This window comes from Cinclus cinclus, chromosome 5 (genome assembly GCF_963662255.1).
Source record: "Cinclus cinclus chromosome 5, bCinCin1.1, whole genome shotgun sequence".
NCBI lineage: Eukaryota > Metazoa > Chordata > Aves > Passeriformes > Cinclidae > Cinclus > Cinclus cinclus.
This window is the reverse complement of record NC_085050.1, coordinates 50,603,853-50,713,402: the sequence shown is the minus strand read 5'-3', so window position 1 is coordinate 50,713,402 and position 109,550 is coordinate 50,603,853. Positions and strand designations below refer to the sequence as shown.

General features: G+C 37.4%; 1 protein-coding gene across 3 annotated transcripts; it reads right to left on the bottom strand.

Moving 5' to 3' along the window:
• Nucleotides 1–25,107: 25,107 nt before the first annotated feature.
• Nucleotides 25,108–105,952, bottom strand: TBCK (TBC1 domain containing kinase). Of its 3 annotated transcripts, none has more exons than XM_062493797.1 (25): nt 105,739–105,952; nt 103,228–103,300; nt 87,435–87,549; nt 85,858–85,931; nt 84,743–84,884; nt 84,185–84,245; nt 82,847–82,908; nt 82,039–82,100; nt 81,527–81,675; nt 80,461–80,599; nt 78,921–79,020; nt 77,012–77,061; nt 76,532–76,661; nt 75,588–75,686; nt 74,396–74,458; nt 73,421–73,547; nt 72,810–72,860; nt 71,979–72,062; nt 69,684–69,769; nt 63,450–63,486; nt 61,901–62,062; nt 51,769–51,944; nt 39,658–39,833; nt 36,592–36,751; nt 25,108–25,765 (listed from the first exon to the last, which is right to left on the bottom strand). In XM_062493797.1, the coding sequence occupies exons 1-25, from the start codon at nt 105,929–105,931 to the stop codon at nt 25,655–25,657; spliced, it is 2,682 nt and encodes an 893-aa protein (XP_062349781.1). In that variant the 5' UTR covers nt 105,932–105,952; the 3' UTR covers nt 25,108–25,654. The 3 variants fall into 3 exon arrangements, with proteins under 3 accessions (XP_062349781.1, XP_062349782.1, XP_062349783.1); XM_062493798.1 differs by having other exon boundaries at nt 84,860–84,884; XM_062493799.1 differs by lacking the exons at nt 85,858–85,931; nt 87,435–87,549.
• Nucleotides 105,953–109,550: the final 3,598 nt, after the last annotated feature.

The following is a 109,550-nucleotide window of genomic DNA, read 5'->3' as shown; positions in this document are numbered from 1 at the left end:
CGTGTAAAGCAGAAATGTATGTGACCAAACAGCAAGTCTCCTGCAAAACTGTAGCAGCAAACATTTTGAAAAGGAATGTAAACATTAAATTTTAAACTATTTTGCTTCAAATATGATTATGATCTTTTTCTCTTATGTTACTTTGTGATTTATCAGAAATATCTGTGAATAGTTGAAATACCTATTTTCAAAATAAGGTATATTTTAAAGTAATCAGTAAAAGAGACTGTTACTTGCTACTAATTGGGAATCTTCTTTTCATTTCTAGATTGAAAGTCTCAATATTCATTACAGTGAAATGAAACAAAAGATGACAATCCAGAGTGAAATAGTTCTTACTACCAGTTTTAAAAATCAAAATAGATTTCACTACATTATGAAGAGAACACTATGAAGAGAACACTATATTTATTATTCAAAAGGAAAAGTGACAATTTTCAACTTAACTTTAAGAGAAGTTTCACAAGTAATTTAAGGGCTGCTGCAATATTAGATGTCCATTTTACAGGAAGGAACAGCTACCATAGTTCCTCACTCTGATTCCACCGGCACAAACTCCTGTTAGATGCCAAGGAATATAAGATTAATACATTTCAGTCTTGTTGATCATATTAATACAGCTTTTGGAGATCAAGAGTCCCTGGTTAAACTGAAACCCCTGTTGATGCAACACTGTCAAGATTGTTTTGCCATTTTTACAAATGGTCCCTAGAACCCAGAATGTGAATTAATTCAGAAGGTAGACAGCAATAAGTATTCAGGTGACAGGGGGGGATTCAGGTCTCTGTTTTATCAATGCATTTCATCACTACAATAAAACATGGACTTGTAGAGCCCAGTGACACAGCAGCAGGACAAGACAGGAGTTCAGATGTGTTTTGAGCTCTGGGGGAGCTGTTGAGGCTGTAGGTCACTCACCTTCAAAGCTGGTTGTGCTGTGACACTGACTCGCTCTGTGTTGCCTTCTCTCCATCTTTTGAAACAACAAGGTGAAGTCACTCAGAGGTTCTGTTGTGAGGATCCTTCTCCAGTTCTTGTTCTCCAGGCTGCTTTTCAGGCACCTCCCTCCAGCCACACAAGTCAGTCAGGACTGCCCTTTCCATGTGAGCCTCAAGAAAGGGATGAAAATATAGCCTGAAGTTTTCCTATGAAGTAGATTATAGCTTTGGATTTCGTAAATAGGTAACAGAAATTCCTGCTTAGATACTTAAGCAAGCAGAAGAAATTAGACTAAATTCGCATGAAAATATTTATCAACTGTTTAACCACTTGCCAGTTTATAATTGAATGTTCTTAAAAGATATGTCAAAAGAGAAACAGAAACAAAGGCATTGAAAATAAGATTCTTTATAAATGGCAGGTATGGGGAGCAGTGACAGTGTGCATTTATGAATTTTCTGACATCAAAATCAGCAGAATGGAAGAGACCAAGACAAGACTTTTGGTTCTAGATTCCATTCTAAACAGTGCCCTCATCTCTCAACAGAACCATGTCACTACATCACTACTGAGTGCCTTTAGTGAAGCCAGTTAGTTCTGAAGAAAAGTGTTTCCTTCAATAAATTACCTGAGACTTGGAGGGCAATATTGGTTTTACCATAGTCAGAGATTACAATAACTGCCCTCATAAGACTCAGTAATATGAAGACAACCCTGAATGGAAGAACATTTATGACAGCAGCCTCCATCATCTTGCTCTGTTCTGCTGGAGAAAAGCTGCCACAGTAGCAGCTGGCTCCAACCCATGTGCCAGGGGTCTCTATATACACCCCATTAGAAGTTATTTCTCCTTACAAATGAAGCACAGTATTTTTCAGAAAGTTAGCTAGATCCAAAGCTTGATCTCGATCTATAGCTTGATCTTGATTTCAGCAATGCATTGTGACACTCACCTTGAAAGCTGTTCAATCTGCCTTTAAAAATTTGCAACAAGAAACTACAGCTGTCTATAAAATTTTAATTGTGAATGTTACACATACAGAATTATTAATTAGCAAGTGAGATCCAGTTAAATACAATTCAAATTTTTGTTTATATAGATCTATCTCTCAATCACCAAATTATAGACGTTTTACAGGTGCTTAAAATGCTTTCTTACCTGCTGTTTTATCCTGACATCCTGTAGTCACTCAGTGTTTTATGACTTCAGATTTTTGACATCAATTAAAAACTAAAAAAGAAGTTGAACAATGCATTGGTATAAACCTGCAACTTAAGAAAGAAATGCAAAAGATTTTAACGGTAAGCTTCAGCAATGATTTGAAAGATCACTGCATTAACTTTCAAGTCTTGAGGAGATTCTCAGCCCCACCTACTGCATCAAGCAGACCTAGCAATAAATGAGGAAATGCATTTGGAATGTCTGTAATGCTCCATTTGTTTAAAATGTCAACAGACCAAAGACCATCAGGGAGCATAAAGACAAGTTTTCAACAGTACAGACTGAACCGCCTCTAGATTTCAAAAATCAGCCTCACATAAGTTTTCAGGATTGTAAGTCCAAAATTAATCAAATCACATTCTAGTGGCTCTGCTCTTAGCAATTCTCCCTGTGCACCTGTGTGACCTCTTCCGAACCTGTATTCAGTGTTTGAGCCAGGAAGCCAAGATCCATCTGGCACACAGGATAAGGATGCTTTTCTCTGTGATACAGCCAAATCCTGTTTTCCTCTGACCATGAGTTAATACAGCACTTTCCCAGTGTTTTTTTTAACTTAGTGCTTTGAATTTTTACCTACTCTTCAGGCCAAGAATAGTCCTGTCACACTTTTCTCCCAGGATTTAACTTGCCATGCATTTCAGCAGCCCATGTTCTCATTTCAGACTTGTCCTAAATAGTCTTGATATTATATTCATTTTGAGTTTGGCAAACATCTGGAAAGATGTACACAAAGTATAGTGTGTACTCAGAGAATGATTTTACTGCACTTGTATGCAACACCAGTGCTAAAATTTGAGACTGACACTCTCAAGGAATATCAGGAAGACACCATCACTGTTTTGATACCATGGTGCCCCAGCAGAAACAGGAAGGCATATCACCTTTTTGTTTGCCTTTTGTGCTGCCCCATTTTAGGTAAAAATAAAAATAAAAAAAAAAATAGAAGTGGACGCAGCAGATTTGTTTCCTCTATCAGACTGGTTCAAGACAGAATTCCCTTGTGTGTGAAGCAGGATTACTGTGGCATGCATACACTCCAGTTCAGTACCAGCATCTTTGAACTGCAAAGAATAGGAAAAAAAGCCTTCCAATGAAAATTTACTTTGATTCTCACACCCCTGGGTTCAAGTCTAGCACAAAACCAAGAGCTCCTCATTTTGGAGCTCATGCAATGCATGCCACTTCAGCTGGTGATGACACCACCAGAATCCTCAGCAAAGACCATCCTTGACATGCAGTAGACTACGAGTAGAGAACTAAGTGTAAATAAGTAGTGAGCAGTACCAGTTACGTTTCAAATTAGGAAAATAATAGCAAGAAATTTGATTAAGAGGAATTCAGAGGGGTGTCCAAGAAACACACTTTGACTTCTATCCCTCTGAGGTTCTGAGTTGGCTCAAAGAATGCTGCCATCTTACCTCAGTTTCCTGGATCAGTTGAAGGACCAAAGTTGTTGGAGCTCTTAAAAGTTTCCATGTCCCATTGCTGAGTGTTCTCTCTTAAACATGCATGATTCTTGCTAATAGTCTAGGGGATTCCTTTAGCCATTTTTGAATACACGGGGTTTGAAGGGTTTCCAGTTCCACTGGAACTATTCACTAGTAATAAAGTCTACAACTTTATGTGCACATCAGCTTACATAGGAACCAGGACCCCCTGTTGCATAGTTAGAGGGGTCATTAAACTGTGAGCAATTCAGTCACTCTCCTGTCATATGCCACCGGTTCTATCCTGATTTTAAAGATATTATAGTTGGGTGAACTCTATGGGTATTAGCAAACAGCCCTGGCACACTTGCTATGAAATTCACTGTGAACTGCTCTGCCAGGATTTTTCAGAGTAATTTGCTTGCCAAATAAAGATATGTGACAGGCTTGAAAAAATACTACATGAATACTAAAAAAAAAAAAGGCAGAGAAAGTACATGGTACATCAAGGAATGCCTTCATCACCATATGGCCTTTAATCAGATTACAATGGCAGTTAGAGAGCTAGACAGAAATTTTAAGGATTCGACTACAGCTTGACCACAGAGCTCCAGTCCACAGCCTCTCACACAAGTTCTTCATCACACTGTCCTTCATCTTTCATTTAGCCATCCCCTCCCAGGGTACCACTTCATCGAAGGAGTGTGCTTGGCACTGCAGCAAACACAAACGATGACTACCCCTCTCTGTGGCTGGTTGTGACCAGGTGGTCCCTAATGCATGGAATTCTCTTCATTTTTCTCTTAGGTTTTGCCAGCAGTATCAGAAAGGCTACTAACTAGACACTGGGCAAATTCAAGCTTTCATGTGCCCTAATGAAGGTAAGGACTTTTCCTTCATGGACATGGAAGTCTGCTTGCTCCTTAGACCCTCATCAGAGGAGACCCATTCTATACCACTCTCTGCACTTGCTGCTCCAATTGGAATCCTGTGTACTTCAACTGGGTCTGAGTCTGCAGGTAACAAACCACACAAACCCCCCAAATAAGGCAAAATCCTGAGCATGCAGCAGACAGATTGGAATTGGGACACTTTGAGAAGCAGCTACACATGAAAGTACAGGAGCCACAAATGGGGAATGCAAATCCTGCAATTTGCACTCAGCAGTACACAACTGCAAAACAACTGGACTTCATTTCTGGCCCTGAAGTGACGAAGACTTGTGAGTTTTCCAACAGCCAGTCTGACTGGAACAGCCTGGGAACACAGCATCTCCAAACCACATGAGGCTGCCAACAGCAACTACAAGGTAATCCTGCAGCATGCAAAATGTTATTTGAGGGGGATTTTTCAAACCTTGCTATTAAAAATATCCTTGGAATGGTGGATCTGTCGTGACACTCAATACACACAACCCCTGCTTCATGTTTCAGTGGCAACAACTCCCTTTGGGAAATAGAAACATCTTGCACTCATAAGAGAAATGCACAGAGCAGCAGCAGAACAGGCACAGGCTGCTCCAGTGGTGTCAAGCCTTGCCCACCAGCCTTTCAGTTGAGGGGGTCAGGCTGCTTGTGAGCTCCCTGAACACATTCAAGGGATGAGCAGTAATTTTCTCTGTGCATCTTTCCACACCCTTTTTTTGTACTGCTGTAAGAAAGGCAAATAAACAAACTCACCCACACGACAGGTAAGAGAAGTGAGTAAATGTTTATATCATGCACCCAGAGTAGGTAAGTGCCATTCACTTTGAACTCACAAATGCTCCTGCTGCACACTGTCCTCTTGACACTCAGCCACTCAGGTCAACCAGCCTAACCTGCAACAACAGCTAGTTCAAAGCAGTAACAAATTAAAAGCTTCCATTATCCAGCATTATTGAAAGGGAGAAACTTTATTAAGAGGTCTTTGACTTCCAGAAGCCTGGACCTTTTTCACTCATCCCTTTTCCACCAGAGTCAGACAAGACATTAAAATGCTGCTCAAAGAAATGCATCTGACATTCTCTCCTGAAGGAACTGCTTGGACAGGGCATCTCAAAGCTAAGAAATCCAAAACACTTTACAAAGGAACTTGGGCAGCAGTGAGACAAGAAAGTACATCATACACTGATGAATTCACCACACTCCCTGAGCTATTTGTATGCCATTTATCTCAGCTTCTAGTTAATTTTTAACAGGCCCCTGTCCCTTGCCAAGCAGTTGGGAAATTCACTGCATGTTCTCCAGAAACAACCTTCCAAGCAGCAGTTCAAAGCAGATACTGTAAATGGAGTTTTTACTCAAAGTAAAAAATACAGTTTAAAATTCTATTTCTCCTGTCTCTGAAAATGAACAATCTCTTTTGCTCACATCAAAGAACTGAAATGCAACATCCCTCCCTTCTCTATCACATTCTACTGTGCACCACAGCTGCTTTTCTTCCTACCTAGGTACAACATGTCATTCCTATTTCATACACAGGCCACTTTAAGGGCTCCAGAGTAGATTCTTCAACTAAACAAAGCTACCAACATTCAAAGACTTTTAAACACTGCATTTGCACCAACACAAACCAGGGCAGAATGAGGACAAGACAAAGGAGAGCTCTTGCAGCCTTACACTTCAGGACACTACTACTTTGCTGCAGAGTTTCCAGTCTAGCCCACAGGGAAATCAACCTATCAAAAGCTCTTCAACAGAGCTGCCAGCAATTGTACAAACACTACACTTGAAATACTCTCACCTGTAAAATGCCCCCTCAAGCTGCCTCCTCTAGTTCCAGTCATTGAAACCCTTTGGTCTGGTGGAGAGCCCGTGCTGCTCGCTACCAGCCCCAGCTGAGGCTCTGACTCTCGGCAGGACCCAATCCCATCACTGCTGCCCCAGCTCCACTGAGGGCTGGAGCCTCAAGGTGTGAACAGATTCAAACCAAGTCTCTACAAATCAAACTGGAAGATTTCCCATTTGCCTCTGAGCTTTCCCAGCTGGGCAGTCCATGAAGCACAGCCACCTGAATTCACGCAGCCATGCCACAGAGCCAGGGCAGCCCCAGGAGTTGGGATGCTGAGGGTACACTGGACTGACAGCAGGTGAGCAGGCACTGGTGTTGCTTCTAAGCATGACCAAGTCTTGGATTAAGCAGCAAGCAGCCAGGGTTGCAAACTCAGAAGTGGAGTGTTTCTTACTTTGCCCTAGATAAGTACGTGTGCTTTAGAGCTGCATGTGCTCACCACAGCACACCATGTGGGGTACACCTTCCCACCTTCTCTATCTCTCACCCCTGCCACTCCCCCACTTCCTTTTCCTCTTCCTCCTCCTCCTCACAAAGCTTTCAGAGTTTCTCCAAAAGCATTTTGCCCTCCATCTTGTTCCAAGATCTCAACTATTTTCTCCCCATCTTCCAGCTCTCTGCTGCTGCTGTGGTCTTGAGCTTTTGATGCAAAACAGGCTATCAAAGCCTTTCTCCTCAGCTGTATACTTTTAAGTTTAGGCCTCCCCATCTACAAGGAACATTCAAGTTAGGAATCAAGCACTGCACCTGGCAGCATTTTCCAGATCCTGCCCAAACAATAATAAAATTTCTTCGCCTCAGGACTTGCTGAACCCAAACACTGTTTTCTCTGGCACAAGAGGCCAATTTACTTCTCGAGTTAAATATTAAGCAAACAGGAATTTTTTACTTTAGGAAAAAAGAAACTAGAACATTTTCCTGCAGCTACAGTCACACCCCTTGTGCCTGTAACGCTGAGCTATTTTTAAAAATTCATTCCTGTGCTATTATCCTAATAGCCATAAAGCAGCAGGGCATTCTCTAAAACACACTTTGCTATTATTACTCCTTCTATGCCTTCTGACTATGACCTTCCAAATTCAGATAGATTAGCCAGCTGTCAAAAGAAAAAAAAATTCTCTTAGTATCCTTTCCTCTATTGCTTGTTTTCCCTAGGCAGCAGCTCTGATCTGGCAGGAAACCAACTTAGTTCCTGCTCTAAGACTCCATCATATTTTCAGAAAGTCCATGTCCTGAATGTTGCAACTTGGGCCTTCTGCAGACTAAAAATAGAAAATAAAAAACTTGTATCTTTTGCCAGTGTTTCAACAAACAAAAACAGTGAACCAAACCCAAGTGAAGAACTGTTGCCCATCCATGTAATAACACTCTCAATACCCTAAAAAAAATAAGATTAGCATTTTAAATTGACTAAGGGGCACCAACATCATCCATTTAACAATCTTAACAATCATTTCAACAATCATACTGTTTCCTTCATCCAGGAGATGACAGGTAAAATGGGTTTGTCACCTAGCTAGTAATTTTTAAAAAAAGCACAGAATCCTTAGCCAATGATGATACAAAACCATATGAGCGTAAGGACCTCTTGGTAAAATAGCAGGCAGAGACCCACAGCACTTAGTTGTTCTGTCTCCTCTGTATTTGTTCTCTGGTATAAAATACAGAAGATTTTTTTCTAAGTCTGTGTAAATATAAACAAAAATTAAAATTAGGACAAATATATCTTTTTCCTGATTTCATCATCTGGACCCTCAAACTCTTCAGTAAGTATCTATTTTCTATTCATACCCACAATTTATTTCTGCTTGCCCATGGTCCATGCTGGGGGAGAGGAGCACTCCCAAGCAATCAACCTTTCAGTCCCAGCTCCTGACCCCGTTTCTTTTTTTCCATCCTTTTACATGTTCCGACCTTCTGGCCATCTCCTAATGCTGAAATCAGCTTTTTTTTCTGCCTGAGGCAAGAGAAAAGGCAGTGCAACATACCCTTATGAGAAAGTTTTTGCCTCTTGCCATGTTCTCTACCTGCCAGAGCAAGTCTGCAGCCGTGTGTCCCTCTTACTGGTGCCTGAGGCAATGTTTGTGAGGCCACAAGACATGGCAAGCTCTGGAGCAACTCCTCATGGCTCTGGTTTGCATCTTGTCACACTCCTCCTGTTACAGCCAGCACAGTCTTGGACAAAAGCCTCTTTCAAATCAAAACCCAACTTACTGACACACAATGAGTCCCACAGCTAGTAATGGCAGATTTTGAAATTCAAATTTTTTCCCCTCCATGTTAATGCTCTTTTTCCTCTGCTCAGTGTGTCCACCTCAGTCCTAGGGAGGTGATGAACTCAAGATACTGTGAGATATTTGCTGGTCAGAGCTTCACCCATCAGTACAGCCCACCTGTGTCTCCTCCCTCCTGGAGCTCACACTGCAGAGACAGCACAGCTAAGCTGAGTGTTGCTGCCAGCAAATCAGTAATAAAGGTTTTATTTCAAACTATGCTGCTTTGTCATCAGCTGATATTCTGGCCCATTAATTCAATCACCATTCATTTAGTCAGAAATTATATTCAATTCTCATGTACGTCAAGATCACAAAATGTACTTTGTTTCTTCCATGTCAAAGTTAAGGAAAAAAAAGGTGGTGGGTTGCAGAGCTCCCTAAAGCCAATAATCGCTGGATGAGAAAACAACAAACAAAAGGTTATCAACAACTTCTACCTCATTTCAGAAGGCAAGAAGGAAAAAGACTTCAACAAAGAAGAGCCAAATTCCATGAAAAAAGTATTAATCTTTTCCTTCCAGTCAATATTTCTTGCAACAATTCCAGTGATTTATCCTCATTTCTAGACTCTTTATATGTTCTCAAGGACACTGGAAATTAGAAATAAAATCAAATCAACTTTCAACCTCCTCTGAAGAAGCTACAATGAAGTGCAACAGATAAGTTGAACATGCCTCTAGCAGGCAATCAACTCCAATACTACACATTTATTTATATAGGAAGAGCAAGGCATATATTTTATATATACATATGAAAAAAATATACACCAATTTATGCATCCAGGTAACACACGTAAGAAGGGTCACTGGAGAAATATTGCCAATGCTGGGAAGCAGGACCTCCTAAACCTCTCCCTAGGGGTTTCTGGGGCAGCAGGCAGTGCCTAAGAAGGCACTACCTCCCCTAACTAGTGCCAGGTTCTCCCCATTTCACAGGTGCAAATTGTCAGCACCTTGTCAGGCTCTGCTTGTTACAACAAAAGCCTTCAGTGCCCTGACATTTAAAAAGGGTTCAACAAAACATAACATGAGCTTGTTAAAAATACCATGTGGAGGGCATACACACCCCCACCCTGCTCTAAGCCAAAAATCACAGAAAGCAAAGTTTGCATGGCCTAATAGCACATCCTACCTACCCCCCTCTCCTGCAGAACACCTCCATAGCAGTATCTGCCCTGCTGCCTTGCCTGGTGTGCTTTGAGAGCCCAGTGACCTGCTCTTCTCAGCAGGCACAGAGGTGGTGCTTCTGCTGTGCCTGGCACACTGGGCAGGGCTGGTACCTCCAGGGGTACCTGATGTAAACAGAGGACAGAGCAATCACCTGCAGTACTTTTCCTGACCTTCAGCCAGAATGTTTGTTTTACCTAATTTGAAGCTCCTCCTCTTGGAGACTACCCAAAATGTCTTTGTACAGTTCTGGTTGTGTCTTAAACACCTAGACAAACTTGAGTCCTGTGAGTCTTTTGATCTCTCACGGTTAAGCAAACTTCTCACTCACTTTGCCACTGTTGATGCTGCTCTCAGATGCAGGGACTGCTACAAATAGAAGAAAAAATGATCAGGAAATAAATGATAACTAACACCCACATCATAGTAAACCACCACCAGTATTTCTGTCTCTGCTGGGAAAATTCTACATATCCCAGATTTTCATTATATAGTGTCATTTTGTATTTAAAAAAAAAAAAAAAGTAAACTGTATCACCAATCCTACTGTATAAAATAACAGAAGATTACAGACTGTGCAATAAGTAGCCTGGCAACCAGGCTCCTTGCATGACAGTTCTGGGATATTTTGATACCATCCCAGAGCCTGACAGAAGCCCTGGATTACTGTCTCCTAGCAATGCCTCCAGGCTGCTCTTCCTACCATGCAATTCATCACTATTCTGCTGTTAACATCAGCATGCTCTGAATGCCAAGTGTCAAGCTTTGTGTCAGGGTGTATTTCACACCACCTTTCTGCTGCTGCAAAAATGATGCCACAAAGTGGCAGGAGAGAAGGCACTGGGCTCTCAGACTAGAAAATATCTAAAGAATTGATTGAGAGAATCCCGTGCCACTCTAAAACTTAGAAGGACTGCTTTTGAAAGGTCAGTAGTGCCCAAATAGGTGATGCTACAATAATTAATTAATAATTCTATGCTGTGCCATTGTGATCCATGAGAGAACTTACACTAGATGTCGTATGAACAAGGAGGGTTTTTTCAGGGGAATCCCACCTATTATGCCATTTGCTTTTAACAGACAAAAGCTCCAGAACAGTATTCTCATCTCTTCTTTAAGTTATCTTTTATGTGAAAAGACTGTTTAAAAAAGAGTAAGACTTGACTCTTGCAATACCCTCCTGACTGGTACAGTGCCATCACCCAAAGGGAACCTCACTCAGCTGAATTTAGCATAGCCTGCTAACAGCATTTGAAGCTCTTTCTGTTCAGCGTTATAAAATTGTCTCCTGAGTGTAAGAGTTTCACTTCAGGCCCTGCCAAATCAATATGCAACATAAATAATCTCCCCTGTTATGGCCTAGTGGGAGGTCTCTTAAGCACCGCAGGTTTGCCATATAATATCTGGGGAAACAAGACATCCAACATTTCACATGCTAAATTATGCCAGATTTCAGAATGCAAGCAAGATTTTTCTTCAGCTACTCTGCTTTTACTCTCTCTGATACAGAAGAGATCCTTTCTAAATCTGAGATACTTTGACTCACTGCAGTAGAAAAAAAAAAAAGAAATCAGTATTTCTTATAGGAATTGCTGCTAGCAAAGGCTTAGCTGAACAAGAGCTGTCACACCAACCTCCTCCCTGAAAAGTTAAGTGCCTGGAACTGAGGAGAAGGGGAACTGGGGAAAGGTGAGAGAAACACCATCAGTCAGTCACCCCCAAAACAGAAAGAGATCCCTTTTAAGAATTCTCTCCCCCAGAATATCTTCCTTAAAAATAATTTTCTTCCCCTTAAAACTTAATATATCTTTAATAGCAATATTATAAATATTTTTTGTTATTGTTTTGCCAGTGAAGGCAAAATAATAATCTTTGAATAATCTTTTCTCCAAAGGAACCCATAAGTTTTCACAGTTTTCACAGTGTTTGGCCTGGAATGAATAGGTGGCCTGATAAAGTGCAACAACATTCTCTGAAATGCAACTACTGTACATTTAATTTGGCAAAAAGACGTTTATAATTCAGAGATCTACATATTCCTCAAAACATAACGGTTATTCAATTAAGTTCATAATGAAAGAGGAGTCATTCATAGGAATAATCTGTTAACCCAAAGCAGGAACATTACACCTGAGGACACACACCAACACTGAAAAGATCATGTGAGTTTATCTTGGTTGGACTCTATCTGTACAATTTGTGTCAATCTGCAGTATTTCACTGTCAGTACAACTACTGCTGTCTGCACTACCAAGCTAGAACAGACTAATTAAACCTAGTTAACTCTGAGTCCTGACCCCAATGTGTCCAACAAACCCCCTGACAGTTAAGGAAGAACTTGCCCTTTTTAATTCTCAGCAACTATATGAGCTATTGAGATTTGTCAGAGATGCTGACATCTAAATATGTTTCACAAACTTCTGAGTTTTGACTGCTTCACTATATTTCCTGAGTGCACTATTCCTACAATTTTTCTCCTCTGAATAACACAACTCATCTGTGTCAAAATAAATTTATCACCTATTAATCTCCCTTCTGCTCAGACAGTTATTTCACACCTCCAGCAGACAAGGGCAGTTCAATGGCAGGGCATCAGGTTGTTAACATAACACCACAGAGGAGATTACAGCATTTCCCCCACCTTCAGTATGTGCACTTTGCAGTCTTCTGAATAGATTCCTGGAAAAAGATGAACCAGAAACGTTTTTTCAATTTTAAGAGAGCTCTTCCCTGAGTTCATAGAGCTGGTGTTCACTTTGACTCTTTCACTTTAAAGAGAGATGCAGTTTTTCTTGTTCTGCTGTAACTGATGAAGGTTATTTCCAAAAAAAACCAAAAAACCAAAAAAAACAAAGAAAAACAAAAAAAACCCCAAAACATTTCATGGGGAAGTAAAAAACATTCAATGGGGAAGTTAAACCCTACAGAGAAAACATTTCATATATGATGAAAAGTTGTCACTTTTGACAACTCTGTTTTCAAGAGAAAATAACAACCCAGAAAACAAGCATGCTTTAAAGGAGCAAAAGTCAATTCTTAAAGGAAACAGAATCCATGTATCTGACAGCAGTGATACAGCTGGCTAGAGCTCCACTTCTTGACCATCAATGTCAGAGATTAGAAAATAAAGTAAGTCAAGATATTTTCTAGTGTGGAATAATTCAATCTCTGACAGAAAAGCTCTCCATTTGATTAAACCACTACATCCTGTCTTTCAGTCAAATTAAACTCAGTTTTGCTTTAACATAATTCTACTCTATGCTGCCTCCTTCCTAAAAGCAGAATGGGTGTATTTTTTCCATAAGAAAGTAGTGGCAAATGTGCAAAAGAAATGTTGGTGCCACCCTAATGCCCAACTGAAGCAAAAGCTGAGTAAACCAGTTGAGGGTTTTTTTTGGTAAATCAGGTGGCCAGCACCAGGTCTCTCCCACCCAAACCTCATGTGACTGATGCCACTCGCCAGTGGCAGCGTGGCTGCTCCCTGAATGCTGCTCCACCAGCACAGCACTGCAGTCTCTCATTAGAACAACCTTAATTTAATTAAGAATATTTTAACACAGACAAAAGGTGATTAAAAAGCCTGTCAGTCATTATATGCAGTTTCCCAATTTCTTTTCTTTGAATACATGAGCTCATCAGAAAGCTGCCACTGATACACCATGTGGGCCATCAGTTCTCTGTACAGCACAATCCTTGTAGCACACAATTAACACCCTCTCTACATCATGCATTTACTCAGCTCAGTGGCAGTCTCATCCCCCAAACTACTTTTAAAAGGTGTTTGCTTCTTGAAATTGTCTTACAATGTTCTCAGATTACAAAAAAAACCCAAAACCCTGTCCTGAACAGACTTCAGATTTTTTAAAAAATGTATTTTTAAAAACATACATCTACAGGATTCCTTCTGCAGCATGAAATGAAAGAGAAGTAACACCTTGGACGCCTGGTGAACACAAGTGAAATCCTCCTCCCATAAATTCAGGGTGTTAGCATTGTTACTTGAAGAGCTATGCTTTGTCTACAGCTTTCATCCCTGAACCTTGGGGGAAGGTGCTCCAGGGGGACCTCTGATCTGGAGGATACCTGTCTGCAGCATGCAGATGGAAATCTGAGAGCTGAAATAGCCCTTGAGTCAGTCAGGCTAAACACACTAAAGCCAGCAATCTGCAATGACATTGCTCTTTAATGCCCAGTCTGGTAAAATTTCATACTCAGACAGCTCTGCCAAAATTGTGTGCTACCAAATGCCAGATTATCATATCATCCCACTGATTTGCACTGGGGTATGCTCCCTGAAATGCATCTGAGAAATACCATAGAAGCATGCACCTAGAAATGGCAAAAATAAAAATCCCAGAAAACAAAAAATGGAGGTAACAATAGGAGAATTCATTGCAGGAACAGCAGCATATCAGAGCAATGACAGAAAATCAAGCCCTAACAGCAGAGAGAAGACATGCAGAACAAACATGACTTCTATCACTGTATTAAGGATCTGGAATGACAGACAAATCAAACACTGGAGCATATAGTCAAGTTTCCTTCTACAGTGCAGTATGGAAGTTTCTGGCCAAAACAGTGTTATTTACTATGAGCTTCAGTATTACCTCAGGATTCATTCAGGGTGTCCTGGTTTGAAAGACAGGTGTTTGCTAAGGAAAGCAGAAGCTTCCCTTTGAACTGAAAAATGTGATCCTTCCTTCCTACAGATTATTATGATTTTGAAATTAAGGGAGCTCTCAGGCAAAGATATGGGGGTAGGAATAACAGTTCTTTACTAGTATATCTAACAAGACAAACAAGAACAACAACAGCTATGAAATTACCCACAAACAGAACAGTAACTCAGTCCCAGTGTTTTTTGGCTGCAGGCACCTTTTCCCTGAGCTGCAGTTCCCGGTGCTGGGGGCGGGCGGGTCCCGCAGAGCCGCAGGAGGGCTGGGGGTGATGGCAGAGCTGTCCCAGGGGGAGAGAGAGATGGAGAGAGAGCCCTCCGCTCACGGTGTGGGTCCTGGTGCTCAGCAGAGTGCTGGATGGTGGCAGGTTACAGCGAGATGGGAGCAGGGCAGGGTCCCACAGCAGTGAGGATGGCTCCCGGCGCTGGGATGGCAGGGATGGAGCTGAGGCAGCGATCGTCCTTCTCGTCCGAACTCTGTGGGGGAAATGGGGAGAGCCAGAGCCTTCCGTCTGCTCTTCTGGATGTTTGGATATCGAGGGGTTTCCATCTTCTCTCCCCTCCCCCTTGTCACCAGGGCCCAGTCAACAGGTACCTTAGCATGACAATGGGGAAAATTCCACAGATGGAAAAGGGAAAGAACCAACTCCCAACACAGGGGCAGATCTGACTCAAAGTTTTGTTCCTAAAAGTGACTGTTTCTTACTCACCATGAATCCTAATAAAAGACACAGCGTATGAGACACATCCAGCAAATACCTAGCCTGGATTGCCTCATTTTATGTTTCTTCTTCTGTGTCCAAATCTACATTGCTGCTCTTGACTGATGCTTTTAACAAGAAGAGTGCCCAGCTTGGTTCCCAGCTAAGAATGCATTATGATCTTTGCTGAGTAGGACTACTGGATTTACTCCACTGTTTGAGTAGCTGTCTAAACTACTACTCTAAGCATGATATTCAGCTTGCTTCATTAATGTCAGATTTCTTGTGTGCAATACTAACTGTAAAGAAATCAGCCTGATCACAGCCTGAGTGAGAGCAACATTTATACCCTTGGCAGTGGTATAAAGAGAAGAGAGACAATAACTGGCTGGCATGAACCAGAAACTGTGTCACAGGAGGAAAATGGATACTTGCATCCTTCAAGATTCCAGTTAACACCCAGCCTTTCAGCTCTAAGCTGAATGATTGCCACTGGAAGACATTGAAGTCTTGCTCCATGGTTGTACACAAATCGTAAAGACATTAAGGGAAACAGTAGGAATAATAGTTGGCTAAAACCAAAACCCTGGGCGTGAAAAACCAACACAATCAACGTTAGTGCTACTTCTGGTGAATAACAATTGACATAGCTGAGAGTTGAAGACGAGAGGCAAAGAAATCCAAAGAGAGAATCTGCTACATTTTATAAAATAAACTGCTCATTTCTCAGGATACCCTTATGTCGTGAGTGTGCCACAGGACACTTGCTGTATTAAGCAACTTCACGAGACATCAATGTAAATCTGATAATCTTTTCTTTGGCATGAAATGTTCTGCACATCATGCTTTGAATGCCTTCTGAGAATCTGAACTGTTGGCTCACTAATGAGATGTGTCCCTCATTTATGCATGACTGGACCTTAGACTTCCCAAAGAGGCCAGGTCTACCTGAGGGGCTCTGCAAAGCAAACACCAGCTTCAGGAGAGGCAGTAAACACAAGAATACCTCTTAAACAAATAATTGCACAAGCGCAATACTGGGAGAACGGATGCATTCCAGACTCATGCTAGTTGAGAGTTTCTGGATAACAAATTAGTTCAGCAACACTTGACATTAATCCCTTTGTTCTCTGTATGTATTAAGCTGGTCCCACATTGTCTGTGGTTTTAGATAGAATATGGGGATCTGTTACCTGTAAGCACTCTGAATACTATTCTTTTTTAATGGTAAAAAACCCTTCCATGTTGACAGTACACTCTAAATGCCTACACAAACATTTTATTTGACTTTGCAGGTCTCCCAGTTTTCCATAGCCCTTCTTTCCCTTCTGAATGGATCTGAAGTTCAAACTCCTCCAGTAACACCTGACTGTTAAGTCCCACCTGCACTGCCAATGTTCTCCAGACCTACTAATATCTAAAGAGCCCCACTTGGAGACTGAAGGCTGGATTTTTTTATTAAGTTACAGTAAAATATTCCTCTTAATTAAGCATAATTTTGTATAATTAATCTCCACAGAAAGCATTAATTCACCTTGCTATCTCAGATTTCCCCAGAGAAAACCTTTACAGTACAAATGATCCCTCCATGTATCATCATCAATCATATACCTTACTAATGCAGCCTGCAAGTACAAAGAGCTCCCCACACGCTGATTCTGTCAAAACAGAATATATATGCCACATACAGCACACACATAAATTCCAGCCTCCAGCAAAACAAATCCTGCCACAAGTTGCTCCAATGTGAGCCAGTCTGTTAGCATCAGCAGGGTCTCTCCCTTTACAGCTCTGGTGTTTCACATATGTCAGCAACCCAGGAATCACAAGTATAAGCCAACTCAACAACAAGCTGGTGACTAGGCAGTCTAGTTTCCCAGACTTGCCCTGTTTGGGAAGCTGATCCCTAAATTCCTGTTCTTACCTATTGAAATGAAGGCTGTCTTCCATGTACCTGGAAAATGACGCAGGGGAAGTAGGCAGGCAATGACAGGCTATGTTCACACACAAATTAAAACTGGGAGTGTGCAGGACAGGCCTAAGAAAGAACCTAGAAGCTAGAGATTCAGCATTTGCTGAATGAGTTTGATTGAGCAATGGCAAATTTGAATAGGACATCTATTCTACTCAGCATCTCTGTCTTCTGCACACTTCTTTGTTTTCAGTGACATGAGCTTTCCAAAATTTAAGGACCTTGATGACAACAATGTAACTTCTAACTTCCTTAGTATGTTACTTTTAAAAGCTACAATAAATAATGTTTTTTGATCCAAACACTGCTTTTCTTCTAAATATTCCAAAAATATGCTCGGATAATTGGTTACTTCTTGACTGCAAACAAGAACAACCCTATAGTGAATGCACTTACGTATGAGAAATCCCATGGTTTCCCAAGCTCCATGGTGAATATTAAAAGAACACCCTAAAAAATCCCTCAAAGCCCAGGCACTCAAATAGCTGGTAAAAAAAATAGAAGAGGGAGGAGGAAAAACCACTTCTAAAATGTACTAAGTACATGTGCATTCATACACAAAACCTACTTACAGCATGATTCTTCTGGAATTTAATTTATAGTTTTGGAGATTTTAACATGACCAAAGGTTATGAGCCTTTTTTTCAGCCAGACTTGTCTGCTTCTTCTGTGACGCTCCCACTGAACTAGACTGGAGATGGGGGAGGATGATTACTTACTGTTTTGCACTCTGGGCAGGCTTTCAACATCAGCCAAAAAGTAATCAGCAATTACAAGCTGTACAATGTGACAAAGACTATGCTGAGCACTGGTTGAGCATTCTGACTGCACACCGTTTCCTTGCCAAGAGTTAATAATTTTTCTCCTTGGAAGCTACGCCACTTCTAAACCTGAGTAAAGGCAGCCTTTACACAAGCAGTACCTCCCCTAGAGCAGGTCCCTGAAACAAAACATTACCTAATTGTAGACTGCAGCTCCATCACTACAGGCAAGAAAAGCTCCTCCAACTTCTGACAATAATTGCTCACAAATGGGATGTTCTACTTAACCAAAGTTCCAGGATTGGTGTGTGCACTGTCAGGGCTGTTTACATCCCTTCAACATGTCTTTAGTGGGTGGCCTTTCTCCATTTTGATTTTAATTGTTTCTAACCCCTCCTCTTTCCCTTGAAGTACCATCATTCTTATTATACTAACAACCATTCCTTAGTGTGATAAAGGTTCTCCTGGCTACAAGAGATATTTTTACTTTTGGCTTAATAAAACAAAACAATGGAGCAGAAATCCCCCAGGTCTTTGAGTGGATTCAGGCAAAGCTTAAGTTTTGATCATCCCTGCTAATTGTTTCTAGCCAGATCGGAATAAAGTGTTAAAGGAACTTAAGTCTATGTCTAACTCAAGGCAAGGAGTCATGATATTATCTTCAACCTGAAGGTGCCTCTGATCGTCTTTGTATGTTGCTGAATCACTAAAATGATGAAGAAAGCAATCTTCATGACTGCTATTATTTGAACTGCTTAAGGTTTCTTATTAAAAAGCATTCCCCTGAAAATGAAATCTGAAACAGGGTCAGCAGAGACTTTAAGAGGATTTTGTAGTCAGCCTAAGATTTCACTAGGAAAATGCGTCCTGGAGATTTTTTTCTTTTAGTCAACTAAATGAGAACAGTAAGGACAAATGACACCAATGAATGACTCACTTAGGCTTATTCTATTGCACAGACAGAATGGGTGGTCTGCAAAACAGGTTAACAACACTAAGGGATGGCTCTGCTAGAATTTCCCACTGAAACAATTTACAGACAGTGTATGTAAATCCTGAACCTTTTGAGGACAAATTTTCCAAGCTCAAGTTCAAATTTTCAAATGTTTAGCCCTGGGTGTAGAGACCTGATTTTCAGGAACTTGGGTCCCATCTAGACATTTAACAAAGGGTTCAGATTTTTGCAAGACCTCTATAGTAACTGAAGACTTCTGAAAACTGGCCAGGAGTTACAAGCAGCTGCTTCTATTGCATGAAATAACCTTTATGCAACCTGGTTCACCCCCTTGTGCCACAGACACAAGTCTGATGTTTCTGCACAAAACTGCAAAATGCTGTAGCATTGCTGTAGTAATCTGTCAAGGTGTTGCAAATTGTGAACAGGTGAGGCTCTGCAACAGCAACAATGCTCAGCACAGCATTGCAGCAAGTGAACAGGTAGTACAGTGGAGATCTCTAATATCCATATATTTAGATTATAGTAGAGCTGCTTAAATTTTTCTAGTGCCTGTCTTTTCCCACTAGTTAAAAAAAAAAAAAAAGACAGTTCATGACAGAGTCTCAGGATGTACTCACTCAAGAGCAGCCCCAGCCCATGACTGGTGCTGGTGCTCCTGTAATGAGCAGTGAGCAAGAGGCTGTAGTTTGAAGCACAAGCTCTGTGTGTCAATTATTCTACCTTGCCAGGGAAGAGTAATTAGGGAATAACTCCCTGATGCCTCCAGCTCTCTCCCGCTACCCCTACTGGTTCACATCCATCACCATGAAGACTTCTCTCAGTGATTAATCATAGGAGGGATGCCTTTCCAAGGGTGGCACTGAGAGGAATTTTCTACTTCTCCCTCCCTTCCATCCACTGTGCACAGTAGTAATTTCATTTCATTACAAGCTCAGGATTCCAATGTCAGTGGCTTCAGACTTTTGCTAATAAGGAACAAGTAGCTTCCAGGAGCAGGAAACACAAGGAGTACATTAAAAATCTCCTCTGGGAAATAAAACTCCTCACATGTTTCCAATAGAGAAGGTGAACTAAAGTTAAGGCCCTATGAAAAGCTGAATGAAATCCTGGAGGGAGAGAGGGAGGGCCTGTAAAGTGCACAGTAAAAGCACTATCAGGCAGGATGACAGCAAAGAAGCCCAGGTTTAACTCTATCTCCATAGTTTATCTCTAAGGCTTTAAGAAGAAATGTAGGGTAAATGTGTATTTGCATGTACTGGACCAAGAGGTACAAAACATTTCAAAATAAGTAACTAGAATAACTGAGCACAGATTTGCTCATATTGCAACAGCACTGGGTTCTAACTGCCCATTTTGTTGGTTTCTCCTTGAAAAGTTGCAAAGTTTCTCTCTGAAGTGACAAGAGGACATACCTGCTTTAGTGAAGCCCTTGACTTAACATGTGTGTGCATACACTGCACACACACACAATTACTGCAAAGGAGAAATTTTAACTATTACAACCTCCTTGAGCTATTCTAACTAGGTTCAGAGTATCCTCCAAAAAGAGCTGGTAGTTTTTAACAATCCTGCCAATTTCAAGTAAGCTGTTCAGTAACTAAATTGTATTCATACATATATTATAGCTACATATATACTTATAAAGTTTTATACTAAAGTGAGTTCTCCCTGCTCCTTCCTCCAGGTACTTATTACACATGGGGCATCTCTCCAGACCTGGAGTATGGGCATTCCAGTTGCTGAAGAGCTGCCATTGAACTGGTTCCAAACTGAGGACATGTAAAACTTGAAAGCCAACAAGTTCCTCTCTTGAGGACAACATCCTACATGTGATGTTGCCTTTCCCTTTGAAGCTGGAGAAACAATGTTGTTTGAAATAACAGCTTTACTTACAACAAAGATTAAAAATCAGAGATATTAGCTAGTTCAAATTTCAAAGGACTTGAGAAAAAAAATGCATTTAGGGTAGCAACTGAACCAAGTCAAATCAACTTAAGTGACAAAATGGCAAGAATGTCACCCCATAATTATTACACGTACCTGTTCTGTATTCTCAGTTTTACTCTTTTTGGCCAGCTCAGCTGAAAGAAGTTGATACCACCAGACACTATTTCTCTCTAAAATGAGGTAATGACAGATAATTCTAGACAGACAAAGAGGAGATATTTAATACTGTTTTAGTTAGGAAATATTAATTAAACCAGTGATCTGCAACTTTTCCCTGGATCGTTCCCATTGAAGCCAATGATTACCACATTGCTTTACTCTATCTGCTCTTTTAGACAGATTACTTTGTCTGGAAACCTGGTGTCTCTGCTCCTAAAGCACACAAGAACCTATCACCATGGAAGGAAAATAGGTGAATTACAGGAGTGCATGCACTAGGGTCTCTCTATCTTTATATGCAAGACCACTATTAGAGATTAATCTGAACATGAATTTACTTATGATTAAACAAATTTTGGGAAAAGGCTTTATGAAAAAAGTTACAAATTGATTAAGTGCTAATAACATTCTACTCATTCTATGTATTTTTACGTTTCTTTAAATTCTGTATAATATTGGTTTATTAAATGCTGATGTAATGAGAGACTTACAACAGTATTGAAGTATCTTCAATCACACATGCTTATGGCAGTACATGAAGAATTTTTAAACCTAAATATACAGACTCTGTGGTCACGGAACAGAGACTGTTGTCCAACAAGTATTTTGGCACTATTATTTAAAAGACACTACCAGTAGAAAACTTAAAACTTCATGGTTACTTGAAAAGCAAACAAAACACTATTTCCAAACAAATCTGCATTTTCTGGCATCAGCTTTTTACTAAATCTGGAAACCTAAAAGATTGACAATACCAGCATTATAGCTTAGGATTCAAGGAAAAAGGAAAATCTGCAATTTTGCTAGTCAAATATACAAATCTGATGTTAGCTAAATCAGCACTGATCAAGTTTCATTACTTCTCCTGGAAAGAAACTTTTGGAAAGAATAATAATTCTTTCAGTCAATTTTCACAAGCTGGGCCCAAGAAAAAGAATTAAAAATAGCAAGATAAGACTGATGACAGTAAAGTTTCTAACATAATAATGGGAGAGGCCAGTCTGACCCATCAGCAAAGAAAAGATAACTGGAAATGGGAGATTAAAAGGCCATACTCAGTCCCACACAATTCCCAGACCTCTTAGTAACTCAATCTGAACACTGTGAAAGCTAAATGAAGACCTACCTAATTTTTTTATATTAACTGAAGGAACTTGATAAGCTACTAAAAGTACAAACATAAGTTAAATCTTGAAAAGTGGTATTCTGTACAACATTCATGGTCTGTAAATAAGAGCAGCAACTATGTCTCAGGCCACAGAACTAACAGGGTCACACAGTACCTCCTTCAATGATAACATGAGTGATGCAGCTGCTGAAGAACTACGTCATGTCATTTGGGGTTTTTTGTTTTGTTGAGTTTTGTGTGGTGCAGCTCTGAAGTCCAGCTAAGAGATACTCTAATGAACATCCTCCTTAGCTGGCTAAAATGTCAAAGGAAGTCTATATACTGATACCCAGAAGGTCACAGAAATAAGATCATACCACTGTGTGATGCCTACACAGATTATGAATGGACAAAGGCACAGACAACACATTGAAATGCAGTGGTCTTGTCAGTAAGCCTAAGGATGGATTAAAACTGGGAAAAAGAAGCAAAGGAAAGAATCACATGAAATTTAACCCTTACCCACTCTGACAAATCATTTAGCCCTAAGCAGTTCTAGTGATCATAGCAAAAATCAGAAAAATAAATTACCTAAATGAAAGAATACATACCAGCTTCTGCTCAGCTGCCATGGATACTGTTTCTAGATCAGAAATACCAGGAAGAGTCTATCAAGACTCTACCAGAAAAGACTACCAGCAGGAAGAACATAATTTGAAAGGGATGCCTTATGCTAAATTGAAACAACAAAACATCTCACAAATCAACAAAAACTCCCCAAAACTAACAAACCAGAAATACCTCAAGCAAACCAATTAGGGAAAGTTAGAGTGAAGTAACTTTAATGCACTGTAACTTTCCTCCTTCCTGCTACATTAGGAGAGCTGTTCCTATCCTGAACTGGGAGGTACTGTGGTCACAGAGAACCTGCGCACAGAGAAACGAGGATGACAAAGGGAAACAAAATGGGTGCAGGAAGGGAGGTTCCTAGCATAAGAACAAATAGTCTTAGTCTTTGCTCCAAAAAAAAGTGGACCAGAACAAATATCCACTTGTAAAAATAAAATAAATCCCAAGGAACTTAGATGCAAACGGCAACGAGAAGCTCAAAGGACTGTAGTCTGAAGAAGGACACTCCAGTGTCAGCAGCAATCGTTTCACAGTCTGCAATGATCATAGGTCTAAGGCTGCCAGAAGAAAATTAATTCCTTTACATTTTTAGAAGCCTCTAGGAATATGGCTGTCCTGGCAGGAAGCTATAGGCCCAGGTGGCTGGGGCAGATTCAGGATGCTTTTAGAATGGTAGGAACAAACAGACTGAGAGGCTGCATTTTCCAGGCCAAACAGTGGGAAACATTTAGTCAGGATATTTTTATGCTGGTAGCAGAAGACAGCAACATGGAACATAAATATTGTTTTTTCTTTCCTACTAGAGCTCTATGTCATCCAGTTGTAGTCTAAAAGAGAGAAAGGTACAGCTGGACAAACCATGCTTCTAGAAATGCACACATTTGGAAAACTCAGTCTCCAGAAAACCCTCAAGGGCTCTACAAAACCTTCTGCTTGCCCCACCAAGAGAATAAAGACATCTCTCCCAAAGTCTCATCTTTGACAGTTTCATTTAAAAGAAAACCCTCCCAAACCCACAAACCCCCAAATCCCCAACCACCAACACTAAAAAACTCCACAGAACAAGTGATCAGGCTGCCTCTGATTTATAGATACTGTTCCCAGCCTTTCACTGAATACCTCTCTCTCAGAACTCTCCACTTTGGAAGCCTGTTGTGACAGAAGAAAACAAAATAAAAAGTTAGCTGCTGCAATTTTCTGTTTGCTAAATTAAAACTATTCCCTATTCCTGATATGAAATCCTAAAAAAAGGCATACAATAATCCCATCTCCAGAAAAAATCCTCATTACCCTACAGTGAGCTTGTATTGTGGAAACTGCCATATTTCAGATGATGCTCTAATAAAAGAGCAGGGTGTCAAGTTCACGATGCAAGCTAACATGTGACAAGCTAACAAGTGAACAGGTCTTTGGAGTAATTCTATTGATATAAAAAAATATATTTTACTCCTCAAACTTCAGTGATTATTAAGGCTCATGTCACATCAGTTTTTTCCAGCTTTAAAAATGTAAAAAAGATGTATCTAACACTTCCTTCTCTTCTAAAACACATTTTTCTGCATTCTCATTTAATTTCAGTGCCATACTGGCAGACTTATATTACCATAACTGGTTTTCCTGGATTAAATGCAATATTTTCAAGGAACATTCTTGAAGACAGATTCTTTAATTTTCCTAGCCTTCCTCCCATCTCCAGAATTATTTTTAGAATAGACCTGACAAGATAGCAAACCTGACATGGGATTTTTGAGGGGGAGGAATTAGGGTGTTGGGTTTTTTCAACCATGTCTCTTGAAAGGTGGTAGCTGTCTGAATCAAGCTTAGCTTCTCAGCAAGAGATATGCCAATTCCTGTTTCTGTCAGTGCTTTAAATGCTTTTGGCTTCTTAGAGCAAAGTAATTCCCACATCTTTACTGCACAGGAGCCTGCTTTCACACATCTGCAGCACTTGTATCCAGTCTACTTCAAAAACAGGTTGCTGTCCCAATCTGTTAAAGTTCATGTTTAAGGACTTAAAAAATCCCCAAGAAAATGGATACCACTAGCTGAAAGAGTAGAGGGCCAAAGAAAACTCTCAACTTCCAAATTATACAAGAGTGCTAATTCCAGAATGTTTTCACATGAAAATTAAAATTGCAATGTTTCCTTCCAAGGCATGAGCTCCTAAAATGGAAGCACACTATTATTTTAAGAATAAAAGATTTATACTCCTAAGACACAGTATTGCTGAAAGCCCAACTTTCTGGTAAGTGTAATTGTTCCAGATATTCCAAATTGCTACATTTGATATGGTTATAGAAATAGATTGCTAAATTCACCACAGAGTAGAAGAAATTTTCCATCTTGTGATACATTTTGGATTGAATCAGCAGCTGCTCTTACAGTGACTTTCAATTTTGGACACATCTTTATTTACAAATCAGATGAAAAAACTCACTTTCTCAGAAATAAAGCAGGTCAGAAAACACAGCAATTACGTTTTGAATATTAGGGAACACACTTTTTCACACAATATACATGGTATAGTTTCCTTTTGCTACTTTCAATATTCACAGTAAAATACTTTTCCAAATAATCTAAATGCACCTTGGAGCCATCAAGTGCCAGTTAATTTTGTTCCACAGAAACACAAGATACCAAAACCCAGATGAGTTCCTCTTTCTGTGTTCAGACTTGCCCAAACTCTTCTGCACTGCATCAATGCTGAAAGAGGTTTCTTGGAAAGCTTAAAGCTTCAGTTTGGATCAATTCCAACTGAAGCTTTATATTAAACAAAGAAAAAACTTCTGGGCTCTACAGCTGCAGGATAAGACACTGATCATCAGGATAGCTTGTGAAGATGCCATAATGCCCTTTAGGTTCAGGATATCTGTGTTGTTTATCTGGAGGTAGGACTTTCCTCCTCAGATTGTCCTGAATTGTCCTGAAGGTTTACAGTCACTTAGATTTGTGGAGAAGGAACAGTGAGCAGGCCAGTTGGCTTGATCTTGTTGATTCCTCCATCAAGGATGCAGACCCTTGGGTACTTGTTTTTCACTAGATGAGCTGCAAACTGAAACAGATATATCATTAGCCCACTGCATATCATAGTCATTAAGTGACAATAACTTTCTGTTATGTAAGGCAAATTAAACAACAATTACCAGACCCTAAGAAGTTCTTTTTTTGCACCTACTAGTCCAACACAGGAGCCCAGGCCAGTGTGTTAAGACAGGTGGGATGAATTTTGTGGTCTTGAAGCAGTGTCACACTAATAACAACAAACTTAATTTATCTCTGCTTAGGCAGGATTTTACCTCATTCTAAAAGGACTGTTTAATCTCATGGCAATTGCTGGAGGTTCTCTCAAAGCATGAACTAACTAATACTTTTCTGTGCATTAATCTAGTTCCCAGGTCCTTTCTGTAAGTTCCCAAGTGTACAAGCTTCACAGTTTGAAGGTATAGTCATTTGCTAACCTGGCAAACCTGTCTGATGCAACTTGATCTCACAGATGTCAGATATGAATTTGGGGTCTACCATCTCTAATCCTCCCCGCTCCCACCAATCTGCCCACAGGCAGGTTAAATAGTACAAGCAGGTGTCCCCCCAGCATTGAGAGCCTCTCTTCTCAATTTGTTCACACCATAAATCAAACACAGCAGTTGCCACTTTCCACATAGTAGCCCTGTGAAACATTATTGCACTGACAAAGATATTTTGTATATCAAAACATTTATGAGTAAAAAAAAAATCAAAATTATGTTTCAGAATACCAAAATCCAAACAATAGTCTGCGCATTACATGTCAAACTTGCCTTCTACATACAGACTGCAATGCATTAAAAAGCAAGCACCAAAATGGATTAATCAGTAAGAAACTAATAGTTTCACCTAATTTCCAAAAGCTGTGAGAGATTGTTCTAACATCCAAGTCTGAGACTGTTTCTTTAAACTTAGTTGTCAAATCAGTACCATTCATAAAATCATTGAATGATTCCAATGGCCTGTGTAAAACATTTGCAATTCTCTTTTTGACTCTTTAAAATAATTAGTGATGCCATTTGAGAACATGTGCAAGTGTGATGTCCAGGTCACTAACTTTGCACAAATAACTAAATTACACCATTACCTGTAAACATTTTGGCTATTCAATTTGTTTCATGTAGTTGCCTAGGGAAGACTAGAAATTCAATCATCTCTTTCCCCATCAGTTTGGGTTATTCAGTACAGGAGTCAAAGAATCAAATAAGAAAAAATACCTGCAATCAAGCAATCAAAGCAGCTGACAGCAAACTTACACCATATGTGGATGTCAGCTTTCACGAGTAAAGTAAATGCTATGCTTTTGGAAAGGTTCTTGGCCACACAGGTGGTGTAATATGCCCAGAGACATCACTCGGAGAGTCCAAATACCTCTTGCTGTAATCACAGTCCATAAAGATGTGGCATATAGTAGAGACAAAGATAGCACTCAGCTGTGCATACCATGAACTACAAAAATAGTTCATATTCCTAGTGAAACACTCCTACCAGATACCTCCACTTCACATGGACATATCTGTCACCTCACAGTGCTCTCCACCTGTGACTGATGGACAGTGCTGTGTCTTGGACACCAACGCCGCTCAGAGCCAGCAGAAATGAAAAATGGCAACAATCCTTCAGGCTGGCAGGAAGCACCATGTTATTTCCTGAGTACAATGTCCCATGTGTCAACAGAGATGTTCCACACTCTGACTGCTGATAATTTTAAAATGCTGATAATAAACTGTAAACCCTGCTCCAAGTGTTTTGAATGCCCTAACCCTAATATAACTACCATTCAATGTAGTCTTAAAAGAAAATACACAAATGCCTTGTACTTGGGATTTGAGCATTAAGGCCTGTGTCCCACTGTATTTTAGAGCTCCTTTAGTAATGAAGGTATGTCTAAAAATACATTTTCTTCACTGCATATGACAAGGTTACTTTACAACCTTATAGTGAGAAATTTGTTGCTTCTTGCAGGTCCTCTGGGAAGCAAGCACTGCAAAATCTGGGGCTGATAGCAATGATGGCAGAAAGCACAAGATGATACACTATACATACTATAAAATCAACTTTGTTTTTTTTTTTTTAAGTTGTCACAGAACTTTTAGCTGTTGTCTGCCTAGTTTCAGTGAGAAATACTGCAAATAAACTTCAAAATATTGCAGGTGAACACTGCAGGAAAAAACCACTGAGCAGGAGAAGTACTGTTATCAGTATCTCACTACTGTGGGAATTAGCTGCAAGTCAGGGCCCTAGAGGCACACTGACATAAGATGAGAGTTGCCATCTCATTCCCATTATCAGCCTCCAAGAGCTCTGCACATACATCTGCCCAGGCACTGCATAGAAGACTCCAGGTTTAAGTCACATGGAAGGAGTACTTGAGCTGATTAGAGACATTCCTAGTTTTACCTTTTGCCTTCCCCCCCCTTTTTTCACTGAAAGTAGAAATAGTAACTTTTGGTAAAGAATAGCCTTAGAAATATTCTCTTCCTGGCATAGCAGTCTTTTTTTATTAAAGGTTTGACTTTTTATAGTTCTGTTCCTCTGTACATGTTTGTGCCACCCTGTACCAGACAGAGGTAGCCCATCTATCACAGACAAGAACAGGAACTTGTTCACCATGTTTCTGAAATGTTCCAACACCACCTGATAACTTGCCTTGCCAAAATACACTCTATGAAGCCACTATTTTCAAAATACAGTGGAGTGTTATTTCTGGTGTATGCACTGATGGAGGGACACGAGAGGAAGGACTATTTGAAATAGTTAAACAGATTTTCTCCCCAATTTGACCCTCAGTTATGCCAAATATCAGTAGCCTGAACCCAAGAAATAAAGATTAAAAAAAATTAATGTTTCCTAAAAAACTGGAAAAAAAAATCAGTGATCCAAAAAGAGCAAAATCTCATGCATCAAATAAATCCCAAGGTGCTCTTCTGAATGAATGCCCCAGACTTTCTACAGCAGAAACTGCCATCCTGGAATGCATACAGGGGCTCTATTTCCTTTATAAATACAATCATAAAGTGTCAACTACAGGTTTACTAACAGGCACCTGAATATGTAATTTGTAGTTTACTAAATAATCCAATTTACAAAGGTGCTGTTAAGACTGAAAATAACATGGTGAAGAGATAAAACCATGGGCTACATTATTCTTAGCAACCTGTAAAGCACCTACATTTTAAAGACAGATGTATTGAAACATATAAAGGTAGTGTACAATTAAAGTCCATTATAAAAATATACATTTCTGTACCTAGAAACTGTCCTTTATTACATGATTAAACTTCCTCAAATTTATCAAATGTTTGTGTTGACATAACTTCTGAAATATATCTTTCCCCATACCATCAAATGATCACACTCCTCCATAATGCTTCTCTTTTCATTTAGACAGGAAGTCTAGTTGGGGGAAGTGGGAGTTGTGCATATCTCAGGAAAGGCTTCAAGGGATAATACAAGACTTTAAGCTTTTCACTTTTTGCTTCAGGCAGCCTTTCCTCAAAACGAGAGTCCCTAGTTCAGTTACTGTGTTTTCCCTGGTTGCATTTAATGTTTAAACTGAACTTCCAAACTGAAATTCTTCTTGCTGTTTTTCACAGCAAATATTACATATGAATGGATAAGTTAGAAACTTGTTTAATGACTACTACATGATGACTTTGCTGAAAACTGTAGAAAAACAGTTGCTCTATTAACTAATGCATCCATCAATTCCACATAAAACTTGCTTCTTGGGGAGCATAACTGAGCCAGAAAGTTGAAATTTGCATTTGAAAGTAGTCGGTTAAGACTCTTCATGCAGATACAAAAAGTCAGGCTTTCAAAGACAGACAAGATCACAGCAAATTCATACCAAAATTTAGGCAAATATTAAACATTTTATCTTGCCTTGGTGATGCTCATGCTGTCAATATAAACAGCACAATAGGACTGCTCCTTTAAGCATCTTAATGATCTGCACATTGGACAATTTATCAAAATGTTTTTACTACCCTGCTCCAAGCAGGAAAATAACAGCTTGCAAGTGCTGCATGTCTTATGCCAGGCATGTCACGTTTTCAGACTGTCTACAGCACGGAGTGCAAGAACACAACAGCTTGAGCAGCCTCATTCCCAGCACCCTTCGGGCCAGCCACGAATATGTACACATTATTCACTTTCTCAGACATCCTTGTGACAGGCTGTAATTAAAGGGCATGCTGGGAGGGAAGGAAGAGTAACATACTGTACTAGAATACCAAAAATGATTGCTGTGACAAGTGTTACCATGGTATAAATATTAACAGCATACTCTGAAAGAGTCAGAAGGAAATAGAAGTTGGAGGAGAAGTCTCAACCAAATTTTGTAGGATTCATTCATTTCCACAAGATTATTTCTAGGTTTCACTTGTAAATGCATGCTACACAAACCTCTCAGGAACTGCAGTCTATTTTGCTGTGTGATTTCAGTCCAAGAGCTCACCTACACCTCTTTGAAGGTTCAACAGTCAAAGTGATCAGTCTGCACCTTTTTAAACAACACTCCATATTCCACAACACAGATCCTGTATACAAGATTATTTTTAGTCAGCTGCTTCTTATATTAAAGGATTCTAGATAAATAAAACAACACTTTAACACCATGGAAAAGATAGGAACCTAAAACCTACCATATAAACAAAACAGTGCCTAGTTGTTGGTTCTAGTATTACCATAAATTGAATGGAAGTTAAAAAAAAAAACACACAGAAAGGACAATTTGGTTCAAACACATACTAGGGGGTGGGAGGGGTGGAACACTGAACTAGCTGCTCTAAAAAGATCAAAGGAAAATTCTCTATATGTAGACCTGGCCAAAAGGGAACACTTTCCATTCCATCAGTACAAAAACACAGCGAAAACAACTTAGAGGACTTACATGCAAAGGTTTGAAAATAAGCCTAAACAAACAGGTATTCAATAGCTGGTTTCAGAATAAGTTTTACTGAGAATGAAAGTAAGAGTAAACACTCATATTTTTTCAAGTGATAAATTTCAAACACCTGTATTTTAAATTTTCCACCTAGAAATTATATACACTAAAAAAAAACACCCAGCTGAAAGTGAGCACTTGAAAATTAAAGTCAGTGGCAGATATTTAGCTGTTGTAACACATCTAATTTATACTGAGGAAAATAAACGCAGTGCACGCATTGTAGATGAATGGAATGTAAAATGAAAATACAGAAGGAAAACTTTTTTTTTCACTCAACAGAAAATAAAAGAAGCTATTAGGGAACAGAAATATGTAGTTTTGAAAAGAGGAATAACAGCTGGCTTGGATATAAAAAAAAGGAAGTATGAATCTTTGTGAAAGATTCTACTTTCCTCCCCCCAGGTCTATGGGTTGCCCTAGATCTTGAAAAATGGTAAAAGAAGTACTTGATAATGAAAAACATTTATTTGTGATTTATAGCACTTCTTCCTAACACAACCCAAACTGCAAGTTTTGTTCCAGTTTCTACTCAAACCCTTCTGCAGCAGTCAGTCAGCCAGTCCATCCATCCTATTCAAAGGCTGGTTCACTCACAGTTCAGAAAAAGCAAAACAACATTGCTCCAGACAAGCAGCATGGCTATTGTATTTGCCAAATTCACCAGCACCATTCTGGTTGGTATATCCTTACACATGGTCCTGAACTATTCAATACTATCTCTATTTCAGTTATCACTATTTCAGATTCTCTGAACTGAAATACCAGGAAATGCAAAACTCTCTCAGAGCTGAGAAACAGCCCCAAAGTGAAAATTTTACATGATAACGCAGTAGCCCTAAACAACATGGATACAACCTAATCCATGCAAGCTCCATCAAGGACAAGAGTATTCTTTCACAGGTGCAGTCCACAAAGACTATAACCACAGCCAGTGCAGATGTCTGGAGAAACTCTGGAGCCTGACAGCACCACTGCAAGATTTAGGCTCATCATTCTCCCACAGTTCCTGTCCTCAGAGATTTCCCAGATGATTGAAAAGAGTTGACATCCTGCTTGCCAGCATCTCTCTGGCTTATTTTCATAGGTAAAGCCAAGGACTCCATGATTCCTCAGTCCAGAAGTATCCAAACCTCTGTGTAGAAAGGCAGACAGACAGGCCAAACAACTCCTACATCAAATAATAACAAGAATTTCCAATGACTGCTACCATTGGTCTCAGTAAAACATTAAAAAACAGAACCTATTTTGGAGTTCTAGAATTAGCCTGTTTTCCTTGGCACTTTGTTCAGAGGAAAATGAACACTCAAACTCTGCTCCTAAGATCTTGCATTTTTTCGCTTCCTCTTTCATACCTGGCTGGAACAGTGAGAGATTTAGGTCATCACTGCTGTACCTGAGGCATTCAGGGCACACTAACCAAAGCCAGGGTCAGGGGCAGAGTTACAACAGCACAACACAAATCCTGGCTGGCAGCCCAAGTGTCTCTCTCGGGCTGTGTGGAGAGCATGTACTGGCACAGAAGACTGCAGCCCTGCTTTCTCTCCATGAAGGAAAGCATGCATACATTACATGTTACAATAATAAAAAGGGCTAAATTTATGGAATAAAATAATGAAGACTTAACCATGTATCGGGGAGAGGTCAAGCAGAAGGATTGCTGCTGATTAACTAAAATGTTTCAAACTTTCCAAAATACAAGCTTAATCTCCTCATTAAAAGCAACAAAGGAGGCTCTGATGATTGCAGTAGACTTTGAGTCTTAAAGCAGATAACAGGTCCTGAACAAAACAAACATGAAAGAGCCATTCTGGGAACTGTAAGGGGCCTCTCCATCCCTGCAAAGAGAAGAGTTTTCATTGCATTTGTTCAGTCACTTTTCTGCAGAAACTATTTACATGGAAACTGAGTCTAAAAGATGTGTAGTGGAAACATCTCCAGAAGTTTATCGCCTAATTTCTGTTTACTTGCACTCCAGAAATTTCATTGGCCCTTTCCAAATAATTATATTTGTCTTTAGAAGCACTTTTCCTTTAGTATTCTATGCAATACCTAATCTTCAGATCACTCTAGGAAGCTTCGTAGGTGTCCATTTGTGGTTTTAAGAAAAGTTTATAACTGAAGAAATAATGCAAAGACTTGCTTCTTTGGCAAGGGCCTTTAAAAAGCCAGGGGGAAGATGACAATAAAATCACAAAAATTCAGTAGCAATCAGACACTTTAACCTATGTGTCTCAGTCTTCATATAAGAAAAAATGCATTTTTGACAGTGTGCTGGGAGAAAGAAAATGCTAATTGCTATTTTCATACAGAAAAAAATCCTTTTTCCAAGCTAAGAATATGTTATACAAAAATAATTTTAAATTTGACCCCCTCCCTCTTGTCTTGAAAATGGTCAGAAAGACCTAATGGAAAAATCAGAACTTATCTTTGTTTTGGAGATAATTAATGTATTTTATCTATTAGCTATTGCAATGCAATAAGAATGACTGCTTTGCTTCAGTAAGTTATAGAGGTTGTCTAGACAATATATTTATAGCAGCATAACTTATCTAGACAAAAAGTAATCGATGTAACAATTAGAATTTACAATTTAGAATTTATTTCCCAGCTATAAAGACAGATGATTTTTAAGCTTTAACTTACAGCTTATCTGTCTTCTTCCAAGCAAAACATAAATAAGTTGCTAATTATTAGACAGATCAAAGTGTCCTGTGTATTTTATTGTTATAGCATTTAGCTGTCAATAAAGCACATAGAAAAAAACCACTGGGGGAAACACATTTACTAAACAACCATGTGACAGAAGTAGAAGTGTGCCACTTTCAAAATTAAATTGCTAGAGAATGATTTAGTGTCAGGTAAGGTATTTCTCCTGTTCTAAATTCAGTCAACACTGCAGTAATACAGACAAAAGTTTGAAATGGAAACAGATAATGGCTAAGCACCTGAAAGCTGACTGAAGGAGGGAAGAAGATGTAATGTCACCCTTTCATAAAAAGACCCAGAATAATCCCTGTCCTACATATGCATAACTATAATCCACCTATTTACTTGCTGTATCTCTGATTTTGAAACTGACAAAAATCAGGAGACACGCTATTTATCCTAGCCCAAAAAAGAAGCTACAGTTGAACACTTATTGCCCATTTAATTATTATATTCCCAACTGGAATGATTATATGTGCATAATAGAATTTACAAGGTGCTTATCTGACTATGCTGCTTATCTGTCTATGGGAAAGAGGAATTCAACTCATTTAGGAGTTGCTGCCATTTAACATATCCAAAAGTTAAATATCAAAATAGAATCGGATTGATGAATAAATTATCCAAAATAATGCCCGTAATGTGGAGCTTTCCTGCTGTTTTCAGAGACAAACAGATATCTGCTCAGTTAACAAGCGCCCAGAAAAACCTAGAAGAAAGGCTGGCACCAAGTGAGAAGCAGCCTAAAGGAAGGAATATTCTCCAGAGGAGTGTGAGCCAAACACATATAATACCTCTTTTTCAATATAAAACCTCTTTTCAACCTTTATGCTGCTAATAGTGCAATCAGTAAGGCCCTTGTACATTAGCCAATAAATTAATTTAACTTTTAGGGTTTTAGCATCAATGCCTTACCACACAGAATTACCCTGTTTTAATTTGGTACTAAGGAAATGTTCATCTGGAGCCACAGCTGTCAGATCCAGCGGCACTATGAGACACTGCTGGCTTCCTTTTGCTCTTGCTAGAATAGTGTTGTGGTGAAGTTTTCAGTTTTCCCTCTCACATCTCATACTCTATACACATTTTCTTTCCAATTTAATTTTATCATATGGCACTTAATCAAATGCAAAAAAATAAAAACAGAAATGAAGCGCAAAAGGTCTTTTTCTACAGGTCTGTTCAGTATACTTCACTTCGCTTTTAAAATTATTTTTAAGGGCTGCCAAGTAGGCTGTTTATATGAAGCACAATTGGAAGATTCAATCTTCTAATTATAAACAACCCCATAACAATTAATGCTTTTCCCACTTACCCCTTCCTCTCAGACCTACATAAATTTAACCTAAACATATAACAGTGCCAATCTCCAATTTTTTAGTGGAGTAAGCATCAGTGAACACTATTTAAAACTTCTCCCTTATGGCAGAAGGTACGATTTCTGGCTCATCCCATTTCACCTGGAAATACATACCTCTGTTTAGAAAATACACAGTTCAAGTTGAGCATCCTATAACATGGACAAAAATTGGTTTTGTTTCCATGCATTCACTTTTTGTTTTTTTCCTATGACTGGACTACCTAGCAAAATTGAAAAGGTAGTAACTACTGCACTTGTCAAGCCTTGAACTACATGTCTTGGGTGTGAAGAGTGGCAGACAGTTCTATGCAGAGTAAAATTGAAACCAGCCTTAAAAAATTATCCACAAAAGAAAAGGTTTAATCTACACAGTAAAATTGAGGCTGGTTTTATATGTACTTTAAGGGTGTGATAGAGGTGGTGAGTCCCAACCAGTATTTAGGCTTTAGTATTGAATTAATTTGTGGTCAAACTGGCCAATCCAGTATTTTGTTGCTATTTAAAGCTCAAAACTCTTCAGTTAGGATTTCAAGAATGCCAAGAGCAAATCAAGAGGCAAAGCAGCATTTTTTCTTTATGGAAAGCTATAATATTGACAATTCTGGGTCAACATTGTCTCGGCTGCAGAAAATCTGGGTTTAGAGGATAAGACACCACCTCCCATGTGAATGAAGTACTTGCACTTACTAAGCACACTACAAGATTTCTTTAGCTGCACAGCAATGGAAACATTTCATGTTCATTTCAAAAATTTTGAAACACTAAAAAAATATGAACTTACCTGGATTCACACACAAACCTAGATACTCATTACTGAAACTATGTCAGAGATAGTTTACAGTCTCTTTCATGCCATCTCTGTTACTATTTAAGAAACCTGATACCTATCACAAGTTAATTTTCTAAACAATGAAATGCAGGTTAATAAAAGGGATTTCTCCATCTTCTTACAACACCCTACAGGTATTAACTGAACATCATTTGTTGCGAAGATGCTTCTGCTGTTTCTGACATGAAGACCTTTTAATGATTCCCAGCCCTCCTTGTCATATTAGGGTTAGAGTTCACATTCTTTGTGTAAACAGGTTTAAGAAATGGGTGAACTAAAGGTAAACCATAATTAAGAGGGTGTCTGAAAAAAAAGTAACTTTCCTTCACCTGAGAGAATTATAGTGGAAGAAATATTTATGCACTTTCACTTGTTACTCTGTCAATTCTCAACACCATCAAATATTTAATTATAGAAAGGAACAGGCAAGTTTGAATATTCTTCCTGTCTAGCTAAAGGCACTGAAAATAAATATATCATACAAAAGTTACCAGTAAGGATCACTCTCCTCTTCACTAAGCACAACTGCAGGAACAAGTGATTCTAAAAAACTGGGCAATATATTGTTTCCTACCAGTAGAAATATGAATATTATCTTATTTCCTTTCCACTTCATAACGTATCTGTCCCCATCCAGCTCACCTTATGTGTTCTTCCTAACTCCGCAAAAAATAAATGCAAGCCAATTATGAAAGTTTTTACTGATACACATTAGAACACATTGTGTCACTTCTCTGACACAACAATAAAGACTTTAAAGCTGAAGAAGATAATATTAAGCAATTTCATTTCAAAACATCAACCTTCTCAGATGCAGACCACCTGAAGGGAAAAGTTTTTTTCTAGAAGCAGAAATGAGCAACAACAAAAACACCAGCCCAAAATCTGTCACCATACACAAAATCCTAATCTAAATTTTCCAGACTCTAGCTTCTTTTACTACTGCCATATGCATGCTATGGATGTATCTCTTAAGGATAAAAACATACATTACAGCAATATACTTACAGCAGCTGCATTCTTCACCACATTTCCTACAATCACCACAACTCTTCCTTTAAAGCTCTGCAGTGTGGCAGTTGCTGGGCACAGGATGAGATCCCCTTCTGCAGTAAATGCTGATGTAAAAGGGACATTGATGCTGCCAGAAATATGGCCACGGTTAAAGCTTAGGAGGATCAGTTAAGGAGATCTGAAAGGCAGAGAAACCTGTGGTACATGAATAACTGTAGTATGAACCAGCTCTTCATCCTGGCTGCCATGATACACCACCACTGGTCTTTTGTGATACAGTATTTTGACAAACTTCATTTACTGTTTACTCATATGGAGAAAAACCTTCTGACACTACATATGAAAGCAAGAGAGCTTGCTGAGCAAGACAGTGCACGGCACTGTAGAAAATTATTTGCTAAATTAAATATTTAGTGCTAAAGAGCCACTATCCCCAGTATACCTAATTTTGTGGACTTCAATTCTAGTCTGTTAAGAGGAGCCAAATACCAATAAGCAGCTGGAGCACCTCTTCTAGAGGCATTTTATGCAAAAATAATGAAGTACTTAAAATGAGAACCAAAACTAAACAGGGATTATCAGGAAATGTCCTCAAACTTCCTGTCAACCCCACAAGTCCTCTACTATTTTGATCCAAATTGAAATTCTAATGTTTATGACCTCAGATTCCCAGACAATGAGCACCACATATATTATCTGTAGTCCAACTAAAAGCTAGTATGTAATGGGTACTGAAAAGCAAACAAACTCTGAGATATCATAGTTAGCTGCCCTTCACTTTCAGAGGATGATCATACAATGGGATTTTATAAATAAATATTGAATGTAAAGGTCTCTTCAGTAAAAATTAAGTTGGGCTACTACTACCTAGTTTTTTATGAATTTGAAAACACACCATGGCCTTTAAAAATCTCTGAATTATTTTCATAGACTGTACACACATGCCTGGAACATTCCCCTTCCCCAGCTATAAGCTAAAACAGCTTTGAAGAGGTGGGAAACAGCAAAGTTCTGCAAAAATATACACAATGTCAAATCCTGAGATTAGCCACTCTATTACTGTACTTGCAGAAAGCTAGGTAAATTTATAATTAAATCCCAGAATCCTATTAAATAAAGCAGGTGCCTTAAATGGGGGTAAGATTTCACTGACTTAGAGTAATCATAGCATTAATTTCTCATTATTTATGTAATGATTTTAGTTTTATGATCATCACTGTCATAGTGTGAGAAAAGCATGGCTATATAAAAACATTTGAAAGAACAAAAGACAATCATGCACCATTCATTAATGTTGTCAGTTTGTTTCTATTTTGAATGAGAAAATTATACCCCTCTTTCACTCCTCTGTGCCAATTCCATTTCCCCAAACCCATTTATAACCACATAACTCCCACTGCTATTGATCAGGTTCTGAAATGATCATCATTTAGACAGAAAATAACTTTGGACAAATTTAGTTACTTAAACTACTGAGTACACTTAGAGAAACATGAGCTAGTCTTTAAAAACAGTTCTAATTGCTAAGACAATTAACAAAAAGGCCAGGATTTTGTGCTACGGACTGAGAGACCATAAATTTGCAGCTATAACTTTCAACACATGAATGGAAAGCTTCCAATAATCTGCTAAAATGCTTAATGAAATAAGCCTTAGAAGAATTGCTGGCCAACTGAAACAGTGCTTTGTGTGTAACAGCTTTTCATTCAAAAGCCTTCTGTTAGAACTCTGTCTTCTGGGAAAGAGGGCTGCTAGCTCTTGGTCTTGCAACATGAGATTCATTACAAAACAATCCCTCAGCTTTCATGTGGGTCATATTATGAAATATGAAGCATGTCTCATACTTGTTGGAAGTCCCCTCATGCTTTTTCTCACAGCACTAAGAAAACAAAGTGAAAGCACAGTTTAGCATGACAGACATACATGGTGAAAAAGACTAAAACCAAAATATAGAAAATGATCATATTTTTGAAACACCTCACAGTGGTCTGTCACATTTTAAAAAACACACCACAGAAACATAACAGTCTGATCCTATCTTAGTTTGTTGAAATTTTGTGACAAACACAAAGCAGGTTTCCTTATGAATGAACGGGACACTGATCACAGTATTCTTATGGTTTCTCCTGTATATACACAGCTGCTGACAGCTTGATAACTTTCTACATACCAGATATTTTCTTCTGCAAATGATATACTAATGACTACATTTAAGGGCAATTTTAGTACCAGGCTTCCTTTTTAATGGGACTTCCTACCTGTTAATACCATATGGGTGTTACGGTATCAGTCCATGTATTATTTAAAGGGCAGCACATTTTAGTCTACTATAAATTTCAAACATACCAAAACATCTTCAAGAAGGACTACCCCTTCCCAAATGAAAACAATCCCAGTCCTGCAGCTATACTATTTCAGGAAAAAAAAACAAAACAACCACAAAGAATTAAAAAGATACTCCTTAGGCAAAGAACTGCACACTTGAAAAGGAACACATAAGATGTAGACAGGGTAGTGACCCTGGTAAAAAATATAGCTCCAAAATACCTGTAAGTCTTTTTTTATTATCAGCTACTAGAGGACTTAAGTTAGGATGGCTACATGGTTGCATTACCTGACATAGCTAGAAGGCACTCAGTAGGACTCAATTTTCCACTGAGGGATTGGCAAAGCATATGAGCTATCAACTCTTCTCTATCTCCCTTCCATTTAATTGGAAAGCCTCACACCTTTTCTTTTGCTTATATTAAATGGGGAAGGTCTGCCAACAACACCTGTTATAAAGAAAAATGCAGCATTAAAGCACTTGTGCTACTCATACAAAGAAATTTCACTAAACCCACAACTTAAAACGGGAAGGGAAAATGCATTAGTTCTCTGCTCTGCAAACCACACCTCTCCATGCAGAAAGGCCTCTCCCACTTGACCTTCAGCTCCTCCACTCCACCTCTACCAGATGCCTCTTTCCACAATGTGCCACTGGAACACATCAGTCTGCAGACATGAAGTAATTGACACAGGCAGGATTTAGCAAAGCCCGCACTCAGACTTGAAGGATACTCTTCGCTGTTACGGATGTCCACCACCAGAAGCTTTGGCTTGCTAGGCTTTGTTTTCTTTACAGGTGTTTTGGAATGACTAGGTCCTGTCAACTCACACAAGTCAATCAGATCTTCTGCTGAAATTCTTGGGGACACCTCTGCCTTCAGGTCATCCAACTTGATGGAGTCCCTAGACTTTAAAAGAAAAAAAAAATCAATATTAGAAGTGAAAGAATTAGAGAAAAGGGGTTTTTCTAAACTTACGCTTATTTTAAAAACTTCAAGTGTAACAACCTAGTTAGATGGAAAGACTATCTTTTTCTTATAACTATGGACTAGTCAGAGTTCAACTATCCACACATGAAAGTTAAAGAGCAGTGTCAAATACCTGACAACTACAGCTCTATCTTCTGTTAGAAGTTGTTAAAATAGAAAAATTGTTTGACGATTCATGCAAATTATTTTAGCTTGTGATTTGTTAAGGAATTATTCACTGTGGCTGATGGGTTCACAACATCCACAGAACATTTCTTGGAATCAGAAATTAAGTAAATTGGCTAGAAAACACTCTCTGAAAAGACAAACTGAAAGGGCTCATGATTGCAGCAGAAAAGATGGCTAGCAACTGGCAGCTTGCCACAGAAACTTCAGGGATGTCTCTGAAAGATACACAGCAATCTAAACACCAGTTAATACCCCAGTCCAAAGACCAACCACAAATCAGGACATCAGAAAATATAAGATTTATATTATATCTAGGAATACAGTATATTTTTTTCATAATCCGGAAAATGTGTCCTTAGTTTTGTGGGATGGGAAACTTATATATTAAATTTAAAAACTGATTTTGAGGAATGCAACAGATTATGACACAACACACAACACCACACCCCTGGTAGTACTCAAGCAACTGCATAGTAACACCTGAAATTATTTTTCATAACAGAACATTCATTTTGAATAATCTCTCACAAGTATTAGAATTTCTATGCTCCACATTCTTAAAGAGTATCACAGTAACAATTTTTCTGCTTCTAAAAAATATTCGACTTCTATTATCTTGTTTTGGATTGCAGTAATCACACCAATACATTATTTGCTTATAGCCCATGATTCAAGAGAACAGGAGTAGCACTCTGAAGGAACTGGAGGCATTACTAATTGTTATTAGTTCAAAAGACTCTTGTTAGGCTTATCTTTTATTTTGGTTTTTAAATATAGTGGTTTCTCATTTAACCTGAGGACTATTCCAAATTAAGGGAATATGCTAGACAAAACAGAGAGACACAGACATTGTTTTTCTGAGTTATGTCCCAGAAAAGGCTTCTTAAAAGACAGTTCAGCACTTAGAAATACCTCTACTGTAAAGCCAACTATCCAAAAGCTTTCAAAATTACAAACAAAATCAATAATTCTACTTCAGGGAATACTACCTCACTGAATTGCCTTTTCCATTGTATATAATAACATTGAAAACAGAAGTTACAAATTGCCAGTCTCAACACTCTCCTTCCAAGCTCAGAAAAAAATAGTCAAGATGCTTTATAATCAGAAAAATACATAATTTCTGCATAATGTATGATTTGTTTTAACAGAATAGTCAATACTAAAGGGAGACCTGTATCCATAGAAAAACCAGCGTGACAGGGCACAGCCAATTCCCAGCTGAATAGCTGAATTTTCCCAGGAGGAGTCCAAGGAAATGAACTGCATTAAAAGGGAGGAAGAAAAAAGTCAAGCTCTTCTCACAAACTTCAGACTTGCCAAAGAAATACAGCAGTCCCATGTCTAGGGGATTCACAGACACATTTGTGAGATCCAAGAAAGACAGTAATGTAGAAAAATACCGATTACATAAATACACACGTAGCTGACACAGCTTAATTTGCCTGATGACAAACTGGCAGACATCCCTATGCTCTCCTCAGACAACAGCTGCTACCTCAGGAGCATGTTTGAGCAGCAACACCAAGGATGGAAGGGAAGGAAGACTGCTGCAAAGAGTTCAGTCCTTGAAGCAGGTTCACATGATTACAGGTAACAATAAACACTGAGATAATGAAGTCAGTGAAATTGGCTCAGAAAGCCCAAATTAAGTCTTCTGGAGAAACCTTTACATTATGTTGGATTCCAATTACAAAACCACTTCCTACCTTCATTTATACAACTCTCTTCTATTCAATTGTCCCATTCAGTTAATGGGATGAATGCCTCAGGAAAAAATGAAACCTTCAGAAGAAAGTATGAAGTTTTCAGCAGAAAACAAACCAACCAAAATTCACTTAAACTGATATAAAAGCATTTTCTCTTTATCTAAAAAGTTTTTTAGAGGTACACACTATCTGTCCTGCTAACAGGTTTTAATAACCAGGACAAGCATTCTTTCCCTTTAACTGGGTTGAAATTAAGGAGAAATACATTCAGCTATGAATTTTACAACCATCTTTGCTTTGACCTACTATGTCCTTAATGGTAGATTCAGAGATACAATATCTCCATATAGATTTTGAACAAAACTGAAGCTTCTCAAAAGACTTGCTGGAAATACAATTGATTCAGCAATTCTTTCCCTAACAACTTATTTTATCAGACTAAATTATTTCCTTCAAATTGCAGAGTGAAATATATGCATGTGCTTATAAGATAATTTTACTAATTACCAAAAAAAAAAATACTAGATCTGCTGTATGTGGTAACAATTATATTTCATCTCAGGAATTTTCTCACAGAAATTTTCTAATGAACTGTTGGTCTGGACAAACTAAACATGGCTAACATCAAGCTGCTGATCCTTCTACCCCATCCTCACAACCACCATCCACCTACAGATACCTTGTAATTGCAAGAAACTACTACAGAAACTGGACTTGAGTTGAGACAGCTCTTCAAACTGTCACATCCACTGAACACACAAATCTTGCAGATTCTTCTGAACCTTTATCACCTTTCCTACTCCTCTACACAACACAACAGTGTTTCAGCTGCTGTCTATCACCTCAGTGCCTACTCTCTTTACCTCAGCATGAACAAATAAGAAGAGATGTACAAGATACAGGCTGACATTTTAGACAGGAGTCTTCACATTTGTCAGGACTATTTGCTGGAGAGTCAGGATGGTGGAGAGGGCGGAAGAGTACAGCTTGCAAAATGAAAATGGAGCAAACTTGAATAGGAAATGGAGAGAGAGAAGGAGCACAAGGAAGGTAGACACCATTGTCTTGACTAGGAAATATGAGAAGCAGAGTATGATGGCTACAGAGGAGTGAATCTAAGTCTAAGAATCAGTTTGCTAGAGAGGTTGTGTAGGGAACACTGGCGCTCAAGTGCTGAAAGCTTGTAGAAAAGAGTTCTTAAAATCTGGAATTTTGGCTGTTCCTCCTTTATAAACAGTCACAATTGAACATCAAAAAACATTGAAGCCTTTTTGTATGACACTTTGCTAGTAGTTGTAATAAAAATGGTGGGGAGGGGGTCTGGAGAACTTAAACCATTATCTTATAAGCTTTTTAAAAATGTTTTTGTAGTCTTATTTCTGTGTACATGCATTTCAGAAATAGGTTTGCAAAATACAGAATGGCATCTTTCATGAAACATGTTCCTTCATGAAGGACCTTGATAGTTTGAATAGAGTATTTTACTTAAACCCCATATTTTAATTATACTGACTTCCAGACAGAAGTGCCTAGTATAGCAAATAAACTGCACAAAGATTTGCCAGCTTCAAAGACAAAGGGGAGAAACCTTGCATCTACTCAGCTAAAACTATCCTTTCCATGGATAGAAAGTTCCTTTATAACTTCTATGTTTATCAGATTTGATATGTTTATCAAATTTCTGTTAAATGTGGGTTCAGCAGAACTAAAGGTCCTTGGCTATTTCCTCAAAAACCAAAAAAAAGGTGCAAATCTTCACTTCTTCATTTAATAGCCATTATGAAATGCTTCTAAGAGATTACAGGCTAATGGGAAAAGAGATAGGAGCTGTGATCGTACCAGTGTATCAGCCTCGTGTTTTGGAATGCTTTAATCTTTCTGAAACTTGACTTCCAAATTAAGAATGGTTAAGCAGCTTTAATTCCTAATATTTAAAAAAACCTTAATGCCTATTTCTTCTTATTAAGAGCAGTAATGCATATGGATTAGCAATTCCCAGGCCTATTTGAAAATTAATGGGGTGAGAAGAATAAATTATTTGAAAGTAAAGCATGTAGGATATTGTCAGAGAAACTTCTGGACAACAAGGAGACCAGAGACTTCAGTTCAAGTACTCTTTCTGCTATTGTCATCCTGCTGATTTAAGCAGTCTTCCCTGACAAACAGTTGCTTATATCTAAATAGTCAAAAGCAGGATTCATGCTTGTAATTAGAATATGCTAAAGTAAGTTTCTCTTCACAGGAAATCAGATGAAGTGACTTAAGCAGTAAGCTCAGTGTCTTAGCACTTGTGCTTAGACTTGTGCATACATGGATGTGTGAAAATGTGTCTTTCTAATAATTTTTATGTTTCCTAAGTAATGAGAGCAAGTATATGAGTATGCTCTGTATGTGAACAGTTCTCAATTTCAGTATTGTTTCTTACACAATCATTAAAACTGTAACTAGACTTTTAACTACCTTCTGGCACTGTGCTTTAAGTAGAGCTTTTGTCTTTTTAAAGAAAGAGTGTTGGTTTTTTTAGAAAGTATGTACCATGTCTACCTTGGAAAAGAGTAAATAAACCACTGCAGGAAGATAGATGAAAGGAAGAAACAAGCCTTTTATAAATGTGATGAGCTTTTAAGATTTTTTAAGCTTTTCCCAGTGGTTATCCTGGCTTGCTTTCTTTTTTTTTTTTTTTAAATTTGTCTGGTTTGTACTCCATACAGAGTATTACTAGTGTGTGAGTTTTAAGGTTGTGAAATAATCATTATGCTCCCTTCATTGTTTAAAACAACAACAACAAAAAAATTGCAGATGATAAATTCAACAGGCTATTGCAAGTAGCTGTCCTGAGATGTGCCTACCTGCCACTTAATGTAGCTGAAATCAAAATCTCATTTACATACTACACCCTGTTCATGACTTGTTGGATATTTGTAAATAATTACTAAGAGACTATCAGTGCCATAAACTTTTTCTGAGTGCAGCTAACCTAACTTAAAGGATTTGGTTTACAGTGAACCCTCTTCCTTCCTTCACCTACTTTTCCTTCTTCTGGTTCTTCACAGCTGGAAAGCAATGCCTGCAATGTCATAGTATAGTCTAAAGAGGGAACTGAAGCAAATAGTCCTGACAAATGTGAAGATTCCTGTCTAAAATGTCAGCCTGTATCTTGTACATCTCCTCTTATTTGTCCATGCTGAGGTAAAGAGAGTAGGCACTGAGGTGACAGACAATACTGTAAGCTGTTTCTGCTTTTCACATAAATCTTTCATTTCTGCACAATTCCACCCATTCTAGAGACCTGGGCCCAAGCTTTGTTGCAGTTTTTGAAAATCATCATCAACAGAAACACTTATTCCCATAAGCCTAAAATATATTCATTCATATTTGCAGGATGGGCTCCATGACTAAACTTTGGTCCAGACTCAACTTTACAGCCAGTATGGATTCTTTCTTCTAGATGCTGTCACACACATTTGATAATCAGATTTTCCATTCCTAATAATGTCAGAAGAGAATATATATATATTCACAGAGCTGTAATGCTTTTACTAGTAGATTAAGATGGTGTTGACACCATCACACAGGCCACCAGACAATTTGTACAAGGCTATGATCTGCAAGAAGACAGTGACAGTAAGACAGCTGCATCCAAAAAGTTCTCTATCCTCCAACTGCACTTCCTAAGTTAGATCATGATGACACTGCATCCTGACTCAACGGAGAAAATACACAGCACCTAGCCTGGCCTGAGGTGCACTAAGAAAGGCGTGTGAGGAATCCTAAATTCAAGACTAGCCTAAGGCAGGCTCCTAGAGAGATGTATGCTGAGAAAACATATAAGGTAAGACAGAAGACCAAGGAGTAGAGGGAAAAGGCACCTTAGGCTGACATAATACACTCTGTCACCACATCATGAAAATTGGGTTAATAACACAGTAACACAGCACTGTGCTCTAAGACTTAAATTTCACAGCAGCAGTGTATGGCACACACAGGAGTTGCTGCAAGCTGGAATTAAGAGTTGCTGTGACTGGCAGGAGGTAGCTACAGCTGTGTACCTGGGCATGTTTGTGTGAGAGACAAACCATTAAGATCCTTCAGCCTACTTCTCCAAAACTTGACTTCAAAAATTTCTCCCAAACCCCATAGCTTCTAATGCTACAAGCACACAAATAAAAAATGTAACACCAAGTGGATAATTCCTCACTGCAGCATCTAATTGCGCTTATCAGAAGCCAAATGAAGCATTAAGCTATTTAGATCTGTGCTGGTCCTAAAGCATGTTTTAACACACTCAGTGGGTTATTCTGACTGTTACTTCTCTCCTAAAGCAGATTTACATAACACTGCACTGCTCTTTTGTTTTCCCTTTTTTCAGATGCAGGCCACTATTTTTCAAATAAAATATGGATTGTTTAACAAGGTATGAAATAAAACTGTCAATAAGGGAACTTTAGTTTGGTTCTGGTTGCCAAAAAGACTTATTTCCACTATAGCACTCCCTCACAAATATAAACTGAGTCAGTCACAAAATACATGAAAACAAACCAAATAACAACAACTGTGTCTTCAGTCAGCCAGCCAGACTGCAAATCAGGACCACTAGAGCCTTAAAAATTACTAAAATATGGAGGTGTGTAATTATTTCCTAATATTCTCCTTGAATCTGATTTTAAAACAATTTCCAATTTGGGAAAAAAAATAAAAATAACATTCCTACAAGATGCAGAGAGAATGAACCGGCTAGATTTTTTTTTTTTTAATAATTAATTTTACTGGTACAATTACCCATTCCCCCTCTGCACATTTGTTAATCAGTCATGGAATCCCAATTGTGGGAGGTCTAAAAGGTCAAATACACCCACCTTTCAACTTCAAAGTGGGTATAATCACAAAGGCTTGTGAGGAAGGACAAGTGGACAATCAGTGAATCCAGAACCTGAGCCAAACTCCGGCTGCAGCAGAGTGCTCTGTCTGCTCCAACTGCCCCATTAACATTCAAAGCAGATGAGCACATCCCATGGAGACCTGAAAACCAAGTCTGTCCAAAACAAGCTTACAATCCTTAAATATGTTCTAGAGTGCATGTCTCACAAACTATTACAGTCTCATATCAATAGTATTTAGATCATTACAAACATTACAAACATACTCTTTAAATTCTGTCTCAACTAAGCAGTACATGTGTTTCAATGAGTTTACATTCAATTTAAATAAATGCAATTTGTCTTACAACTTAAAAAAACACCCACAACATTCATTAGAAACTTTTAAATTAACATTTAACATTAAATATTTCCTGGGCATTATATTTTGTATTTTATCCAATGGTAATTCAATACTATGGTAATTCAACCCTGGTAATTCAATACCTCATCTTCTACCAGAAAAAGTCCTAAAACTACAGAAAATACATAAAGATTTTTAAAATGAGTCAGAGTAGACAAGGTGCTAAATAAGGCCTCCTTTAAATAATCTAATATGCAGAACCAAAGTTCTGGAATCAACGGTTTCCCTACACTCCCCACTTCCTGGTAGCTAGCTGCCTGGCTTATGAGTATCAAAAAAACTCTGAAAAGCTAACCAATAAAAAGTGAACGTTTTGAAGTTTGCAACAATTCCTAAAGTATTTGCCATAATGTCATGTGCTTATGACATGCCTAATTAAAGAGATTTGTATATTCACTCACAAGAGAGTGACATAAAAAGTGCATTTTAACCAACTCATCTAAAAAATGACAACCTCAGCTTCTCACTAAAGCTGCTGGCAGCTACAATCAGAAAAACACAAGCATCAAAGACAAATGTAGAATATATTAGAAGCATTAACTGAGATCCTGATCAGTTAATGCAGAAGCATTAACTGAGATCCTGATCAGTTAATGCTTTGCACAATTTGAACTGAAGACAAATTTGAGTAAGAGCTTTCTGTTAAGTATAAGAAGAATGGAAGAAGAACAAAACCAAGATCTATACAAAAACAGAAGACAAAAGAAAGCTGAAATGGGTCAAGGCAGTCAGAAGACCCTTTAGGCAGAAAATAAGTAACGGCCATTATGAACAGCATGAACATCACAGATATTTCTTAGCCTGTACACTGAAACAGAAGTGTTGGTATACACTACTGACCATGCTTCCTTCTGAAGAACAAATGATTTTACACACCAGTTATTTAATGGCTTAATATAAACCTAGCCAATATATTTTATATGGACAAATACTTCCTAGGTGCACACAGGAACTCAGAAGCAACTGAGTGCTGTTATATGACAAAGGCCTGAATTCCCAACTGTAGGAAGTCTATCACACAAAATATCCTTAATTATTTGAAAAGGAAAGTTATCATCAGGAAACTTTGCTCATGCTATTTCTGATAAAAACATGCTTTTCATATTTGTGCTGTTTGATCAAATCAATGAAGTCATGTTGCTGCTTAGGTATTTCTACTACTTCATCAAAAACAAAAAGCTGAACTGGACTTTTGGCATTTAAATCAGTGCAAGGATCAATAATCATCTGGTAGACTTTTCTCCAGTTGAATGCTTTCATTCCTCAACATCTCTCAGGAACTCCTACTCTTGAAAAGAGAACTGGGAGTAGAAAAACAAGGCAAAGCTGCATTTGGATCAGTCTCTGGATTTCTGTGAGTTCACCTGCCACACGTGAGCAGGTATTGATAGAGAAGCTGTCACACTTTCTCCTTTTTATTTAGAATTATGGAGGTAGCTGGAGAGAGTGTATGTCTACCATACATATAATAACGAAGACACAGATATAGCAGACAACTGTTATTTTACAGTGGTATTTGTCTCTGTGACTCCTGGACATTCAGGAAAAATAATTCAGGAATTTCCAGGGTATGAAAGTAAGTTTCAAGAAGAGTAAGAAGGAAAAAAAAAAAAATCAACCATGTACTGGTAATGAAAAGTTACAGACACAAAACTGAGTAGATTGTAGTGTAAATTCAGTACTGAATTCAAAAGGTTTTTGCTGTTATTTTTGTCGTTTTATCTTTCTCAAAATAAACAATGCAAACCCACTTAACACACACATTCATTCTCTCTGAAACTATTTCCTCCTTGAGATTTTATCTCAGTAGAAATACGATTACTGGCTGAAAGAGTAAAAGATTAAGCAAAACACAAGTCCAGGAGGAAAAAACAGAGCACCCAAGCCTATTTACAAAGTTGCAAATAGATGTCACTAAAATAAAAACTAAGCAATGCTAGTGATAAAAAGCAGTTTTGTTTTACTAACTGCTGATTTAGGGAGAAAAACGCATACCCAGAGGGGAAATACTTCTCCTGTTATTATTAACCAAAGCACAGTAACATGCAGATACACAGAAATATCTGAGTAGTCAATACAAAGCACTTAAGAAACAAACTGAAGCAGGGTAGATAGAAAATACAAATACAGAGGTAAGAGACAGCTGGTGTTTACAATTGAAAACACTAAACATTTAATGTTTCAAGAAGCCATAAATTGCCTTCAGAAGCAAACCCACAACTTTCTTCACAAAGAATTGTTTCATACTCTACTGACTTTCAAATACAGAGGTGACCCACAAATATAAAACCAGAAATAGAAATGTTGGGTAAAGTACTGTCCAAAGAATGACCAACTAAATAGGTAAGGAAACAAAGTTATTTTTTTAAGAGCTAAACTGCAGAGAAAGGACACAATGGTGTTTTAGAAAATCCATTGAAGGGTACTGTGTGTACTAAAGATTGAACTGAGATTTCACCCCTTTCAAGTAGATAAAAAGTTTCCCCATGGCAGCAAACACCAGTAGAGGACATGTTTGAAGAGAGAGATAGATAATTCCAGGATTAAGGTTAAAAAAACCCCAAACAAGCCACACCAGCTTTGTGTGTAAATAGCATAGTTCATCAATAATTTCAATTTCTTTTTTTATCAACATTGCTCTAATCTCTGAGAAGTATCATTTTATGAAGACAAACATCCAAAAATACAGAACTGGTCACAAGTGAGAGGTAGCTCATTATGCATTCACATTACACAGGGCTTTCCAAGACTGAATCATAACATACTTGACTTGTATCCATCTGTCTCAAAACCTGACACACAAAAATACAGGACATGAGAGCAAACAACACATTTACTGACTATAATGTAAGATATGAATAGTCTTTTTTTGTGTCCAAGAGATTAGCTTCCTCTTTACTTACATATTTCTGTATAGATACTGGAATCTATACAGCACTCTTTCATAAGATGAGCTAAAAAAACAAAATACAGCAATAACCAAAAGATCCAATATACCTGTGCTTCAAAAGATGTTAAACCGTCAGCTGCACTGCAGAAAGAGAAGGCAATAGAAGTTCTAGTATTTATCTCTTCTTTAATATACCAAAAACATTTGCTTAATTTCTTGGAACTTGTGGGATGGATGAGCCTAATTACTGGCTTTATAAATAAACATAACTTCTGGTATGAAAATATAAACACTGTCAAGAAAAAAACACTCAAAACATTTCTCAGGAAACAGAAGAATACTGAAAGAACCTTGCTTGATCTGAAATAATGATTTTTCTCTCTGTTACAAATACAAATCTTTTTACTATTTATTAGTTCAGTAGACCGGGCCTGCTTTCTGCTGTCTCCCCCTTTGCTATATCCAAGTCCTTTAACTCTTGCTTTTGCACATAAAGGCACAAGGAAATGCTTAGAAATCAGAAAACTTGGTTTTTTACTCTTCTGTAATAACATTCAAAAAACCTAGCACATGCACAAAATAATTTTCACTGGTAGCACTGTCAGACATCTGACCAGATTGCCAAGAGAGACTGAATACTTTCCTTGGAAGCTTTCTTGACCTGACAGATCAAAGCCCTGGGCAACCCCATCTGAATACAGTGTTAGACATGTTTTCTGCAGGAATTTGTACCAGATGAACTTAGGAGGTCCTATCTGAATTACTATATGAAAGCAGCCTTTGGCTCCTTCAGAAAGCCTCTCTACACATCTCTCAAGCAGCACAGCAGCAGTTCTGCTGGCTACAATTCCTGGATGACAACAACCAGTATTCCCCCGTAATCTCATTTTTTTTCCCCACTGCCTTTCTAGATCCACCTACTGTTTCCTAAATCCTGTAGGATCTTTCAAGTTTCCTTTTGTTCTTCATTTGCATGTCTGCACTTGCAGTCCTGGATTTGTAGCTAAGGCTTCCAGAAATGACAACAGAAATAAAATAAAAAACTAAAGTAAAAAAACAAGAAAATGACTGAATATCAAGCTCCAGTTTAAGGAGTAAAAACTAAAGATTCACTTGAATGACAACAACACTTCTGAGTTTCCTAGTAGTTAGGAAAAAACAAATGAAAATACTAAAACCTAATGCAATTCACCAAATAGATATAGCAGGTCTATATATGCTTCCCATATTATTGGAATGTGCTCACAAATGAAATGATTATAGGAGAATGTGGAAAGAAAAAAACCCTGACAAATCTAATTTTTAAGAGGCTAACTAGACTTATACTGTTGAGAGGTAGGAAAAGAATAATTTCAAATCACCAGTATTCAGAGAATGTAACTGACAAGAAAAAACAGCCATGAGATTCTATTAGAGAGACAGGAGAAAAATCTTTTTGCTAAACTGGGTATCTCTTTAATGCAGATACTCTTTTAGTTACTAGTTACTCTTTGCCAAGATAAACACAGGCATAACTCACCTACTAAACTCTGAGGGTAACTTGTGGCATACCCTTTACCTGACTGCCAAGATAGAAAAAGCAGCCAGAGCTGCCTGCATCACTTTCCTGTCGCCTATTTCTCACCGGCACACTGTTCTTTTTTACTGCTTTTCTCCGACGATAAAGCCCGTTCGCGGTTCCGCAGGCGAGCTGCGGACATCGGTGGGTTGTAACAGAACTGAAGGAGCAGGAGCTGGGAGAGACGGAGAGCCACGCCATCTGAATAATGTGATCGATTCCCCCCGCTCCGGCTCCCAGGCTGCTCACCAGGTCGCCCCGAGGAGCCTCCTGGTAGTCCGCAGACAGGCAGGACAGGGAGCTCCGCGCGCCGCTGCTCTCCGCCGCCTGCCGGGGCGGCTGCGCGTACTGCCTGTAGGTGGCGCTCTTCGGGCTCCAGCGGAACAGGTTGATGGACTCGCGAACACAGCGCTCGATATCAATCTCTGCAAGGCATCCAAAGGAAAAAAACAGGAATGCAACGGCAAAGCGTCAGCAAAGCCAACCGACACAGCTGTGACACTGCTAAATATACCTATACCCATCTGTATCTTTGTCCAGCTCTCTGTCCCTTGCTCATTTTCCCGTTTAAAAAGAAAAGCATTCAAGAGGGTTTTTTTTTTTTACTAAAAACTAGTAAAGATATTTAAAGAATTAATTTGATCTGTTACGGGGAAGTGTATCAGAACTTTAACCAACGCAAAGTCAGGACAATAATAGAAACCTAGTCATTGTAAAGTCTTTACAAGTCAAACTATTGACTATTCAATGTAAATTTGTGAAGTTCACCAAAGTAGATTTCATACAGTGTACAGACATCAGGATTTTTTGGATCAACCCTCTTTTTTGTTGCCAGTTAAATCCTACTAAGGCCTAGATTGAAAGCTTTCAGCTATTGAATTCTGCACAATCTGCCATTTTGACAATCCTCCATACATGTTATCTGTATGCTGGAAAACAAAGAGTTTTCAAAACTAATTTGTGCCTGATGAGAAAAATAATGGATTGCTTTAGAAATTGTAGAGAATTTTTAAACAAACAAACAAGCAAACAAACAATACAGTCCCAGATCCAACCAGATACTCCCAGAGAAACATCCTGGCTGAAAGAGTGAAGTGCCATTGTGATATTACTCAACTTGAAAGAAAAGCTGACACCTATCAAATGAGAAGCATCCTAAAATAAGACATGGTCAATTAAAAAGTAAGAAAGTACAATGAAATACATAGGCAAAAGAAAAAAAACTAAACCAATTGGAAATATTTTTTTTTTGCAACACTAAGCATCCTCAATGTATCTATCTTCTAACAAGATGTAAAATAAAAAACCATTTATTATTTTACCACTGCAAAAGGACTGGCTAGTTTTGCATCTCCTGTATGTAGCCTCATGAAGAGAAAAAAAGATCCTTGTTTGCATTTTATGACAGAACTGGTTTAGTGCAACAGACAAACAGCAGGGATATTGGCACTTCTTGTGTCTGTCTCAAGATCTTGTATGATTCATTACAACAGTGAAAATTTAGATTAAAGCATCAGCTTCTATGAAGAAAACAGAGGCATTGTGGCCAGGCTTTACCTGTATATCTCAAAAAGACTTGATGCACTGCCATCAATCACTCATTGCCAACAGTGGATTTGATGGCTTGCCATCAATCTGGGAGCTACTCCAGCAACCTCAGTCATTAGCAGGGTGGTGAGCAGAAGAAGCTGAAATTGAAGTTTGGGGCAGAATAATCTAGTTGGATGAGCTTACTGACTGTTTAAAATCTGGAAGATGTGATCTATTACTCTCCCATTCAAAAAGCTGTCTGTATGCAGGTAGGATACAATCTGCAGCAGACACTTTAATTTCATTGACGACAACATGCATATGTCTTGCTTCTAAAATTCTGAAAAGTCTAAGAGTAAAGCTGTGGCTTACCCAATTTTAATTCTAGCTCTAAAAACCTTTTTGTGGATGTGAGAAAATAAATCATGATTTTCCTTGACAATATCAGGTTCCCTAGCTGCTTGGAATAACAGGTGTTGAAGATAAATGGACTACGTGATGTCTCAACAGTAGCTAACAATTTTTCATTTTGACTATACTGTAATAGAAGACTGTTATTCAGCATCATTCCCAAGGATAATCCACACAAATGGAGAATTTCACACAATTTCTAAATTCAGGTAAAGAGAGGAGATGCCTTTCACTGGTTATTATTCCTCAAGTTCAGAATACGCCCAAAAGCATCATCATTACAGCTGCACTTTTTTCTACATTTCTGAAAACTAATTTTATTTATAAAAAGTTGAGAATTTCAGTTCAAGATTGAAGTACATTTATAGTGGGGTTGTGATTTCTTTTTTTGTTTTGGTTTCATTTGGGGCTTTTTTTTTTTTTGTAAAGAGACTGTTCTAATTGAGTTATAAGCCCCATTTCCTGAGATTCTTCACTAAGGAAGCATTAGTAGTACTTCTATAATAAATGATATGAACGCAGAATTTAGCTAGTAAAAAAATGAATCTGAACAACAATAATTAATAGTATGAGAAGCATTTGGCTGTGAGAGGGCATAATAACCAACATATCTCTGAAACTGAAGAGAACTGGGGGATGGAATAGGAACACTATTTGCAGTAAAGCTATGAAAAAGCTGAAAGCAGAAATCAAGACTGACAGTGTTAAACACTGAAACAGGTCAAACAGTTTTCCTAGAAACAAGCCCTGTAATTCCAAAAGAAATCCATTTCAGAGAACTGGAAAATAGGCTTGGGCACTGGAACAGGCTTCCCAGGGGAGTGGACACAGCACCAAAGTTGACTGAGTTCAAAGAAGCATTTGGACAACACTCTCAGGCACTCCCAGTATGACTCTGGGGGTATCCCATGCAGGGCCAGGAGATGGACTCGATGATCCCTGTGATCCCTTCCAACTTTGTGCATGTTTGCAAAAAACATAACCAGTTCTCACACATCCGGGTGTGAGTAAAAAATGTAGGAGCCTGTTCTGTGATTTTGGAATGCTTGGTTTCTCATTTCTTCTAAGCAGTGTTTCAGGAGGATAGTGAGCATGGCAGAAAATGAAACTCCACAGAACAAGAGAGAATTTTAAATTATTTGTGGGGGAAGCCATCAAAAGTCTATAACAAATTTAGAAGCAGTCAATTAAAAGCCTAAAACAAATTTACAGTCTGTTGATTAATTGATCTGCTTCTCAATAATGCAAAATAAAAACTACCTCAAGGAAATGCATTTCAACAATGTGCAAACTATAGGCACATGCATGCATAATAATATGGGAACAGTCAACATCTAGCATCCACAAGGGAGATAAGACTATGAGTGGTAAAAGAATTTACTCAAAGAATTTACTTACATTCTTTAAAAAAAAACAAAAAACAAACATAAAAACCAAACAATTACTTTCAGGATATTGGAGTTTAAGACTACATTAAACTGGTATAAATATTTATAGAATATTTATTAGTCACATTGCATGACCAGGCTTCACACTTAAGTAACCTTCAAGCCCTTCTTCATAATTTGTTTGCAATTTCAGTTTAAGAAAAATCACTTCCTGTCAGTAACTAAAATGCAATGCAATCTCGTGCACCCTTACTGGATAAGATCTTTTCTCCTCTTTCTGGCTAATAAGTAAGGGTCTGCTGTGCTACTTCAATCCTGATTTCTTCCCATGCTCTTTCAAATATATGACAAATGAGTCAGTTTCTGGTGAAGTGTCCATTTTTTGTTATCTCCCCAAGATTTTGCACTCACACAGCATTAATCCTGCCTGTACTCTTCCTGCTCCCAAGTCACTGAATTACAAGCCAGAAAACATTACAGCTTCCACATTATTAGAAACATACCACTGATATGTCAGAAGTATATCAAGTCAGAGCCTAGATTCTTGAACAGGACTATGAATAAATGAACAAAGACTACATCAGCAGAATTCCACAGTACTTGACATGAGCAAACAAATTAGAAGAACATTCTTCTGAGAGCAGGGTCTGCAGAAATCTCCAGGTGTGAGCAGCAGGTGAAAGTAACATTTAGAAAGGGTGAAGAGGGTATGCTCAGTCATGGAGATGTCCACGTAACATTTTGGGGCTCTCCAAGATCCCACCACTGGGGTATTTTGCAGTTTTAAAATGATGTGCCTTCTTTTTTTATTAAGACAAATTATTTCCATTGAAAAATCTGTAAAGAAAACATGCTGAACAACATGGTGTCATTAAATATGAAGTGAAAAAATGTAAGCCTGACTTAAAACATAATAAAAATACTATAAAAATAAGTTATAATTTCAAAATTTAGTACATATTCAAAGAGTTTTTGAAAAATTGCAGAGTACCTGTATTTCAAATTGTCAAAGCTGGAACCCAAGTTTCTTAGGAACCAAAGTCACAATTTCATTTTCAAACATTATGTTTAGGAATTCTGGCTCAAATGAGCTCAAGTATTTCACAATTAAGCAACAATCAAGCCTTAGAGGAAACAATTCTATAGCAAAAGCTAATCGCTTAGCATCAAAAGGCCTTCTCTGACATTTCTAAATATGTAAATAATACAGCAATTGATAAAGGCAGGAGCAGAGAAGGGAAAGAAAAATATTCTATAAATTCTGTAAATAGTACAGCAATTGATAAAGGCAGGAGCAGAGAAGGGAAATAAAAGTGATCTAATAGTAGCATCTTGGTTTTGCTATGGCCTCATCCTAACATTAAGACTACTGAAACGTTTCGCTCCTTTTCTGAACTAAACTTACTGTTTATTCTAAGATGTTTTTCATGCCAAACTATAACTTCTTACTAAGCTGGTGCCTGCCTCTATGCACAGCCTCAACTGAAAAGGATGGCTCAGCCTGACAGAGATGCTTTTTAGGTTATGTAAGTGCAGGGTTTATTATTACAGATACAGGAGAGAAGTAGATTTCACTTGAAAAAGATGCTGAAAAAAAGCATCAGTTTAAATGTAATACACCTGTGACAAAAGCACACAGAATTTTATATTTCTACAGCAAAACCGGGTGTGCATATGCTGTTCACAGCAAGTGAACGTAAGTAATGGAGCAAAACATAAGATGAATGGTTCTTTCCTAATGAAAATCCACACAGACCAAGTCTTTGTGTGCAGTTAATCAATTCCAGAGCCTTTTCCTTGGGTAACAGGATACCAGTTAAGAAACTCAGCCAAAACAAACTGCTTCTGCATTTTGGGAATAGACCAGAATTATGAGCTTGGTTTGACAAGTCCATCACAAATACTTTATTACTACCACACCAGGCAACATCAGCTGTCACCACAGCCACACAAGTAGGCCAGAAAATCTCTGTGCTATGAATGCTCTGGTACTGAATAGGTCAGTCAGTTCAACCTCCTGATTCCTGCTCTTAGAAGAAATAGAGGTGAAAGCCCATAAAATCTTTTTTCCTGATGATATACAAAAAGACACAGTGTGCCTATTCAAAAGAACAAATCTAGGAAGACAAGTGATGTTTCTATCCAACATCTCTGTATCTGTTACTGTAAGGAGGTTATTATAAATGAAAAGGTCAACACAGAACTATCCTCTTTACATTATTTATTTCATATATTACAGGACAGTTGTGTGACTTCATTCTTTTTTCATGGATAGCAGTAGAGAAAAGCAGCAGTAAACACTATGAATTATTCCCCAGACATTAGACTGCATAAAGGGCAAGCATGAATTCTTTTCTTACTTGCGATTGTAAAAATTGCTCTGACTCAGCAGTTCACTGGAAAGGTTTACTAAAGAATGCCTTCCCAGGATGGAAATGTGATGGTGTCAGGATTGATGTGAGCAGGGAAGACACAGGATGTCAAGTGACTGTACAAAGAGTAAAGCTTTAAGTCAATCACCAAATGCCACATGCTATGGCTTATTGAGAAGGGAGACAGAAATAGGTTACATAAAGATTGTAGCTAAACTCCAACAAGAAAATGCTTTTAAAACGATTTTATGAGGTGTGCCAGTACTGTTGAACAGCAGACATTTCTAGAAACTAACAAAATGTTACAGACATCTGGAACAGCCCTAACACAGGGCAGGACACTGGCCAGAGACAGAAGCATAGGAATTGCCAGTATCTGATGGAAATAGTCAGAGGGAGGCTACTATGCAAAACTTGAGAAATACACAGTGGAAATAAAGCACCTCAGCAGAAAAATGATCCTTACTTCATAGGTAAATAATAACCAGAAGATGCAAAAAAGGACAGGTTTACAAATTTGCAGGGATCAGCTCACAGGAGAAACTTGTGATGGAGATGAGGAACTTGTGGTGCTACCAACACAACATCCAACAACAGTCAGTTTTTGAAGAAATAACTTTTTTTTGTCTTTTCTGCATTCTTTTTGTTATAATATTTGCTAAATATCTGTTAAGTCAGTTTTAGAATTTGAAATACTAGTAAAACTCACCTTCTTTATCCTAAATCCACGCTTCACAGAAATAATAGGCAAATACTGAAACTCAGCATGCAAAAATAGAGATCATGTTGCTATAGGTTTCTTTCTGGGTGGTAACTATGCGCTACTTCAGTTATTTCAGGTGTAACAGGTATAAACCTGTGTAAAACTCTACAGTCAGAAATTCTGACCAGGCCTGGAGTCAGCAAAATGACACCTACCTTCCTAAGGTGCACAGCATTGAAACAATGAACCCACCTCTTGTTCCAAAATTACAGAGGATGAGCATATTGAACTAACCCAAAGTTTTGTTTGAGAATGTTTTATCCCGTGTTTAGGCTTGGTATTTCCCCTACTGTCTAACAACATTTGTCCCCATCTTTTCATCAGTTCTCAGAAGTCCGTAACTCATCTCTGTACGTCAGTGCTGATATTGGCAGTGATCACTGGAGTACAATCTCTCTTCCAGGCTCTCTACTGCACCCATTACAGGTGGGAGTGGATTGGTCTAAGAATCATTCAACTGTCTGCGAAGAGATGTATGTTTTTGGATGCTTCCTAAAAAAAGCTGCTCTAGACTTCGTACTACTTGTACAGCAGGTAATGAACTTGGTAAAGTCAAATTACAATAATCATAATTTTTGAATTGAATAATGGACGTTATCACACAAACTTACGGCAAGATTCTAAAGATTAAGCTGCAAGCAAAACTGCACGTTTTAAAGTAAACTCATACAGTTGATCCTCAGGCCATGAAAAGCTTTCTGGGTTGTAAATCTGTTGAAACATGAGGTCAAGAGATATCCAGACTGTACAAATAGGCACTGGTCTGAAAAGCAGAGTCCTGTCTCTGTTGTTGGTACCTCAGGAATCTCAACATAGTAGTGTCACCCCTACCGTTTTTATTTTCCTGACACATCCTGCTACATGTCAGACTTAGAGGAAAAACAAAGGTAATGTGTAATGTCTTCGCTCTCTCTGCCTCACCTGAATAAGGCAAAATTTGCTAAGTGTCAAAACTAAAAATTAGCAACAGTTGCAGGGTTGGTTTTGTTTGTCTGTCTCAAATATTCCCAAATATTCTCTGGTATTTATATTGTTTGAATAACTTTTGTACTTAACAGAGCTCCTTAAACACAAAATAAAAAATATGAAAGAAAAAATGAAAGAATTTAAATTTAAAAACCCCAGCACTTTGGTGTAGTAATTTCCTAAGCAATCTAATTCTATTTAAGTTTTAGCAGTTGCATATATGCCCCCTTCATACAGCTCTTCTAAGAATGAATTAGGACATTTGTTGCAAAAGGATTTTCCAGTATTCTTAATTAGCCATTAATTGTTTTGCCAAAATCTTCAAATAAATTTTGTAATCTGCTAGGACATTCTTTGAACAGCATAAAAATAAATTTAAATTTCCAACAGGGAAATGTTGCCAAAAATAGCAAGTATTACCCAACTGTATTTGCTTTATAGATAAAATACGGCCAAAGCTTTGATGACACAAAGCCCCTTAATTTTCCTCACATCGCTATTAATTTAAAACAATAATTCCAATTATGTTATATACGATGCACTGGAAATTAGGCAGTGAGGTTTTTATTTTGTAAAAACAAGAAATCTTAAAAGTGTTCCATGAAGTTTCAAGATAGCAGTAAAATACCTCTATCAGTCTGGAAAGGAAGCTGCTTTCACTGGCAGCTTGAAATAAGCCATTCCAGTGCACACAAAGCTTAAAAATCACAGGAGTTTCAAACTGTTGAACAACAATTGATTTTAGTTTAAAATTATCACAGATGTTTTGAACAACATAATCTCTTCCTGGAAGTGATGTATTTTCAGGTGAAGGGTATTTGTAAATTACTTTCAGAAAATTCTCAGCCTTGGCACACAACTTATCATAACCAAAACAACAGAAGTCTTGTTTGGATGACGCAGGTGACAAAATGCATAATGAGTCAATACTTTTTAATCAGAAATAAGACTCAGGTCAGAAAGAAAAGGCACAAGGCTGTGAGAATTATATGTTGAAAAAGTTACTGATTAAGCTAGACTAACAACATTTAACTTTTAAGACACACTGGGATTGTATTTCGCCCTTATTCTTTATTCCCTTAGTAGTTTTACCATCAGTATTTTATGGTATGCTTTAGATTAATCTCAAAATATTCAATTGTGCCATTACTGACCTCCTAAATATCACAGACATCACCATTTTAAGAAAAAAAAAATCTTTTCAGAAACCCGTATTTCCTACCAGAGTATCAGCAAAGTTGTCATCAACTAAAACCAGCACAATTCATATACATTACATCACTGCAGATTTTAATGTTTTAATTTGATTATATAAACACATATGTATTACAAGAACTAATGACCTCAGCAGAAAGTACTTTCACTGTCAGTAAATCAGTTGATTTAAGATAAATTGGAATCTATAATTCAGCACTCTTCAAGAAAAAGAAAAATACAGAGAAATTACCTTAGGCAAGAAAATAAGTTAAATATTAATGGATCTGTACTTAACTAGGACGTACAGCTAACACATGGGGGAGGAGAGGATAGGGAGAAAATCAATCTTTTAGTTTAGCACTCACATTTCAGCCATCTGGTGACATCCCATTAAACTTGCCATAAACATTTGAAGTGACTAAACATACAGACTGAAATTAAAATTCTACACTATAAGGAATGGCCTAATTAAATTTCTTACAAATTGAAAAATACAGTAGCAAATGCATAGCACATATTAAACTAATAAGTAGGAGACAAATTTTGTCCATACAGAAGGGAATACAGTGAGAGACAATTTGTGACAACAGTATGTAAAGAACTCACAGAGCTTCATTTATGGTAACTCACTGACTTATGCAAGTGTGAGCTCAGCCTCATCTGCTTGCTACCATATCCTAGACTACTGCTAACCTCTGTAAACTCTGCAGCTGTGGAGACGGCAACACTTACGAAGGCCTTTTAAATTCTCCTCCAAAATTAATTCTCTCCCTCAGTTCTTCTGGAGAAGAACAACTTCCGTTTAAATGAATTATGAATTACTGAATTGCACACACGGTGTTCAAATAAAGCTCATTAAATCCATAATTGGCCCAGGATTAACCCTGACGTTAGAGTTATCTAAGGAAAAGGCACACATTTAAGACAGTGCCAACCTCTTACCTATGACCTGTATTATGTTAGTGAGATCCTGAGCAGGAGAGAGGCTATTAATACAAGAACGTAAGGATGCTCTGAGTGCACCAGCCTTCCTACTTGTGTTACTACAAACTAAACCACATCTTTTAGGTGACATAGCTTACTCAGTTCAAATGCATTCTACTGTCTTACTAGGTACTTGGTCAGAAGGAAGATCCAAACTTCACTGTTAACTGCAATGTATTTTTCTAAGGTACCAGTTTGTATGGATAGGTTAATCACCTCCCACTGAGCAAAGACACAGAATGCCTGCACAATGATCATGCAGACTCTGATACAATTTTCAAAGTTATCCTGAAAGCTTTAAATTTGAAATGGAAATATTTAACAGAGCAATTCCAATGGCCTCCTATACTGCTTCCCCTAATCATTTTACATTAATGACCTCCACAGTAAAAGTTTAATTGTGTTAGAAAGGAAAACAGGCTACTACCAGCACCAAAGAGGAAAAGGACTATTCAGAATTGTATTCAATTTATTTTAAAAAATAATTCATATCAACTGATTGTGTCCATGTGGCATGACTAGAAACAGCTGCTTCTGAATTAAACTCTTTTAAATTTCACAACAAATCACTCAAATCCTCACCTGGAAATAACAATCCTACTGCACTCTTGCTGCTGACATCAAAAAAAGACTTCCACTAACTACAATAAATTTTAGTTAGGATCGACACACTCTGGCAGTGAGTTTGCCTAAGCCTAAATATATAAACATATATTTAGAAACACACTGGAGAAGACAGAGAAACAAGGAAGAAACAGTATTTTCTATACCTGGCAAGTCCGAAAAAAGGAGAATGCACTCATTGAATCCATTAGCCAGAAGACGATCCCTCAGCTGTTGAAGTATGGCAACCCCAATACAGAATGGGAAAGAGGAATTTCCAAGCAGTAATGTATCCCACAAGTGAAAAATTTTGTGCAAGGGAAAGACATCTGCATAATGAATAAGCACAATAAATAAAACTCTATAAGCATATGTACACATTAACAGGGTTAATGAGTTGCCTAGGTACTTCTTTCCTCTTCCATCTTGAGTGATTTCTTTTTTATTTGGGAGCAAAGAGGACTCAACCTATTTAGTATCATGTTTCTCTTCATATGCAGTTTGATTACTCTGGAAATCACAGTGTTCTTAATGAATACTTGGAAGCATGTGGGTTTTCACATTTCAAGTATGTCAAGAATTAGGGAATTTATTTTTCTTTTGGTACAGTGCAATTATGTATTAAGGCATGCATATCAGTTTTTCACAATACAAGACATTAATGAGTTAATTAATAAGATAACTACTTAGACAAAAAAAATGAACAGAATAAAGAAAAAAATTGGCAGAATAAAAGAAAGACAAGGAAAAAGGCCTATTAAAAATAACAAGATTTTATATATAAAGCTGAAGGTGGCTCTCTTAAAATACACTATCTTTCAACTAAATAGTTTTAAGACTTTATTGCACTTGATTGCTTACAGAAACCATCTCCTTGGTTTTCCAAATGTAGCAATTCTCATGAACAATACAGAAAAAAGGACAACTGCAAGAACCACTGCTTTACAATAAAAATCTTTAGAAAATGCAATCAAGAATCTCACATTAAGTTCTTTGATATTTCATAAGAGAAATAATCTATCAGCTCTTTTCGTTCTGCCACTTTTTGGAAAATTTAAATTCAATATCTGAATTGTTGATATGTTGATATGACATGAAAAAAAATCTAATATTTTTGAGAAAATTAAGTTTTAAAATTGCTTTCTAGACTTGATTTATTAATTTTCCTCTCTTTAATTAAAACTCACCAAATTAGAAAGCTCTACTTTTTTCCTAATATGCACGCACAAATACAGTAAACTAGTGCTACCAAAATAAGAATGTGTTGATGTCCAACAAAAATATGATTATCTTCAAAAACAAAGTCACTCTCTTTCTTACATTATTTGAGGGACAGCAGGGGATGGTGGTGTGGTTTGATTTTGCTTTTTAACTATTACTACATTTTTTTTCCAGTAGATAACAGCTTCCTCTGAGTACACCCTAAATACTGCATGTGTAAAATAATCCAGATAATAATAACAACAACAGAACAACCTAACAATAACAACTCAAAAAGGCAGAAAAAATACTAATTATTACCAAATCAGAGCAGAAGGTAAGTAACAGGCACTGTTGAGTTTTCTCCTGTTGAGATTTCCACAACACATCCTTGTAAATTATAATACTAAATGATCTATCCTACCAATTAAGAAAGGCTTTAGCTGGAAAAGTGAGAAAAATTAAGCTAACGAAATACAAGAACATTAATCAAAGGAAAAAAAAAAACATACTCACGTGTAAACATTGTAAGAAACCAAGGAATCGCATAAAGCTGCCGAAGGTAGTGATGGGGGGAAGAAGAAAAAAAAAGTTTTGAGAACTCAATTTGTCTATGACAATCATCAACTACATTAAAAATCACCTATTTTGCATGAATTCATTTAGAAAGGAAAATAACTGCAGTGGCAGATCTTCTATCACACAACTTTTATCTCCTCAGAAATTTTTTTCATCTCCAAAGTTTTCAAATTATTAGTCTGTGACACTGTATCGAAAATAATACAAAAACAATCATCACCCTTACTAGGCTTTTTTGCAAAATATAACCTCCAAAGTTATAAAGAACACAAAGATCTGCTCTACTAAACTGTTGTAATTCTCAATAATCTAAGCAAAAATCAAAAATTAGCCAAGGATGCCTAAAAAAGCATAAACCACTTGATTTAATATATCTTTCTGACTATGGAAGAAAATGGTTTTATAGAAATAACTAAAAGTTCAAATCACAATTTTCAAGAGGAAAAATTACCACCTCTGCCTTTTTCTGCTATGCTGGTATTTATTAAAAGAAATACTTGTCAGTGAAGAAATTCAGGAAAGTTTCATTCTCAGTAAATGCTTACTAACACCCAAGCATGTATGCAGTTCTACTGTGACCATTTTAGGGCAGTGTCATCCGAAGGTGTTCTACTTCAGCACTTACATCCCTACAAGAACTGTGCTGCTGCAACAGCTACAGAAAAACTTTAATGTCTGCAAACTTTCATACTCATGACATCGTACAAAGAAAGAAGAGCTAGGCATTTATGACACCCAAAGAATTTCTAATTTTTCGATGAAGTATTTAGCAAGACAAAGGCAAGATAATCCATTTTCCTGAAACATCAAACTGTGCAGAAAGTTTCCATAAATTAGGAATGCAAGAGCGAGATGATCATTGTTAAGTTTTACTCAGCTGCATAGCTCATGTGCTATGAAGATTTACAGTTAAACATAAAGCTTAGTATATGTCTTTTTAACTCATAAAAAGTGCAAATTAATCCTCCTATTGAGATTTTCCTGGAAGTAAACAAATGAGGAGCTGAAACATAATTGATATTATGTTAATAAATTACTTCTTATTCCATAAACTCTGAACTGGGTTATGGCTCTGACTAAATGATGTACACATTTGCTGAAAACCTTCTTAGCACAGCTCTCTCTAAATTTTATTCCTATGCCCTCATCTCAGCATGTGACATCTGAACCATGCTCTCCCTAAAAGAAGGAAGGTTCAATGACCTGTTCACCACTTTTAATAGTCAGCAGGCTTTTATGAAGCTTGACCTCCAACCCACCAATTGATTTTAAGCATTCAAAATCCAAACCAAATCAATTTCTGTCACCATTTTAATCTTATAATACAATCATACCATTTCTCTGAGTATGTCATGACTATGTCATGTTTTAAGTAGATGGCATTCTAGGAATAATAACATATCCTGCTCCCTGAAATAACTGCTGCAGTGGTTGTGATCAGCTGATATCCATTTATGTGCTTGTTTGTATGCAATATCTTGCTTCCCATGCAGCAGAAAAACAAACCTAGTGCCCTGAGGCTCCAGTTTGCTTGGAGGTACATATTATGCAAACCACATTATTTCCTTGGTATTTAAAAGCAATTATTTCCTCCTTTTCATATATATGATTAAAATGTTTTACCAAAATGGATCCTCATTTCCTCCTAATTTCACAAACACCTCTATCACGCATGGATTTACACAGAAATATACAAGAAAATACATGAAATGTGAAGCTTTGATGATTATTAAAAGATAATCACAAGGAAAATCACTGCTTTGCTCTAGACCAGCCTCACCAAACCTATCAGCAGTGACATGAAAAATAGGTCAAAGAATTTAAATAGAAGGTGTCAGGCAAGCTTTTATTGAAGGGACTTTTTCCTCTGACAAAAATAATGCTTTAAGACAAGGAGATGTTGGTAAGCCTGAAGAGGTGATGGATGCTATTATCAAAAAAGAAAAGGGAAGGCACAACACGGGTGGCATCACTCCCTGACGCCGGTGAAAGAGAAGGAGGAGCTGCTCTGACTCCAGGACAGAATCCGGGATGCGCGTGGGAACCAAGGGCGCACACAGCGCTAGTGAATGGTGCCCTCCAGCGGCCGCCGCCCGCAACAGCGCCGCGCCGCGAATAACAAGCTCCAGGAAAAGAGGATTTCAACCCTTCCGTGCCGAACCCTGAAACCTAAGGGGGTTGTGGTTTTACTTGACACTTAACTCTCCGGACCTGGGAAGCATACCTAATGTGTAAGCAGAATAGCATGTGAACCGCTGGAACAGCATGAGAATAAGCAACGTTAAAAAAACAGCCTGTAAAACCAACATACCATTTTTTAGAGACCTTGAGAGGAGCAGTGCGATAATTATAATTTTGCTTTGCATCAGGAAGTAATGCTAACCATGTTCTGCCTTTCCTTTCCTTGCTTACTAAGAGCATCCATAACCTCTTCAGACTTACAAACACCTCCTTGTCTTAAAGCATTATATTCGTTAAATTCAGTGTAAAAGCTCCCTTCGATAATAAGTTATATAGAAAAAGTATAACTTTTTTTTCTGCATATACTTTAGCTGTACCATATACAGTTTATATGAGGTGCCAAATCCAAAGCTAAAGAGGTTTGGTATTTTTTCCCTTGTCTACTGAAAGCCTGTTTCGTTTTCTTTTCCTGTTTGATATTTGCATGAAAAAATGTTGTGCAACACTAAGTGGAATTTTATTTTGCTGAGTTGTTCTAACAACTGTCCCAACTGCTGCTTTTTGCTTTAATTTCCAGTTGTTAATAAAAACTTTCATAAAAACTAAAAAAAAATTTTTTTTTTTGCTTTCTACAGCTTCTTGAAGTGGGGAGGTGGAGAGGGAAATAAACGCTGAGCTCTTCTCCCTGGACCCAGTAACAGGGTATGTTGGAATAGTTCAAAGCTGCACCAGGGGAGATTGAGGTTGGACATTAGGAAGCCTTTCTTTACCAAGCCGGTGGTCAGACATTGGAAGAAGCTTCCTAGAGATGTGGTCGATGCCCCAAGGCCATCAGTGTTTAGGAGGAATTTGGAGAATGCCCCTAACAGCACACTTTTAAGTCAGCCCCGAGGTGGTCAGGCAGTTGGACTACACAAGTCTTGTGGGTCCCTTCCAAAGGAAATTGTCTATTCTACAAACTCCAGATTTTTCACCTTCCCGATCCACATTTGAAACACACATACACATACTCACCCTCAATCCTATATGGTGCCTAGACAATCATGTATTTAAAGACCACATAAAGGTGAAAAAAATAAGGCAAATTGAATCACATTAGATTCTACCCATCTATATGTACCTACACAAACAAAATGAACAATGATCACCGCCTTCACAAGATAAAAATACCAGCAAGAAACTTCTCCAGGTTCATCTTCAGGTAATTGTGTAACAGGACAAACACAGGAAGTACTTCAAGGGCAGGATTTTTAAGATTAAGCCCTATTACTGACACCTCGTGCATATAACCAAAACCAAGCTGAGGTTTGGTTCCAGTAGCTTCAGCACAGTGATATTAAGGAATAGCAACGAGTTTGCTTCTGTGTTGGTGGATAGATGACAACTGTGTCTACCTTCCATAACTCACAGGCAAAAGTGCTTTAGAGTAATTTATGGCAATCACTGTGCTTTTAGCAACATTGTACACTTTCTTGTTCTTCTTCAGTTTAACATAGTCTACTGCTTAGGGTCAGAATTAGTCAGTAAAATAAGGAATGTGTTGTAAAGAATTATATAGGGTGGGGAAGATTATAAACTTTGAGAGAGTGAGGAAAGAAGAACTACAAGATTTACTGTATATATCATCCCTCTATTTATATGTAAATCACATAGCCACAGCAATGTACCTAATCCAGGCACCACATCAGCTAATAATATTCACAACGACTCAAGCTTCAGCCGTGTTCAATATTCTGAGAGCGACGTGACCTGAAGCAAATGAGAAAGGGTGCCAGGAACACAATCTTCCCTGCAGCAGAGCCTGCATTTCAATGATGAAAGATTAATCAAGGTTTACTTTGATAGGATTAGTACTCAAGCACAAAACTCTGGTTCAGATCTCATTACTACAGCACATATCCTTCACCTTGATGGATCCTGTGCTGCCTTATTACAGTTAAAAAAAAAATCACCTCTCTGACTAGTCTAAAAGGCAGAAGAAGAACATTTACTTCCTAAAAAAAACCCTGAACCCTGACAGATAATTCAGAAAGGACAACTTCTCTTCAGAGGTTAATGTTAACTTTAGAACTTGTATTTTTATTCAATGCAAGAGTTTTAAAAAATATTCCTCTTTTGCCATTATTTACTATATTACCTAATAATCTAGAGACTGTCAGATTTAGAGATAAGGCTCATGTATGACTATGTACTGACCAATGACTAGCACAACAGAAGCTAAAATATAGCAAAACGTGATTTCAAACTATTCCACCTGACCTGTACCTTGTAAGTCTTCAGTGGAGAATTGTAACTGTATAAGCAGACATAAGGAGCTACTGAAATATCAGACAAGACCCAAGAGAGGTTGCTAAAGAGTTCTGCCATAGATTAGTAGCCCACACAAGGACCTGTAAGGTGGTCAGAGAAAGTACATCTCTAACTCTTTAGTGGGAATTAACATCCTGGACAAAATACACAGAAGAATTGTTCTGGTCATCGGCAGCCTTTAAAAAATGAGTACTAAATGCATTTATATAGTGATGCTGAAAAATTGATTCTCCCTCAGGCACTTAAATGTTGCTGTTAACTCTTGCACTTCAGCCAGCCAAATATTTAGGCTGTCTACAGATAAATATTCCTCCTTATCCTCACTTCCCTTTCATCTTCCTCCCACCTGTCCTCTTCAGATGTGTGTCATTCGAAATACGTGGCTTTCTCAAACTCCTCTCTTTATAAGGCAATTCACTGGCTTTCTCTTATTATTCGTTATTACTATTATTTTTATTTTTTCTTATTTTTCTCTTTATTTCATTAGGGTTACATTAAAAACACCCTCTACAAATGAAAGTATATACTTTCTTTTCTATTACAATATTTGTAAACACCAATAATGAAAATCTGCCAGTCCCAAACTCCCACCAATTCTTTCAGGAATGGTGTAAAATGAATGACTTTCAGAGGCTTGGTCTTGCTGTTCCAACTTAAAATATTTCCTAAGAAGCGGAAGACCTTTCTGATAAATTAAACTTTGTATTTCTTACAGAAGCAACATATATAAATTTCTTCCTTATGAAAATGGTATTTCTACATCAATATCTCCTGAGTACACTTATCTTCTTCCATTTTGACCTCTCAGTCATCATCTGATCTTATGACCAACTCTTAATTATTAAATTTCTAAATACCGAATATAGAATGATATAGACTGTATCAATTAACATTATCTCTATGTTCTTGCCTAAATCTACTTTTCAGAAACATCAGTATTTGTGGGCAGATAAGCATTTTTATTTTGGCTTTCCTGATTCTACACACCTCTCTAAAAAAGGAGGAAAGCTTTATTATTTACAATGATAGCTACAAGGGAGGCTCTGAAGAAGGCCTTGTTTTGCTTTTTCCAACAAAGCTCATCTTCTCTACTATATTTTGGCTTTGTTCTCAGTTTTCATTTTCCTCCACCTTAGAGGTTTCTTTTTCCAATGGAAGCTAAAAACTTGTATCTATGTTATACACTTGTCCCATATTTGAGACACACTCCAGAAAATTCTCAGCATTTTCCAAGGTCTGACACAGCTACAAGATTGATGATCACACACTTTTTCTACTACTTACAAAATAATGTGTCATTTGTGTTCATCAACAGCATTCAATTAGCTGCAGTAATTTTGCTATTAGCACTTTATGGGTACACTAATTTTTGTATATTAACCCATATTTCAAAAACAAATGTATAAATACCTTTTAAGATGAATCTAAGTTATAATAACTGGCTAGTAGTATTTTTATTGTATTTACCATCCCAGCAGAACAGGAAGGACTAAAGCACATATAACAACAATCAAAACGTTACCATTTTATCAGCATATTCAGAAAGGCCTATTAATATGGAAGTTTCACTTTTGTCAAAGTGCTACTGAAGCAGTTTGGAAAGGCATTTTATCCCAGTTTCCCTCATTTTCCATTTTTTAATTTCTTTGGATAATACTTATAAGGACCCTTAGCACTCACATCTGGAATAAACCCTATTTCATTGAGGTGGTTACTCAGCTCTGGATCATGGAATGCAATCATCTGGGAAAACACAGTCAGGTACTCTGAAACGACAAATCCAAGACTGTTGTCAAAAACACAAACTGTCACATGCTGCTAACTCAAAACAGAGCTCTAGGAAAGCCACTCATTTTAAACCTACAATAAAACAGCAAGTGAATACCACCACTGTACTCCTTGTTATAATTACATTCAATACAGAGGAAGAAACATTTAATTTTTCTTCTTTACTACGTCTCAGTTTGGATTTTAAACAATGGTTTAAGTTGGGACATACTTAGGTTGTGATGTATGCTTGACATGCAAAGTTAAAGACTGTTTAGTAACCAGCAAGGAGAAATACCCACAATAAAAGATAAAATTGATTACATTGTCAACATGGCCTATTAGGTTGATGGGCACAATTTCATTAAGTTGTCTAAATAACGCTTCCTTTAAACTGGAAGAGAATCAGACAACAGAACACAGGACAGAGTGCTCTCTGTTCGCCCCTCCCAGTTTTGTCCACACTGTTACATACTCTGTTAGAAGAAAGCTGAAGAGGCAATCACATTGCAATTTTGTAACAGATAGTAATCCCTTTTCCTCCAAGTTCCCAAGAACAGAGTAATTAGGGTCTGGATAGCTAGTCCTGGGGAGCAACAGACAGAGAATGGGAACTCTGTTTCCAGAACATGCTGGCACTGCAAGGCTCCACATACTTTATATCTACACAGAAGACACAAAATTGCAGTGGGTAGTTAAATGATGCATTCTTAACCTTTTCCTCTACCTTAAAAAGGCAGGGAAATGACACAGCATCTTCCTTTCAACCTTTATTTATACATTGTTTTTTGACATACAACCCTAGAAAGGATTAATTAGAATACTGAAAGAGCCCTAAAGGGTCCAATCTCCCTGAGTCCTTGATGATGACAGATGTAAAACAGGAACTCAGGAATGCCCACACTGCTTTGGTTCACAGAATCCTACTAACCTGTATTTCTAACTTTGCCTGATATGCATTTTTGCAAAGCTCCTTAGAAGTAACATCAGGAAACTCTAGAGAGCAAAAGTATTATTTTATGGAACAGCATAACCTCTTGAGAAAAGTCTTTACCAAGCTATTAATCTTGAAGTCTAAAGTAGTTGTCCCCAGAGGAACATATTCTTTTCATCTTTAGTCCTTTACTTGAAACAATCTTTCTTTACAGACAAAAGGATGCAAACATGTTCTCTGGAATAATACTTCCTATTATTTTATTCAGTTCATAACACCTCTTACCCATTGTCTTCCATACATAAACTCTCCTAACCCTGGCATTCTCTCCCTACATTAGCTCTCTCCCAGTTATCTAACATGCAAATGCTTCTACATCTAATAAGTTTTGTTCATCAGTTCTTAATTACTTTTCTTGAAGACAAAAAATTAGACACTTGAAAGCTCACAAGTTTCACAAGAAATATACAAAAGAATTTCTTTAAAAGAAGTACAAGGACAGAAAGCTATGCTGATACTCAGTATTCAATAAACATTCAAAACTGCTTGCAATTAATTACCACCTGTTTCTTTTAATTACTAATGGCTTTTGAAACAGCCTCTTTTGTTTTTTACAGACTGTCTGGAAGACGAATCTTTCCAACACAGACTGCACCAAAGTGACTTACTAGGTGGAGACAATTCCTTTTTCATGTTTCCATGAAATTTAAAATAACTTTTTGATTAGAATAGACATTCCTAGCTATTGTTTTAATTTCTCTAGGTTGTTGAAGGCTGAACTATGGAACATTATTCCTCAGGATTTTCCAGCTCCTGTCCTGTACTGAATAACATCATTTGCTCAATAAGAAATTCCCCTCAAATCCCCATTTTCCTGAATACCATAACTTGCATTTTCTGAGGAACCCCTAGTTTGTACTGTTTCTCTTCATTTTTCCTTATTGTCCAAACAGCTCCTCTAACACCATGACTTTGAACACCTGAAGGGTAAACCTTTACAATGTAACACTAGAAAGACTATTTACTGCTTTCACAACTTTGCAGGACAGACTGACTCCTACCTTAGATATTACATAGAACACTTTTGTATGTGTACACATCTGGACTTCTTCTTCTGTCTGAATCCTTAATCACTTATTTTGTTCCAAACTTTCTTGCACAGTTACTGATTTTAACTGCATCTAAATTTTGCAACCCCTTGAACAAGTGTATTTACATATCCAAAAACAATTCTACTGCTTTTAGAATTACACCAGATAAAGGGACTGACTCACCTTGAATAACATGAGAATTATCCTTCAGAAAGAAGTTATACAAATACTTTGGAATAAAAGCAGACATACAGGCATATGCCAGAGCTGAAAGAATTAGAAAAACAGATGCAATGACAGAGGCAGAATTTAATTACACCTAAAAAAGTTCATTACTGACCAGATAATAAGCATAAATACTTTAACCAGTCTATACACAAAAATGATTGCATGCACAGTAGGTATAAAGGAGTCATTGTCCTAAGAAACTAGTTTTCCCACACAGAGACCTTATACAAAGAAAGCCAAGTACAAGACAATAAAAGCTTGGACTATACCTGTTATGAACAAATCCAAGACGATAAAGGTCATATATCTAAAGCTGATCTGAAACTTTCAGGCATTTAAAACTACCATCAGCTTTTCTGAACTAAGCTGGTCTGACAGTTTAGCACTTAGGTCACCAAATAATACATCCACTTAAACAAGGCTGAACTACAGCTTCACTGAAAAATACAAGTGCTTTGGCAGCATTTCTTCCCTCTTCTAGTCGAGATTATTTGTGCTTTTTATTAGATATCATTATTGTACTTGGCAATAAATAGTTGTGCTTTTTATTATAAATCATTATTGTACTTGGCAATAAACAGTACTTGAAGCCCTGCTTGGAGAAGTACACCACATGCAGTTTTCAAAATCCCAACCATTTCTTCTGACCTGTGGCAACAAGAGCTTTAAAATTCCTTTGTAGATACAGAAACTTTCCATCTCTAAGTGGATTCACACATCTGTCTGCACATAGATACAGATGAGAGACTGTGCTTTTCTGTGCTCACTGCAGAAAAAGGTACTCACCTTCATTGTTAAAATTCAAGTACAGAAATGGTGCACAGAGAGAGTCAAGACCTAAAGAGAGAGAGCCATGAAGAAAAAGCACAAAGAGCTCATTTATTTTAATGCACAAAATAAAGACATGAACTTATAATGAAAATTTGCACACTAGATACTGGTACTGCATTATCAGACCTTCACAAGCAATAGTGAGAACAACTGTGAAATCCATGCATGAAAACAGTAAGGATTTCAAATTGTTCAGCTAGAATGCCAAACTGATTATTCTGCCAAGGCATCCAAGAAATGCCAATTACTGTCCCAGAACTCAGTAACTTTTACAATATTACCTTGCAGCTTAATAGCAAGCAAATGACTTTTTTTTCTTTTCAATAAAGTGACTGAAACTCATGAAGTCTGAATATATAAAAAGAGTGGGAAATTTTTTATTACAAAAAAATATACATTATTAGATCTAAATTTGTAATAACCCACAGATTCATTCTTCAAATGAAACAGAAAGGAAAGCACCCAAAAAAAGGCTTATATTGTGGGGGTGAAAAACAAGAGGTACTTTTAAAGTCAATCAAAGCTTTACATTCAATTATCTGCCCCTTCCAACTAGTCAAACTCACCTTGCCAGTACACCAAATTAGGATGGGAAACAACCCAGGCCTTCAATACACGTCTGAACTTTGCATGACCCTCTGGTGATGACAGCAGTTCATCATACTGATGGCAACGAGGAATATCAACTTCAATCTGCACCACAGCCAAGCATACAAAGAGAAATTGGGATGAATGGAGCAGCACTACAGCAACCTTGCAACACTAGAGGTGGAAGTCAGCCAAAATATGTAGGTCAGACCACCATCATACATTATCTGCTTCCTCCATCACTCCCCAAACCAAAACTGACAGGGAAACTCACAGACCTGTCAAAGTTTAAAAATAGAGATTTTTTTTTTCTCCTTTTCTGCACTCGTAGTTTTTAAAGGGTTCTAGCCCTTCAAAAAGGCAGAAAACAGACAACAGTTACTGTTTTTTTACTCCTGGACTCATTTTAGGTGGTAAAATTGCTTTGCTCTAAAAGGTAACCAAATTAAGAGTTCTCAATGTTGCAAGTAATTTGATGGAAAATATTTCTTCACCCAGCTAAAAGGAACAGTAGTTGTTTGTAATATCTTTTTACGTCTGGTAAGAGAACATTTGAGAACATTCTCTTCTTGGACAACCAAATTGCTCAAACTCCCATTTCCATGAAGCAGAGGGACCTCAAGGTACTCAGCATTATTTGCTACAAGGTCCAACAGGCAGAACAACATTTGGTAAACCCAGGATTTTAACAACAAATCATTAATATTGTTCACTACACTGCTGCTGCTACAGCAACAGTGATTATAAAGTAAAAAAGGATTTTGGCTTCCAAGTGCTGTAAGTTGTGTTAAAGTACTTGTGTCAGATACTGTTTTGCAAGATTCTTGCTACAGTGTAAGGCTAGAGGGCAAGGGGAACCATATTGTTGTTATTCACCACATGTGCCATAATAGGCAAGTGATAGGTGGGAAAGATCTTCAAGTGACAGTATTTGGTAACACTGCATGTCTTACCTGTCTGTCTGTTGGAATCGGTGTGTCTTTATCAATGGCATCATATTTTGCTTCTATGGCACCCTAAATGTGGAAGAAGAATATTTGAATTTAGAATGCCTTCGCCAATGTAAGTGCATATGACAGTGTAAATGGTGATATGCCAAGGTTGACTGTTTTTGTTAAGAATTTTAGGTAGCAGAAGAACAGAAGATTCTGAAAGCTTAATTTTAACAAAACCATCTTTATTCTGTTACTAATTCAAGACATACAGTTCTTTCTACAGATCCCCTCAGCATGATCTCATGATCTTTAGTGATTTTCAGTTGTTTATGCAGAAAGCTACGTACTTTGTATTTTCCCATTTTCAAGTGATGAGATGCCCTCAGTTTAAATACAGTGTTAACCTCAGCCACCAGCAAGTGGCTTTCAGCATCATCTCTAAAGGCACTGAATCCATCTGCCTGTTAATTGATATTGCCAATACGGATTACTTAAGTAGCCTGTCCTTGCATAAATCCCAAGGGAGGAATAGTAAGTTCATTTTAATGTTATGGGATACGAAAACACCCATATTGTGCACAATACTCAGAAGATCACATCCTAAGCTAAATCTCTTGAATAGCCTAGGATATGTGATCTCTAAGAATCTTCACGATCAACTGCTGCAGGATTGCACGCAAGGTAAATGCAAAAGCTGCGTAGTCCAGCAACTCTGTGAGCAGCCCTAATTTCTGGGACATTCCATTGTCCAAAAGGATTGTATTTGATTGATTTATTCTCCATTCTTTCTGGGAAGTGCACTGCTTGGTAGGAGAGAGAAATACATTTCATGTGTTTTCTCCTGTTTTGTCCAACTACTGCTCACTGGCGCAAAAGGATTGTCAACTGCATTTGTCAAAATATTAAAAATCAAAACAAAAAAAACACTGCAACTACCAAATGCTGGGGTATTATTTTCCACTGAAAATAATAACTGAAATTAAAGGCAGTCAAGTTTACATTTTCAGCTTTCTGAAATCAAATAACCTTACAGAAAAGAATCACGTTTGTCAGAATGTCGTCTTTATTTGCACAATTTCATGACTCATTTTGTTTGAAATTCCAGTAACCTACCTGCTAAATCTTTAAACCCATTACAGCTTCCTGGTCAACCCCATTCCTAACCCACTCCATCACCTGTCAGTACTGGAACTTCTCCAAATGTCCTTACCTCAACACCCAACAAGGCTGCCCAGGTTACGCCTCTCAGAAGGGGAGGGATGTCAATCCTGGCTTCTTTCCAAATTTGGTTTTTCTTGTAGGGGTAGGCCTTCAAAGAGAAGAGATTAACTGCAAAAAATGTTATCATGTAACTGAAACAATTTAAATCCCAAATTTGGGATAGCATTTTCAAATAAAAAAGCCTAAACAGTGAATACAAGTTTCCCAATAAGTGAATTCAAATCCTAACTGGAAGGCCTGGATGAAGGACTATGGTTTGATGTTAAAATAGCCAGTCTTTCTCATAAATGCATTCATGTGCTTTGGTATATACTGGATAGATCTACTAATCCAAATTTGTACGATGAATTTTTTCTTCATCATATCTTTCTTTTCATACTATGTATCCATCTTGGTTTTATTAAACATTTCTAGTTTATCCTTGATAATGTGCATCAGCTCTCTCACTCTTAAACAGGAATCCATCTCTCTGCATATATGTATATTAGGGGCTGCTATTCCTTTACCCAGTATAAACCTCATGTTCATAACATGGCACTGCCACGTTTTCAAGTACTTTACTGCTTGGAAATGCAGAAATGCTACAGGCATATTCATACCTATAATAGCTTAATCTGTTGTAAAATTAAGGATGTAAAATTATTTTCATCAGTAAATAACCAGTATTAGCAGCAGCTCTATTTCCATGTGCAAACTTTAAAATCTACTCATCAGTAGATCTATTCACCAATCTATTTACCAGTACTGAGAATAATTTGTTCTACTTTCATTTTCAATCTTCTTATACTTCTGAAGGGTTTTCCCACCCACCCCCCCCCGCATTTCCTGCTGTGGTCTCTTGTATCTCTGCTTCCTTGTACAATTACTTAGTCTTTCAAAATCTTCCAATTAACAGACCAAATCCAATTATCCAGCATCACCAGGACTCCATACCTTCAACAGCCTGTCAAACAGGACAATTCTATTTAGCTGGTACTCTGTGTCCCTCTCCCGGATGATCAGAGGAAGAGTAGCAGCTGCAGAGAGCTCATTGCTGCTGTTGGAATGAGGTAAAGCCGGTTGACTGAAAAAAAAAAAAAGGATAGTAATAGTGAACAGCAAGAAAAACAAATCACTGAGAATAATTAATACTGCATGAAGCATTTCGAAGTCAGAAACAAGAATACATGGATAATTTTGAATATTCAGCACAAACAATTGATTTCCAGGGTAGAGGCTAAGATTCTCAGTTTGGCAATCAGTGCCTTAAGTGCAGTGTGCTTATCAGCTCTTGACTTTCAGAGCCAAAGAAAGACATGTAAGTTTTGCCTTTGGGAGACAGTTGTGTCTAACTGTGCAGTGTGCCACTCAAATAAAACTAATAACTCAAAAATTCAGTGTGTTACAGATATACAAATTCACACACATACTTACTCATCTTCAAGCAATGGATAAAATGCTTCTCCACCAACATCCTTCAGTCTCTGAAAAGAGGAAGAAAAATAATTGGTTATCAGAACACTACTCAGAATTCAAGTGGAAATCTTAGTGGAATACAAAAACTATTAAATAGCAATTCATTTGCCAAATCCAGTAACTTGCCTTGAGACCTAAGCATTAGCTCAGTCCTTCACCAGCAATGAAGCATATAGCCTTCAACACTAAAACCTTTTGCTGTATGGAATTGATTAAGTTCTCCTGCCTAAAGATATCCATAAACCTATTTCCACACAAAAAATAGTTTATATGCATCATGGACTAACAGATCAATTGTATTACATAGTTACTGTTTGTTTCCTCATTTTTCTACACGGACTTCCTATCCAAGAAGCTGCAAAGCAACTGCACAACTTGCTTTTATGGTTCTAATCAGTTCAAGAGTCATGCAAACTTGAATTCCTTTTAGGAAATACACTCAGCAAAGGTGACAGACAAACATGGATAGATTTTTGACTGAATTTTTCAGACATCTCATGGTGCATGATTAATGTTTAATGCCATGTTCCCTGCAGTGCTGTTTTGCAGTTCAGCCCTTAACTTGAAGGCACACAGCACACAGCCTGTTCCTCTTGGGGCTGACAGAAGAGTTCATTCTCTGTTCATTCAGTATTGTTCCTCTTTTTATAAGAAACATGCTCTGGTCTATAAAACGTGTTTGAAAAATTGCGCAAGTTCAAAAACTTATTTCAACTAACACTGCAAGGCTCAATGTAGCATCTTCCAAAAAATAAAACTTCAGTATATAATTATTTCCTGCTGCATTTACAAAAGTGGGCAGCAATATAAAAAAATACAGATCAAAATATTTTAAAATAGCCTTAAAAACCTGCCCTCTAGTGAGAACACCAGTAGAAGCTGCAGCATGTATTATATTTAAAATAGATGTTGCATATTTTTAATCTCCCTCCTGCCCCACAAGCCCCACTGAACAAGTGAAGAAAATAACCCAGTTCATTGCATTTGTGTGAAGTGCAAAGTCCTACTGACGAAACGTGTTTACACACTGTTTGACACACTACCTCCAATATTAAGGTGGCAGTCAGGAGTCACCTTCTTTTGTGTATACTAACCCCTGTAACCATATGGAAAGGGTTTTTAAAAAAAAACCTGACAGAATTGCATTTGCTGCTTTAAAAACCAAGCTGCAAATAGTGCAGCGTAGTTTCCCAATTTGACAGCAATAATGCTCTACATGAGCAAAGACATGTAAACAATTAAAACATTTTAATGATACATGCAGTAAATCTTGTTACTGATCACTACAACAGCCAAATCATGAGTTATTATACATTGATTTTCCCAATGAAGATGGAAGAAAATTGCTTTACAGCATTTTTGCAAAATGCTTTGATGAGATCTTCTGAATTAGCCATTTCATGCTATATATTCCAAAACTTAATAATCAACTAATGGAAAACTGGTATCCAATGTTAAGTAAAGCTTTTGAGAAGCTGAAACTGAAACAAATTGGTTTGCTTTTGGATAATGCGAGCCATTGATAGACAGCAATTCAAGCATACAAAGAAGACATTCCCTAAGCAAACAGTTGCAGCAATCGTGGAGAATATCAGGTGGTACAGAACTACTTGCACTACACTGGAACAAAGCAGGTAACAGAAAAAGGATAGGGAGTGACAGGAGATAACTCAAATTTATTAATCTTTTTCAGGCAAAGAAATTTAATAGCACAAACCAGAATCTGACTTGGACACTAAGAAGTGTTCTCTTGGAATCAGAGACACTTCTATTGGTAGAAACAGCAGTAGGAACTGTTGTTACATATTCTCTCTAAAAGAAATTTTCTGCAGAGAAGAACATAAGAAACGCACAATATCACTCTTACGTTTCGGAGCTGGCACAGAGACAAAGTCACAGTTGTGTCATCTAGGAGGGAACTTCTATCTCGTCCTTGCCCAAAGCTCTCACCATCTTCTAATAAAAAGCTTCAAAAACAAGAACAAAAAAAAAAAAAAATCAGGTCACTTTGTAACACAGGACTAAAGTTAGGAAAAAATTTCTTACATCAAGAAGTATCCTCTTTAAAACAAAGTATTAGGTCTTAGAAGTATACTCTACTGACTCTACATGGCATGAAACCTACTATCAAGGGAATGTACAATCACTTTAAGTTATTCAGACAGCCTTTTCAGTTTTTCTATAACGTTGCTCTATAACATAAAGAGTTATGAGATATGGGATTAATATCCCCTTTTATTCCCTGATCTCACACAGACCAGACCTGTCATTTATTGTGAAAAGCAAAAATAAAATATTATTATCATAAGAAAGGCAGTTCCCATCAAGACAAAAAGCCCCTAGTGAAAGTCTGACCTTTTCTGCTGCAGTCCACCTAAGGATATAAATGCATCCAAGACAGAATGTACAGAAATTTTCCATTATTATGACATTTTTAAAGTAGACCACATGAAACTGATTTTCAGAATTTAACCTAGCATTCTCAGTGTCACTTAGACTGCGTTTTTAAAATTAACTCCTCATCTTCAAGATAGACAGTATGGTGGAAAATATTTGTCCCTCATAAATTAAAAGCACCTGCATTCACCTATGGGCAAAGAAATTAGCAACCCCTCAAAAATATCACACTAATTTTGATACCAAAATAACACTTAAAATCTATTTCCACCATTTTTCTTTAAAAAGACATTGCATTTTGGCAGTACACATACTTCTTCTGTTTTTTAAACACAGAAACACTAAACTGATATATATGAGCACATAATTATGCTATGAAAATCAGATCATAGGATTAAAATGTCAGTGTTCTACATAAAATTACAACATGTGCAGCTGTAAGATAAAAGCAGCAATCACTAAAATGCTATTACAAACTTCTAAGTCATAAAACAAAGCATTTTGAAAAAAAAGTAATTAGCTGATCTGCTGAATAACTGGGTTCTCCATTCAGTACTGCTGCTCTGTGAAAGTGAATTCAGAATGTGATAATTTGCTACATAACATACTAAATTAAATTACAAATTTGAAGCACAAATGTCTCACTGAAGCATAGTGAGACATTAATACTAAAACTTAATTCTGTCGGAAAGTGCGCGAAATGTAGGGACTCCCATTTCATCAGCATTTTCCACTTCACCAGCATCGTTTCAAGTTTCAGAAAGCAATAGGTAGATGACAGATACAAGGCATTCAAATAATGCCTTAAACTGGATAAGAGGTGAAATGACAATTTCCTTCTCTTTATTAATGCCATTTCCAGTGTTTTCCACATGTAAAGGACTTTAAACTAAGTATGTTCTCTTGCAATCACTAGTGTCCATCCATCCATCCATCCATCCATCCATCCATCCATCCATCCATCCATCCATCCATCCCTTCCTTTCCTTAAAGTGCTTCTCCATCCTTACTTGGGAAGTGTGCAGACAGGTGGCTTTGATCGAATTATTTCCTTGTTGACAAGTTCTTTCTCCAAGTCTCCTCCAGCCAAACACCAGAGATAATAAACCTCTTCAATTGATCTTTCGGCTAGATAATCATTATCTTCATCTGTTGGGAGAAATTACACAAAAATAAATTACTGCCTTTTAGGTAGTTTGTATTTCTTTCTACAATTCTAAACACATATTGCTGAAAAAAAAAATTGTTTGAAAGGTCACAACCTTAATGTGGAGTTACAGGAAAAGTGATCTTTCCTCTGCAAGTGCTGTATAAGGAGATTTATGGAAAGAAGTCACTAAAAAAGCAGATATTTCTGCAGTTTGCCATGAACCCCTCACATGAGTACATTGAGTGTGGACTTCCGCTTCGTATGTGTTTTTAAAAAAAACCAAAACTGTCTTGTACATAGCACCAAGACTTAAAATAAGGAACAAGTGTTTCCTACTGAGTAGTTATAATCTCTCTTCCCTTCACATAGCATGCTCATTCTAGTCAGGCAAAAACATCTTTGTCTAGATCAGAGTTTCTAAACACCTCCAAGTTCATAAGAAAAAACTAATCAGGATTAAAGAGCAGTAACATTTTCAATATACTGTAGTTTAAAACTTAGAAGTTTAATCTTTTAGTCCAGAAAGTGACCTCCTTCAAAAAGACTTTGTTTTCCAGTACTTCCAAAAATCCTCTTCTGCTATGATCTAGCAGAATTCAATAACAAACAAGTGGATAAAAAATGACCTTATACATGCACACGTACAAATTCTAAAGGCAAAAGATGACACTGCTTTTGCAGCGTGGACTTGAATACAAAATTTTTTTCCCCTGAGGTTGAAGCATAAAATTAAGATTTTACTCCTTTGGCTTGCATACATCCCTCAAAATATGTTTGCCCATGTCTTCCTCCATTAAACAACTTATTGCATTAACTAGTGTTGTATCACGTAATAGCCTCTGTGAATAATCTGTTGGAGAGAAAATGCAATAACGTTTTATTTTCTGTCCCCCTCTAATGACATTTATCCAACTACCTGCTTTTACCTTTACATAATTGACTTATGTCTTCAGGTAGTGTTAAATTGGCACACCTTGGAGAAGAAGAGAACAGACCAGCAGGTTTGTGGAAGGGAGGATATAGTGAGGATACTTCACTGAACAAACTGTCATGTAGCAATTCCTCTGGAGTTGGCCTTAAATTAAGAAAAGAGGATAAAAAAATTAGAGCAGAGTGCTCCCAAAAATTGTGTATTTCAGCAAAAAAGGTCTCCAGAAATGAATATTAGCAAGTTATTTTAAATTATATTGGATTTCCAAAATTTTAATAGCAAAAAACGTCTACCAATGTTTTTCAGTTCATGCAGCACAACACGTTAGTCTGTTTACAGCCCAAATTCAGACTTCTAATTCTTCTCTTTAAAACACTGAAAAGCACAAAATGGAGAATTTCTTATAGGTAGCCCAAATGTCAGTATTCCAAAAAAGGGTTCAACAACAGTTCTTCTAATTTCATAGTAATCCACAGAGTTTACCAGGCCCTTGGACTGAATACTTGCCTCTTAGAAGGGTGGAATGTAAGGCATTTTTTCAGTAGAGCTATGGTATTTTCAGAAAGGTCCTGGAACATAAGAAAAACATGGAGGAGGTCTGTTTATTATTGCCTAAATTCAGCAAGTCACTTGGCTCATACTTAACTTTTAACATACAGGATATTTCTTTGAGGGCAATAAAATTTCACACCTATGTACATGAGGTTGGCTGTGTGAGACCAAAATTCTGGGGAAGCAATTCTTCTCACCTCCCAGTCCTACATCTGATTTAAGGGGAAAAAAAAATCTGAAAAATCTGCAATGTATGCAACCTTTTACTTGTTTTTTAATTTAGATACTCTTTAGTATCCTGCTGGAAACAATGCAGTACCTGGGAACCTCCTTCTGCTAACAATCAGAACTCTTACATATAATGTCCCAAAATACACAGATACTAAAATTCAGTGATCATTTTTGCAGGTAAGGAAAAGCTGAACTATATAAACCTACACTATCAGAATGTGTAAAGTGGACCAGATAGAAGACTTAATTTCTGGAAGAAAAAAATCACCAAAACTTTGAAGTTAATTTATAACTTATTAAACTACTCAGAGAGCATTAACATTTATTTAGACTGACAGTTTTAAGAAAGAATATTAGCAGAGCTGGCTATTTCAAAGCATCTTAGATATGCAGGTTGGACTTCAAAATTTTTCATCATACTGCAGTACAACAAGTGACCAAATGAAATAAAAAATAAACATGCAAAATACTATGCAGCAATAATCAAATGTTCTGGGTAAGACAGCACGGAAAGCAAACAAGTTTCACAAACCTTAATAATATCAAGGCAACCATGCTCCTCAGCCAGTACAGTTACAATATCATCTACGCAGCCTTTGAAAAACAAACAGAATAATAAAAAATTAAAGATTATTAATAAAGTGATACCAATTAAGCAGGATATCAGATAAATGTCCACTCAAATAAAAAGCACTTAATTTCGGTTTTTTTACTGCCACATCACTTGAACGTGAATTATTAAAATAAGAAATGAAAATTATTATAACCTTTGCAGACAGAAGCCTAGAAATGTTAAGTCTAAGGCAACAGTGAATATCTATTTATAAGCCTAGTCCAGAGTGCCAGTCTCCGACAAATAAAGTAGAACAGTCTTCCAACTTATATTTTTTTTTTAATCCTTGGAAGAACTTAAGGGTACCTACATTAATTTTGAAGTAATTTTTGCCTCTGCTGCTCCTTGCAGATAATACTAGCAGTATTTTAGAACTTCTTGTTACTAGTTTATTGAACAAATAATTCCCAAGTCAGGACAGAAATGCTTTTCAGTGGATAAATCAACAACTTGAATACAGATTGAAGTGCATGGAGATGCTTCAGGAAGCCTTCTTACCAAATCCCCAAAACAGTCAGAATTTCAGCACTTAAGCACCATCTGCTGAATGAAAAATATATTTCTCCTGACAGCAATTAATTTTAACAGTATTGCTGTTTGCTCTGGATAATAACTTACTGTTAAGGCATCAAAATGCAAACTCATGCCTTTCCCTTCCCATGATTTATAAATAAACACCACCAGAAATCAAGTTTTAAAAGCCACAAGGATAGTCCCACTTCCTGACTCATCTACATTAAGCTAAAATTCCACTTGTGCAGTGATGTTTTATAGTTTGAAGGTAAAACTAGAGACAAAAGCCCGAGTTCACTAAAACACTTCTCATCTCTCTTTATTTCTGTCTTCCTATTGAGTCCTGCTTCTCCCTGCTTGGCCACTACTACACAGGTGCTGTAGAGATCGTTTTCTTCACTGTCATCAATTCCTAACTCATTTCAGAAACCTCCTGCAACACAAACCAGCAAATAACCATGAAAATGACCATCATTCTTGAGGATATTTTCTTGTCTTTTATTTTTTTTAATAGTTTGCCCTAACTCTAATATACTGCCAGCTCTTCACAAGTTTTTTTCCCTGGCATCCAGCTCCATACTTCCCCTAAAGAAGCAACATGCTACAAATACCAATTTAAATGTGTAGAGGAAAGATGACAAAGGTAAAATGCTTTAGGGCTGAGCATCATTAAGATGATTAGTTTGTAAAGCTCTAATCACAGAGCTGCTCGGAAATTTGAAAAATTGATTTTGTGCTGCTTACCTAACATAAGTATAAATTTCAATCTTTCTGCTATCTCCAAACTCTGAAATAATTTTCTCCCCTGAAAAACAAAGTCAAAATACACTTGAATTTGAAAGAAACAGCTACTACATGAAGATATTTATATAACATTGTATTCCATCTTTATACAAAACCAGTGAAATAAGCTTGTGCATGTGAATTTTAGACATATCAAAACTACCTTTAAGAACAAAAAAACCTTATTTACCCCAACAAAGGCAAAAACAGTTTCACATCACAATATAGCAAAAATGTATCACTGAGAACTTCTCTTAAACGGAACTGCCTTGCAATCAAATTCTTGGGGCTCCACAGGTAACTATCCTTCATTGTTAAAGACATATACCAAGCAACCTACATACCAAAATGCATCTTATTCCTTAAACAACCAGTACTGTCTAGGTAGGAATGCTAACATATTCTGATATTTGGGCTTGAGTGATGGGCAGGGTGTCATTAACCCCACATTCAAGAGCAGTCAAGTTAATGAAACTATTCCCCCAGAGTCAAAATCAAGAGAATTATTCTTTTACATACCATGCAAAGCTCAAATAATATTATACCAAGAGACCACAGATCTGATTTAGGGCCAGAAGGCAGAGGTTTCTCACACTGAGTGTGATCACTTGGTTTGCCTATTCCCTGTGCAATTACTTCAGGCGCCAGATACGATGGGTACCTACAAAGATGAAGCAACATTAGGCACTATCCTTCTGTCCAAAAAGTGTCACTTCTCATTACATAATGCCAAATTATTCTGAGAAACCAGAATACTGCCTATTTTATTCAGTCAAAATCTACCCATCGCAGCAAAGTTTCACTCCAGCGAATTGTATGCTACATAAAAGTTCAAATCCCAATCATTAGCTCTGCTGTTCTATGAAAGGAAACCTCAGCTTTCAAAGTGGTATATTTACATATCTTCAGGAAAACACAGATTGAGTATCAACACTGGGATATTAAGTAAGTGTATCCTAGACTCATACTTCAGGATGGCTGCAGTAATCTTTTCCACTGATAGTTTATTTCCATCAAATAACTTTAGAATTTGCAAAAAAACGTAACAAAAAGTGTTAAGGACATGTATTAGCTTCTACTAGATGATTTTAAAATAATAACACTTTTCTTTTTGTCAGTAATTCACTGTAATGCCTAAAATTCTGCAACCATCAGAAAGGAAACATCCGTTTCTTCTGGCCACGTCTTTAAGAATAAGCTCAGTATTTAATTTGAAAAAAAAAAATGGCACCTCAAAAAACCCAAAAGTGACAAAAAACTCACTTCAACAAAGCTATGGTTTGTAATACAGTATGACCACTTGAAAACAAATCATAAACTTATAAAGAGACAGAAAGCCTACATTAGTGGGTAATAGCAATTGTGCATTTTCCTAGATTTGAAATTAGGAATCCAAGTCATAGGGAAGTATTAGTATCTGAAGGCAAATCTGGGGATAAAGACTAACATCACAGAGTTATGGTAACATTCTGGCATGGTACCCACTCTCTATTTTTTGTTCATCTCACCTAGTCAGATGACAACCTCATCACTGACATTATCAGAAGCTTCTGAATAAGGGGTGCTCTAAACATAATTTATTTCCTGAAAATATAAATCTCTGGTATACTTGTATTGTGTAGCTACATCCTTACCCTATAGGAAAATCAACATCAACACCTTGAGCAGTCATATGGTAGAGTCCAAATTTAGCCAACTTCACATGTCCCTGAAAAGGGAACAATAAATGATCAAGATCATCAAGAATCCAACAATGGAAGAATCTGTGTTTAAGTTAAAAAAGTTAAAAACAAAATTTTAAAATAACTTCAAACTGCATTAGCTGTCAGAGGACAGAAACCTGTAAAAAGCACCTTCGTATGCTTCTTCACATCTATTATGCGGAAGTGCACTGCAAGTTAAAGAGGTGCTTATTTCTAATAATATTAGAAATATTTCTAATATTTCTAGAGGTGCTTTTACTTCTCAAGAGCATTAAGTAAATCGCTTTGTTTGGAATACATCAGAACTTTTTAAGTTACAATATTATTTGCAGTTAATTAAAAGGGTTAAATACTACACTGTACATTTTTTCAGTTTGTAAACTGTTCAAAATCCTGTTTGACTCCTCAAACTCCCTAAGCATGATCAACAGTCTCTCAACTCTTCCATTTACTCAGCCTTGCTTCTGCAGACCTGCCATCAAATCATTACAATCTTGCTCTCTTTAACATACTTCAACACATATTTCAAACAGGTAAAGAAGGTCTTCCTTTTTATTTGTGAAGACAAAAAGCTAACACCAAAACAACAAACAAATAGCTAAAGAAGTTAAACTGAGGCCTTATTTCTGCTGGATTTCGAATTACACTCAGCCAGCCTCCAGATGGTGCAACAGAGAAGGCTATAACAAAAAGTTTTCAAAGGGCAGGGGAGAGAGAGCCAAGAAGTTTATTGTCTCACAGTGCTCTTCTGTTCTTTTTGTCATTTTAGGGGTATCTTAAAATCCTAGAGTACTTTTGCAGGGTAGAGCATTATTATGATTTTCATCTGTTTACAAACATATAAAAATATATGTGTTCTTTATTTTTGGTATTTCTTATTTTTGTCCTCTCCTTTCTTTGCCTTCCAAGGAGAGGATCTAGTTATTCTACCAAAACTGAGTAAAAAAGGATTAATAGAGGAGTTATGCAGATAGGTTAAACTTTTTAGCTGTTGGTTCTGATGAAGGAACTGCTCTGAAGACAACAGTAACTATTAATTATTCTCTCAACTTTTATAAGCATAAATAGTATTCCTCTCTGCCAACTCAACAGTCTGTGGTAACCGAATTGACAGATACTTAAATTTGAATAATTTAATATGAAGAAAAAAATATCTTGGTATCTTAAAAGGCATGTATCATATCACCACAGAACACAAGAAATATTAGTGACAAATAATTAGCCATAAGAAGACTTCTATTCAAATAGCTAGGAAGGTCTTGTGACTAATTACAATGACGACAAGTAGACTTAGATTACCACTTGGAGAAGGGAGAAAAAGTTTGGCTTGGGACAGAACAGAAATTAGGAGAAAATTGTAGTTAAAAAGAAACAAAACCAAAACAACTTTCCAGATCTGGAATTTTTTTCCCCATTAAAAACACTGTGACTGCCCAGTTTCCATCTATGACACAGCACGACACTTGTTAGCAGCAAACAAACCCATAGATTTATTGCTGTAGCTGTACCTTTCGATCCAAAAGAATATTGCAAGGAGAGAGTGCTCGGTGGACCATTCCATGCTTATTCATATATTGCAAACCTTGCAAAACCTCATATGCTATGCGTAAGATCCTTGAAGAACTGTAAAAAAAGCCCAAACAAACCAACAACATGTTATAGCAAACATTTTCCTTTTTAATCTGTAAAAATGTAGTGCTCCACAGCTATTCCAAACAAAAGTGAGACATTTACAATTCCAGACCAGTTTAAGGGATCAGTAGTTTAAGGGATCTTAAGTCTCCTACTGATAGTCATAAAAAAGTCCACCTGAACTTTTAAAACTCAGTAACTAGAACTTATTCAGAAGACAGCAGAGAGGCCTGACTAGATTGTACCTATGGTCTTCAGTCCTCTCAAAATCTAAAATAGGGGGGAAAAAAGGGCAGAAAACTGCATTTCCAGCACATTTTGGTTTACAACCTTGGAAGTATCAACCTTACCATCTTTGTAAAGAAACAACAAAGCTTACCACCCAAAACTACATATTTTCACGAAAGTTACCATTTCCTATAAAGATTAATAGCCTTAAAGAGGAATTTCTGTCAATAACCGATCAGGAATTTGTACAGATCCCCATAACAGGCTTCCAAAGTGCACTCTAAATAAGAACCAAATGCACAGATCTCATGTCACCTAGAAAGATTCCATTTAACTTTCTACTCTTCCTTATTCTGTCCACTCCCCCTCAGCCATTTCAGGTCTTTTTGGTAACTTTTTCTCTGCAGGCACTGGTTTATACAAAGTCCAAAAATCAAAGCATAAATACTTATGAAGACCTAACTGTGCATCCAGATTATTTTTGGATTTCATTGTTAAAAAATAACATACAATAGCATTCTGGAGGATATTCACCACCTTCTCTTGCTTATTAAAAATTTGTGCAACTGCAAAATGAAGAGTATTTCAGACTGATGACAGAGACAAGCCAACTATCTGACTAAATACAAAAAATAATTTCTTTATTCAACTTCATCAGCTGCTATTCATACCAGATGGAATGACAAAATTTGTCAGAAGAGTAAATAGCTATATTTTGACAAAAGCCACACTTACAACAAATTCTGAGACTAGTGCAACACAGAAATACTGAAGAAAGCCTTGACTAAGTTACCCTGCGTGGAGTTATCCTCTAGATGCTCACCTTTTTCCTAGAAGAGCTCTGCACTATGCATACAAATATATATATGAATATAATATACATATATACATATATATATATATATACACACACACACTATATATGTGAATATATACTTTTAAAATAAATTTTAAGCACAAAGAGGCTCTATTCTAATATATGTCCATACTGCTGTATCTCAGGTCATAGTACTTGAAATTTATTCTCAAGGTCTCAGGAATTTGACCAAAACCTCATGGCTAGTAACCACAAAACCAAAACAAAACCCCACAACCATCTAGCTCCTCCATCCTTAGCACCTCCCACCCACAAGTTAAATACTACACCATAGCATCGGACACTAGTAGCTGCATTTCTTTCATCATTCTTGGGCAGAGATATGAATGTGGTAAAAAAAGTTTACCTTCAAAGTCCTCAGCTTTCTTGTATATTTTTTTTGTCTGCAATGTAAATACTAGTGATAATGGTGGCAAACACAATCCCCTCTCTCATTTTTTACTCAGTTTTGCAAAATAAAGACATTGAAAATAAATGACGGAGTATCCATGTTTCCAGTAGGGAAACAATTGCATGTGAACAATTAGTACATCATGAGGTATTGTAGCCTAAACACTGCTCCTCTGCGTTAAAAAATAAAAGTAAATATGTCACGTTAAAAACCCACAAGTAACTATTAATAAAAGTGAAATTTAGTGGCCGTTTGCTGAAGGCAGGCAGTGTGCTCTGCTTACGCCAGGGGGCCTCAGCCACCCATTTATTCTCCATGTTCTCTCGTAATTCATTAAAAAAACCACCCCAGAACCCAGGCAAATACATGAAAATCGAGCTTCGGGATTCCTTGCTCTTTAAGATAAACCCTTCATGTCGTTACAATGATCAGGAACAGTCGAATGGTAAGTATTTTTCAATGTGCATTCAATGCTCAGTGCTCTTAAACCCTTGATGTCACCCTGCTGGCCAGAAGTATTGAGCCAAGTTCCTCACGCTGGTCTTTCAGCAGAGAGAACTCTGTATAACAAGCTTTGCATTGTACTGCTGCACCTTGTGTAGCTCTTAATTATTAGGGAAAATACACTGTTACAACAGATGAGACTTGCATTTAATTCCAAAGGGCCTGACAACTGCGCTTACTGCTGTTACCAAGCCCAAGAGATTTCTCTCCTTTAAACTCCCCAAGGCCAAGTTCAGCAGATGTTTCCAGCCTCACTGGAGATCACTATGAAGGCTGTTCCCTTACTTCACTGGGTCTCAGCTCTGTCCCAGTTTCTACAGCCACTGTCAGCACGGCAAACATTGCATCAGCCTTTGGCAAAGGCAAAAGGTACACTCACAAAGCCACCTCCAGGCTTCACTGGAACTTGACTTTAAAAAAAAAAAAACTAGATAGAAAAGGAAAACATTGCTCTAGATGAGAAGACTTATAAAAATCCAATGTCGGTGGCAAGCCCTAAGCAGGTTCAGAAACTTTTACGCCAATTAGCTGGGAGTGTTTTTTAATGGACTAGCAACAGTTGAACTACAATAGATGTAGCCCTGTCTAACTACTGGGCCTCTTGGACTGAAGAGGCATCAGCACTTTCCTTTAGCAGGAGGTGGAGAGAAAAAAACAACAGTAAGAGCACTAGAAACAGCACAGGAAATAAAGTGGCCAAATGTAAGTGTGGCAGGTTTGACACCAATCATACCACAACACGGATCTAGGGAGGGCCATAATGACAGCTGTGTGGCATGAAGCAGCCTCTTCATCTCAGCAGCTGATGATCATGGTTGTGACTTCATATTACAGTGAAACAAATCACTCCCCTGATTAAGGCAATACTGTAGGATGCAGCAAGTAAAAGTGAAAGTGTGAGATGCACTGGAGCTTCCTAGCTCTTCCAACAAGACTTGTTTTAAGGTTGTTTTCCTCTCCACCAGCAAGAAAAGAAACAGAAATTTCTTTTCAAAAGGAACACACATTCAAGAAGCTGTCTGCATGTTAATCCTCAGTCTAGATACCAAATGTCCATTTAGCTGTAGCCTAGATAGCTCTGAACAGGGATTCTCTTCAAGAGAAAGGATTGCAGATGGGTGTAAAATCAAACTGGTCAAATTTAATGATTGCTCTGGTTTGGAGAAGAAACATAGCTATGAAAATAGGTCATTTTTGTGTTCCTTCATACTAAAAATCATTAATTAAAAGACTGTAAGTATTAAAAATAATACCTGGTTTGGGGCTATAATTTGAATGCATAGAAAAGGAAGCACTAAGGAGAACTGTATTCCTCCCTCAGATACATCCTGTAAGTAAGACAAGGGGAAAAAATCTCTACAAACTGATATTAGCAAGTTCAGCCACCAGTACAAAACCCAGCATGGTTAAGAGAGGCATGTGCATGGCATTTGTGGGTGGAGAGAGAAGGGAAGTTGACTTAAAAATCTACAAAAAGGAGGATTGTTTTATTACCTCCAGAACTTGTCAGACCAAAAGCTATACCAGACAAATGACTAATTTCCACACTCTAATAGTACACAGGTGGCTGCACTGTGCCTTCAAAAAAAAAAAAAAAAAAATTAACTTTCCTGCTTCACAGCCAGCCTGATCTCCAGTCTGTTGAATTCTTACTGTTAAGGACACAACATCTTCTGGAAGTTTACTTCAAGAATAATAAACCTAACCTGTCAGGAAACAGATGTTTTAGCAGAGTTTCAATCTCTTGTGGTTCTGCAAACCCACTGATGAAATAATCTGATTTCTTAGGAGACTGTTGACACTTTTTGGATTCAGACATGTGGGTTGGGGAAGAAAAGCTTCTTAGTGCACCCACTACGCTCCCTGATCCAAATTACAACACCTTCTGGGTCAGGGTGAAAGAGAAAGTACTAGAAGTAGGCATACCCAGAGTCATATTCTTTTGAAAAATAATCAGATTTTAGCAGACAGAGTGAGAGAGATGGATTATCAGGAACCAAGTAAAGACAACAAGCCCTGAAAACAACTGGGGGATTGGAGAGCTAAGAATGATCATACTTACCCAGTAGTGACTGAGGAGTACCTGGGAAGAAATTAATAAGAAGAACTGCCCAAGCCATAGGTGAACATAAACAGAAGATGAAACAAACAAAAAAAAAAAAGGCTCCATTTAGAAATCAAAAACTTTATGACAAAGATGTGGTATGCTGAATTCCTGCTAAAATAATGCCAACAATATTACCTATATAGTATTCAGTTTAAGTGGCTATTTATTAACTTATTATTTGTGATCAATAGGAATTATAATGCAGCTGCTTGCAGAAGTGGGAACTGGACTCCAAGACAGGATGCTCTAGGAACAAAACAATTTCATGCAACTAATTACTTCCATTTTAGACAAAATTGCTGGTCTTCCAAATCCTAAAAATAGTCATATTAGCTCAGACCACATTATTTCAGACCACTATCCCTTTTTTCCCAAAAAAATACCCCAACTCCTCCCAAAAAAACCCAAAAAACCAAAAAACAAAACAAAACAAAAAAAAACCCAAAACAAACGAGAAAAACAACAACCAAAAAAAACAAGGCAGGCAGATGCCTAGGAGAAAGGGAATACAGAGCAAGCACATACAAAATTTTTCTTTGATATTTTCCTGGCTTCCAACTTCCTCTAATCCAAGATTTCTCCTGGGTGAAACAGAAGTTTGCCTCCTAAGCATCACGTCTCATTATATCACCTACTAGTTCCTGATTCCACAGCTATCAAGAATTCTGTTGGTAAAATCTCCCTGCTATTTTATCATTGCTCAACTGAGGAGCAGGAAAAGCAATTGTGGAAAAACGCACTTGACAGCCAACAGCATGGCAGTTGCTACATGTACCACAGATTGCTGAAGGGAAAATAAAAACTACTTCATGCATGACATATTGAATACTAAAGAACAAGAGGACTGCAGATCACACAGTTGGAAATTGGGTGGAATCAGGAGGCTTGACTTATTAAACTGATCCAAAAAAATTCCATTGTGAGAAAAGAAAAAATGAAGAGATGAATTTTCAGCATTCAACAATTGATATTCATTGACATATCATGGATGTTACAGGTTCACACAAGTCTTTCCCTCCAGTTTAGAGGAAAATCAATACCAATCCACAAAAAATACATTCCATTACCTTTAAGAGAAGTACATTCATGGCATTAACTGGAAATACATCTTCTCCATCTTTTTTCAGTGCTACAATAAAATAGTTTAATACAAAAGAGTAACTGGGCATCTCAAGAGATCTTCCTAGTTTCTCACTCTGTCCAGTCCTACCTGGTAAGACTATGTCATCTCCCCTTAGTTGCAGAGGCAGCTATAACAGTACAGGCAATCAGTATATAGTGATTGTGCTGGTTTTGCAATAATTAATTTTTGGTGAAGAATGTGGGCATCAATCCGGCTAACTCTCATAGGTGCACTGGCTTCTGGTCAGTGTCAACCCATCACAGTTATGCACCTGTACAGCAGGACAGGAGCAAAAACAACAGGCTGGAAGCAAAGTGAAGGCAGGACTAAAATCTTGGGGAAAGGGAAAATTTTTCTGGCTGTTACAAATACATTTGTGGTAATTTTAACTGGTTATGGCCAGTTGTAAATTAAATTTCCTTTTAAGCTTCTGTGTAAGTCAACACAGAGCTCCCAATCTGGTTTTTAGAAGGAAAAAAGCTGTGCCTGGAAAGTACTGACAATGCATTTAGTATTTAATGGACTATTTTGAATAAGAATGTTTCATCAAGTGAAGTGTACAGAGGTCTTACCAGAATCTGAAAACAAAACAGGACTGGTACCAGAAAGCAAGCCTTCTCGCTGTCTACTTAACCACACAGAGTCCTGCAGTTTTGCAGGTACTAGAGATGTATATGTGCATTAGTACTAAATCATGTTTCTTCAGTGAAGGGCAATTTAAGAAAAGCAGAAATCAATAAAAAAACAGAACCAGAATCATTTTGACTTCTCTTAGGAAGGCAGAGCAAGACCAAACAGAGTAAGATTATTCTGATGATACCATGTTTCTGAGTTTCTCTTTCCTCAGATTTAAAGTTCATGGGTACATACACTGCAATGCATGCTCAAATAAGTCCTTTATTAATTCTGTGCATCTTGTTCTAACACTGTAAAATTGTAATTGTAATTTCTGTATTCTCAAGTAAACGCCAAAGGAAGAGAAACTCAACAAGCAGGAGTTTTAAGAAGCTTATAGCACTGATACATAGGAGCAAAAACATGGGTTACTCTTCCAAAGCAGAATGGCAGACAGGCTCTGCCCTGAGTAAGCAAACCAGAGGAACACAAACTAGCAATGTCATCAATCAATATCCCCAAACTTGTGAAACTAATACACATTTGGAATCCAGGAATGAGATTCATCACAAAAAAATTGTGTCCGTTCAAAGTGAAAGGGAACCAGGTTGTGAACAGATGTAATGTTTCCTAACTCATAAAAGTGACAATATTTCAATACAAGCAAAACTATAAAACAAAGAAAATTATATTTGAAGTTAGTTCCATTACTGCCAACAATGTGGTCAGACTGGTCAGAAGTGGTGTGGCCAAGTGGTTCAGCAAAGGATAAAGTTTGGGTAATCCCAACTGAGTAATCACTATGTTGACCTCAGGAAAGCCACCTGACCTTCTTATTCCTCAATCAACCAGCTGGAAAACTGGATAAAAAGCAGAACTGGGTTGAAAAACAGATGTGCAGATAAACTGGGTCTTCCTGGGTAAATAAATTACAAAATACCCTATACAGAACATAAAGAGTTTGATGCAGGTGGGAATGGTTTATTTAGCACTTTATTATGTGTTTGATTAAAAAATGGCACTGGGGACCAAGATTGTAAACACTGCCAATTTACTTGGAAATGCATTCACATTACCAGAATGAAATGAACTGGAAAAGGAATGCAACAAACAGAGAATAAGACACACACACACAAAAAGAATTTTATAGACAGAGTCCTCAGAAGTCTCTAACTCATGCACAAGGTTATTTCACACAGGATATCTTCAACAACTTCATTGCTCACCTGAGGAAACTCAGAAAGTCCTTTCATTCCTTTTTTAAAGTTCTAAGCTGCAAGCATGACTTTAAAAGCAACACAGATGATCTTACACTTTTATGAAGGTCTCAACTTGTAATGTATGATAAAAGTCCATAAAACAATAGATGAAAGCACATATAAAGAACAACTTTTTATATAAAGCAGATTGAATACAACACTTTTTATCAGAGAGGTGATTTTTCAGATCATTATCACTTTGAATGATTTAAGTAATAAACCAAAAATTTTCAAACATTGTCCTTAATTCCTTCTGGTCATCCAGTATTCATCCCAAAAAATGGGAGAGCAAATGAAAAAAGTAGTTTGGAAAAGTAAGTACACCTTATAAAGTGCTATTTTAATGAAACTTCTTGTGCCATCCTGTTTAATGAACAGAACTGGAAAGACAATCCACATTCCCAGTTTTTGATCTTGCCCACGATTACCTTAGAAAAAGGTTTTTTTGCATCTTAGCCTCGGCTGGCTCACATGTAAAACAGGTAATACTGATACTTTACATTGGACCAAAAAGTGCAATGAAATAAATTATTTCAATCACTAGATACAGAAATTAGGTAAAGTAGCTCTGGTTTAAAACCCGATCAGACTCAGCATTCTTACCACTGACTATACACTCTGAGTAATGTAATAGAACTAGATGCACAGGTGATAATAAAAGAAAAATACCTAACAGGGGAACAAACAAGACAATTACCTCAAAATATACAATAAAGAAGTAGATTCAATAGCATTATATATATGTACCATATGTCACAGGCCAAAATTTCATTGAGAAACAACACATCTCACATTCTCCTCTCCTTCTCCAAAAAGAGTGATCTCATAAAAAGTAGTAGAATTAAGATCAATTGAAGTCAGATCTCCAAAAACCTTTTGCTTTCTTTTGGACTCCTCTGAAAAAAAAAAGCACACACCTCTAAAAGGCCATACATTGTGATTGATACTCCATCAACTCTCCCTGCTGCAACTGAGGGCAAGGTACTGATCTGAGATCATAGGAGTGCTTTCTCCCATTTAAGGCTATAATGTACAACTGCATATTTTACTTTATTTTTAAGGAAGACCTATATCTATGGCATGAGAATAGAGTTTTACTTAATGTCAGCCATACCAGCTTTCTCTTCCACACTGCAAGAGAAGTGATGGGTCCCTAACCTCATCATACAGGATGGATTCCCTCATTCTTGCTGTGGTGCCCTAGGTGGATCAGAAAAACCTGATCAATGAAAAATTTTAAAAGGAAAGCTGAAAATGAAGGCTAATTATTCATGCAGTTAATGTTGTTGCAGCTGTGTGGCAGTATAAACTGAACTGACAGCTCTAGAAATCATGACTTGCTATCAATAAATAATAAATAAATAATGCTGTCCTTGCAGTCAGACAGGATTGGTTTTTTGAAATTAATTTCTGCAGGCATCTCTGTGAGAGTATTAAGCATCATTAACAAGCCACTTGACTAATTAAACCCCTTCTCCCCCATTTAAAAAATTTTCAGCAGAACTTTTAAAGCTATGAACAAATCTTGCACAGATCTAAAGACAGGCACTCTATGTAAATTATATGTTGCAATTACTGTTACTTTAACAAATAACTTGGCCATAACATATTTTAAAAAATAAATATAAATATCTAAGGTGAAAAACTTACCTAGGTATGTTTTAGTGTTTAACTCAAAAAATCTGGAACCCTATAGCAATGGTACAGACACTGCTGGAAAGTCAAACAGAACGGGAAGTTTCAAGAGAAGAACAGACTGCAAATTCAAGTGATCAAAGGGACTTTACAACTAGGCCAATAAGCAGTGGTGCTGCTAGGAATTTCATAGCTAACAACTAATCTTGCAAAAGCTGCTAGGAAGTACATCACTTTGATCTATAAACCAGTACACATCATCACAACAGGCAGGAAACACCTATCTGGAGAGGTAACCATAAACTTATGTGAAGACAAAGCAGATGCCTGTGACTATAAATTGGGAGTTTGTCAATCACCATACAATTAATACTGAATTTTCTTGAAAGTCATAAGAGAAATGTGATCATCAAAGGGGCAAATACAGAGAGAAGCAGTTGCACGTAGGAGAAATCCACACACCAAAATCTGCAAGACTAAAGGGCAAGAGAAGCAGAACTAACTCTAAATATGCAGGACATACTCCCAAATACAAAGGAAGGATGACTGGCAAAATGTAAAATAAGCACTACTGGAAGTACAAGAAATCACACTTTGCAGGGGTTGGATAGTGCTGATTACATAAAAATATCAGGCATTAAGTAACAGCAGAAGAAAGACTGGTTGATGCTTCACTTGAAGAGTTCTCAAGCTTTACCACCTTGACTTCTAAGAACCACCAGGAGCCACAGCTGCCACTGCTGACTGTATAGTACCAGCTCCATGGTACTGGATACTCACAGGTAATTTACAGTAAGTATCAGTTCCGTGTACAGAATGATGAGTAACAACATGCACGAGCTAACCTTTAGCAAGATGTATAATGCTAATGAAGGAATGAAACCTTAAAACTACCCTGATCTGCCAGCCTTCTTAACACTCCCATCACAACAATGTCTAGTGCCCTGGTACCTATTTAGTTATACGCCCAACAAGAGACTATCCATATGCACAGAAGAAACAAATCTCAAACCACAAAAACATTAGAAATTATTTGCAAGCATATCAATGCATCTAAATAAACCAGGTGTCTGATCCCTCAGTAGTGACAAATGCTCCCTTGAAGACATTGCTCAGTAGACCAAAAGCAAGAATATGCATTTAAGAAAATAAAATCCCTTTCTAGCAGGATGCACTATAAAGCAAGTCTAACAAGTCCTCAGTCATCCTGTTTTACCCATTCTACAAGCAGGAAGATGAACCACAGATGAAGTGTCAAACACTGCATTTAGTTAGAATAACCATATACTAACCACATCTTGTTCTCACAGTCTACAGCAATTTTTATGCTAAACGCAACTATCATAAATCAACATCAGTGTTAATAATGTGTTTTAAATCCCCTAAGATTTGCACAGTACAAATTAAACATTAGGGTTTTCAGCCATCAACTCATTAGTAGTAATTTTCTCATTAATGCAGAATGGAATTTTAACATGATCCTTGCAGAAATATATTTGCAGGATGAAGCCACCCTCCAGCTGAGGATGGTTTTTTGTCTGTTTGAAAATCAACATCCTCTTTCACCAGAAACTATAGACTCAAAACTCTCCGGTACCTTTGTTCTCAATTAACTCAGCATAACTCATCTTCTGTCCAATATCTTTAATACTGCTTTTAGAACGGAAATCTGTATCAAGTGCCTACAAAGAACTACAGAAAAATCACAGTTAAACAAAAGGTTGAAATAATCATACACTTTTTCCCCATCCACAGACTTCATATTGTCATGGTTTAAGCCCAGTTGGAAATTAAGTACCATGCAGCCACTCACTGAAACTTCCTCTCTTCCCCCCACCTCAGTGGACTGGGAAGAAGAATCAAAGTAAAACTTGTAGGTTGATATAGGAACTGACATTAAAGTAAAATACAGTAATAATGGTAAATGGTAATAAAATGGGAAAAAATAGTGATGCAAAATACAATTGCTCACCCCTCACTGACCAATGCCAGACCCCCTTCCCAGACTCAGGCTGGCCGCCCTTCCAGGTAACTCCCCCCAGCTGATGCTGGCAGGATGGTGTGGAATATCCTCTCACTGGTCAGTTTGGGTCACCTGTCCCAGCACTGCTCCCTCCCAGTTTCTTTTGTGTACCTGCTCACTGTCAGAGCATGAGCCAAGGAACAATGTCCTTAACTCAAGATAAACATGACTTAGCAAAAACCCAAAACATCAGCGTGTTATCAACACCATTCACATTCCAAATCCAAAACATGGCACTGTACCAGCTACTGAATGGAAAATAACTCTACCCTAGTTGAAACCAGGACAATTACATACGGCTGTCATATCCACATTTTAATAGCAAGAGGCAGATACTATCATAATCTCAAATAATAGGATTCTTCTCTCTTTCCCTCCCCCATCCCCAGGAAGAGAAGATAAGAAACAAGTATGCACTCACTGTTATGTTTCACATATAAGGAGGAAACATATATGTGTTCTGAAATGTCTTTGTGCTGCCATCAAACAGTGCAGCCAACTATGCAAGCAAAGAATTTGGTTCCATCCGTAAAAAGATCACTCGAACATCTCAAGCAACAATGCTCACCTCTAATGCCTCATGCAAGCTGCACCCCTTTTCCATTCCAAACAATTGTTTTCTTGAGAGAGTAAAAGCAAACACAGGAGACAGCCTATGCTAAAAGGAATGCTACAGGAAGATTTGCAGGCTAAACAGTACTTACAGAAATAAACCAGTACTTCTACACAAAGAAAAGTGTAATTGGACAATATATAAACAAGTCCAGACTAACAGATAATCTTTCATCATACCTTTTCAAGTAAAGCGTTATCAAGCAAGTAAAGGAAAAGTCTATAGACACTAAATGCCCAAACTACAGAACTACTTCACACATGCTTAGGGAAAAAAATGCCCTTTAAATTTGGTTATTAATGCTATTTCATTTTAATGTAATTTCTCCTTGCCGAATTTAGCCTTATTGTGATATATGGATTTCTCATGTGAAATTCCAACACAGACTTGATTCAAAGCAGAATACACTCAGCCTATGAAGCTCTGCTCATACACAGCTCTTGAAGTCAAATCATGTAAAACCTTCAGCCTTTTGATGACTTGCACCTATTTTACAAATATTTTTGAAGAATTCAAGGCTACTCAGAAATTGTTTTTCTCCTGATCTAATAACTTCTGTACCACATTCTCACTTCAAGTTTGCCAAAAGCACACTAAGAGCAATGATGGCATGAATAACTCTAGTTCAATTAGTGAGCAGACAACCGTTGAACGTAGCCAAATAAAATGTACTCATCCAAATCCATCAGAGCATGTTTTCTCCAAACTAGTAAACAGCTGCAGACACAGTCTGCTTCCCATCAAGTGTTCCATGGATAACAAACTATACCTTGTATCTGATGGTTGACTAGCAATATTTCAATACCATTACTTTAAAAACATATGACAACTATATTCTACTGAAGAAAGGAATGGACTTAGACCGTCCAAGCCACAAATTGAAGACCAATCCAGAAACTGTACTGTAGGTGCCAAAAGTCTGCTGAATGTCAGTATTTGCTGGCATTTTTATTGTTGTGAATACAAGTGCAGACCAACTTCTTCAAAGAAGAAACACACTTGAGGCATGACAGAAAAGGAAATGCTCACAACTCCTTTTGTAACAGCACAAAAGGAGCAGAGAAAATAACTCCTTTAACACTGTCTGGAAAAGGTATCTCCAAGGAGTAGTTGGAAATGCGTTTAAAAGATGGAGAACTTTAAAGATAAATGTACATCCTACATTCTGGTCTTTAGTTAGCAACGCTAACAACTAGCAACTTAGAAAAACTAAAATTTTGATTGTCACTTTAGCGAGACTGTTAAAGTATAAAACATCTACCCACCACCATTTTTTGTGACTTATTTTCAATGCATTCACAAGAAAAAAAATCCTTGTATATGCAGGAAGACAGAGGAAACCAGTCAGACTGAGACACATTTTCAAATCTCCAAACAGCAATAAACCATTGTGAGCTTAAATCAGGTATTTACTGTTTTTGTGTGACTGTACATAAATTCCCAGCCTGACTCCTGAACATACTTCAGAGAGCTGATTTTGCACTAGTGTGATTGTTGCAAACTGAAATTAAATGCATCCTTTCAGTAAGCACAACAACAAACAGACACCAAATTGAGAATATGCAAACAGGAAACAATGACCCGGACTAAAATCTTTCTCAGAGAAGACAGTGGACAGCAGTCTGGTGAAAAATGGGATATCAATGCTTAAAATTCTTATCCTATATCAAGGACTAAAATTCTAATCCTACCCTTATCACACCCTCTCATCCATAGCTGCAGCTTGAATTTCCTGTGGTGCACAACTCCAAAAGAGCACCCATGTTGTTACTGTGATGCTCAGTGGAAGGACAATAAAGAAAATTTGGATTAATGTTACTTTTAGAAGCATTAACTGTGGTTACTATGTCCACATGGCTAGCCTTTGAAAAAAACCCCAAAACCACTAGATAGCTGTAATAAATGCTTTTCAGTGATTGCTTACCTGTAGTAAAAACTGTGAAGAGCTGACAATAATCTCCTCCCTCTGAGAGTTCTTGAAATTTACCTGATAAGAGCTCCTACAGCAGAAGGTGCTTATTCCAGGATCCCAAATATGCAACACTCAAAGCAGAAACTAATCTGGCCATAAATTACCAAACACCTATTTGCATTAATCTTTGAAAATTGAGTATGTTAACTTTGAGGACAATGAAACAATCTCTGCAATTCCTGGAGACTGCTGACACAGTATTGTTAGGTAATGAATGAATGAATTCTACAATATGTCACAAAGCCAATTTCTAGCAAATACTTGGAGGCATGCTCAGTAGAGTGACTTTCTGCACTGTGACAGAACACAGCAGATAAATACTTGAAGCTCTAATTTCCAGTATTCGGCCCCTACATGCAACTGATTTATTAGAATTAGAAAACTTGGGGAAAGCCTGAAGTTAATTGAAGAAAGCACATTACTGCATTTCTTTTTTTTTTTAAATATAATTCATATATTAAGGAATGTATGCATTCCTACACCTGATGCATGACTTCAGCAAAGATTAACTGCAAATAACTACTAAACAGCTGTATGGCCTGTTTTCCAAAATGTATAGAAAGACAGACTGTACGTAATGCAATGTCTTGAATTTCAGCACTAATTTAACAGAAGATTTCCTGCTGATTTTATATCAGCTTGTGGTACAGGTGCAAAGGACTTAGATTACTGGCAAGCATAAGGAAAATTAATCTAGAAACCAGAAGAGCAGTTTCTCACATTCCATAAACAGTTAAAAAAACTAATTGCAATACCACACGCATCAGCTCCGGATGTGTAGCCTGCTATGCTATCACTGACCAATGCAATCAGAATTCATAAAAAGGCCAAATATACCCTCCAAAGGTAATCGATATAGACAGGTCACATAACTCCTAACTGGGAATTGGTCCACCCAGCTTACTTCTGGAAGTTTCTGGTTCTCCATAGGAATAAAAATTTCTGTTTTCATAAAAAAAAAAAAGGAAAAGGAAAGCGCCAGTCTTGCAAGAAACTTCATTTGACGTGAACACAATTTATCCTTCAGCTACTACTGCAAAAGCCATATTTTACAGTAGATGAATCACTAATGTCTCTTAAAACTATGGATATCCACACAGGCTATATTTTAGCCTTTATCCTCAAGTGTTACAACTTCCAGAAGAAATCCCAACTGGCTCATTAAAAGAAAGATTACATAGTAGAAAAAATTACTACAGTAAAAACTCTTTCAAAGACAAGAGGGGAAAAAAAAAAGCCAGGCTTTGTGCAACTACCGTTAACAACCAGAAGAGCTGAGATAACATCACAAACTACGTAACTTCTTTCAGCACACCAAAACCCAAAGTTGCATACCTTACCAGCCTATCTAAGAAGATCTAAAAATTCCTTCTGGAGGCCACAAAAGACACGCTACTATAAAACGGCATAATGAAGGTTCACATAGACCACATCTGCAATCTGAAGTAGTTTTGTCAAAGAATCTATGTAAGTATACTCCATCAAGCATTTCAAAGCAAATTAAAACAGCTACATGGAAGCTTTTTCCAAAACAGTCTAGAGGAAAGCAGGCAGTCTGGGCTGTTTCTCATCTGACACCAGACACACATGCTCAAAGAACAGTGTGAGAACTGAATTAAACGAACGAAAAGAGCTTCTGCTGTTTTAATTGTTTCTGGAGCTTTGCAGAATAGGAACCTGACACAAAACTGTGTGAAGAACTATAACATATACCACACATGAAAAGCCCTTTACACCTAATACCTTAAGAAAAAACGGAAGCCGCATTTCCCTAAGATTCCTCAAACTACATCCCTCTGCAACACACACTGTCATAAAAGTTCTAGTTCACAGAATGCTAACACTAACAGAGGGTGTATCATTTGACATCTTGACATTATTTGAAACTTTCTAGATGACAAATTAATACATTTCTACAAATACAAAACACACACCAAATTCTATCCATTCTAGTGAAAGCTGTATTTTCATCACCTAGCAGACGAAACCTTCACATTAATCCTTAGAAACTTCCATATCCTATAGTATAGGACCTATAATCAGACCAATAGGTCTGATTATATTTTTAAAAGGAAATCCCAAAACTACAGTATTTTATGAGCTACAAAGTATTTCAATTGTAAGCAAGTTCTCCATAACAAAATTTCACAGATATGAGTCCTCCCTCTTTTGGTGCATATTTTTATCTGCTAAACAGTATTTTCAGGTGAAATTTAAACAGAGTAAAATTTAGAAAAAGCAATAAAGTTAAAAGATGATCTAATTTTTGCCACAGATGATATGTGAAATAATGAGTGGATTTGAGTTAGCTTGGCACCTCACCTGACAGGCTTTCTTTCTCGTAGCAAATCTTCCAGACTCTTTTCACAGTGTTCAGCTGCCACAACCAGTCTCTCTAATTCAAAAAAAACCAAAAGAGTATAAGATGACTGGAATCCAAATGAAACTCAGAGAGTAGAGACTTCTCATTCTACCCATTTGGTAGATGTTGAAGTATTTTGACATACATTGTACAGAAAATGACACAAAATTAAATATTACAAGATGTACAGCTTATAGATAACACCATTATTTTTTGTTTATGAGATACAGCAAACTATCCTTCCAGTTTTCTCATACAAAGCACTGTCAATCCAACCATCCAAGCATCCAGTAATCTCCTAAAAAATATCAAAGCCATCAGCCAACATCAGTCAGATTTGACTGAAGAACAGATGTCTCAAAGATAATTATATATAAATTTGCAGAAATACATGGCTGGGTTGATGAAAGAGACTCAAAGTAAGCCCAGCTTTGAGAAAAGGGACTCAGGGTGAGCACTGGAGCTTCAGTCCTGATGGATCAATGAGCACAATGCTAGCATCTCTTGCCCAACATGGAGGTGTAGGGATTCCACATGGTCCGAAGATGGATGGGCTGGCTCTGAATATGGAAGGAAAACCAAAACTATTGTTGCACTGAAGACAACTATGCAGCAGGAAAAGACAAAGGTATAAGATGTTGCAGGGGCATGTGACCAAACTCCCAAAAAAGCTTTGCTGCTTCCAGTAACCTAGCAGTCAATGCTCACATTCAAAATCAAATTAAATTAAATTATTACAAATATTTTTGTAACATGACCGTTCCAGTAAGATAAAGATGGAAAACTGAGGAACACAAGTCACTGCATTATAGCTGGAATACTTGTTACTAAACTCTTGTTTCTCCTTTTTCCATTCAAGAGACCATTTAAGCTTGTTTTGGAAGAAAAAAAATGAGATTGCCTTCTACAATGCTAGCATAGCTTTTTTAAAAAAGTTTAATTTTACAAAAAAAAAATCCATTTGAATAGTTTTTTTAATATTCCCCCTTTGAAATCCTTTTGTGGGGGAATTTATACATCTAATTTATTTCTGCATTGTTTTTTTCCTAGTCTGCTTTCACATTTCCCTGCAGGAGTAGAAACTGACATTTGCAAACACAAGTTCACAAACATTAAATCTTTAGGCATAGAACTGACACATGGAAAGTTCGGCCAGTATCAAAATGATAAAATTTTCCACCAAATTTCCCTTATTATATCAAAATTATTAGCTGCCATTCTAACCATTGCTAAAACAGAACACTCTTCTGACTTCATGGTTAGACATTTTATTTTCTATTCTTCAAGTTAATTCAACTATAAGAAGGTGGGTTTTTGCTTCATTTTTATACATACACATAAATCTTCATGTTATTTACTCTTTGTAATCAAAAAGGCCATGTTTTACTATTTTTTAATTTATTAAATGTTATGTTTGTTAATACTTCCTAACCTTTCATCCCAAACAACATTGTAAGAAAATCCCAGGTTTTGTTTCAAGCAGTACTAGTAAATAAAAATGAAAATTATTATATTTTCTAGACCTCCTGACTGCGTACGTGAAAAATTACATGTTTGAGGGCAAAATAAAACACATAAAGAACACCCTGATCCACAGAATACTTCAATATCTGGAGTTGGCAATATCTTAATTTTGTAAAAAACTTAAACATTCCATCATACTGCATTCTAAAGGGGAAAAACATTACTTGCCCTACTTTATGAGACTCTGAAGCTAACCAAATACATACAATGCACTTTTGCATGAGAACAGTGTTGATTTAAAAGTTAAAGGTGGCAATGACTTAAATTGTCACAGGTGTTGCAGCCTTTTTGTGGAAATTAAGTGCTGTAGTCCTGCTGAGCTTGCAACAGAATATCTAGAGCAGAAAGAAACAATGGAAGTTCTATTTGAACTAACTGTAGGTGTGACAACAGGTACCAAAAAAACCCTCCAGACCTGTACTAGAATAAAGTAACCACTGGTGGGAGAAATCTTAAAGAAATCAACAGATAATAATACAGGAAGCTTTCAGCCAAGACACAAGATGACAACATCAGCTGCAAATCAAATACAAGAAACTTAACTACCAAGTGAAAATGTTCACAAGATTAGAACACGGGTGCAGGAGTTCACCATCAAAAATGCATGTATTTGCATATCCCACACACAAAGACATGGCAGAGCAACTGAGTTCAGGAATTCAAGTGAGGTATAAAAAGAAGGAAGTTCTTAGCTTTTATCTGTCAGAGTAACACAAGACAGGACAGACAGCTAATCTCGGCTTTGAGTCTACAGAGAAGAAACAAAAGAGCCAATACCCCTGGACATAGCGAAGGCATTCAGTAATTTTGAGACTGAAAACTGGCCACTTTCTGGTGCTATGGAGGCAGTATTCTGCTCAGTCACCTTAAAAACTATTGTCACCAAAAAAAACCCAAACCCAAAACTGTAATCATACAAAAAATTTGCATATTAAATAGATACTCACCATGTTTACCTCTGGTTATGTCAACGTACTGGCAAAGTCTGGGGTGGGTGATTGTTTTAAGGATTTGAAATCTCCCCAGAATTTTTATGGAGTTAGGTGTTAGAGGAAGCCCATTACTTCCACAGACATCATGAGGTAGAGCTGAGGCAAAGAAGGTGGATGCACCCATCACAGTGTCTTTTAAAGGAAACATCTTTTTCACGCAATCTTAAGCCCTTCAGAGCAACTGGTGTTCCTTAAATAGAGGACACACAGTAAAAACTCATCAACAAAAGATACAGACTCACATTACTAGTTGTTTACTAAATAATGCAATTAAGATTTTTTTTTGTGCTCAGGTGCTCAGGGAGTCACACAGGAGAAACAGAAGGCAGAATACTTTTGAGACATCAAATTGTTTTCTTTAAGGGAACAATTTGTTCAAAGCACAAAATTCTCAGTAAAAATACTAATAAATTTATTTGTGAATCTCAACTGAAAGCAAATGAATATTATGAAAGACATTTTCTGTTTCAACTTATACAGTCAAACTTAGGATACAATGCCAACATAAAAGACTCATCTCATTTATGGGTTCTGAAGAAACAGACATGAGATACGTACTTTTACATTCTAATATAATCATATTGAGTATGAATGCATAGTTTTAAGGAACCAAACTTTTAAAAGGAAGAAAAATCCAAAACAGCTTTGAGCATTGGAATATTTATATTAGTATTTGTCTTAAAAGTCTTTTTGTAAAGATACAATACTTTCATATCTCATGAATATTCTATACTTTTTTTGCAGACAATTTATTTTAGGATGAGAACAATGCATATCACAGTTAGAATTTTCCACTGGAAAGCCATCAGTTGGACAGAGAGCAAGCACAAAGATTTACTGGCATGCAGCAGATTCCAGTTGGAAACCTTTAACTGCGAATTTATAATAAGATAATTCCTGTAAAAACATGAAGTCTGCCAAATAAAATGCATAACATCAGAAAGAAAATAAACATTAAACATTTAGGAAAAAAGTGCTTAGTTTACAGATTCAGTTATAATCTTGCTTGGCACAGTGGTCCTCTAATGCTTGCTCTAAAATAAAAGAAAACCAAGTTATGATCAGAGTGGAGGGGAGTAAGATTATGCCTAGCAGAAAGGTGCATTATGTCTCCAAGAAGGTAAATATGTAGTGTACAATATATTTACAGAGGTAAAATGTTCTCATTTTTACTGTAGAAAAATACTATTAGTTAATACTTCTCTAATACCTTGTACCTGCATTCAGCTCACACAAAGAAAGGAAGTTTAATAAAAAGAATTGTTAAATACCATCAATTCAATAAACATTACGTGATTAAACTCTCCTTGCACTCTAGATCACTTGGCTTACAAAGGGAAATCACAGCACCTGCAATGTGTTCAAGTAGGCAACTGCACACTTATCACTTACCTCCTTTGGATGGAAAACAGATGGGCAAAAAGCAAGACATGAGATAAGCAAACAACCTTTCCTGTCATTCACCCAAAGGAAAAAATAAAGAATTGTAAAAGATATGCAATAAAATGTGTTCTCTTACTACAGAGTTAATTAGAGGGAATACATGAAAGCAATGAAAGAAGTTTTCTCCAATGACAGAAAGCAGCCAGTTCTGTCAATTGCTACTCTGACAGTCAAACTCTGATCTCTCCTTAATTCTCACTTTACATAAATTCCAGAGATTGAGTTGAAAAATAAAACCAGTAATGCCAAAATTAAGGTTTTTACCACCTTTAGAAAGGGACACATACTACGGCTTAAATGAAAGCTTTTTTTTAACAAATGTTTTCAGTCTCAACATTTCTCTAGTAACTTACTGACATTTCTGAATTCTAAAAGAATGGTTATAGATATTTTAAAAGTTCATCTAAAAAAGCACTTCTCTGACTGTTTTTTAAATTGAGGGGGTTTGTTTGTTTCTGGTTTCTTTTTTTCACTCCACATCAAAGTCTGGCAGAACTATAAACACGGGAGGGTGCTACACATTGACCTTATTTTATTGCACAAAATTTTACACCTCAAACTCACTTTTACTATATAGAAAAGACACATAATGCATTAATTTTATGATTTGAAGGAATTAATTATATCCTGCAGAACTTCCCTGTCACTTTGAAATAAAAACAGGAAGAGAGGAAGAAAGGTTTGTTATTTTAAACTGACTCAAGAACCAGTTAACACAAATTCAATTTTGGGATTGAATTCTGGAAATTCAATTCTGATAATCCAAACCAGCAAGGATAGAAGAGGAAGTGAAGACTCATCTTACTAGTGTCATTTAAAATTATTGAGACACTGTTTCCAAAGCACCACTTATTCCATATATAAGAGACAGCATATCACATCTGTGAAACATGCCTGGCACAAAGAAGTCCAGAAGTGGATTTGTTGCATCCCACCTCTGAACAACCTTTCCTAGCTCCCTACCCTCATCCAAGTCCCCCTCAGAAACCTTTATTGTACACAAAAACACTCACCAACTTTCTCAGCAAAATCAGAAAGAAAAAAAAAGCTTTAGAAATTCCTGTTCAACATTCAGATTAGCATAATTTTGAAAATCTTGCACTACGTAGCTTTTTGATGTTCAAAAAGGAGAAATAAAATACAAAGTGAAACTCCATCTATTGAGCAATTTATTTGCTCCTCAGAATACCTATTGCTCTCAGAGAATAAATTTTTTTCCTTCAGAAGTCAGCCTTTCCTAGAACCATCATTTACAACTTCTTCAGCAGTGCTAAGGTGATTAAGGGACACTTAGAACTTTGCTCTTAGGGGAAAAAAAAGTCAAAACATATCTATAAATTCCTAAAGCGTCCACTTGCAGAATAATGGCAAATAGCCCCACTAGTAGTTTGAAATGGCTACTTAGTTACATGCCTCCTGACTACTCAGGTGTAAATATCCTTTACCTAGTGAAGGCAGCTTTTCTGAATTAAAACATAATTGTACTGCTATTAAATGATTTTTAAAGCAATTGAGAGCAATTAATGTTAGGAGAGCAGGTAGCCTAAAGATCCTATACTTCCACATTTTCATTAAATCACAGTATGTCAAACAAAGGGGGCCATTTCTAGGAAGAAATTCTTTCACAGAGTAACTTCGTTCTTAAGTCATAAAATATTCCTGCTACAACTACAGTAATTATTAATTTGACAAAATAACTGAAATAGAATATACAGTTCTAAGTAGTGCCACTACTTCACAAAAAAAAAACCAAAAACAACCTGAAACAGTGATTTCACAGTTTATTAAAACGCAAAATAGGTTTAGAAGAAAAGTTGAACTCTGCTACAGCAGTGTCCTAATAAAGACCTAAAATGGTGTTTGTCAACATTTGATTTATCCAATGCACACGTCTGTTCAGGAACTAAACCTGGCACAAGAGAAATCGCTTTTACCCGGGTCTCTAAATGACTCACAGAAGTGCTGGGGACCCTGATCATCCCTGAACTGCTACAGACTCACTGGCCAGAGAGCCCCTGGGAAAAGGGAAGGGATGGTGGACGGGGATGAGGATGAGCAAGGGCACGGGGAAGGAGTAGGGAGATGGGGAAGGAGGAATACAGACAGGGAAGAGGAGAGGGATGGCGGAAGGGGACAGAGATGAGGATGTAGTGACAGGGGAAGGAACGGGAAAGAGGAAAGGCAAAGAACCCAGCGGTACCTGCGCCAGCTCCGCCGCCCCCGCCGCGCACGGCCCCACCCCGCCCCCAGTGACGTCACTCCTCCCCGCCAGCAGCTCGTGTAGGGCCGTAGGGGCGACCTGCACAGTGCCTGAGCTTCCTTTT

Coding starts and splice junctions, on each gene's coding strand:
- TBCK (XM_062493797.1), bottom strand. CDS start 105,931: ATGTTTCCTTTAAAAGACACTGTGATGGGTGCATCCACCTTCTTTGCC. Junction 82,909..84,184: donor GAAATTTATACTTATGTTAG/GTAAGCAGCACA, acceptor TGTTTTTCAAAG/GCTGCGTAGATGATATTGTA. Junction 80,600..81,526: donor CATAAGTCAATTATGTAAAG/GTAAAAGCAGGT, acceptor TTCTCCCAACAG/ATGAAGATAATGATTATCTA.